Source organism: Homarus americanus, unplaced genomic scaffold (genome assembly GCF_018991925.1).
Source record: "Homarus americanus isolate GMGI-L3 unplaced genomic scaffold, GMGI_Hamer_2.0 scaffold51476, whole genome shotgun sequence".
NCBI lineage: Eukaryota > Metazoa > Arthropoda > Malacostraca > Decapoda > Nephropidae > Homarus > Homarus americanus.
Window position 1 is genome coordinate 3410957 of NW_024736148.1, and position 120455 is coordinate 3531411.

At 38.7% G+C, this 120455-nt stretch overlaps 4 protein-coding genes across 5 annotated transcripts in view; 1 reads left to right on the forward strand and 3 right to left on the reverse strand.

Moving 5' to 3' along the window:
- Positions 1-1372: 1372 nt before the first annotated feature.
- On the reverse strand, positions 1373-31484 carry LOC121872055 (DNA excision repair protein ERCC-1-like). The gene is made up of 6 exons (XM_042374727.1): positions 31435-31484; positions 25996-26138; positions 24157-24299; positions 23336-23530; positions 2103-2288; positions 1373-1682 (listed from the first exon to the last, which is right to left on the reverse strand). The coding sequence occupies exons 2-6, from the start codon at positions 26126-26128 to the stop codon at positions 1398-1400; spliced, it is 942 nt and encodes a 313-aa protein (XP_042230661.1). The 5' UTR covers positions 26129-26138; positions 31435-31484; the 3' UTR covers positions 1373-1397.
- A 1142-nt stretch (positions 31485-32626) lies between these two features.
- On the forward strand, positions 32627-54008 carry LOC121872054 (39S ribosomal protein L3, mitochondrial-like). Of its 2 annotated transcripts, none has more exons than XM_042374724.1 (7): positions 32627-32812; positions 35603-35696; positions 38573-38779; positions 44435-44560; positions 46921-47081; positions 49196-49385; positions 53664-54008. In XM_042374724.1, exons 1-7 carry the CDS (start codon positions 32721-32723, stop codon positions 53901-53903), a joined length of 1110 nt encoding a protein of 369 aa, XP_042230658.1. In that variant the 5' UTR covers positions 32627-32720; the 3' UTR covers positions 53904-54008. The 2 variants fall into 2 exon arrangements, with proteins under 2 accessions (XP_042230658.1, XP_042230659.1); XM_042374725.1 differs by lacking the exon at positions 32627-32812 and adding an exon at positions 33318-33388.
- A 1298-nt stretch (positions 54009-55306) lies between these two features.
- Positions 55307-99251, reverse strand: LOC121872056 (aspartate aminotransferase, mitochondrial-like). The gene is made up of 10 exons (XM_042374728.1): positions 98971-99251; positions 79183-79339; positions 67817-67945; positions 67263-67346; positions 66569-66706; positions 65955-66098; positions 61305-61416; positions 59820-59976; positions 56557-56716; positions 55307-56339 (listed from the first exon to the last, which is right to left on the reverse strand). The coding sequence occupies exons 1-10, from the start codon at positions 99048-99050 to the stop codon at positions 56217-56219; spliced, it is 1284 nt and encodes a 427-aa protein (XP_042230662.1). The 5' UTR covers positions 99051-99251; the 3' UTR covers positions 55307-56216.
- A 17647-nt stretch (positions 99252-116898) lies between these two features.
- LOC121872057 (tRNA selenocysteine 1-associated protein 1-like) overlaps positions 116899-120455 on the reverse strand; it is a 43857-nt gene continuing 40300 nt past the window's right edge. The window contains exon 7 of the mRNA XM_042374729.1: positions 116899-118548. Within this exon, the coding sequence (XP_042230663.1) occupies positions 118424-118548 (125 nt within the window). The 3' untranslated portion in view covers positions 116899-118423. The remainder of the gene's footprint in view (positions 118549-120455) is intronic.

Genomic DNA, 120455 nt, shown 5'->3' on the forward strand with positions numbered 1-120455 from the left:
TTTTTTACAGGGATCAGCCCACCCGGGCATAGGTCACTGACCCACATTGGGGACTAAGGGGATAAAATGTAATAATAATAATAAAAATATTAATAATTCATAGGTCCAGGTCGTGTTTCTCACTTTTGATCTTTTTTCATTCTTGTACTGTACAGTATTTCTTTATTTTTATTATTATTATTTTATTATTAAAGTATTATTGTTATTATTATTATTATTAATTTTATTATTATTATTATTATTTAATTATTATTATTAATACAGTGGGGTATGCTATAACGAATCTAATTGGTTCTAGAACCTTGTTCGTTATAGCATTAGTTCGTTATTGGATTAATCCGTTCCAGGCCCCCAAATACAACCACTTAACACTGAAAAATATAATATTAAATTGTAAAAATTGTAAAAAAGTGCATAAATATGCATCTAAACCCTTGAAATAAAGAATATCATTAATACTTGTAATACAGAAACAATAAATTAGTAAAAAAAAAAAAAAAAAAAAATTTATAATGTTCGTTGTAGGAGTTTCGTTCGTTATAGCATTCTCAATTTTATAGGTAAAACCGTTCGTTATAGGAATATTAGTAGTGGGATCCGTTCGTTATAGCATACCCCACTGTATTGTTATCATTATTATTTTATTTGTGTATTTTTTATTATAAATTTTATTTACTATGAATAATCATTATTGTTGTTGTTATTATTATTATTATTATTATTATTATTATTATCACATTTTCGCCCCCCCCCCCAGGCCCCGATGTGGGTCAGTGACCTGTGCCCGGGTGGGCTAATTCCTGCAAGAAAAACATAAATAAAAAATTGCCCCAGACACAATATTTGAGATGCATAATCAAAATAGAAGTCACTCGATTTCCTCACCGTGCTAAGATGTATAAATACCAAAAGTAAAATCGTGGCACATAATATTTCAGCTATTACAACACAAATTAGCGGAGCCTTCCCTGCGCATATTTACAGCTGATTCGCCAGGCGAGAAGATGATGGTAGCAATGCGTGTGATGGATGGTGCGTTAGGGGGTTTTGAGAATTGCAATTAAATGCCAGGTAGCAACATGTCCTCCTAATATTACATATTTAAGAAATTATTAGATGTTTTAATTGCCTGTATGTTGGCCTGGCGAGTTAATGCTAGGCATTAACATACCTAGGTATAGAGCTAGAAGTCGCATTCTGGATTGAACAAAAAGAAAAGTTAACAGTATGCTTGCAAAATAATATTCGTTATATTTTTGGTAGAAGAAAGTAGAAAAAAATTAAAGAATGAAGAAGTGCCTACATTACTCCTGGTTCTGGCCACCCTGTGCCTTGGTCCACAAAGAACTTAGAGAAAAAAAAGACAACAACCTCAAGTAAACACTCCAGGTCATTTATTAACTATTCTTTTCTACAGAGGACTCAGGTACTTGTGATGCTACTTTGTCTGAGGAACTACTTGCTGGCTGCCGGTCTGGCTTCTTTTTCTGGTACTGAGGCTTTTTAAAGTTTTGGTGTAAGACCTTGTGAAGCCGAGTAGCCTTCTGAGGTCCAAATCCAGGACACATTGACAACTCCTCTTCAGTTGCTTCTATGATCTTCTCTAATGAGCCAAATGTTGACAACAGGGTCATGGCATCTGTGCGATTAATGGACCTCACAGATGTGAGAGCATCAACAAGCTGAAATAATTCAATGGTAAGAAACTTAGTGAATACAAATCTGTAGTTTATAACTAACAACTCCCAATTAAACTCTAGCGTGACCAAAAAAATTTATATGGTTACCAAAAATATCTGAAGAAAAAGATACAACGCAGCTGTTCTGTACCAGAAGGTCACAACTAGCCCCATGCATGGGAGGGGATGATGTTAATAAGGCAGTAAGAGTATTAAAAGGAAAATTAACCAGGCATTAAAAAAAACATTTCTTAAAACAAAATTTAAACCTTGTTTTTCAAAAAGGCATAAATGACTCAAAATTCTTAAACAATAATCAGCAATAATACATGAATATTACTCCCACTTAAAACACCCACAAGCATGTCACTAACTATAAGACTGCACTGTTCATTGTCATACATGAACAGTCTGCTGGCTTACCATAGAATAAGGATTAGCATCCTGCTTTTCCATTATAAGGTCAGGTGGCTTGTGCTCAAACATCTTATACACTTCTATGATTCGTCCCGCCTCTTCCTGGTCCCATGCCAAAATTAGGGTCATGTCAGCCATCAGACAGATCTTTGTTAGCTGTTTCAGCTCATGATGTGGATCCTTCACGTCAACCTAATATTGTATATAATATATATATAATTCAAGACCCATACATTTATGCTGAAAAAGCTTCAAGAATGTAAAGGAAACAAGGGCAGTACATAATTGTACAAGACATTCCTCATATCCTAGGTAATTAACTCATTTTACACAAATCAAAATTACATACCGGGTAGTCTTCCATTTCTAAGGAGCCATAACTTTGTCAGATAAGGCTGGAGTTCACTGATGTTTGAACTCATCATGGGTCCTAGCGAGATGAGTACTTTACATTAAACTAAAATAAAATCCAGTTATGTTTAAATTACTGCAGACAAAATAATTTAACTGATGGATAAATGGAATCCTGAACTGTCACTCACCTCTCCTTTCTGCCAGAGACAAGTAGAAAACATCAGAGGAAAACTTACAAACCTTAAGAAAAATGATTTACATGACCTTCCACACCCTTGTAAACTTTTGATATCCAAGTGAGAATGGCTAGTTAGTCTGGAGTCTTGATGTAGCATAGTGAACATATCAGTTTATGTGAATGATAATACAGTATACAGTATTACCCCGCTTTACGCGGTTTCACTTTCCGCGATTTCTCATTTACGCGGTACCTCGCCAGAACCGGAGTTTCACTTTCCGCAGTGCATCTACTCATATACGCGGGTGAAGTATAAGTTTTTATTGAGCTCATAAAATTCATACAAATTACCCGGCCAGAATATAATTTACATTGCTGGAATTCTTACAATATGATGATCATTTTGAATATAAACATCATGGATTTTGCATTAGACATACATATTTTAGAGCTAATGTAATAATTTGGTTTACACAAAGCAAATATTTTATCGTTTGTGCAAAATATATGAAGTTTAAATTCAAAATATTCCCTGACCTGCAAGGAATCCAGAAATGTCAATTAAATTATCCAAACTTTAGTCCGAGTTATTATTTATTACTAAAAATTTAAATATACTGTTTTCTCCCAAATATTTCTCTGGTAGGGAGGGAGGGACTTACCCACCTAGGGCGGAGGTGGGGTAATTTGATTGACAGATAAGAGTCTTTGAAGAATATTTTTTGTTTATTAACTGAAGATATTTGTTTTAGCTCACAAAATTCATACAAATTACCCGGCCAGAATATAATTTACATTGCTGGAATTCTTACAATATGATGATCATTTTGAATATAAACATCATGGATTTTGCATTAGACATACAAATTTTAGATCTAATGTAATAATTTGGTTTACACAAAGCAAATATTTATCGTTTGTGCAAAATATATGAAGTTTACATTCAAAATATTCCCTGACCTGCAAGGAATCCAGAAATGTCAATTATATTATCCTAACTCTAGTCTGAGGTATTATTTATTACTAAAAATGTAAATATACTGTATATCACGGCCTATAAGACGAAATTTGAACATTAAAAAAATCTGCCCAAAGTTAGGGGGTCGTCTAAACCACCAAGTTTAAAATTCTTACCTCTTAAATATTGTGGTTTAGTGTGTCAAGAGTGGTGATGAAAACATCGTAAGCCACTCACAAGGTCTTACCACTAATTATTTTATACTGAAACTTACGTTTGGCAAGCTGGATTCAAATTAAGATTACCGGTATATTAAAATAATAAAAATGTATTATAAACCTGTCTAACATACCGTAAAAGAGATTTATACCCCTATAATAAACACAGCTATCATCACACACCCCTCCCCACGCCCCCCCCCCCATTTGCCAGTGAGGAGCCGTGGAGGTGGTCAGTAATGCATACCGGTATCGGTATATTTACTCATAATAATATTTATCTCCTATAAATAATTGATTTAAATTTTATTTTTTTCCAAAGAATATTCAGTAAATGAGTGCATTAATTCTTGAAACTATCGACGGTTAATTACAGACGCTCAAGTGACGTCACTAGTGTTTACACTACACCAGCTGGTAATATTTGATGCCATTACTTGAAGTGAATTGGCCTTATTTTAAGTAACTAACTATAAATAAATACAAAAATTAAAAAAAAAGATCAAAACTGAGAAATAATATACTGTATGTATGTTGTGTTGTCAAAGTAAGAGGAACAATTGTGTAAGTACGTAATATTTTTTCACTCAAATCCTAATGAAACACTACTGGAGAACATTCCTTTGTCGCAAAACAGTTTATAAATTAAAGAAAATAATTACAGTGTGTTTAATATATTACAGTATATTATAAATAAATAAATAAAACAAATAATTCGGTAAATCTATTTAAAGTAAATGGAAAATAAGCAAACATGTTATTTACCAAGACCCTTCCGTCTGGCTCAGGGTGAGATGTAGGGGAGATAAAGAAGGCTATTTATAGCCCATCAGAAGTGACCAGTACCCTAATGCACCATAAATAATTCATTGAACATTCATTTTTTGTACATAGTATATTCAGTATATATATATATATATATATATATATATATATATATATATATATATATATATATATATATATATATATATATATATATATATATATATATATATATATATATATATATATATATATATATATATATATATATTTGTGTAATAAATGTATGTAGTAAGTACATACTGGTAACCTTTTTCACTCAAATCCTAATGAAACACCACAATTAGAATACGGTGGTTGCTGTTGAATCACATGTTGTATAAATAGTCACACCACCGAGACGAGGGAACACTCCCAACACGCTTCAGTGACGTCACTAGTGTTTACACTACACCAGCGGGTATAATTTGATGACATTACTTGAAGTGAATTGGCCTTATTTTAAAAAATCAAGGATGGTTGGTAAAGGACTACTGAGTCAGTGGGTAAGTGTCACATTTGGGGTACTGGTCTTATACAGCAAATAGAGCTCAAAAGCTACTTTTTAAATGGAAATTTGGGGGGGGCGTCTTATGCACCCCGCCGCCTTATAGGCCGTGATATTGGTACTGTTTTCTCCCAAACATTTCTCTGGTAGGGAGGGAAGGTGGAGGGGAGGGTTGGGACCGACTGACCCAGCTGGCATGGTGTGGAGGGGGGGGAGGCAAGGTGGGGTATTTTGACTGACAGATAGTGTCGTGAAGAATATTTTTTTTTATTAACTGAAGATATTTGTTTTAGCTCATAAAATTCATACAAATTACTCAGCCAGAATATAATTTACATTGCTGGAATTCTTACTATATGATAATCATTTTGAATATAAACATCATGGATTTTGCATTAGACATACAAATTTTAGATCTAATGTAATAATTTGGTTTACACAAAGCAAATATTTTATCTTTTGTGCAAAATATATGAAGTTTACATTCAAAATATTCCCTGACCTGCAAGGAATCCAGAAATGTCAATTATATTATCCTAACTTTAGTCTGAGGTATTATTTATTACTACTGTATACGTTAAAAATCTAGTGTTTTCACCCAAACATTTCTCAGAGAGGTAGGAGCCAGTGAGCTGGGAAGAGGGGGGGGTGGGCGGGGGGGGGAGTTGAGTCCATTATTTGAATGGACATTAACCTGGCAACTGTATTTCTCTTAAATATTAATTGTGTGTGCATTAGGGGGGCAGGGAAAAAACACTTTTATTTGAGCTGCAGGCTGCACTTTTCAGGCATCGTTTGTATGGCTGTAACAAACACCTGTGCAAAATTTCATGCCATTTCATGCATACTTACCCTGCTGCATCACGAACGACTTTTTGTCAACTTTTAGTGTACAGTATTACCCCGCCTAACGCGGTTTCACTTAACGCGTTTTTTCATATACGCGGTGCCTCGCCAGAGCTGAACTTTCACTTAACACGGATTTTTTCCACATATACGCGGTGAGTGTCCGGCTCGAGACGCTATTTTTAGATTTGCCCCACCAGCCACCCTGCCTGACTGCCTGTTTTAGCTCATAAAATTCATACAAATTACCCGGCCAGAATATAATTTACATTGCTGGAATTCTTATAATTTGGTGATCATTTTGAATATAAACATATATTTTGCATTAGACATACAAATTTTAGATAAAATGTTTTCTCTAAGTAAATATGTTATCTTTTGTGCAAAATATATGACATTTATATTCAAAATATTCCTGGTCTTACAAGGAATCCAGCAATGTCAATTGTATTATCCTAACTTTAGTTTGAGGTATTATTTATTACTAAAAAGTTAAATACAGTATTCTGGTTTTCCCACACATCTCCTTGGGACGGTTGGTGGGGGGTGGGGGGGAGGGAGGGACCGACCGACCATCTGTTACCCTGTGAAGAATATTTTTTTTTTTATTAACTGAAGATATTTGTTTTAGCTCATAAAATTCATACAAATTACCCGGTCAGAATATAATTTACATTGCTGGAATTCTTATAATTTGGTGATCATTTTGAATATAAACATCATATATTTTGCATTAGACATACAAATTTTAGATAAAATGTTTTCTCTGAGTAAATATGTTATCTTTTGTGCAAAATATATGACATTTATATTCAAAATATTCCTGGTCTTACAAGGAATCCAGCAATGTCAATTGTATTATCCTAACTTTAGTTTGAGGTATTATTTATTAAAATTTAGTGGTTTTCCCCCAAAAATTTCTCAGAGAGGGAAGAGCCAGCAGTGTTGTGTGAGAAGAGGGGGAGGGAGTTGAGTCCATTATTTGAATGGACATTAACTTGGCGACTGTATTTCTCTATTTCTCTTAAGTATTAATTGTGTGCATGTACCATCATAAAATTAAGATGTTATTTTTACTACAACATAGTTATGTGTCTTCAAAAAGTGGAGTTTGGGGGTCGGGCTGGTTTTTATTGGAATTAATCCCATATGTTCTGTTGTTCACTTAACGCGGATTTCACTTAACGCGGGACCCTCTGGGTTCTATTGACCGCGTTAAGTGGGGTACAACTGTATACCAAAAATTAGGTGTCATTTAATGTTTTCCAGGATAATGATAAATTTTACATGGGTGACCGATTTAATTCACATGTTATTTTACAGGTACACCGTATAGAAAATCATTACAAGTTCATATTGAAATTCTTTTTTGTGCGGAACCTTGGCATCATTTTCCTAGACAATAATCTTTGCCTAATATATCCATCTCTCGATTCGTATCCCGTCACTTCAGTGCAAGCTTCAGTCATCACTTTTATGCCTCTCTCGACCGCCTGAGTGCTGTTTGGCCACTTGGGCACCACTAATGGTGTCTCAAGAATGTCATTAACCTGTAGATTTGACAGAGAAGCAATGTAAGGAGGCTCAGTCTTGAGTTCATTCCTCCAGTTAATCATGGAATGATAGTTTTTTGCTTGCCACTTTAGTTTCGGAGTCACCACCTTTCTCATGTTGACTACAGGAGGCACATCCTCATTCCCATCTCCATCTTTACCCTCCTCATCAGTATAGTTTAACAAATTCTCGTCAACAGCAGCATCAGAATCTTCCTCCTCCTCTTCAGATCTGCCAGTGCATTCTTCCTTTTGCTGATTCTCCTCTCTAATTTTTCTTATCATTGAGACAGCTTTTTCTCTAACAGTCATGTCCTCATCTGCACACATACCAAGAAGAAGTTGATCTGTGTGGGCGAAGTATGCATTTCTCTGGACAGCCTTCTTCACTATCGTCTCCTCCTCACTATTCAGGTGTTTCATATATAGCAGGGACTGGAATACGTTCCTTGAGCCGTGTGTTACGTAAGGGTGTATCTTGATGTAAAACCACATTGGAGCACTGAACTTTATTATTGTAATGACAATTCTTTTCAACTCATGGCTGGGTCTTGATGTTGCTACATACAGCCTGAGGATTCTACTCCATAAGGTGTTCCACCTTGACACACAGGGAGGACCTGGCTCAATAGCAGCCAAGTCATCTTCAACAACACCTGTGATAACTCCTTTACAAATCCTATACAGGTATTTCTGATCCCAGGACAGATCTTTCTCCACTTCATCATTAAACACAGGGAAACTGACTGGCTGGAAGGCGACAACTGGAAGCTCAGACAAAGACTCCTTGATCTGCTTTCCAATGGGACCACGCCAATGCTCAGGACCACTTGGTTTACCATCATAGTGATAAAAAACTGCGCGGAAAGGCAGCTCATTTCCGTGAAGCTGACATATGAAATAATGGAGCGGGTGACCAAGTAACATTTCAAGATGATGAATGACTCCATTTTCTGATCCTACATTTACATTGGTTCCATCACAACCAACACACACAATGGGCTGCTGGGTTAGATTTTTCTCCACCAGAAACTCGTGAATAGTTTTGGCAATCTGCTTTCCGTGTCCAGTCTTGGGAGTCACATGTGTGAGATATTCATTGCCAGGCTCAACCATGATGACATAATGATCTTTCACCATCATCCTCGAACTCCATTTCTCGGTCTTCTCATTCTTTATCATCACACGAGTGGCGGTCTTCTTACCATCAAAATAGAGTGACGTCAAATTATCTAAACTAGCCATCTCAATTTCTTGCCTCTTAAATCAGTATTTTTGTCTCGCATCCCGCAGCTTATGTGGTCCAATAACCTGACTCTTGTCATCCTTTGTGATAATGCCATAGTCAGTTAAGGTGGCAGTAGCAATGGCAGCTCCAGCATAATCACTAATCAAGTATCGGTCACAAGCGGCAGCCAGTGTAGGGAGTCTTGTCCGGTTCTGTGAACTGGTGTCTGTCAGAGCCCTTGGATCAGGGACAAAATCAGCATCAATATTGACAAGAGGAATATCTCTTGAATCATCTGAATTATCCTCAACATAAGGAATATCTCCAGCTACCAGATATCTATGTTTTTGCTCAAGCTGTCTCCTAACTCTGTCCGCATCATGCTTCTCTCTTGCCGTCACTCTGTCCCACATCTTCGTCACTTTCATGTCAACCCCTGCAATCTTCATCTTCCTATCACCTCGCTGGTCAAGGAGAAACTGCACCTCACGTGGTGATCCTGCGGTGTGAACTGCTTAACGGTAACTATTTGAATAATTTCAAGTGCGCCAACTTACCCAGGTCTCCCCTACATTACAGTACAGTAACACAACATTGAGAAATGAAATGAGAAAAGGCTGATAATCAATATAGACATAGCACCATACTCATCTGCAACAAGACAACTTAAATGAAATAAGAGATATGAAAAAAAAGTTGATAAACACTGAACAGAACATTGCACCGCCACAGCGGCTGTTTGGCTAGTACTGTAGGTAAATTTAAAAATTTCAGTAGAAAATGCGGCAGACTAAACCTCGACATATCAGCTTCAAATTTGGCATGGAGTCTTAGATATGTATAAGGAACAATGCCTGAAGAGTGCAGCTTTGAGCAAAATTTCACTGCCCCCTAGTGTGCATACCATCATAAAATTAAGATGATATTTTTACGACAACATAGGTATTGTGTCGGAAAAAGTGGAGTTTGGGGGTCGGGCCAGTCTCTATTGGAATTAATCCCATATGTTCTGTTGTTCACTTTATGCGGTTTTTACTTTCCGCGGTACCCAGTGGGTTCAATTGACCGCGTAAATCAGGGTACTACTGTATATTATTTTAAGTACAAAGAACAGCTCCTCTGGGTGACATGACACAGTTCAGCTGCTCAGCCAGCCAGTTGACTCACACCCAAGTTCTTAATTTTCCTTGTTTTATAATTTTATGTTTTCTTTATTTCTAAGCCAGTATTGTAAAGATTTTTTTTCTCAAGCACGGCCAAGTGATAAACATGCTGAGCTAGAGAGTGATGCTGGGCTGGTTGACTCGCACATGACCAAGACCCGAATGTAAGGTCATACGTGTTACGCCATTCCAAGATTGCGTGAACATGTCTCGGAATATTGCGAGTTATGTAAAAGATAATTTTAAAATATTTTACAGTTGAATATTTTACTGTCATTCCAAGTTATATCAAATTATGAGTTACCAGTATATATATTATGTCCCCCAGTCCTACCCGACTAGTAACACCCTCTCAATCATGGGTTGGGAGTTAAGAACTATGATATCTCTCTCTCTCTCTTCTTTCCCTCCCTCTCTCTCTTCTCTCCTATCTTTTCTCTCTCTCTTCTCTCTCCCTTTATTCTCTTCTCTCATTTATTTATTTATTATTTTTTTTTTTTGGGGGGTAGGTAATTTGATTAAAAAGAGGGTATATAGTAGTGGCATTTAATTATCTGTTCCTAAGCACAAAATTAATGAATCGTGTTCCCAAGTAAATTTCATAAGTTCAGTATGCAAGGGAGGCAATAAAACAAGCTGGATGAAGATAAAGACAGGAACAAGATAAATAATAAAGATAACAAATAATGAAATACTGTACATCATTTTGAGTGTTCAAAGTCTTGTGGGAGAGCTGCTGAGGCATTTAAAACACACCATTACACTTACCTGTATAATATCCAGAGGTCCTTCACATTTACATTTTGCAGCTTTTCAAGATATTTATCTGTGTCCTTTTTCTAACAATTTATGATGGTCTCATACATTTTTGTCTCATAAAGGAAAAACATTTGCTTGAATATACAGTACAGTATTGCATAAACCAAGCAATGGTTCACATAGAGGCTGACATTGCCTGTTCATATTTCTAACTCAGCTAAATCAACATAATGTGTCTGTGTCATGAGTGCATACAATATGTATTGACCATTACAGTATTTACCTTAATGTGTATAATACAGTACGTATTACTTGGCCCTCCCAAGTAAAAAATGACAGAGGAAGCACTGATACTGTACCAATGTATGGTACTATACCATTGCTACTGAGGCTTGTGTAACATATATGAAAAACAAAATACTGGAGCTTTTCTCCCATCTTTGAGAGCATCTATCGCACTGACCACGGTCGTACATGTTAGTTAACGTAAAATGAGACGGTTCATATTATGCTCAATAGCCCATAAAACATGTAGCTGTAACTTCTTTATCGAGTCCCCCAGTTGAGACGTCCATTTTCTAACCACTTCAACATGCCTGAGTCTTCCGTTTTCTCTCGTGTACCTCAGAGAGACTGCTATTTCTTAATATCTCATATCGTGTTCAGATATTTTAAATTGAGAGAGATCACACATGTTTTACATTAAGTTAGATATGTCTACTTGCAAATAAAACATTCAAGATCCCTGGTGAGTGATGTTGAAAGCTTCAACTGTATTTACTTTTAGTAGAATTGATAAATGAGTTCAGTGTAGAGTTTGCCAGCCAAAGGACAAATCCCTGACCTCGTTCTTAGGGACGCCCTGAGTTCCAAATTGCTACTGAAGTTAGATCATTTTGATTCCCAATCATCAGAGAATCTGAAGTTTGTATTGAAATTGTTGTCAGTTTTGTATTTTAGAAAGTAATTAATATCCTGAAAGAATATGTCAGTCTTCTTATCTCCAGGATCTAACGGCAAACTCTCAGTAGGCCCTTGTCTATATTTTGATGAAGTCATAAGAAAGACATTATCAGCTTGTGAGTTTGATGTCCATTTCACTATTGCCTGGCAAGCTCGACCTCTGATTAGATTGTAACAACAGACGTAAGAAATGATCTAACCCATGACCCTGATTTTCATAGCCAAATGTACAGCAACTGATTTAAATGAAGTGAATGTCAATGCAAGAATTGCCAGTTCGGCATGCCTGAAGTTGCCAATTACCTGGTATATAACTGCGTGTGCTAGATAAAGGGTCACTTTTTTGACGCTCCCTCATCTTATCTCAGATATGTAACGAGTGCCTCATGCCCGCCATATTAAGTGAATTTAACTCAGTTGAACTTTGTTAAATATCAGTGTTCATGTTTTAACATAATGAAATTCTCATCTGCCGAGAAAGAATTAACGTAACTTAAACATCGTCTATGTCGGTGCCATACGTCTTCCTTGCCAGACGTATTTGATTATTTTTAAATGCGTTTAGACTTTTTTGATACTCCCTCATCATATCTCAGGCACACTGTGTTGCAGCCGAATACAAGCAGCTACCGGCCTACCAGCGAGATGTCCAAAGCAGGATGTTTCTAATTCAGAGAGATTAAATTCAGAGAGAGTGACATGGGCGGATGAGCTTCACTAGTCCAGCGCCAGAGTCCAACAGACACTAAGAGAACGCTTCACTTGTTTGTTGTGGAAAACACCAGCGATGTGAACCTGGTGTACTAATCTCGATGACATGTGCAAAGTAGTGTTGTACATGAATGAGGATAATTAGCAGAAATATAATTGTCCCAGTTGAGTATGGAAACCATAAATATTGTTATTACCAGTACAGTAGGGTCGGGATATATCGCGACTTTTTATAACGATATTTCTATATCGCGACTACCAAAATTATTGACATTTTCCAATACAATGGTCCCTCGGTTAACGAGCACAATTCATTCCAGAAGGTTGCTCGTTACCCGAAACCATTGTTTCAATGGGTTTTTGGGTAATTGGTTCCAGCTCACCGAAAATTGCCTAAAGTCAACAAAAAAGGTAGTAAAGTACACTTACTTTGAGGTGTGTATGTAGAAGGCTCCTGGATGATGATGCTGATATGAATTTGAAGTGGGAGGTGGAGGAGGAGAAGGGTGAAGAGAAGGCATTGGGGGTGGAAGAGAAGTCACCCCATGGCACCATTTCACCCATAAAATTTTAGTTCTCTTGGTGTAATACAAGATTATTTTCTTTAAATCAACACTGCTCTGCATTATATATTGTCAATATGTAAACTAAACCTCAGAATGACCAATAATTTGACTGGAAACAGAAAAAAAGCGTTTATGTTGAAGAGAGTCTGAATCTAGATGTTACCTCCACTGAAAAGACACAGAAACTGATGCCTGTATGGTGTGTTGACAGGCTGTTTGGCGCACTAAAAACTAGTTTCCCTGTACGTACTTAAATTATGTTAAATAATTGTTAAAATGACTAAAAATTTTAATATAAGACTTAAAATTATTGAATAGTACAAACTTCTTGGTATTTACTAAAATAGTAAGGAATTTAAGCCCTAGAGCCGATTACTGTATTGGCGGACTAATATGACAGCTAGTGTGCAAGCGAAAACATGTTGAGGGGAGCTCGTAAGGAATTCGTTAATCGAGGGATTGCTCGTTAACCGAAGGTAAGAATCTTATGGAAGGTAATTCGTTAACCGAAATCTCGTTAACCGAGGCGCTCGTTAACCGAGGGATCACTGTACAGTACATGGTGATAAATTTATTTATTTCGCAAGAGAAATCGGGCAGGAAATATTTAAAATGTACCGCCATGGCAAACAAATGCGTTATTTGCTCACCAAAGGCGCCACCGTGACTGCTCACCCACGCTCGCCCGCTCAGTCTTTCTGAGTGAGTGATGAGTAACAGCCGACTCTGCTGCAGATTTTTTACTTCTAAGGTGAGTGTATATGGGTTGCTAGTGACATGTGAAGTGAAGAAAATGGAAAGCTTATTGGAAAACATTTAATACTGTAACTAATATTTTTGGTGTTCGTTTATGTAGGTGTGGGATTGTCAAGTGAGGGTGGCAGTGTAGCGTCTGCTGCAGAGTCTGGTGTTCCCGGGATGGTGCATCAGCTGCCGAGTTTGGTGTTCCTCGATATTAAAACAGCCTGTTGTTCCTTAGTCTAGTGTTCATTGGTGATTTAGTTAGTCAGAAAATAAACTTGTTAAGTCAAGTTTAGTCACCTTCCATAAGAATCTTCAATTCGGTTAACAAACAAAAATTCGGTAAACGAAATTCTTACAAAAACATGTCAACATGTTTTGGCTTGCTCACCAGCTGGAATATTAGTCCGCCAATACAGTAATCGGTTCTAGGGCTAATATTCGTTTCCATTGGAGTAAATATCAAGAAGGTTGTGTTATTCAATATTTTTCCAAGTTTTATATTAAAATTAGTAGTCGTTTTAGCACTTACTTAACATAATTGCAGTACAGGGAACTAGTTTTTGGTGCACCCATCAGCCACTTCACTCACCCACCAAGGCATCAGTTTGTGTCTCTGTTCAGTGAAGGAAACATCTTGCTTGTCGGTCTCTTGAACACAGTGTATTTTTACGTTTTTACAGTACAATTATTGGTCAATCTGAAATTTATTTAACATATTGACAATATATAGTGCAGTGCAGTGTTGATCTAAAGAAAATAATCTTGAATTACACCTAGTGAACTTAAAATTTTATTGGTGAAATGACGGCATCAAGCATGGGGTGATTTCTCTTCCATCCCCACTTCCTTCTCTCCTCCCTTCTCCTCCACCTCCACTTCTAATTCCCATCATCATCAACCAGGAGCCTTCTACATACACACCTCAAAGTAAGTGTACTTTACTGCATTTTTTTTTTACTTTGTATGTATTTTTTGGTGAGCTGGAACCAATTACCGAATACTATCCCATTGAAACAATGGATTCGGTTAACAAAATTTTTGGTTAACGAACGAACGTCTGGAACGAATTGTGGTCGTTAACCGAGGGACCACTGTACAGTAAAGCCTCCGATAACAACGGTACGACCAACAACTTTTCATATTTAAAACCCTCGTTAATTTAGGACCCAATTCAATTTACGTCCTTATTTCATTCGTATTTACGACCAAAATATAATAAAAATATAATAAAATTACATTTTCATATAAATAATAACTAAATCCCGATAAGTATTAAAAAAAAAATTACTGTAAAAACAAATGAAGAGCGCCTTGCGCAAAGAAGCTGCCTGGCTAATGACTGATAAACAACAGTTGGAGCTTGGCGGGCCTTTTGTTTTCACGCATCTGGAACAGGAACAGGAGAAAACTTTCTCATGTTTCTTACAGCATTTTTGCATCCCTATTCAACATGAGCAAGAGAGCAAGTGATGGTAGTGTTGATTCAAAAGCTAATAGAAAGTGTATAAGCTTAGCTTAGAAACTAGATGTATTAAAAGGATTTGAAAAAGGTGAGAGGTCTGTGGATATTATATGGAGCAAGCAATGAACATATTTTCTGAAGTGGACCCATTAACAGAATAAAGCATTAAAATTTAAATAAATGCAAATGACCTCTACATAAAGATGTATAATGAGAAAAGAAAGCAGTTGTGCAAGGTTCTTTCGACACCTTTATCATTCGAAGGCCTAAGCCATCAACTTCAGCTACACCATCAAATTCAGCATCATAAGCAGCTTCAACAACTTCAGGTTCAGTAACAGTTTCAGCAACAGCTTTATGGAAAGCTACAGCTTCAGCCAGAGTTGAACCTGATGACTTCATCATCAGAGTAAAAACTCGCACAAAATTCATTGGCTGTCTTTATGTTTTAGACTTTACCAACATTGGTGAGTAGAATTTTTGTTTTACATTCGTAAATATTATTTAAAACATATATGCACAATAAATAAGTGTTGCTTTCATATTCTTATTGGTTAGCTACTTCTAGTGTTCCATTTATTAACATTAAATAACATTACTTAAAACATACTCTGTACATACAGGTATTCATTTTTTTTTAAATTAAGTTCACTACAACTACAACCAGGGTCTTATTTTCTTCAGTTTCTTATGTAGAACCATCAACACTCATGAAAACAATGCCGTCTTGTCTCCTCTTGTGTGTTTTAATATTCTATGTATTATTAAAGAATTGCATTGTTCATTTCACTTATATAAACATTAATTTAATGAAATACATATTCAGTAATAAACAATAATAAATCTTTTGTACATATTCTTAAGATAAATGACTGTGTCCTTGAGTGCGCAGGTACTGTATACAGTACATTGGCGTTCCACTAACAGTCTCACTTTTTCTTTAATACACCCCCCTGTATCAGTGGTTACTTCTACTGTACATTAAATAGCATTAGTTAAAACAAACATATTTTTTACATAAATTTTACTGCAACAACAACCATGCTCTTATTTTCTTCAGTTTCAGGTGGATAACTGACATTATGGGTGTAAACACTGACAACAATGCCGTTTCTTATCCTCTTGTGTGTTTTAATATTCTACGTATTATTAATGAATTGTATTGTTCATTTCACATATATAAAGATTAATTAAATCAAATACATATTCGGTAATAAACGATAATGAATCTTTTGTACATACAGTGGGGTATGCTATAACGAATCTAATTGGTTCTAGAACCTTGTTCGTTATAGCATTCGTTCGTTATAGGATTAATCCGTTCCAGGCCACCAAATACAACCACTTAACACTGAAAAATATAATATAAAATTGTAAAAATTGTACAAAAGTGCATAAATATGCATCTAAACCCCTGAAATAACCAATATCATTAATACTTGTAATAAAAAAACAATAAATTGGTAAAAAAAAAAAAAAAAAAAATTTTTTTAAATAATGTTCGTTGTAGGAGTTTCGTTCGTTATAGCATTCTCAATTTTATAGGTAAAACCGTTCGTTATAGGAATATTCGTAGTAGGATCCGTTCGTTATAGCATACCCCACTGTATTCTTATAAAGATAAATGGCGCGGTATCCTTAAATGCGCAAGTACGATATATGTTGGCGTTCCCAATCCACCTCTTTTTTTTTCTTTGCCATTAGCTACTACTATTGTTCCATTTATTAACATTAAATAATGTTACTTAAAACATGTATACCGTATATCTCGGCCTACAAGGCGACGGGGTGTATAAGACGGCCCCCAAAATTTCCATTTAAAAAGTAGCTTTTGAGCCCTATTCGCTGTATAAGACCGGTAACCCAAATGTGACACTTACCATTGGGAGCTTACTGACCCAGTAGTCCTTTACCAACCATCCCATTGACCAGTGCTGTTTACACATCCTTGGTTTTTTAAAATAAAGCCAATTCACTTCAAGTAATGGCATCAAACGTTACCGGTTGATGTAGTGTAAACACTAGTGACTCACTTAAAAGTTTGTTATTTAACTTGAACTAATGTCGGTGTCGAATACAATTGTTTCATTTACTTAAAATGGATTTACCGATTTATTTGTTTATTTATATCATACTGTAATATATTAAACACACTGGAAGTATTTTCTTTAATTTATAAGCTTGCTTCAGCGAGCTACAGTATTCTAATTCAATAGTGTTTCATTAGGATTTGAGTGAAAAAGATTACTGTACATACTTACTACATACATTTATTACACAAATATATATATATATATATATATTTGTGTAATAAATGTATGTAGTAAGTATGTACAGTAATCTTTTTCACTCTATATATATATATATATATATATATATATATATATATATATATATATATATATATTCACAATATTTTATAATTGCAGTCATGTACTGAATATTCTATGTAAAAAATATAAATTTTAAATGAATTATTTCTACTGTGGTCGACTTCCAACACAAAGACGGGCTATAAATAGCCGTCTTATCTCCCCTCTGTTCTGAGAGAGAAGGTCTTGGTAAATAACTTTTGTTTGTTTATTTTCATTGTTTGTCAAATTTATCATGTTGTATCAAAGTAATATTACTAAAAGTTTTAGGCAGCTACCAAACAGGGAGATTCTACTGCCTGGGAAGATATTGGAAGCATAATGTACAGTATTGTCTAATGGTAGACCCTACTTCCATATGGCATCACGAAAATTGTGACCAAGTCTTAGGTTGCTGATTTATCTTACTGCCTCATTTACACACAATTAATGAGTTTCAATTGTTTCTCTTCCTTTGACAACACAACATACATACAATATAATGTTTCACCTTTGATCTTTTTTCCATTTATTTATGGTTGGTTATTTAAAATAATGCCAATTCACTTCAAGTATTGGCATCAAATTTTACCGGCTGGTGTACACTAGTGACTCACTTAAGCGTCAGTTATTTAACTGAACCATCGAGCAAACATCACTAGATTATATTGTATTAAAACACACTGCAAGTATTTTCTTTAATTTATATACTTGTTTCGCGAAAAAGGGAGGCTACCATTATACCTGGTAGGTGAAGTTGACCAGACATTTATGATCATTAAGGACCAAACTCCGAATCCATGACGTGACTTCTGTTAATCATTCTCATCCTAAATTTACCACTGTCGGTAGTTTCAAGAATTAACGCAGTCATTTACTGAATATTCTTTGTAAAAAAATTAATTTTAAATTAATTATTTATAGGAGATAAGTATTATGATCAGTAAATATACAGATATGCATTACTGACCACCTCCGAACACAAGGACGGCTAAAAATAGCCACAGGCGGTCACTGTCAAGGTCGCTTTCCCTTTCTCGTCACTGGCAAATGGGGGGGGGGGGTGATGATAGCAGCTGTGTTTATTACCGGGGTATATTGTTGTTTTACGGTATGTTAGACTGGTTTATAATACATTTTTATTATTTTAATATACCGGTAATCTTCATTTTAATCCAGCTTCCCAAATGTAAGTTTCAGTATAAAATAATTAGTGGTAGGACCTTGTGAGTGGTTTACCATGTTTCCATCACCACTCTTGACACGCTAAACCGCAAAATTTAAGAGGTAAGAATTTTATCTCTGGTGCTTAAGACGACCCCCTAACTTTGGGCTGATTTTTTTTTTGTTCAAATTCCGTCTTGTAGGCAGAAATCTCAGTCGATCACCCTCACTTTACGCGGTCCCACATTCCGCGTTTCCACGTTTACGCGGTACCCTGCCAAAACCCGGGATGCTCACATTCCGCGGTGCGTGTACCCCTTTACACGGAGAGTGTCCGGCTCGACGCTATTTTTAGATTCGCCCCTCCCGCCTGCTCCCGCCTCCACCTGGGCAAGCCGCGTGGTAAGGTTGCGCAGTGCATGTCTCTGTTGCGTTATCAGTGACGTCATATGACGTATCGGACTGTGAGTGGCCATGCATCCCTACCTCCCTCCGCTGCTAGCTGTAATTGGTTTAAAGTAATATGACGTGTCCACCCGGGGTAGGGAGGGAGGGAGGAAAGACGACGCTTGACCTAGCCGCGGCAGTTTCATCCCTCCAGGCCACACCGTGTAATCGTACATCCATTGTTCTGTAAAATGGCTTCTGCCGGACCACCGCCCCCAGAGAGAAACCTTTCCTTACCTGGACCCAGCCGCCCTAAGCCAAAGAAGACACGACGTTCCTCTAGCTACGAGGTGAAGTACAAGATCATCCAAGAGATGGAGAAAGGAACAAGACAGGTTGATTTGGCACGCCAGCATGGTGTGAACGAATCTACGATTCGAACAATAAAGAAGGATGCAGCCAAGATAAAGGAGCACATGAACATCACAAAGTCTACAGGTACTTCTATGATCAAGTATTTCCACAACCAGGTGCTTCTCAAGACAGAAAAATTACTTGTGAGCTACTTGGTGCATCAGGCGCGACGGAACATGGCGGTGGACACGCACTCTGTTAAGGAGTACGCACGTTAACTGTATGCTGCAGTGTCACAAAAGATGGGAATTACAGAGCCCAAACCCTTAATGCTTCCTCTGGGTGGTTACAGAGGTTTAAGAAGAGGAACAAGATCACCAATATCAACATTGGTGGTGAAGAAGCTAGTGCTGACCGTGTTGCAGCTCGGGAATTTCCTCCATTTTTACGTGAGATTATGGAGGAAGGACAGTACACCGACGACCAGGTGTTTAACATGGACGAATCTGGTCTTTTTTGGAAAAAGCTACCTTCCAAGACCTTCGTTGTGAAGAATGCCAGCAAGTGTCGGGGCCGGAAGTTGCAGAAGGAGCGCATCACCATCCTGTTTACCACCAATGCCTCCGGTACCTGTAACCTCAAGTTATCGGTGATCCACACAGCACGCAAGCCGCACGCCTACAAGAGCATGGACATGACCAAGCTAAATGTCCACTAGCTGACCGCACGTAAGGAGTGGATGTTCTCTACACTGTCCCTCTCCTGGTTTGATGACTGTTTCGTTCCCGATGTAAAGAAATTCTGTGAGCAACAGAATGTGCCATTCAAGATTTTGTTGCTGCTGGACAACGCACCAGGACACTCGCCCCTACTGTTAGATCGTCACCCCAACGTAAAAGTGGTCTTCCTTCCTCCCAACACTACGTCTATATTACAGCCCATGGACCAAGAGTTAATCTGTAGTGTAAAAGCTGCATTCTCTACTAAAAAATTCAAGCTCCTGAACGACTACACCAACACCAGGGAAGAGTTGCGTAACCTGAGTGACACCACCACCGATGCAAGAGCGAAGACGACGAGGATCAACAGTTGGCAGAGCAACAAGTGCTTTTAAAACAATTCTGGAGAATATTCAACATCAAGAAAGCTGTGGACGTCTTGGTGGAGGCATGGTATCAGCTGTCTGTAGCAACTGTTCGTCACGCATGGAGACATGTGTTGCATGGCATTCCGGCCGTTAGGCAGAGTCAATCTGTGACTGGTGAGGTTCAGACTGTTGCAGTAGCAGTGGACCTTGCCAGAGAAGCTGCGCAGAGTGTTACAGCTGCAGGCTTCTCCGAGACCACCAACGACGACATCCTGGAGGTGATAAGGGATCCTGATGTGACTACCGACGAGATGGTAGATGATGATGACGTCAGTGAAGAGGCAGGTGGTGCGTCATCCCAAGAAGAACACCGCTTATCCCATAGTAATGTTAGGGGTGCCATCGAGTGTATCGAGAAAGTCAAGCTCCTCCTTTCCGACGACCCTGACGCAAACAGGTATGAAATCTTCACTACCCAGCTGTTGCAGACTATGGAGCCCTACTTCAAGGTTTATCACGACAACATAAACACCAGCCGTCAGCAAAGCATAACAGAGTTCTTCGCCCGCAACCCACCACAGCCAGCCCAAGCCAGTGATAGTGACAGAGGTAGAGACAGTGAAGATGACTTTGAGGGATTTGTCAGGGAGGCCCTGACAAGTGTGGATGACAGTGATGGTGACTCACCTGAGGGCCAGTAGCCTGCCTTCTGCCTCGGAACCAGCCTCCATTCCCGTACGCCGACCCATCTCTTCTACTAACGTAAGTGTTAACCCCAACCTTTATTTTCCTAACCTAACCTTTATTTTTCCTAACCTAACCTCTTCTATATTAATTGTGTGTGCATACCATCATAAAGTTAAGATAATATTTTTACTACAACATAGTTGTGTGTCGTCAAAAAGTGGAGTTTGGGGGTCGGCCCGGTCTCTATTTCAATTAATCCCATATGTTATATTGTTCACTTTACGCGTTTCTCACTTTCCGCGGTACCCTGTGGGTTGAATTAACCGCGTAAAGTGAGGGTTGACTGTATTCATTTTTTTACATTAATTTCATTACACCTACAACCAGGGTCTTATTTTCTTAATTTTTTCATGTAGAACTATTGTCCCGGCTGTAAACACAAACGAAAACAATGGCATCCCATCTCCTCTTGTGTGACCATAGTATTATTCATTTATATTGTATAAGATGCTTTCAGAAACATTATTTAAAGAATATAGTTTGCAATTTTCATTAATTGTGTTGTTTTGGGGGGAAAAGGGTAAAAAGCCACACAAAAGATATGAAAAGGTCACACTTGGGAACACATCTCATTATTATTGCTTTATTTTAATGGTAATTAATGATTCGCGATAAGACTATTCACCTTACACCACAATATTGGAGGACACATTAACATGGTTATTCGAGGCTTTACTGTGTCGCGATTTAGTATATAGCAAACATCGTTGGACCTTATCTCACGATATATCCCAACCTAACTGTATTAGAGTTCGTTTTATGCGTTGTGAGTAAACCATCAATGTGTAATCCCAACTGAGATCTGGTATATGTTCCATGTTGTTCATTCATAAATAACATAATGTTATAATTAATGTATTAATATCTGTGCTATTAACAAGCGAATAAAATGACCATCTTTATTGTCAAAGAAATAATATAATACCCTTAAGTAGGTATAAAATGTTGAATGTTAATTAAGATGTATTTTGTTACTTATAAAGTAAGACCTAGTGGTCCAATTTTGTCTGAGTGTTACAGTAATCAGTGATTGAACTTATTTTTGTTGTTGTGGATAAAGGTTCAAATTGTCATACCATTCACATTTGATCTAAATAAATATAGATTTAGTCTACAGTATTGTGAGTATCACCGCTCCTTCCCTTCTAACAATTGCTTCTCAGAAAATAAACACTGTAACCCACGTGCCTAAAAGCTCGTTTATTACACTACCTAACACTTTTAATGACACCAGTAATATTCTAATAAATGCCTGGGTGGTGGCAGTCTACTGTGTAAGTATAATAATTATACTAATAGGTGGTCTTAAAGAATGATATGGTTTTCCCAGGTTAATCCATTGAATAGAATATAACTAAGCACTGTCAAATACTGAAAGAAGTAAGAGGAAAATATGAGAAACAAATAATGACATTGAAAGAAATATATATAAATATAGAAAAGAAAGGTAAAGAATATTAAAATACCTAACTAAATAAAAACATTGAAGAAATACTTTGAATATAACTTAGAAAAGAATTAGCAAGTGAAACAGAAAATAAAAGATAATACAACTAAGAAAATTAAAGATTATATAAGGCATAGAAATAACTTGGAAACATAACCAAAGAAATTACAGAAAGATATGAAGTATAAACTAACAGAAAAGAGAAACAGAAAACAATAAAATTTTAAAGAAAAAAACTCTCCTCTTACACATATTTGTATTCTACCCCTTACACTATTTTTGTTTAATGGTATATTTGGGGATGGGGGTAGGGGTGTAGTATATATTTTTGAGCTGCATGAATCTAACCCCTATTTTCCATAAGAAGATATTTGCTTGTTTACAATTTACATAATTTTAAGAAACTGAACCTCAAAGATTTATGAGGGAGCATTGTATTAAGAGTCATCTTACAGTGTACTTTACACTACAAAGGAGTTGGCAAGTAGCATATCTAAGAAAAATACCATTACTGTACTGTAATAGTCAATAGAAGAAAGAGGAAACATTTCATAATGCTTCCTTAGGCTGAACACCAAACTGTTCCACCAAGCTGTTCATATGAATCACACACTTCAACATCTCTTTATACACAAGCAAAAGCATTATTTATATACTAATACCCTTAAGCATCTTCTCTTTACTTACAAGCACAAGCAGAACACGCAGCTCGTACTGGTAGCCGAGTTGCTTGAGTCGGTCGTGAATGTAGTTTGGGTTGAGGTTGTGGTAACGAAGACTCAAAAACATAGCACAGGTGGTACTCCCCATTACATAGTCTGGCACTATCTCCCCATACTCCCATGGGACATTTCGAATTGATTTTAGTATGGGGTTGCCTCTCTGCAATGTAAAGTCAGAAAATCAATGTATCTATTTATCTATCCTCTGCTCACACTTCTGTATTGGGTGAATCAGAGAAAACAGAAATTTCAAGAAAGGGAGAAATATGTTTTTTATTCAAAATTTTTACGTATACATTAGTGTACCGGTATTCATAAGCCAGGAATAAACATACACTTAATAACACTGCCAGTGCTTGAGAAAACTGTAATGAAATAAATTAGTGAAAAGGGTAATCATATTGGTACAATTATAAAAAACTGCACTATTTTAACATACTGTATTTTCATTATTATTCAAGAAAAAAAAATGGTAACAAACTTTTCATGACTTCGGGGTTTCATTCATAAACTACAGCATGGAAAAAATATTTGTTCATAACTTGGAATTTTCATAAACCAAAGCTCTGTAAATCGAGAACTATCTACAATACTATCCCATTTAATGGATAAGTTTAAAAGTTTAAATGAAATACTTATACTGCTAAGTGTAGTGTGTGTACAGTATATCACAGTACATGTATTACTTTCCTCAGTTTTAAGATTAAGGTTGTTCTTACTAAAGGAAAATAATATATGAACTACAATATTGTACAAGAGTAAGAGAAGCATCTTTATTTCACTTACTTGCCTTGAGCTAACAATGACACAGTTATTAGAGGAAGGTTTTGCACCTGTCCCTAGAGACTTGGGAGCATTTCCTCCTGGGACTTTCACTCCTTCAGGTGGTTCCTCATAGAATTCAGAGTTCTTCAGGCTGCTGAATGCCTCTGTTGGGATCAAGGACATTTTATTTGCATGGATTTGGGAAATTTTGTATACAGTACTAGAGATCAGATTCAAAAGATAATTATGTTCTTTATTATCATGCTACAGTAAACCCTCGAAGATTCAGAACCGGTAAGTCCAGATTTCAGAAGATTTGGACAAAAAATTTGGGGTTCTGGGCTAAGAAGCCTCCCTAAAAAGCATTCCCTAAACAGGATGAAGGTAGTTTTAGGCTTAAAGTTGTTAGCTTATAAAATGTCACAGACTAAAATTAGCAGAATATAACTTGCATTGCTGGAATCCTTGCAAGACAGCGAATAATTTGAATAAAGACATCATATATTTTTCATAAGAGATAAACATTTAAGTCCATTAGTGTAGTACATTTTTGTATCAATTACTAAAAAATTTATGTCTAGTGCAAACTATAGCATATTTATGTTAAAATTAATCACCATCTTACAAGAATTCCAGCAATGTAAGTTATAATCTCCCCAATTCAGTGACATTTTATAAGCGAAAAACTTAAACTACCTCTATATGACTGATAAATAAATCCGGGTCTGTATAACTAACCCCAATAGTACTGTACTGTATTATTTTTTTTTATTACTGTACAGTATTTATCGTTCTTATACATTTTGTACATTCACCGGAAGATTCGGAATATCGGCTTTTCCGGACAGGTGGTCCCCCCTTTTTGTCCGGATCTTCGAGGGTTCACTGTACTTAGTTTGAATTAATATATATCAGGGTCTCTGTGTGCACATCACTGATTTTACCAGTTGTAAATCTTGCAGCCCCTCAATTATTGCACTACCCTGCATTGCAAGTTACCTTCCACACAATATAGTCCAATTCCATTGTAATTTTACATACATTATATTTCTTACATTAGTATAGAGGTGAATACACAGCATTCTTTCACTCTTAGTTTACACTACCCTCCTTCCAGCCTCTGACATATAACAGTCAATTTATGGTTATTTTCAATGCTTGCATGGATTAGCCATGATTACCGAATGGCAGTGCAACAGGTGAAAACACTATGTACTGCCATACCTCTCTCTGTAACTGGCAATCCAGAATTTATCGAAACTCCTTTCAACACCGTAAGCCTCAATGATGTGAATGACTAGAAGTGAGCTTTGTCAACACTCAGTTTCTAAGATTAAATTCTTTAGTCCTGAAAGGAAATTAATGAATCAATATCACTTGATTGCCTTAGAATGTTTAAAGTACTGCATGTGGCAGAGGTCCTGAAAATTATCCTAACATGATATCACCCCAACCCCCTTGAATTCAATAGTCTGGTATTCAAATAACTCTTAGAATCTTCTGGGGGACAATTTTCAGGTGTTTTGAGAGTTTTGTATTTTGTCAATTTTCGAAGTTTGTGCTGGAGGCAGTTCATGGGAGATGTGCAGAGGGTGTACAGTATTGGGTTACTTTTGGGAGTTTGGTAGAGGGCCATTTTTGGGAGTTCCTATGGACTCTTGGTAGTTGCATGAGAGATATCATTCGTTTGCAGTGGATAATTTCCAAGGGAGATGCCGATATTTATCCTCACCCCTTCCTCCTAGATTACTCCAGTCTCTTGACATTTCTCAGGTTCTTCACTACAGTATAGTCAATCAAAAGCTGAAGTAGGTAAAAATATACGATTAAATACTGAAAACTCCACTTGTAATCACTCACTGGAAAAAGATGATTTAGCTTCAAGTTGTTCTTGTCTTTTCATGACATCGGTGTATCTAGATTTAATTTTGTTTGCTGTAGAATCTGAACTTAAATGTTCCTGTAGCTCAGGTCCTTCCTCAGTTGCAGACATGGCTATTAACCTGTTGGAAATAATAATAATAATGATGATTGTAATAATATTAATAGTACTGAATTGGGGCCGCATACTCAAAAACATTTACAGACTATATCTCTTTGTTTACCCCGTAACTGGACTTACAGTCTCCGATCGGTATACAGTACTCGAAACAAATATTTGGCAGCGGACTCTGTAAGTGAACCTGTAATCTAGCCCATAACTTACAGGACCTCCTTAGGTGCTCTAACACGCTCAACCCAGATATAGCAGTTGCTATTTCCAAATTGCATAAGAAAAATTAATAACATATGTTTTAATAATGGTTGTTAGACTTGTTTTATAAAAAGAATAATGAAGAAAATGTTTTGTACATCAACATACTAAAATACGATATTACAGTTTGTCTTTTTTGTTCATTTTTTGCTATAAGAAGAGGCTTGAGTGTCTCTATTTCTTGCGGAATGGAAGAGAAGCATCTTTTGTCTTCTTACAACTTTTCAAGTAATTTGTACCAAAATAAAATTTTATTGTCCACATGGTACAAATTTTTTTTATGACTGAGTAAACTTGCAGATAGACCTTATTAATGTGGTATACCGGTAGCTGTAAATATCCTTCAGTAATGAAAGCCAATTATGAAGTCAGGTGAACATTTTTGCCTAGACTCCGCCATTGCTAGAACCAAGTTATAACAAGTTATTCTGCCAAGTACCTAATAAGTACCCATGACTCAGAGTAAAATAAGACCTAACCCAATCTAAGTTCATCAAATCTAATAAAAAAGGTGGGTAAAAATTAAGTGGTAAAGCATTTTATTTTCTTAAAAAAAGAATTATGTTCATATTTTTTTTTATCCAATACATTCAGTAATAATTTTTTTTGGCAGCAAAATTAGTGAAATGTATCTTATCCTAACCTTACCTAATCTTATTTTACCTTATCTAACCTAGCCTAATGTTACCCTACCTAACCTAAGAAAGCTGCAACACACATGACAAACAATTAGGTTTTCTAGAAAATTTTTAATTTCTCTTTTAAAAAATACATTTGCAGAGATAGCAAATATTTTATAATAATTTCTCCAACATATCTATAAATCTGTTGATGATATATAAATGTAACTTAGGATGCCACTATTATGCATTTTAAGCTTAGGTTAGGTTAGGTAAGGCATGTTCAGGTACGGTAGGTTAGGTTAGGTAAGGTAAGGTTAGGTTGCCTGGCTTATATGGATGTAGTTTGCGAATTTAGGGATAAAGACAACGAGACCCTTCAATTGTTCAAAGCCCACGGCATTGTTCCTTTAAATAGAGACTGTCCACACTGCGGGAATCCCTGTGCTTTCAGACCGGAAACAAATTTTTTTATCACTTCCTCAACACTTGACGTTTCTCGCCATCACAATAAATCACCCAGCCGCCCAGGCTGCATAAACGCCAATGCCACCATATCAATTCACGTACAGATTATGTCTCAAATTTCACCATATCATAATAAGTTCTTTCTGAGTAAGAAGTTAGGTTAGGTTAGGTTGCTTAGGTCTGCTTTTCATACCAACAAATGTTAAGTTTCGTTAATTTTAGAAAGATCCATTTTTTAACACATTTGCACGAACTACAACAGTGTCCACTATAAAAAACAGTGAAAATCCTGCGTTTATATATTCGTTTTCGCTCAATTTCACCCGCGGGTTAATCCTGAAAAATTACCGGTTAGGTTAGATTTTCTATGCATTATTTAAGCATTTTCGACTTTCACCATGGATTCAATATATATATATATATATATATATATATATATATATATATATATATATATATATATATATATATATATATATATATATATATATATATATATATATATATATATATATATATATATATATATATATATATATATATATATATATATATATATATATATATATATATATATATATATATATATATATATATATATATAAATCAAGTAAATCACTGTAGGTGCGCGTGATCTAGGTATATGCTGATAACCACAAGGAAAGAAGAAAACACGAAGTTCCCAAGCGCTTTCATGTAATTCACACCTTCAGGGGTGAGTACAGACTAGAGAGAGAAATACAAACCAAGGTGTATATATACAGAGGAGGGTGAGACCAGGTCCACAATGGTCAGGTATTAGGTAATGACCCTACTAATCTGACCTGACCACCAACCGTTGTGTGCTATTTATATATATATATATATATATATATATATATATATATATATATATATATATATATATATATATATATATATATATATATATATATATATATATATATATATATATATATATTGTAGTAAAAATAACATCTTAATTTTATGATGGTATGCACACACAATTAATATATAAGAGAAATATCAATAATATTAGGTTTTTCAACACCTACGTTAGTAGAAGAGATGGCTGGGCATACAGGGATTGGGGGTTGGTTCCGAGGCAGAGGGCAGATTACTGGCCCTCACCTGTATCTCTATCCACTACAGAGGATAGCAGGGCCTCCTCGTCAAACCCCTCGAAGTCCATATCCTCACTATCACTGACTTGGGTTGGTTGTGGTGGATGGCGGGTGAAGAACTCGGTGATGTTTTGTTGGCGGCTAGCATTGATGTGGTCATGATACAGCTGAACATAGGGCTCCAGGGATTGCAACAGAAGGTTATTAGACACTTCGAAGCGATGACTGCCTGTGTCTTTGGCAAGGAGGAACTTCAATTTCTCAGCTACCTCGATGATTTCCTTCACATCAGGATGTGTTAGTTTCTGCTCATGTTGTTCTGTAACACCTCACTGACATCATCATCTTCCAACATCTCGTCCGCAGACACCTCAGGTTGCCTGATTACCTCCAGGATGTCCTACATGGTGGTCTCGGAGAAACCTGCAGCTCTAACACTTTGTGCAACCTCTCTTGCAATCTCCAATGCCACAGCAACAGACTGAGCCTCGCCAGCCACCGCTTGCCTCTGCCTCCCACCTGGGATACCCTCCAACACATGACGCCACGCGTGCCGAATCGTTGCCATAGATAGCTGCCCCCATGCCTCCACCAAGAAATCAACAGCCTTCTTCACGTTAAACAGCTTCCAGAACTGCTTGACCCACACTTCATGGTCCGCCAAATCTTGTTCGTGTTCCTCGTCCTTCGCTCTCGCTATCGGTGCCACCCTCTAGGTTCTGCAGTTCATCCTTGGTGTTGGTGAAGTCGTTCGGGAACCGAAACTGTTTGGCGGTGAAAGCAGTCTTCAGGATGCAAACCAACTCCTGATCCATGGGCTGGATTAACGACGTAGTGTTAGCGGGAAGGAAAACCACTTTTACGTTGGGGTGACGATCCAGCAAAAGGGGCGAGTGTCCTGGTGCGTTGTCGAGGAGCAACAAATGTTGAATGGCACATTATTTTCCACGCAGAATTTCTTTATATCAGGAACGAGACAGTTATCAAAACGGGAGAGGGACAGACCAGAGAACATCCACACCTTCCCTGAGGTTAGCCAGTGGACATTTAACTTGCTCATGTCCATATTCTTGGAGGCATGCGGCTTGCGGGCTTTGTGGATCACAGACAACTTCAGCTTAGCAGTGCCGGAGGCATTGTAGGTGAACAGTACGGTGATGCGCTCCTGCATTTTGCGCCCCCGACACTTGCTCGCAGACTTGACTATGAAGGTCTTGGATGGCAATTTCTTCCAGTACAACCCTGATTCATCCATATTGAACACTTGGTCGTCGGTGTACTGTCCTTCCTCCATAATTTTCCGTAAAAATGGGGGAAAATTCATGGCGGCAGCCCAGTCGGCACTTGCTCCTTCTCCGACTATCTCAATATTCGTGATCTTGTTGCGTCGTTTAAAACCTTGCAGCCACCCAGCAGAAACACTGAAGGGCTTGGGCTCTGCAACTCCTATTTTTCTTGCCACTGCTGGGCAGAGTTCTCGGGCGTGTAGTCCGGCACTGCCCGAGTGTCGACCGCCATGTTCCTTCTTGATTGACGAATAATGTAGCTTACCAAACAACTCTCGGTCTTCAGCAGCACCTTATTGTGGCAATATTTCACCAGCGAGGCACCTATAGACTTGGTAAAGTTCATGTGTTCATTGATTTTGCCGGCATCCTTCTTGATCGTGCGGATCGTCGATTCATTCACTCCATATTGTCTGTCCAGATCCACCTGCCTCGTGCCTTTTTCTAACTCCTGAATGATCTTGTATTTAACCTCATAGCTTAAGGCGCGTTGCACCTTCTTGGGCTTGGGGCGCCTTGGGCCAGGTAGTTCAGGGTTTCTCAGGGGTGGTGGGGGTCCAGCGGAAGCCATTGTGTAGAAAGAAAAAACAAAACCGGTTCTTGGGCACGAGTGAGTATACACGGGGACAGTGAGACTGGCGCAGCCAAGGTCAAGAGCTCTGGTGGCAGGGCGAGCAAGGTTAAATAGACCAATCACAGTGTGCGGCGGAGGGGGTGCGTGGGGGATGCGTGGGTGGTAAGGATACGTGGCAATAAACTTAAAATAATCGGAGGAGCACAAACGACAACCAACCTCCACCACAGTCATTGTGAAACTGGTCAATGAAATTAAATTATAATCGTACCCAGGCTGCTTCCTTTAAAAAAATCAAATGTGAGTGGTCGAAAAAAATTTGCATGATGATATCGATACCTCATTGGTCACAACTGGATGATGTCAGCCAACAATGCTCATGCGTGATACGCCGATAACATCACCTCAGAGACGAAGGCTGAAAACTACTTAAAATAAGCCAAATTCAATTGTGTCGCTATTTTCCCTTTCCGCCTGGTATATATGGGGGTTCAAAATGCCCAAAATAGCGGGATCTAAATGTTTCAATAGATTATAAATTTCGGGGGCGCTATGTCCGAAAGTCAAATAATTAAAAAAAAAATTACTTAAAATCATAATAGAAAGTTGTCGTTTCTTTTAATATACTTAAAACCATCAAAACAATAAGTACAGCAAAAATAAAGAAAAGAAAATAAATGGTAAATTTGCATTGTCACACCATTCTCTGTTAGAAAGTCAAAAATATATTTTTCTAGTGTATTTGTGAGTGTTTAGACCGAATATGACCTTCATTTCTGGTGGAAATTAGCCGGGTTTTTTTTTTCAATTTTTTTTCGTTGGACATTTTCCAAAAAAAATTATGGCAAAATACACCAAAAAAACACTAGAAAAACAAAAACCTAACCTAACCTAACCTAACCTAACCTAACCTAACCTAACCTAACCTAACCTAACTGACTCTCACCATATGATGGAATCACCTATTTCTTACCTTATTGGCCTGGTTCTTGTTCGTCGTTGGATTCTGAGATTCTTACACAACGCCACATATGTTGGTCTTCGCGATATTTACATTGTCTTGCTCTTAGTACACTTTACTGAGGTTGGAAGAACACCATGCGATCGAAAAAATTTTATAGTTTCTTCATTTTTTCCCAAAAGCTCGCAATCAGCTCCATATAATTTAAATGACACCCATCGCAGACTTCCATGGTCGGAACTGAACTTGAATTTCGAAATATGAGACCCAAAATAAAACTCGAATTTGATTGGGCCAAATATACAGTGAATTAAACCCAAAATCATTTTAATTGGTTGTAAAAACAAAAACGCTTTTGATTGGCCGCAGTGTTGGAGGTGAGACAGGCGATAATGGAGCAAGATTAATGGAAGAAAATAGAGAAAATTTTGTATATGCTATCTCCGTTCTTATACATTTCCGCCGGTAATATAATAGAACAAAATTATCTTATAATTAGACGTCTTATTCGAATATGATAATAGATTAGTGGTAGGAATGAACGGTGTGTAAATGCATTAATACCAAAAAAATTCTGGTGGTAGCCAATATCTACACCTTTACCAGCAATGTTGTGTGAACTACTATAAAAATACCCGAGGTTGTTAGATCTATTACCAACCTTTAAGGTGGATGGGTTTCTCTCAACTAAACTACAGCTTGGTGAACCTGGCAGTGATAGTGTAGTGTGGATAGCTCAGCAGATATACTAATTCACAAGCTGGTGTACGAATAATTTCTACCTAGCTATGCACTTGACCTGACAGTAGACACACTCAAACAAATATTTCCTTGGTATTTCCTTAATCTTTCCTACTTGTTTGTGTACACTCTTGAACAGCGAAATTATATTAAAGTTACAAAAGACATCTTGGTTTGTAGATATTCAATCATTCATAAATATTATTGAATCCATTGTCATATCACCAAACAAGGAACGCAATATATACTTTTCAATAGGCAAAAAATGATGAATTACAAACAGGCAATAATGAGTTTGTTAATGACCGTCTGTGGAAATATTGAACTTCGATTAGGTTTATAACTATAAAAATATAATGATAAGCTATAAATATAAAGTTAAAACGGGGATTTTTATATTTTCCAAACTTCGAAAATACCCTTTGAACATCATTAAAGCAGTAATATATAAGCGGTAGTAAAGGTAGAGTTTAGTAATTGGTTGACTCAGCTGGTCGGCACCTGGGTCGTCTGCCAGGACACACAACTGAAGGATTTAACTCTTATTTAAATTAGTTATGGCGGTGTTATACAGACTGAAGAGTGCTATACATGGTAGACACATGACAAGTTTAACTGTTTTGTGTCAGAAGTTACCTGTTCCAATACAGTGAGTTACAGTCTTAATGGTTTATCTGGATATGCTGGATAATTCTTTGACCTCTTGTGATGCTCAACTACAATGCCAACTTTAGGAAATTTCTTCATAAAAGCTAAATGGATAATTCTTGACAACCGTAGTGCGCCATTAGGTAAATTTATAAATTGGGGTCTGACTAATTACCCAAATGTACCCAAATGAAGTCAAATAATGGTCCTACATGAATAAATCGGACTGCCAATCACTTCTCGACTAGTATTTGGTGTCACAAAGTAAAAAAAAAAATGGAAAACTTAATTTAATCTGACTTAATAGATCACGTGCATCATATAACATTGATTATAGTCTTACCTCCTTTCCTACTACGGATATACTGTAACTATTTATACGTCTGATAGGCAGCTCCAACGAGTTCCCAACATCATCCATATATGTTTCTAATCAAGCAGTTATCTTCATTTTTATTTTAATAGAAACCAAACTACACTAACCTAACCTAATTTATCTATCATTTCTATGTGTAAGAGAAATGCAGTACAACAGGTTAGGCCACCTGACCCGGCAGGACACTTCCAGCTCGCTCGGGTGAGGAAACCAGTCTATCTTTGGGCAGTGTGAAACTATGGGCAAGTTTCTTTACGCCATTTACCTCTGTCTACCCAGCAACAATTGGGGACCTGGATGTTAATCGATTTGTGGATCGTGTTCCGGGGTAATGGTTAGCCAGCGGTCCGACTAATTACCCAAATGTACCCAAACGTACCCAAATGTAGCTGCAATGAAGTCAAATAATGGTCCTACATGAATAAATCGGACTGCTAATCACTTCTTGACTAGTATTTGGTGTCACAAAGTCACAAAAAATTGGAAAACTTACTTTAATCTGAGTTAATAGATCGCGTGCATGTACCGAGGGAGCGAGGAATTACCCAAATGTACCCAAATGTAGTCGCAAAGAAGTCAAATGATGGTCCTACAAGCGTAAATCGGGCTAGGAATCACTTCTCGATTATTATTTGGTGTCAGTCACAAAAAATTGGTAAACTTAATTTAATCTGAGTTGTGTTAGGTTAGGTTAGGTACATGCACGCGATCTATTAACTCAGATTAAATTAAGTTTACCAATTTTTTGTGACTTCGTGACACCAAATACCAGTCGAGAAGTGATTGGCAGTCCGATTTATTCATGTAGGACCATTATTTGACTTCATTGCGGCTACACTTGGGTAATTAGTCGGACCCGTTGGCCAGTGCTGTTGGCGAGTTTTCTTGACACTGGGTCATGCAACTCGTTAACTTAGAGTGTGGTTGTTGCGTTGGCGACAGCTTCTACACATTAAACAAATTCACGTGTAAGTGGCCCTAGGGCCAGCCATCCTCGACTTCAAGGGGCATCCATTATTTACACTGCTATAGAGAGCTTGCCAATGAAGAAACCCACTAGGAGGAGTTTCCTTGAACCTCACGCACTGAGAATGATTTCAATAAGAAAAAAATGGCAGACACAGGGAACTTGTCGGCATCACCTATAGACATAAATAATTATAATAAAAAAAGTTACATAACATAAATCAGATCCCTCATTCACTTTTAATCTTTTTCCTCAAGGTAAGAAAGCTTTTATCTTCTGTTGGGAAATTTCCTCAAGTAGGTGCTAAGGGCACTCCATGGTCATCAAGTATGACTAATACTGTAAAAGCTGTTTTACCCCATTAAAATAATAAAAAGTGCATGAAGAACATGTTTTACATAATACCACTTTTACAATTTTTTCATCTTAAATCTACAAAGTTCTTGAAATTTTTCCATAAAATGAACTTTTGTAATGCAAAAACATTTTCCCATTGAAACCCATTATGTATATATTAGAGGAAAAAATTCAACCAAAAGATAGTGTACAGTACCGGTAATAAAACAGTTATATGTATTACAGTAGAAGTTTTGTGGCATTTCTGGACAACAGATAGAAAAGGCAATCTTTCTAATACTGTACAATAGGGTCGGGATATATCGCGAGATAGAGTCCAACAATGTTCGCTATAGTTGTATACTAAATCGCGATATATAATTTCATGTAATCAATGGGGAAAATAGGGTTAGGTTCTGGAGGCCAAAAAAAGTGACTAAACTTGACTTAACGAGTTAATTTTCTTACTAACTAAAGCACCAATAAACACTAGACTCGGGAACAACAGGCTGTTTCATTATCAATATCAAGGAACACCAGACTCGGCAGCTGACGCACCATCCTGGGAACACCAGACTCGGCAGCTGACGCACCATCCTGGGAACACCAGACTCGGCAGCAGATGCCACACTGCCACCCTCACTTGACAATCCCACACCTACATAAATGAACACCAAAAATATTGGTTACAGTATTAAATGTTTTCCATTAAGCTTTCCATTATCTTCACTTCACTTTTCACGTCACTAGCCACCCATTTACGCTCACCTTAGAAGTCGTAATCTGCAGCAGAGTCGGCTGCTTTCTCGTCACTCACTCAGAAAGACTGAGCGGGCGAGCGTGAATGCGTGAGTGAGCAACCACGGTGGCGCCTCTGGTGAGCAAATAATGCACATGTTTGCCATGGCGGTACATTTGAAATATTTCCTTCGCGAAATAAAAAAAATTATAGCTGTATACAGGAAAATTTTGATAATTTTGGTAGCCACGATATAAAAAAATCGTTACATAAAGTCACGATATATCCCGACCCTACTATACTGTAGTATGATTTTACCCTGTATTTTTATTTTTGTGGCAAGTATGGTTATTGTAATCCATTTTTCCCCCAGACCTTTAGCATTTGCAACACAGATACGAAACATGTCACGAGTGAAGCGTAGACACAGTCAGCCACCATTCTGGCTGCCCAAAACCACAAGAACTGTAAGTTAACTAAGATCTTATTAATCTCCTTTAACCTATTTCTTGTCACATGGCCAAGCTAACTTGCATATACGGCATATAAGTATTTAAACATTCTAACATTACGTCAACACTGGTGACCCCAGTGTCCATCCATTGCATTTCCATTACATAAATATTTCTCCACACCTTAAATCAGGTGTAGGCAAAATACATCCTGTATACGTATTGTGTCCTGAACAGGAGTGGAGTTGGGCAACAAGACCTGGCTCCAGCTCGACACACTTAGTATGATCGCCATGACCTGACAGAAGCCATAGCTTAGGGTTGTATGGGAGAGTGCAATTCAGATTAACAGGTCACACTTAATTTAATCTTTTTTTCTGAGATAACCCTTAGTGAAGAATCAATATTTACCTAGTAAGTCATGGCAAATAGATGGCTGATCCTTTTGCTGAAATGACCTGTTTTACTCCACCTTACTGGTTATTTTAATTAGAACATAATTCTCTTCTATGCTTCTCAATGAACAAGACATTACAGTATACAGTACTGTACTACAATATAGTACTGTACAGTATATTCATTTTCCAATCTTGTGTATTTCATGTGTGCCAGTTTGCTAATTTCATGCAGTACAGTATTTATATTACCCACAACCGTTGCATGATTATTTGGCAATACATGTATCAAAGAAGAGGAAAGTGGACAGTGAATACAGAATATTAAAAAAAAAAAAGAAACTGGGAGTGCTCAGAAATTATAACGTGTTGCCATTTTGAGAGTACAGTAAACATGCAGGGAAATAAAGGTTTCAGATGAAGAAAAATAAAGGCTGATGTGATTGTCATTCATATAAAGGAAGAGTATTTTCACAAAACAATATGCATCCCAGGATGATATCACAAGAGTGAGGTACGTACCTGCATCCAAATTTATGAAGAACTGCAATCCGTTCTCTGAAGGAGTGTATTATGGAATGTACAGTATTGTTGACTTTCTTTAATTTCTGTTCAGACAAGAAGAAACAGTTTGAGAAAATGTATTTGTCAAGGTTATCTATCGAGATGTGTCGAGGATATTGCAGAGAACCCGTTTCTGCAGTTTAGAAATAGTGGAAGTAATTTTGAATACTGTACGTATATTACACTGGCGCCCTGTGAGAGTTGTGATGTCAAAGACATTTTTATTTAAAGTACTGTACCACAAAATCTTGAGCTCACAGAAAAACTGGCATCTCTGCAGTTATGATAGATATGATAACTGGAGAAGATTTAATGGAGGCAGTAAATAACTGCATCATAAAATTATGAGTGGAAAAAATGGTGAGTGTGACCACCTATGGAAGTCCAAATCTGATGGGTGAAAATGTTGGGTTGCTGAAAAGAATTAAAGGACCAAGTTAGAGAATCAAATTATGAATAAAATTTTGGGGGCGCCTGTGGTAGAGCGGTACCGCTCTTGCCTCGCAAGCGAGATGTCACGGGTTCGATTCCCGGGCCAGTGGAAAGTTGTTTGTACACACTTCCTAGCCTCCCTTGGTCCGTGTTCACCTAGCAGTAAAGTAGGTACCTGTTGTAAATCGAAAAGTTGCGAATTCGTATTCAGGGAAAGTTGTTGGAGCTTCCAATAAGTTACTGACAAAAACCTATGACTCTTCAGGCTTCTACGCCCTTGACAAAAAAAAAAACTATGACCCTTCAGGCTTCTATGCCCTTAACTCATGAGACAAAGTCAAGCATGAACTTAGCATGCTTCCCAGATGGGAGCTGTAAGCGTGTCTGCACTTCACCTTGCATAGGATGTAGGGGGGGTGCCCAATTAAAAAAAAAAAAAGTAGAATTTTGTTTTCCCACACAGCCTCATCCACCTAGAGGTCATCTGAAAGAATGCTCTAAATCTAAGCAGTGTTTTGAACATGGTTGCAAAAATTATCAACTGCATTTTGATCAAGACGATTAAGCCATAGGCCGTTTGTAACACTGCTTGAGGAATATGAATCTCAACACCTGGATGTTCTATATCACACTACTGTAAGATGACTTAGTTTGAGAAAGGTCCTGAAAACGAATGTGGAAATTGAGAGGAGAGATTGGTTTGTTTTTAGGCATGAAATAAAAACATTCCAATTTCTCACAGCTGAATAATGTAAATTGACTCTTGGATTTTGCATTTGCTGTTGATATCATGAGCAAACTGAATTAAAAGCAGAGTGTCCTTTGTATGTGAGTTATATTACAGTATCAAGGCATTCATGAAAAATATAATTATCTCGTCAGGTGGGAAACAAGCAGTTAGTCCACTTTGCAGCAAATTACTCTTAAATGTTTAAAAATAATCAAACTTGATAACTTACAGCTCACATTCAACACACCATGACTGGGCTTCAGCTTTGGGGATGAAATCATCTTACTTTTGATGTTGCCAGTAAATATCAGATACCTGGTATTGATTAAAGCTACTTGTTATATAATCATTGTATGTCAAGTTTTCCTAAATACTGTACATTAATTTAATATTTAAGAAAATTAGGTTTAAATGTTGTAAAACAAGGACTTTAATATTTATAGAAAAATTAGGGACTCCAAGAGCTTTGAAGTGGTGACTCTGGCCCTCAAGACTTAACATATAAGGGTATACACAGTGAGAATGCATCTCATAATGTGTTATATATTTTAAGTCGTAAGCAATAAGATTTCTGTGAGTTTTATTACAAATACAGTACATTCCTTTAAGGACAAGTCAGCCTAGTTTATGTTTTTTTATTTATCGAAAGCTAATTTGTGAACTCTGTATTTATATATTTATTTATGTCATGCATGAGTTAGTTGACAAATTTTGAATGAACTTAAATTCGTTTACTCGTGTCAGTAAATGATTAAACTGTTATTTACTAGATGTACCCTGAAGAATTGACTCCTGAGAATGAGTCCTATGTGAGTGAGGTCATCGCTGATCAATATTCCTCACCACTAAAGTCAGACCCTTGGGAAAGAGGTGCTTGGCACGAAAAATCAATAAGATGTGGAGTTATTGCACGAAAGATTGGCATCTATCCAATGTGGACCAAAAATGGGACGAGGCTATTGACAACATTGTTACAAGTAAGCTCATTTATAAAGTTTTGTAGTGGTAGTTTATAACTCAACACCAGTTAAAAATGACTAGTAGGTTTGGCTAAAAGAACCCCAAAACTAAAGCCACCAGGGTTAACTAAATGACTGATTTACTCCACCACACCAACCATAATTCCAAAGTTGTCCAGTGGTGATACCCATTCCTGAACATGTAAGGCAGTGGGGGTGGTGTGTATACACTGTACCATACAGTGTATTCTTTAATTATAGACGTACTGTACTATCATGCACAAAAGTCGTGTCCACTACCCAGCCAGTGAGGTTTCGAATAGCCTTGAGTCTGAAGTTTCGAAACAGCTGGGCGAAATGCTATGGTCAGCCAACAGATGTCGCCCACTGTAGTGTGTGTGTGTGGGGGGGATAGAGGAGGTGGGGGCTGGATGAGAGGCAGGTTTATTTATTTATACCACCATAATTTCAAGCTGCCTTTTAACTACATTTTGTCTTACAGTTGTTTCTTTATGGTTACGAATTCATGGAACAGGTGCAGTGTCCTGGGTGCTTATTGCAGCTCAGGTCACGATGATACTTTAAATAATGGAATATATTAAGGATAAAAGTGAAATATGGAAGGATCAGGGTGAAGGGCCTTGGTCAGCTAGTTTTACTCAGCGACCACGTCACAATTTTGTTGTTATTCCGACAAAGAGATTATGGTAATATTTATTTATATTCCACCCATCCTTTGCTTAATAAATATTTGTGATAATATGCAATATTATATAATTATATACTTATGTTAAAAAGAGTGGAGTGAAAAAGTTATCAGTATTGTAAAATAGTATTCAGGCTTAATCTAGTTCCAATTCTTCCAAGTTCCAGTGTTTAAACACCCCACCACAATATGCAAGCTTCATATATTTTGGAGTGTACTCAGTTACCGTTAATATTGTGTGCTGAACATCATGAGCATTTCAATGATGGTAGCAATTGTAACTATATAATTATATTGTGTTACAAGACAACATATTCCACGACGTGTCATACAGATCATTGAATACCACACGACACATAATTTGTGGCTATTAAGTTACTTTGTTATGAATTTTCATGCGATATAGCTTAAGACATCATTAAGGACATGGATTTAAGATAACACTCTAGGTGAGTTAATATATATTAATTGTATTTACAAACAATACTAAAATCCTAACAATACACCAATACACACATCTTAGTATTTGGTCCAGCCATCCAGGACTTCATCAAGGCGATTAGGGATGGAGTCGACCAGCTTCAGGCACACCCTTGGTCGTCGACATATACTCTCCCACACGTCGTAAGCTTTGGCCTCTATTGCTGCACAGGTTCGCTGCTCTCCAATATCCGAATCACGTTTCATCATGGCCCAAATATGTTCAATCGGATTAACATCACATCCTAGTGTTGGCCAGTCGATGACCTCAATTTCAGGGTGATCCTGGAGGTAGTCCTTCACTATGTTGCTGGTATGAATGGGACTGTTGTCATGAACCAGCCTGATAGTGTGGGGGGCTCAAACTGCCATAGCCCGGACTATAGGAATTAGCACTTGCTCCAGGATGTCTACATACTGCTCACCAGTGAAAAGGCCATTGATCTTGACCAGTTCACCTGGCCCATGTGCCCACATCCACCCCCAGAATGACACTGACACCATACCACTCACTGCGCAATGTTGAATGTGTTTCTCTGGGAGGCCGCCAGCACTGCCTTGCTTCGGCTCCCACTGACCTGAACACCGTTTCATCGGTAAATATAATGGTTCTCCAGTATTCTTCTCTATGTGGAAGATGCTCCAATGCAAAGCCGAGTCGACACTCTTTGTGAGTAGGTGTTAGCCACCCTTTGTGAGCTGGAATATGGCAGTCGATCCCGGCTTCATGAAATCGGCGTCTCGTCGTCATGTGATGGCAGTTGAGGCCCAGATTTCTTGTATGCTCCACTGATGTTCACATTGGATATGCCGTTGCAGCTGCCACGATCATGGCGTCCATCCTTGTCGACGTTACTCGTGGCCTCCCGCTTCGAGGTTTCGTCTCCACTGAGCCCTCTTCCTCCCACCGGCGGATCCACCTCCTAATCGTCTTGGTGCTCCTCCCCACTTCGAGAGCAATGTTCGGCACAGTTGCCCCGGCTCTCCACATCCCGATGATTTGGCCTCGCTCAGCAATCACTGCCGACGAATTTGCTCGTCCTGCAGGCATATCTGAAATGGCAGAGTAATATTATGTTGTGGTAACTGATGCAGGCTTTTATATACTAGAGTAAATTAATGGTATTAGTAACACCTAGGTTAAGTATTATTACTCTGACATAACGTTTTGGTAAATCTTTTTGGATCAACTGCCCAAGAAACCCTTCCTATTTCATGTATTCATAGTGAACTGCAAGTGGATCCTCCCCCCCCCCCTCCCCCAAACCTCCTCCACCACCACCCCTGCGACTGTAGAGTGAACATTCGCCGATAATCATCATCATCATCAAGATTTAGTTTAACCAGACCACTGACACCCATTTGAGTCTCTCCTAGGGCTGGCCAGAGGGATTAGTTAACATATATTTGTGTTTCTATAATTTAGTGTTATATTGTTTGGAGGAGATTACAGTATTTCAAAAAGGTCAAAACTGAACTTAGGGAAAATTTTGGGGTCTCTGCTAAAATATCTTACATTGTAGGGTTAGTGAAGCACATTGTTCGATACCGATTATAAATAGGGCATTCAATGAGAATATGTTGGACTGTTATTTGTGTTCGGCAGTTGGAGCATATAGGTGGGGCTCCATTAGGGGAAGACATGAGTTGGCCATGCGTCAATCGCGTATGCCCAATTCTTAGACGATTCAGAATAGTTTCGTGATGTCGAGAGGATTGTTTTGATGGTGACCAAGGATAAACTGATGATTTGATCATTTTTAGCTTATGACTTGTTGGTTCATTTTCCCAGGACTTTTGCCAATCGTCAAATATTAATTGTTTATAGGTAGTTAGCCTCGCCGATAATCAAAATATATGGTTTTCCACTGCTTTACATATTTCTTTGACAATTTTCAGCTATGACATACTTATCTCCTATAAATAATTCATTTAAAATTTATTTTTTTACAAAGAATATTCACTGGTTCTGGAATGTATCTAAACTTACGCCAGTGATGGTCAAGTCTGGTCTTAAATAAGTTCATACTCGGTGCTATCACAACACTACCAGTAACTCTAAATACAAGGGGGAGGAGCCATGTCGTCGGTTCTGTGAGTGTTCATTACAGTTGTCCAATTCGTCCCCATCGGTAAAATAGGGGGAAGGGGGTTGGGGAATGCAGGGGAAGGTAATGTGATGGGATGGAATGTTCGATTGACGTTAGTCTTGGGGGAGGGATGAAGGGAGGAGGTGGGGGAGGGAGGAGGGGGGATGGTGGAGGGGGAGTGTGTTTAGGTGTGGTAACCCACGATGCTCAAATTATGAGGTTTAATAGTAGGGTGGGTAGAGGCAGGGGGGGAGGCTAGGCGCGGAGTTGAAACTCGTGAACGTATGATGTTGTTTAATATAAGTCATGGAACATTACAGTATCTTCAAACGGGTTTTCACGCTATTAATAGGCCTTATGTAATCCACCAATAAGGATTACAACAGCACACAGTATGGCTGCAATTGGTAAGAAAAATAAAATATAACATGGCAAAATTTTTGCCCTGCGTAATTTTTACAACCCACCTCACGCCTAAAGTAAACCGAATAATGCTTATGTGTATAGAAGATTTTCAACTCAATATCACATATTCTTTCACCTCTACAAATATCTGCTGTCACTCATGGGACACCCTGCAATAGTATAAGGACGACATGGGCTATGCTGACAAATTAATGTGACTTACCTGTTGGTGACGACGATGGTAGGAATGAGACCTCGGCATGTTTCAGTGTACGATATCACCTCCTTCCCCTGGTGTGGGTGGCGCCAACCTTGGTAACAACTTGTGTATTCTCCATTACTACCATTACTGGTAGTCACGGAGAATTAATTACTGGTGTGCCCATCAGTCTCACCGTCGTAGCCATGAACGGCAGAGATATGGTCATTGTAGTGCTTTTATTTACCCGTTACACATGTCTCGCCATGCTTAATAATATTATATACAGTCAACCCTCACTTTACGCGGTCCCACATTCCGCGTTTCCACGTTAACGCGGTGCCCTGCCAGAACCCAGGATGCTCACATTCCGCGGTGGGTGTACCCCTTTACACGGTGAAGTATAATTTTTTTATTTAGCTCATAAAATTCATACAAATTATCCGGCCAGAATATAATTTACATTGCTGGAATTCTTACAATTTGATGATCATTTTGAATATAAACATCATAGATTTTGCATTAGACATACAAATTTTAGATATAATGTTTACTCTTGAGTAAATATGTTATCTTTTGTGCAAAATATATGATATTTATATTCAAAATATTCCTGGTCTTACAAGGAATCCAGCAATGTCAATTATATTATCCTAACTTTAGTCTGATTTATTATTTATTACTAAAAAGGTAAACAGTCTGGTATTCCCACACATTTATCTAGTAGGGACGTTGGTGGGGGGTGGGAGGGAGGGACCGGCGACCGACCATCTGTTACCGTGTGAAGAATATTTTTTTTTTATTAACTGAAGATTTTTATTTTAGCTCATAAAATTCATACAAATTACCCGGCCAGAATATAATTTACATTTCTGGAATTCTTACAATTTGATGATCATTTTGAATATAAACATCATATATTTTGCATAAGACATAAAATTTTTAGATATAATGTTTAGTCTGAGTAAATATCTTATCTTTTGTGAAAAATATATGACATTTATATTCAAAATATTCCTGGTCTTACAAGGAATCCAGCAATGTCAATTATATTATCCTAACTTTAGTTTGAGGTATTATTTATTACTATACCTGGTTTTCCCCCCAAAATTTCTCAAGAGGGAAGAGCCAGCGAGTGTAGTGTGAGAAGAGGGGGAGGGAGTTGAGTCCATTATTTGAATGGACATTAGCTTGGCGACTGTATTTCTGTTATTCACTTTACGCGTTTCTCACTTTCCGTGGTACCCTGTGGGTTACATTAACCGCGTAAAGTGAGGGTTGACTGTATCTTCATGACATTCTTATTGTTATCAGTGTTTGTGGAATTCACAATGTTATGCTCCACCTACACACAGCCTGTTACTTGACTAACCCCACACACGCACACACAATACAGTGGGCGACATCTGTTGGCCGACCAAAGCATTTCCCCCAGCTGTTTCGAAACTTCAGACTCAAGGCTATTCGAAACCTCACTGGCTGGGTAGTGGACACGACTTTTGTGCACGATAGTACAACGTACAGTACTGTATATAATAAATTAATTTTAATGTTTTTAAAGCAACATAATGCAGTGATAAGCATTCCACATTCCCAAAACAACCCAGCTAAACTGACTAGGTGTGGCCTTTCTTGTTCAGAAACACTGTCATGCTATAAGTCCAGGGAAATACCTGCCAGGAAATTAAAATTTAATTGAATTTTATAAATTTTGGGCAAACCCTTTCCATGTCACACTGTTTACCAATGTAAATAATCCATTCCACATTAATGGCAGGTCATATCTCTTCCAGGTAACAGACAACCATGTGATTAAATACATACCACCAGAAGACTTAATGGAGACTGAGAAGAAAGCCAACAGACTTAGACCAACTGCTGCATTAATTGTTGGGGCTGATGCAGCAGATCCCAGGATGGTAAAATACCACAATATTTTCTTGTGTTCTTCCAATACAGTAAAAGTTGTACAGTATAATTATCTCTACTGCACAGCTGAATGACTTGTGTGTCACAGCATTGGATAATGTTAGCAAAATTACTGCTTTCTATAACTACTACAGGTTGTACCTCTCTAGTCCGGCAACCTCGGGACCTGACCGGTGCCGGACCATGGAAATTCACCCTTTTCCTGGATAGATAGTGACTTGTGCTTAAGCCTGGAAGCACTAGCACCACTTTCTATGCATCATGGTCTCTTTGACGACATATTGAAGGGTTAAATGTCGTATAGTAGCTTCTCAAATTTCGCGAGTTTTTAATTCTTAACGTATTTTATTGGAACACAAAAAAATAAATAAATAAATTTTGACGGCGGAAACTTGAATTTCGACGGGTTTGAACGGCCCGCCAACGTGCAGAAGACGTGCATAATCGTGTAAACAGCGTCATTTCTCTTATGTACAAAAGATTCATTATTGTTTACTACTGAATGTCTTTTTTATTGAATTAATGTTTATGTGTGCAAAATGAGCAATACAATTCATTAATAATACGTAGAATATTAAAACACACGAGGAAATGACACAGCATTGTATTCGTTGATTACAAAACCAGTGACTGACTGGTTCTACATATAAAACTGAAGAAAATAAGACCTTGGTTGTAGCTGTAGTAAAATTAATATGGTTGTTTTAAGTAATGTTATTTAATGTTAATAAATGGAACAATAGAAGTAGCTAACGATAATGGTAAAGAAAAAGAGAGATCGCATATGTAAGTGCGCATGCGCACACGTGAAAACATATCATCATTACTTTACATAAGAATATGAAAGCAACACTTATTTACTGTTCATATATATTTTAATTAATGTTTCTGAATTTGTTTTTATTGAATTAATGTACGTGTGTGCAAAATTAACAATACAATTTATTAATAATACGTGGAATATTAGAGGAGACGAGACGGCTGCCGGCATTGTTTATGTTAAAGCTTACGAAACCAGTGACTGATTGGTTCTACATATAAAACTGAAGAAAATAAGACCCTGAGTTTAGCTGTAGTAAAATTAATGTAAAAAAATGAATATGGTTGTTTGAAGTACCTGTAATGTTATTTAATGTTAATAAATGGAACAATATAAGTAGCTAACCATTAATGGTAAAAAAAAGTGAGACTGCTCGTATGTAAGTGCGCACATGTGAAAATATATCGTCATTACTCTACATAAGAATATGAAAGCAACACTTATTTACTGCTCATATATATTGAAGGGTTAAATGTTGTACTCTGTATAGACAAGCAGAGAGAGAGAGAGAGAGCAGCCGAACTGCCGGATGTAAACAAACCTTAATTTCCCGCGGCTTTTTTTTTTTTAAGGGGATTAGCCCACCCGGGCATAGGTCACTGACCCACATTGGGGCCTGAGGGGCAAAAATTTAATACTCCTGTAATAATAATTCAGATAAAAAAAAAAAAAAAAAAAGCTGCCTATCTACCTATTGGACAAACTAAAATCGTTCCGGTCCACGGGAGTTTCCAGACCACAGAATGCCGGACTAGAGAGGTACAACCTGTATTGTGCAATGTTGTTTCTAGAAATCATTGAAACATGTGTTTACCTTATTTTCTTATGGGTCATTAAGGATATTACAAAGTTCATGTGCCATCATGTCCACTTGTTAGTGTCACTACAATAAAATTCAGTAAGGACTTTGCATGTGTAAATTTAACCATTTTGTTAGAACATAATTTTTTAAGCTGCAGTTGTGTAATTATGGGTGATAGATTGCAGGAAATAGCTTCTCTAGGTGTGTGGTAAAAAAGCTAATGGCTGCTACTAGTGGAAGGACAACCCCTTCAGCTGTCTTAATGGTTAAACTCATGGAAAATCCTGTGTCCTTTTTTTCCCCCCATCTTGACTTACCTATCACTTCACAAACTTTAGTGTAATGAGGAGTTGAAAATCAGACAGTTTGTCTCAGTCATCATTGTGCATTGTGATCATGTTTTGTACTTTTTCAGTTAATAGATTTTTTCCCATTTGGTAAAGTTTTGTGATAAAATGTATTCTAATTTTTTTTTGTAAAACACCTCACTACATATAAGGGAAACTACATTTCAGCAATAGTACAGTATGGCTATTTGTGTACAGTTTTACTCAGTTAAGCTGCTCCTTTACATAACCTGCCTGGAACTAAAGGAAAATCTGAACTTCACAAAAAAAGCTAGACAGTGGTCAGAATATGTATCTATTAGAGTACTATATATACAGCGACACACTTGTGTCCATTTACTGTACATGTGAATAGTTATTTATATTTAGTCTTAATTTCAGGTCACAAAGGAGTTCTTCAGTTTGTTTTCTGAAACAGGAATTCTTCCTAAAAAGAAACTAAGTAAATTTCTCATCACACCCAATGCAAAGTTAGCTCCAGGCACTCCGCTGTATGCTTCTCATTTCCGACCTGGGAATTATGTTGATGTTGCTGGTGTCACGTAAGTTTGTATTTTTATCAGTATCAATCATACTGTACTACAGCAGTATGCCTGTTATGTGGGCAAGGTTTACATTCATTTAGATGGTTTAATTTGTGATTATGGTCTTTAGGTCCAAACATAAGTACAAGATCTTTAGGTCCAAACATAAGTACAAGATCTTTAGGTCCAAACATAAGTACAAGATCTTTAGGTCCAAACATAAGTACAGGTAGTTCTGCTATAACGCGATAATTGTGTTCTTGTAAAATATCGTGTTATAGAAAATCGCGAAATAGAAATAACAGGGCTTATGGAGAAAATAGGGTTAGGTGCAGATTACTCGAAATCGAAAAAATTTAGTAGTTAGCCTAACACAAAGGATAGCACAGTCTAAATAAATATTACCTTCATATCTAATAATGAAATCATACAGTAAATGTAACACTTTACTTGATGGGGGAGAAGGGTGATTTTGAGGTTGATAAAATCGAGCTTCTCTTCAAGTGTTATATCCTTTCTTTTACGATCATCAACGGGAATTCTATCACCAGAACGCTTCTTGTTGATATTCTTCTTTACTATATTCACAGTTAATACGTACCACAAAATTGGAGAAATAGTAAGCAAAAATCGCATTATAGCAAACAAGCGTTCGCGTTATACAAATATCGTTCCTAATTCATAAATCGCGTTAGAGCAAATTCGCGTTATCAAAACACGCGTTATAGCAGAACTCACTGTACAAGAACGGAACCCATTCGTAATCCAGGGACCCCCTGTACAGGTATTGCCTTTTCCTGGTATTGTTTTTTCATGGTCCATTGCACTCATGTTAGAACTCGCTATAGTTCTCAAAATTCACATATTCACCAAACAGCCGGTCCCAAAGGTGTGTGAACGAGAGAGGTTTAGCTGTGCCAAAACCTCTCTAAGTCAGACAATATGGGACTTGAGGCTTTCCAACTTAAGTGGAATTCCGAATTATGCATAACCTCCTCCCTGGATGCTTTCAACCATCATTTACCTGGAAAGTCCCTTCCAAAAACAAAATTAAAGTTAACAGTACTGTAAACATTTACACTGCACTTACTTTTATTGTAGCAGATGAATCTTGAGGTGGAGGATGATGGGGGGCTGCTTGCACTTCCATTATGTAATTTACACTTATATTAAAGTGTTACTTGTATTTTGTAAGTACTTAAGTATAGCTGATGTCATAAAAAGCACTCCACTAAAGCCCAAACTCCTCACAGATAACATTCATGGAGACCCCAACAAAGATTTTTTCTCATGTCTTCATTTTCTCTTCAGTTGGTAGCTCTGAACACCATTCCTTTTCTCCCAGTAGTTCTGAGTGATTTTCAACAGTACTTGCTTTAGAAACCATAATAATACACTAGGGAAGCATTAAATACCCCCAAAAAAAAACATTGCACAACAGAGCAACAACAAACACTCTGGATTTGACACCTCACCCAACTGCCACCCTACATAACACCCCTAAGCCAGAACTTGTTCGATGTATGGGTGTTTGCAACTTAGAGGGGTCTTAGTTTTATTTCAAAAAGTGGGCAGTTGAAGTGACACATGCAGTATATTAGTTACAACAATTAGTAAGCAAAAAGTTTGTGAGGGTGATACGCTTATCCCTCAAATTGTACATTATTTGTGGTGACAAAAACTGTGCCTGTCCAGCTCCATAGTTGGAAAAGGTGTGTAAGATTAAAAAAATGTTCATATCATTGGATCATACATTACAATTTACAAAATAATATAAAGAAATTAGTAAAATCTAGATAGTACATTATCGGAAGGGCATCACATCATGTACTCTTGTTAACAAATTGTTCAGAGCAGGAAGAATAGTAATCTAATTTACTCTTAGCTGTTTCCCTGGCCAGTAAAGTGTGGAAGGTCTTGCACAAATGTGGATGATTTGTTATGACTTTGAAATGCAAGATTTTTTTTTTCTTTTATTTTAGAACCATATAGTTTGGAGCAAAGTGATTTTGTTTTAAGTGATATACTGTATTGAGTCAGATGAAGGTTATCAGTTTAACTACAGTACAAGGCTTTGGATATGTATAGAGTTCTATTGACACATTAGCTATACAGTACTCTGATTTTGACAGGATTGACCGAGGATTCCAGGGTGTAATGAAGAGATGGGGTTTCAAAGGAATGCCAGCCTCACATGGAGTAACTAAGAGTCACCGGCGAGGAGGAACTATTGGTAGTGGTGGTGAGAAGGCTCGAGTGCTGCCTGGCCAGAAAATGCCCGGGCACATGGGCAGAGAAAGAAGAATACTCAAAGGCCTTAAGGTAAAGCAGACTTACTGTATTGTTGAATTTAGTGATATCCCTGTTTGCCAGAACAATGGGTACAGAGCTCTTCCAGGAAAGAGATTTCTGGGGAACGAGAGGACTCTTTCAAACACGGAAAAATCCCACATCACCGGAAATTTTCCAAACACTGGGGAAAGTTTCCTTGAGTCTAAACTATGCATCTTGCACAGACACCTGTAGCCCACATCCCCAGAATGTGTCTGGCGAAAGTTTTCCCGAGAGTCTAAATTAAGCATCTCATCTCTAAACTACACATATCATGGGCAAACACTCTTCCATTGCATTTAGACCACAGGCTCGAGTGAAAATATTTACAGCTAGCGAAAAAAGTATATAAACTTTTATTTGCAGCATCTGTTCTAATTGTTTTGGGGTTGAACATACCATAATGATCCTGAATACATTCTCTACAAGAGGTTTCAAATAAAAAATCCTTAACAAAATATTTTGACACTGTATAATGATAGACTAGATTCTTTTATGAAAAAACGTAAAAACTGTTGATACGAGATTCTGTAAAAGTATTTTAAATAAGTTAGAAACTATTTTTTTTTATAATCTTGAATAGTTTATCTAAAAGTTTGGTTAAATAAATAATTAAAAAAACTAAAAATCTGTATATGAGCGTGCGAGGTACCACGTGAATGAAGCTTTGTCACACTGAAGACTGGAATTTTCCACTTGCACAAAGCTGTATTAATTTATAAAAACACCACTGTTGGTGGGGTGGAGAATTAGTGGGTCTCATGTTACTGACCTGACCTTATGCAATGTCAGGTGGAGGGATTGGTGGTCTCATATTACTGACCTGATGCAATGTCAGGTCACCCATTGTTTGGGTGGGGACAAGTGGGTCTCATGACCTGAAGATGTCTCAACAATACCTTAGCTTTCGTCTTTGAGACACGAGGCTGCTAGCAAATATATTTGCAGTGAGCAAAAAGAGTATAAACTTTTATTCACAACATCTGCTCTGATTGTGTTAGAGAAATGAATTTGGGCATATAAGGAGATACATTCCTAATGACAATATTTTTTACCTATTTTATATGAAGGGTATTGTACAGGTATTAATAAACACATTATTACAGTAATGTATCTTTACTAATTAATAAGAACATAAGAGTAGAGGAAACTGACGGGTCTATTGGCCCATACTAGGCAGTCCCGTTTACACCCATCCCCTACTGTTCATATACAGTATTTGTCCAACTTATATTTGAAGCTACCCCGGGTGTTCTGTAACTTGTTCCACTCATCTATTTCCAAACCAGTGTTTACCCATCTCATGCCTAAATCTAAATTTGTCTAATTTAAAACTATTGTTACGAGTTCGCTCCTGGTTGAATAATTTACATACCTTTGTGAAACCCTGGCTTCCATTTATGCACCTTGATCATATTGCCCCTCACTCTACATCTCTCAAGGGAGTGCAAATTCAGATGCTATAATCTATGTCTGTACTCAAGGTTCCTAATGCCCAGGATTAGTCTCGTCATCCTCCTCTGAATGCTTTCTAGAGATTCAATATCCATTCTGTAGTATGGTGACCAAAACTGAACTGCATAATCCAATGAATAACAAATAAACAATGTATTGTACATTATTGTATCATGAATAACAGTCATAGTCAAAGGAGTGAGAGAGGCAGCGAGGGGGGGAGGACAGGCAACCCTTGGGGGAAAAACTGCCTGCACCTATACCCTAGCAAAAAAGTGGATGAACTTTTATTCATATTCAGAGCATGTTCTAATTGTGTTGAGAGATGAATTTGATACTATAATGACCCTAAATAAATTCTCAACAAGACTTTTCCAATAAAATATCATTAAAGAAAATATTTCAACACTATAATGATGGGACTCAATTCTTTTATATTAAGAAACGTTGATACTGGAGTCATTAAAATCAGTTTTTAAGTTGGAAATACCATTTTTTTTACCCAAATAATCTTGAATAGTTTATCCAAAACCTTGGTAAAATAAATATATTTTAAATAACAAAAAATCTTTGATACGGGTGTGTGCTGTGAATGAAGTTGTGTCACAGAGTAGACAGTGGAATTTTCCACTCTGTATTTATTTACGCAGACACCACTGTACACATACAATATATTTTTAATACTGTAAGCAAAATAATGTATACTACAGTAGAACGTCTATTTAAGATTATTGATTTAAAGCGACACCCACAATTAAGGATAATGTTTTAATTTAAAGTGAATCTTTCCTATTTTGCTCGAGTCAATCTGGCGCATCATATTTAAAATTTTGCGCCTAATGTTTCTCTGGGCACGCTACACTGTCCTAAGGGCAAAGCTGTACTGTACATGTACTAAATGATTATTAAAATTTTTGTCTAGTGCAAACCATACCATGTATATATATTCAAATTAATCACTATCTTATAAGAATTCCAGCAATGTAAATTATATTCTCCCCGGTCACTTCTGTGACGTTTTATAAGCAAAAAACATAAATTCAAGCTAAAGGACATAAATAAACAAATAAATACTTCACTAGACCTTCGATGCCAACTGTCAAACATGTCACTGTCACACACACACACACACCCCCAATCTTCCCTGCCAGTGTTTGGTGTTTTAGGCTTAAAGTTTTTATCTTATACAGGTTGACAACCCTTTATCCGAAAAACTCTGGAAACCGAAAGTTTTTTTTTTTTTTAATAAACAGGGATTAGCCCACCCGGGCATAGATCACTGACCCACATTGGGGCCTGGTGGGCGAAAATGTAATGGTAATAATAATTATAATATTAATAATAATAATAATAATTATTCATAGTAAATAAGATTTTTAATTAAAATATTGTACACCAAAATAAAATAATAATGACAACAACAATAATAAAATATAAAAATAAAATTAATAATAATAATAATAATATTGTAATATAATAATAAAGAAATACAAGAATGAAAAAAAGATCGAAAGTGAGAAACACGACCTAGATCTATGAATTATTATTATTATTATTATTATATTCTCCCCCCCCCCCAGGCCCCGATGTGGGTCAGTGATCTATGCCCGGGTGGGGTTAAAAAAAAAAATCTGAAAACCAAAAAATTCCGAAATCCGAAATGCCTCTGGCCCCAAGGATTTCGGATAAGGGATTGTCAACTGTATAATGTCACCCCCCACCCGTGTTTGGTGTTTTAGGTTTAACGTTTTTATCTTATACAATGTCACAGACTAAAGTTAATATATAACTTGTATTGCTGACATCCTTGCAAGACAGCGGATAATTTGAATATAAACGTCATATATTTTGCACAAAAGATAAAAAATTTGCTCTTTGTATGTCTCATGCAAGCTATAGCATGTTTATATTCAAATTAATCACTATCTCATGAGAATTCCAGCAATGTTGATTATATTCTCCCATGTCCGTTGAGTGACATTTTATAAGAAAAAAAACTTAAAAGTCACTCTTAAGGACAGATACATAAATAAGTACTAGACCTTGGCATCAACTGTCAAACATATCACCTCACCTCCCTCCTTCCCCCTACATCTTACCAGACAGTAAACAGACGGGAAATATGACTGCGAACAACTTCATATTTTTCCCGCCTCTGCTAATGGTCGTGTAATATTTCAATGTGATTCTGATCTTTAAAAGTTTTGTTTTTACGTAATGTAGTAATACTGATATGTAATTTGTTTTAGTATGCCTTATTGTGGGTAAAAATAAGTATATATTAAATGCATCCTCCGAAAGCGTGAATTTGCTATCAGAGTTTAACAGTTACCGTAATTCATGTGTAATACTTCTGATAAACTTCCTACGTGTTTATGTTTGAAATAATGAATGTATGTATCTTTATATAATTTAGCTGAATATCTTTCTCGTCAGGAACAGTCATTCCAACGATTATAAATAAAACTCATTTAGGAATACACTGTACATCATTACTTGGACAAAAATTGGACGGATTGCAACAGCCAATCAGCTGTAACTCTTGAGGAGGGGGTGGGGCATCTATTCTCAGCTGAGAAAAAACTCGCTATACACCACAGTATTATACTATACTCACCAATAGATGCTGTTGTCTTGATCCTAGAGTAGGCAGACACTGTCCACTCAGCTGAATGTAATATAAAACTGTAATCACGTCTTAACACTTGCTATTGGGGATTAGTGGGTCATGTTACTGACCTGACCTGACCTGATGTAGTGTCATGTCACCCATTGTAATTAAACTTTTCTCTCATTTGTGGTGTGCTTTTACAGGTATGGCGCATCAACACACACTACAATGTTCTGTGGGTTAGTGGTCCTGCCATCCCAGGGTCAACTGGTTCTTATGTGTACATTTACGACTCTTTTCTTCCTACTCGGAAATACACTGCAGAAAACCATCCTCCATTTCCAACATTATTTCAGGATGAACAAGAAATCGACGAGGAATTGTATGATCCAGATTTACATGTATTTTCTGAACCAGCAATTTCATTTGCTGACGAAAAATAAATTCCTTGATATTCATCATGACAAAAGGGAATATTAGGTGTGCTTACTATATTTGTATTGCATGACATTTTATTTGAAAAAAATAAATAAAAAGATGTATATAAATGTGTTATTTACTTCATAATTTCAGATACCCTATACATTGAATTGATTTAATAACCAGCAAAGGAAGATGCACCCTATGAGTAGCAACATATTTTTTTCCTCAAAATTTTAAGGCTAGTACAGTGACCCCTCATTTAACGAACTCAATCCGTTCCAGAAGGTCTTTCGTTAACCGAAACCATTGTTTCAATGAGTTTTTGGGTAATTGGTTCCAGCTCACCGAAAATTTCCTAAATTCAACAAAAATGGTAGAAAAGTTCACTTACTTTGAGGTGTATATGTAGAAGGCTCCTGGATGATGATGATGGTATTTAGAATGGGGGTGGAGGAGAAGGAAGAAGAGAAGGCATTGGGGTGGAAGAGAAGTCACCCCATGGCGCCATTTCACCCATAAAATTTTAGCTCTCTTGGTGTAATTCAAGATTATTTTCTTTAAATCAACACTGCACTGCATTATATATTGTCAATATGTAAAATATATTTCAAAATGACCAATAATTTGCTTGGAAACACAGAAAAAAGCATTTAGTTGAAGAGTCTCAAGCAAGATGTTACCTCCAGTGAAAACAGAGAGAGACTAACGCCTGTTTGCTGTGTTAAGAGGCTGGATGCCGTGCATTAAACTAGTCACTTTACCTTCAATTATGTTCAATAATTGTTAAAATGACTAAAAAATTGAATATTAAACTTTTAAAATTATTGAATAGTATAAACTTCTTGATATTTACTAAAATAGTAAGGAATTTAAGCCCTAGAACCGATTAATGTATTGGCGGACTGATACTTAAGCTGGTTGCCCGGTCAGTGCAAGCGAAAACATGTTGAGGTCGGTTCGTAAGAAATTCGTTGACCGAATTTTTGTTCGTTAACCGAATTGAAGATCCTTATGGAAAGCAGTTCGTTAACCGAGGCGTTCGTTAAACGAGGGGTCACTGTATTGTTTGTGGGAAAACTGTGTCCAGGACAAGCTCCGCTTCAAGTGAAAGTGCAGGGATATTCACATGTGGAATTATTGTCAGTGTTAATGAGTGAAGCATCCAAGTTCAGATTGTTGTGGAATGATTGTGTGAATTATGGCATAGTATTTGTCTTGGAGTGAAATTCAAGATGTGATGTGTTGACCTAAAAAGTAATGGGAGTACTGTATTGCATTTTGGACATGTTGAAATTAATTTAAAATGTCTTAATACTGTATGCAAGATTGCCACACTGCACAATCATTTTAACACCTTGATGGAGAATTATTTGTCACCATCACTAATGGAACAGAACACGTTAAGGGTAAATGACAAGGTTTCTTTAAGTGGGACTTTATTATGTACTTTTAATTACAGGGAGTATCTTCTGTAATTAAAGAATTACATCTGATATATACAGAAATAAATATACTGAATTCAATGTTAAATTCATTCTATTTTGGAATAAATTAAAAAATTTCACATTAGGTCCCATATGTGTGACTGTAGGGTTGATTGCTATTAGGTTGTACTAGAGTACAGTATATCAACAACTATATACAAGTTCAAAAACAATATTCTAGGTTACATTTTTCTGATCCAAAATGATTCTATTTAGCTCGCCTATACAGTATTTCATACAAATACATTATATTAGTTTTTTGCTAGGTGTGTGCATATATAAACCAGTGGTGTCATTATGCTTAACATGTTTGTGATTTTAAAAAATACTCTTGTTGAGTTCTCAATACAATTCCTGGGTTGACTTAAAAAAAAATTCTAGTAACAGCATTAACAAAAAACATCCACATAACAGGAACTTCATGCTCATCTTTTTCCATAAGCAAAATCTCAAGAATTCAATCAAGTTCATGAAGCTGTTTATTGACATTCAACGGTATAATATCATAGTTATAATTAGGAAGTGTAGAGGCTGTGAAAAATTATCAAACAAGCATGTGCAACAGTAACCAAGAGGAGTGAAGGAGGCAAAGACTGGTCTTTTATGAACTGGGACAAGACTCCATTGTAACAGATTTTATGGAACATTGGGCAAACATTACTTCTCATTGACCAATGATAATGCAATTGTTAACTACCATTTAGTGATCCTGCTTCTTATTAATATGGCTGTAATCTGCCATGTATTTTTACTGCCATTTTGCAAATACTGAAGAAACTCATTCTGTAGTAAATGTCTTAATTTTTCTCTTTATAATACTCTAAAACAAGTGAACTTAGAACTAGCACATTACTTGGTCACTTGGTGCATTGCATGAGCAAGATATTCCACATTACTGGAAGCAATACCTGCAACAGATATGCGGCCATCTTTGGTCAAATACACAGAGAACTCCTTCGTCAGCTTCGCAACCTGTAAAAGTAACAAATATTAATGCAAGGAAGTTGGATCAGGCAAGATAGTTTATATACACTGATTAAAGTAAGACAATATTTATGATGGAATTATTTTAACATGCAATTTACACTAATTTGAGGGGGTTTTTTTAAGTACAGTAGCAGCAAATATTCCTATTAATAAAAAAAAATTCAAATGATACAAAAAAAAAAAAACATTTGCATGTAATTACCTGATCAGGTGTCATTCCAGTAAAACAAAACATGCCAATCTGTTCTGTGATGTGAGTCCAGTCTCTCACTGAGCCCTCTTTGGCAAGATTTGACCTCAGTTTACTACGCATTGAGATGATGCGATCAGCCATGCCTTTAACATCCTCCAACCACAGTGCACTGAGAAAATTTTTTTTATTTAATATATGTGCAGGTAGTCCCTATTTAATGAACTTAATGTTTCTGAAAATGGGTTCATAAACTAGGACAATAAATCCCATTAAAAATACAATACTGTACAATTAATTGGTCCCCAAACACAAGACAACCATTTTTTAAGATAAAAACAAATAAATACAGTTATCAAAACACATATGAATAGATTGATATTATAAATATAATAATATGGTATATGAATAAAAGAATAAAATAATTAAGAATTAATGAAATAAGCACATTACCTTTCGTCCAATGGATGACTAGTATATCGGAACTACTTTATCTTTTACCACAGTTGTGATATTGGAATGGTTAACTCCCAAATACTGGCCAACTTCAGCTTAGCTTTCCACCTTTTTGACACTTAAGTATATCCACTAAGAGACGAACTTTTTTGTGCCCTCTTTTTCACCATGGTCAATGGTAATTGCTTTACATTTATCACCGACTGTTAATGGTTAATAAGTGAAAAATCTTCCAAATGAATGATCCATGCAGAATATGTCCACTCGGTAAACTTTTTCTCACATTCAGGTGACCTGATTCCTGCGTTTGATGGCAGTTTGTTTAAAAAATTGTGTTTAAATGAGTGGAACAAACATTTAAAAGACTGAAACCTGGTCATAAAGTATAATGTGAGTGGATTCCCTGAGAAGCTTAAGCAAATCAATGAAGGTAGGCAGGTAGTCTTTGCTTACCTCAATGAGAAGCAACATTGCCTTGCTCACTCCACTTTAGGGCACTTGGAAGTCCTATACTATTAAACAGCATGCCTGGATAATTCGCGCATTTTTATTTCGTAGTCACCTATTATTCGCGGATGACACCCTGGATATACCCAAGAAAGTTTGTGGGTAGTTTTAAAATTTCCGGCGTTTTCGCAGCGGGTATGGGGAGCCTGTGAGTTCTGTGGCATCCCACAAGGTGTATCTCTTGTCCTGGGAGGCTGGTCCTTGCGTGCCCCCACTCCCTCCGCCTCAGTTCAGGATAAACACTTATCTGTCTCGCGCGTGTGCTACTTTGCTCTCGTAACAACTGTTCCTTGTGCTTGTGACGGCTCCCAAACACCCTCAACTACCTTCATCCAGCTGCGGGAAGGCACCCAAACAAGTGAAGAGAGAAAAGGTCATGACCCTCGTGGAAAAGATACAACTGCTGGACAAACTTGGGAGTGGCCAAAGCTTTGCCGCGTGTGGCCAGGAGTATGGCATTAACGAATCCACTGTCCGTTACATTAAGAAGAAAGAGAAGGAAATACTACAGGGCATTTCAACAGTGACAGTGCAGAAAGGTAAGATTTGGCTGGGAGTGAATACATACACTGGTTGATTACGAGTTGTTGATAAGTTTTATAATGGTTGGAACTGGGCTGTTCTTATAGCGTGTTTGTGTGTACACACCCGCACACATATACAACACAGGTAAAAGAAATAATTGTCCTAAGGGCAAACACAGAGGGAATAAACATTTCTTTGAACACAAGCAAAAATGTACCCCCTTCCCCTGGTCAGCAAACGCTATTCACTGCCATTTTGAAACCCTAACCCCCGCAAATTTGAAGTGCATGCTGTACTGTAATTCCCAGTTCTTAATGTAAAATCGAGTTGGTGATAAGGACATTCAGCAATTAAACTTATTAAATTTTTTCCTGACAGCAACAGGGGACACTGTGCCATCAGACAATCATAGTTAACCGATACAAGCATGGAAAATGGCCATAAAATTGTGTTGATGTGGTCATTCTGTAAAGCAAGGTTTTAACGTGAATGAAACAGGATTTCTGGAAACATATTCCTGAGCAAATCAACTTTTCAACTGAGGAAAACTCAACACCAGGTTTTAAGGCAGCAAAGGATCATCTAACATTGCTTCTTAGAGCTAATGCTGCATTAAATAAAGTAAAAATAGTGGCTGTGTATAACTCAGACACACCATGAACACTCAGGGCATTCTATAGAACATTTACCTGCATTTACCTGTCATACAGCACGCTAACAAGAATTCCTAGATTTACTGGAGCTATTTTCTCTGAACAGCTCACTCTATCCCATTCCTGCCTGGAAGGATTACTGTGCCAAGAAAAACCTTGATGTCATCCTCAGTGACAGTGTGATAACATTAAAGTTGTATTCCTCCCCCAATATAACTTCACTCCTACAACCCATGAACCAACCAAGGAGACTTGCAACCTTTAAGGCTTATTACATCAATCTTCAAATCAGTGAGAGAATTCTGGCACATTTTATATCCTTAAATGTATCATTATTGGTCAGTCATGGGCTGAGATAACCCAGGAGTGTATGAATGGTGTATGGGGGAAGTTATGATCAGGATGTGTTGACCTGAAAGCATTTTAAAACTTGACTCAAAAACTTCAGATGACTGGAGGTGGATTAAAAATTTTCCAGGACGATGACCGTAAAAGGTACTGGAATTACAAAGTGATGAGGGAAAACGAGGAGATTCTGAAGTGCTACGAGTAACTACATCGAGAAGAAAAAGAGGCGTGCAACAATCATTGGCTTTTTTTTGTACACAGAAATGGGAGAATCCGCAAACCAATCAAGAGAATGTTCAATTGGCTGAAGAGGTCAGCATTAATGCCGAGACAGAGGAAAAGGGTCTACACACTTCCTCCTCCTGACTTAATCTCCTCGAGCAACCTTCATTCATAAGCATTAAATTATTTGTTTAACCTTAATTTTTCACCTCTTTATCAGGTGGAAAAAATTTCCCAAGATCCTAATAACCCTCTTTTACATTTTATGGGACAATGCATTCCTTTAGTGTTTGATTTGTTCAAAGTCACACTTTTCAGGAATACATACATGATAATAAGTGGGGACTCCCTGAATACATCCTCATCTCAAGACCGGTTCAATTGTACAACTAAATATTTCTTGCATACAAATATTACTTAACATCTTGAAATCTACTGCTACCAACAAACAAATACTGCAAGTTCTTTTAATAAGCATAAATACAACATTTCCCTTTTGATTATTTTATAATGTATCAAATAAGGTATGAAATAATATAAACAAGGAACAGTGTTTAAACTTACTGTAAATCGGGATTATTAAGAATAGTTGCCACAATGCGAGACCCATGGAGTGGAGGGTTGGAGTACAGAGGCCGGATCAAAATCTTCACCTGAGACAAGACACGAGCTGCCTCATCCTTGTCATTGCAGATAATTGTGAAAGCACCAGCTCTCTCACCTATGAAATAAAAGGTTACATATATTGAAACGACTTATTTCGAGGGATCTAAGTTCAACTGTGAAGAACAAACTAATGCAGTCACAAACATCTTTTATTCGTTAACTTCCACTGATAAGGAAATGAACAGTGGAAATATATCAGGCTAGAAAAAGAAACAATGATGTTCATAATTGCACTGGGGTCTTTTAATCATTGACAGGTGACTGCATTTTATATAAAATTACTGCATGCTAATTCATACACAAAAAAAATAATGATTTACAGTAACTCGTACAATGAGTCACACCACTAAAAATGAAGACAGCCAGCAGAATTTTTCAATATAAAACCAATGACTTTAAAGCCAATGCCCGCTTCCTTACTAAATTCAAGACATTTCCACAGTAATACAATAAGTGCAACTAAGACAGTGTCCGCTTTGAATTTCAATTCAGTGACTTTCTATGCTCAAGGTGGCTTAACATTAATTAGCTTTATAGCTTCATATAGAGAAAATGTGGTAAAAAATTTTCATGCATAATGTTTCTAAAACATTTGATGAACCAAGAAAGTAAAACTCACTGATGTATACTTTCAAAATTCTTATTAGCTTTGATAACCACTATTGCTTTCAACCATTCTGTTCGTGTGAAAAGAAAGATGTATGCAACTGGCATAAGAAGTAAGATGTATGGCAGTAAAACACGGAAGGTTAAAGAGGATGACATACTCAGGCTTGAATCGGTTGAAATGACAATGGTGATGTAGATATGTGATATTACACTGAAAGACATAACTATGTGCACATCTAAGAGGTCAGTTGGGTATTAAGAGTACTGCACTGTATTCGTGTCATTTTGAGTAGAAGTACGTTGAGATGGTTTGGGCATGTGGAGAGAGTAGAGACTAATTGGGTCAAGAGTTTACAGTACAGTATATGTGAAAGAGAATCTAGTTAGGGGTAGGCCAAGAATAACATGGGGAGAGGGGTTACAAAATGATATAAACAATAAAATCCTGTTAATAGTGGCTGCAATAAACCATGGAGAGCTGCCAGCAGGTATTAACAGCTAACTTACACAAGTGTGAAAAAGGGCCATAAAAAGCTGCTGATGATGACAAAGTTCTATGTCAGTATCAACACAGCTTGAGTAATTCTTGGATACTGTATTCAGCAATTTAAGTGCTGTAAAATGTAAGTCCATATACACAAACATATCTTTGGGCACTATCGAGAACAGAACTAGTGCACTTATACACCTGTACAGTGCATATTAAAAAAATAAATAAAATGGATCATATTTAGAATGGCTAAACAGAGAAATCACTCCAGGTCAAGTACTTACCATACAACCCCATGTTCTTCGAGAAGGACTGAGAGAGGCAGATTTTATGCCCATCTGCCAAGAATTTCCGGACAGCATATGCATCCTTGGCTACATCACCAGAAGCAAAACCCTGTAACATTTATTACTTAGTAATTTTTAAAAGACTAAAAGTTTCAGTTTCTTTTCCACAATGTTTATATGATAAAATAATATATAGAAAATATATATTATGTGAACATCTATGAGGCCCTTAAAACAGCACCATGAAAGAAGAGCCACATGTAGAGGAAACTCCTAACAACATTGCCCATGATGTTTTGTGTACAGTGTTTTATTACGATGGAGAAAAGTTTCTGGGTGCATAATCTCACTCCCAGTACAGCATGCCCTTCAAATTCGCAGGGGTTAGATTCTCAAAATGGCTACGAATCGTCAAATCTGCAAATAACATTTGCTTACCAGAGTGGGGGTACATTTTTACTTGTGCACAAAGAAATGTATTTTCCCTTAGGACAATTATTTCTTATACCTGTATTGTATAACACACACACAAAACACATACAAATAAATAATAATGGGAAAATCCTCTCACAAATAGTAATCAGAAACAAATGTAGTACAGTACTGTATTTTAAAAATGTCGAGTCTACTCCGTGCTTTATTAATAACAAAGCACGGAGTGGAGTTGAGGGTAGACTCAACATTTTAAATATATGTTGGGCTCAGAAACTGAAAAGCAACCATACTGTGTTGTGGTTGTTTGGAAAATAACCAGAAGTGAGATATTGCTATAGGTTAGGTTAGTTTGGATTGGGTAAGTTGGGTTAGTTCGGACTGGGTTAGGTCAGGTTAGTTTGGATTGGTTTAGGTTAGGTTAGAGTAAATTCCAAATGCAAAATTTAGCTGTCTGGTTATTTTGAAAACAACCACAACGCGTTGTGGTCGCTTTTCGGTTTCTGGGCCCAACATATACTTTTGTTTCTGATTATTTGTGAGAGGATTTTCCCAATATTATTTATTTGTACGTGTTTTCTGTATATGTATGTGTCTGTCAACACACACACATATACAATACAGTACAGTCGGCCCTTCACATACGCGGGTTTAGCATACACAGATTCGCAAATATGCGGGTTGCCCCGCCGGAGGAATATTCTGTACATTGAAGTACATTCAAATCGCATGCACACACACACACACACACACACACACACACACACACACACACACACACACACGTCAGTCAGTCTCGCTGTAACCACGCTTGTGTTGACATCAGCATTGTAGGTCGACCCTGATTTTTTTACCAAAAAATCATTAATATATGATATTCCTTGTTTATAGGTCGACCCAAGTTTTTGAGGGTACTGGAACAACAAAACCTTCAGTAAAAACACTCTACGTCCTATAACCTGAGGCTCGCCGTGCCTGAAACACAGAGTGCCGAAGGCAAATTGTTTACCATCTATTATTGACACTTTACACCGAAACGCGGGTAGTTTCAACAAAAATATTGTATATTTCCATTCAAGTATTTATTCAAGTCAATTAGGAGGGAATATTATTGTAATACAATAGTTTTTTCACTGAAAACCAGTACTATACACTAATGTACAACAATTTTTATCTCTTGAGCAAAATATATGACGTTTATATTCAAATTATTGGCTGTCTTGCAAGGATTCCAGCAATGCAAATTATAATCTCCTAACTTTAGTCTGAGATTATTATATAAAATAAACACCTTAAAGAATAAAGTTATCACCAATCTTTTGTCTGGGAACACAAGGAGGGAGGTAGCCAGCGAGCATGGGGGGGAACGGGGGGTGGAGGTGAGGTGACAGAGTGTGGTGTTTTTTATTTATTTGAGATAAGATGTGACAGTTGGCGCTGAAGGCCTACTGTTTATTTATCATTACTTAAGAGTGACTAAGCTCTTCCCATAATTTGCCACCCAAACGACCTGGGTGAATATAACTTACATTGCTGGGATTCTTGTAAGATAGTGATTTATTTGAATACCTGTATAAACAATCTATATTTGCAATAGACATAACAATTTAAGTACCGTAATCATTTAGTACATGTACAGTACAGGTTTGTTCCACGGTAAAATCTTTTGAAGAACGAAAGAAATCGAAAGTCATTGCTTTTGTTATGATTTTATCCCACTTTCCACTGTAATACGTACGTCATTTCAGCAAAAATATTACATTCCATATTTATTTCTGAGAATATATTCATTCAGTCACAGTTAAGGTAAAATATACTTGTGATGTAATATTTTAATGAAAATACGGTATTGTAGTTTTCTTTTGTTTCAAATTTAATTAACAAAGATTGATGTTTCAAATGTAATGAAAAAAAATTTATGTACAGTATCTATAAATAAACTTTAAAAAATGAATACTTTGTTTTACATCGTCCTGTGCATACCATACCATGCATTTGGCCACTTTGGGCTTGCTATCATGACGCAAGAGATCTGCCCTGGCAACTGTACCGACACTCACAGCTGGTGGTGCGTTGGTGCGTCGTTTCCATTGTTTACTGGTAGTTACCGGAAAATATTTTTCAACCTAACGAAACTATTACCCGTTTAGAGGTCGACCCCCAATTTTTTGCCAAATAATTTGGTCTTAAAAACTCGAACTACACACAGGTATATACGGTAAATAAGGACATGGGGGGCCAGGGGTTTTTTAGGGGGGAGGGGGGCAGCAAAAGTACACAGATTTTTAACATTCACGGGTATCTCTGTTACCTAACCCCCGCGTATGTTAAGGGCCGACTGTACAGAAAAAGGAAATTACGGTCTAGAACAAATATCTCCCTGTCCCAGCAACAAAAACGCCGGCAACTTTAAAACTATCCGCAGACATTCTTGGGTACAACAAGGGTGTCATCCGCGAATAATAGAGGACCACGAAATAAAATTCTGCGAATTATCCAGGCATACTTTATTTTCACTTCAGTATTTTCATTCCTGTACTTTTCACTCCCTGAAATAATTAATGTAAAATAGATTATACATATACAGGTTGTACCTCTCTAGTCCGGCAACCTCGGGACCTGACCGGTGCCGGACCATGGAAATTCACCGTTTTCCTGGATAGATAGTGACTTGTGCTTACGTTTGGAAGCACTAGCACCACTTTCTCTGCTTCATGGTCTCTTTGAAGACATATTGAAGGGTTAAATGTCATACAGTAGCTTTTCAAATTTCGCGAGTTTTTAATTCAACGTTTTTTATTGGAACACACACAAAAAACAAAACAATTAAAAATCTTGACGGCGGAAACTCGAATTTCGACGGGTTTCAACAGCTCACCAATGTTCAGACGTGCACAATCATGCAAACAGCGTCATTTCTCTTATGTACAAAGGATTCATTATTGTTTATTACTGAATGTCTTTTTGATTGAATTAATGTTTATGTGTGCAAAATGAGCAATACAATTCATTAATAATACGTAGAATATTAAAACACACGAGGAGACAAGATGGCTTTGTTTTTGTTGTTTACAAAATCAGTGACTGACTGGTTCTACATATAAAACTGAAGAAAATAAGACCTTGGTTGTAGCTGTAGTAAAATTATTATGGTTGGTGTAAGTAATGTTATTTAATGTTAATAAATGAAACAATAGAAGTAGCTAACGATAATGGTAAAGAAAAAAGTGAGATCGCGTATGTAAGTGCACACATGTGAAAACATATCGTCATTTCTCTACATAAGAATATGAAAGCAACACTTATTTACCGTTCATATATATTTTAATTATGTTTCCGATTTTTTTTATTGAATTAACGTTTGTGTGTGCAAAATGAACAATACAATTCATTAATACTACGTGGAATATTAAAACACACGAGGAGACGAGACATGAATCAATTGAACATGTGATGTCAAACGTGAACGGGAAACCTTGCATAACCCCGCGCCACGCTTAAAACGTTGAGGATGGAATCCTGTTATAGCCAACATTCGTATGCAAAATTTCGCATTTTACAAACAGCGTTCCCCTATTCATCAATCGCGTTGCAACCAATTCGCACTGACAAAACACCCGTTGTAACAGAAATGACTAACTGGTATGAGGGTTGTGACACCATTCAAGACAGTGGCCAGCATTCAGCTTGCTGGATCTCGTGTTCAGCTTGCTGGATCTCGCAAAATTCATGATATTTTATGCCAAATATAAGACTTGGTTACATGAGGCAGTGCTCGCAAAATTAAAAATCGTGAAATATGAGATCTTACTGTATATTAAATCACTAAAATTTAATCGTTGTTATTCAAACTTGCATGTCTAAATGTTTTCCCTTTTCTTCACAAATCATAGGTTTAAAAGATTTGTTTTAATTAAAAGCAAAATCTGTTATGCTTGATCATTGCCATTGATAAAAGAACTGAAAACACTGCAGAGTAATATTATATTAGTTTTGGACTCTGGTAGTCTTCTGTCATAAAGTACTGTATGTGGTTATATCACCCCCAAACTCAACTTGAAAAAATCCTTCCTCAGAAGATACTGAATACAGGTAAAAGTTCTGCTACAGCTTTTGGGAAGTCTCACTATCCTACAGTTAACTTATGGGATACAGTACTTGTCTACATTTTGTCAAGAAGTTTCTACAAAAATGAATAATAACTATAATCCTAACCTGGTAAGCCATGTCAAAGAATGGTAGAAGTTTCCTGTCCTTTATGACTTTGCTCATCTCATCCCACTGTTCTTGTTTGGGATCAACACCAGTTGGGTTATGAGCACAGGCATGAAGCATGATCAAGCCACCTTCAGGGATTTTCTGCAAATCAAACACACTGTATTAAACATCAATAGTTTACGCAATTTTGTTTTCTTCTCACAACCTAACATTGACCCTAAATCAATTGAGCCCTGGTCCTAATAGTATTCAAACTAACCATTATAACTAGGGCCCATTATAACTAGTCAGCCCACACTTCAATTCCAACTAAATGAAATGGAACTGTTGTCAGAAGAGGCATAAGAAACTAAAATTAATTAATATATCCTCAATTCACACTCACAGAAAACTTGCACAGAACTTAAATACTTCAAAACTAATTATACCCACGAACAACATTCTCCATAAAACTAATCTCCATCCATTCTTACATCTAGTCACTTACATATACAATTCATCTTTACTGTGCACTATCAACAATCATCTTGTGGATGACAAAATTATATACAGTATTTTTTTTTTATTTCAACCAATCAATTTTGATAAAAATACAGGTTAGATTTACCAACCGAAATATCTTCCAAAGCGCCAGAAAAGTTGAAGCCACAGGTCTTGGGGTCATAATACCGGTACTGTTGGACGTCCATGTTAACATGTTTGAAGATGGGTACATGATTACCCCAGGTTGGTGCCGGCAGCCACACAGTCTATAAAATCACATACAGTACTTGTACTATTACTGTAATATATTTGTTAAATCTATTTCCAGTAATTGTATACAGTATTAAGAAAATTAATGTGATTATTACATTAATATACAGTTGTTTATTTACCTTTACAGTAATATGTGTTAACAAATACTTACAGATTTTTTAATGTCACAACTGAAGTTATGCATAACAAACCATGTCATTAGTGCATACTGTACTTTTAAAGATACTGCACTTTAGTTTTACTTGATTAGACATGAGGCGTCTAGCGTAGGAGGGACGAACTCGCCAGTCCACCAAAAATCCGTTTTCTATGGTTTCGGAATTTTCCAGGTTTATATCTTTCCAACTGTGATGTCAGGAAGTGGCGAGTTCATCTCTACTCCCGGTTGTTTTTGTATGGCGCTGTGATTTTACAATTCTAAAACTCTGACGTGCGTTAACTCAAAACTATGATTTGGCGAGTTCATCATTCCTACGCTAGACGCCTCATATAACAACCTGATTAATGTATGACAGTTCCTTAACAGATAGTTTTACAGGATGATTTTACCTTTGGGCCAGGGAAAAACTTAGACAGAAAAGTGGAACCAATTCGCAGTGCACCAGTACCAGAAATTCCCTGAACAGTCACATTCTGTGAAAATAAGACAGCCATGAAAACATCATCATTAGGATCAAAACTACTAAATTAGAAGCTCTAGGTTAGAACAGGGTCCCCACTTACCATTGTTTCATTATTACATTACAAATGAATTAGAAAAAGTGTATGTTTAGCACCGCTGTGTTTTGTTATAGTGTCATTGTTCATTATCTACTACTGCATAACTACATGTTGTAAAGCCTCATAGTTACAGGTTAAGGCAAAATTTATCCTTCAGTTTTCTTAATCTTAGCTATGGAGAAGCTTGACTTTCCAATTCTTGCATACAGAACTATCAAAAAGGTTTAACTACAGGTATACGTATAAACAAAAAATTGCATAATGAAAAAAGCAGCTTTCTTAGATACATATAACATTTCCTTGTTAACCTGTACAGTATACAGTACAGTATATTAAAATAACTAATTTACCAATTGTTGCCAGTGATTCTCAACACTACTCACCAGTCCGTCAGCCAGGGCTGAGTTGTCATCACCAATAGCAAGGCCTATAGACTTTTTGCAGAATTCTGCATTACCAGAGATAGGCAAATATTCCTTGTCCAACTTCTGGCTAATAAGTAGCTCTTCAGCCTGAAATAAAAATTCTTGTAGTCATCACTTCAGCCTTCAGGAAAATTAAAACATTACATAATCTTTGTACATAAACAAAAGTAAAAGACTACTGTCTTAACGATTCCTGAAAATTGAGTAACTATCTTTCATCTACTTCCCTTTGTTCTGGTTACACTACTACCTGCATTTAGTTATACAGTACAGGTATGGGACCACTTATCTGTCATCCTGGTATCTAGAACTCTCCAAAAAATGGTTATGTTCTGGAATGAATTACAGGTGTATTAAAATGAGCAAGTAATTCCTGGATTGAGCGGAGAAATTTCCAACCACTCCCCACCTGTGATATACAGTACATATTATGGATATTTTTCAATTTGTAATTTGGGAAGATAAATGTAATTTTCTTCCTTTTTTAATCAGTTACATGTGCACACAATACTACATGCAGAAAGTAAAGAAAAAAATAAGATATAATTATGATAACATTTTAAGTATCTACTAGTTTCGGCTGTGAAGCCGTGTGCTAGCATGTGGAGGTCAGGGGGTCCATGGCACAGAGCACTGTTGCTAGGGCTGCAGGCCAGGCAACATCCTCAGGTGGGTGGGTTGGTTGCTAAGGTTAGTGTCCCATAGACTGTGATGCAGTGTGTACACTGAGTTTTACCATTTTGTTCTTTTTATTCTTTAATTTTTGCCATTTATATGTTTTTGTTATTGCAGTTTACATGCCAATAATTTTAAGTTTTAATGTTAGTGTACATTTAAAACTACTTTCAGGGTGAATCTAGTGATCTGAACAGAAGATCAGGGCCGGATTAAACTTAATAGGAGCCTGAGGCACAGATCAACTTGGGGCCCCTACCCTCAAGGTTATACAGTTGTACCCCACTTAACGCGGTCAATTGAACCCAGAGGGTCCCGCGTTAAGTGAATAACAGAACATATGGGATTAATTCCAATAGAACCCAGCCCGACCCCCAAACTCCACTTTTTGACGACAAATACAGTCTCTGGCGGAAGGTTAAGGCACAAATTGGGCTGTGACTTTACTTTTAGCACAAATCGTTTTACCCTCAAGATAGGGATAAATTTTGATCAGAAATATTTAGTCACAATTCTAGCGGCATCTGGAACCCTTAGGCGACAGCTGTCACATATCGGCAACCGCTCAGTCTTTGTTTAAGTTGCGTGGGTGGAGGTTATTGTACCCATGTGAGCGCCACGTGTCGTGATTTTACGCCTGAGTTACAGTGCTTTATCGTGTGATTTCTGGGTCTTTAAGATGTCCAGGAGAGTTACTAAGCGTGAGGATATTGCACAGGTGATTGGTTTATACAAGGCTAATCATAAAGTTACTGAAATAGTTGAATTAACCGGTGTGTGCCGCCGGTCAGTGTACCGATTCATCTCGGAGTTTGAGGCAAACAACCAGGAAGAGTTGCCTACCCCTAAACCCAAGTCTGGGCGACCACGGCTTACGTCTCCTAGAACCAGGAAGGTGATTGCTAGGCAAGTTAATGCTAATCCTAAGCTCACGGCCCGGGAATTAAAGCAAGCTAACCCCGGACTCCTTGGTCACGTCTCCTTAAGGTCGGTGCAGCAGCTTCTTCATGACGATCTCGGTTATCGCGCCTACCGCCCACGCCGTAAGCCCCTGCTGACTGCTGCCCAGAAGAAGAAGAGGATCACTTTTGCAAAGAAGTACAGTGTTTGGTCCCTTCAGGATTGGAGGAACGTCCTTTGGAGTGATGAAGCCACGTTTACAGTGAGTGGTTGTGGTCACGATAGGGTGTACCGCCGGCCAGACTCTGACCCGCTCGACCCCAGGTACACCGTCAAGACGGTCAAGCATCCTGATTCAGTGATGGTATGGGGTTGTTTCACTTATTATGGTGTTGGTGAGTTGGTTGTGCTTGAAAAAAACATTAAAGTTAACCAGGGTGTGTACCTCGAGCTTCTCTGTGACGTTCTGCCTGACTCGTTTGAGAAAACACGCGCCGTCGTGTTCATGCAGGACGGTGCTCCCTGCCACACAGCCAAGTCGGTTACTCAGTGGTTGGAGGATTGCCAGGTTTCATATTTTAAGGACTGGCCTGGCAGTTCCCCCGACATCAACCCTATTGAGAACCTTTGGGGGCTCATGAAACGTCGCCTACGTGACCTCGACACCTCGTCCGTCCCCAAGCTCACCACAGCAATTAAGCAACTGTGGGCCAATTTCACCCCACAGCACCTGCAAAACCTTGCAGACAGTGTTCCACAACGACTGAAAGAGGTGCTGAAGAGGAAGGGAAACACAACAAAATACTAAGAGGGGCGGGTGAGTGTTATTTTCATTTTTTTATTGCCTAACCATGATTTTTTTTATTTTTTCCCCATGGTGTGCCTTAACCTTCCGCGTAGACTGTAACTATGTTGTAGTAAAAATTCTATCTTAACTTTATGGTGGCATGAAAAACAAGTAATATAAAAGAGGTTAGGTTAGGAAAGATAAAGGTTAACATAGGAAAAATAAAGAATAGGTTAAAAACGAAAATTTTTGAGGAACACTCACGGTAGTAGAAGAGATGGGTCGGCATACGGGGATGGAGGCTGGTTCCGAGGCAGAGGGCAGATTACTGCCCCTCAGGTGAATCACCATTACTAGGTGAATCACCATTACTAGGTGAATCAATATCACTGTCACTTACAGTTGTTATGGCTTCCCTGACAAATCCCTCAAAATCAACTTCACTATCACTATCACTGGCTTGGGCTGGCTGTGGTGGGTTGCGGGCGAAGAACTCGGTTATGCTTTGCTGACGGCTGGCTTTGATGTTGTCATGATACACCGTGATGTACGGCTCCATAGCCTGCACCAGTCGGGTATGGAAGACGTCATGGCGTTCATCGTCAGTGTCGCGGGAAACGATGGACTTAATTTTTTCTGTTAACTCTATGACACACTTAATATCACTATGACTTAAACTAGGTTCTTCGGAGAATGACGCACCTTCTTCCTCCTCTTCACTGGCGGGTTCTTCTTCCAACATCTCGTCGGCAGTCACTTCAGGATCTCTGATCACCTCCATGATGTCTTCGTTGGTGGTCTCGGAGAAGCCTTCAGCTGTAATACTGAGCGCAGCTTCTCTGGCAAGGTCCACTGCTACTGCAACAGTCTGAACCTGACCAGTCACAGGTTCACTCCTCCTCTCACCTGGTATGCCATGCAACACATGTCTCCATGCGTGACGAATCGTAGCAATAGACAGCAGATTCCATGCCTCCACCAAGAAGTCTACAGCTTGTTTGACGTTAAACTTCTTCCAAAATTGTTTGACGAGAAGTTCTTGAGTCGCCGCCTCTTGTTCCTTGTCCTCGTCGCTTTTACTCTCGCTGTCGGTGTCACCCAGCTTACGCAACTCATCCTTGGTGTTGGTAGAGTCGTTCAGGAGCTTGAATTTCTTTGCCGAGTATGCAGCTTTAACATTGCAGATTAACTCCTGGTCCATGGGCTGGATTAATGACGTAGTGTTGGGAGGATGGAAGACCACTTTTACGTTGGGGTGACGATCCATAAGTAGGGGCGAGTGTCCAGGTGCGTTGTCAAGGAGCAACAAAATATTGAAAGGAACATTCTGTTGCTCGCAGAATTTCTGCACGTCAGGAACAAAACAGTTGTCAAACCAGAAGAGGGACAGAGAAGAGGACATCCACGCCTTACATGCGGTTAGCCAGTGGACATTAAGCTTGTTCATGTCCATATTCTTGTAGGCGTGCGGCTTGCGGGCTTTGTGAATCACCGATAACTTTGGTTTACAGGTACCGGAGGCATTGGTGGTAAACAGGACGGTGATGCGTTCCTTCTGCATCTTCCGGCCCCTTACCTTGCTCGCAGACTGGACAACGAAGGTCTTGGAAGGTAACTTTTTCCAGAAAAGACCAGATTCGTCCATGTTAAACACCTGGTCGTCACTGTACTGTCCTTCCTCCATAATCTCACGTAAAAACGGAGGAAAATCTCTAGCCGCCGCACGGTCAGCACTCGCTTCCTCACCAACAATGCTGATGTTGGTGACCTTGTTCCTCCTCTTAAACCTATGCAGCCAACCATGGGAAGCATTGAAGGGTTTGGGCTCTGCAATTCCCAGTTTACGTGTCACTGCTGCGTATAGCTCACGTGCGTACTCCTGCACTGAGCGCGTGTCCACCGCCATGTTGCGTCGCGCCTGACGCACCAAATAACTCACCAGCAAAGTTTCCACTTTTGCCAGCACCCTGTTCTGGCAATACCTGATAGATGAAGCACCTGCAGACTTTGTGATCTTCATGTGCTCCTTTATCTTGGCTGCATCCTTCTTTATTGTACGAATCGTAGATTCGTTGACGCCATGCTGGCGCGCGAGATCAACTTGGCGTCTTCCTTTCTCCAAATCTTGAACAATTTGGTACTTCAGCTCGTAGCTTAATGAACGTCGTGTCTTCTTTGGTTTAGTGCCGCTGGGTCCAGGTAAGGAAAGGTTTCTCTCTGGGGGTGGTGGTCCGGCGGAAGCCATTTTACGGAACAATGGATGCGCGTTAACCCGGCGTGGCCTTGAGGGATGAAACTGCCGCGGCTAGGTCAAGCGTCGTCTCTCCTCCCTCCCTCCCTCCCCGGGGTAGTCACGTCATAATACTTTAAGCCAATTACAGCTAGCAGCAGAGGGGGGTAGGGCTGCATGGCCAATCACAGTCCGAGACGTCATATGACGTCAGTGATAACGCAACAAAGACACACACTGCGCAACCTTACCGCGCCGCTTACCCAAGCGGAGGGAGGAGGAGGGAGAGGCAGGCAGGCAGGAGGGCGGGTGGGTGGCGCGTGGCGCGTGGTCAAAATCTAAAAATAGCATCCGAGCCGGACACTCACCGCGTAGCTGTGGAAAAACCCGCGTTAAGTGAAAGTTCAGCTTTGGCAAGGCACCGCGTATATGATAAAACGCGTTAAGTGAAAGCGCGTTAAGCGGGGTAAAACTGCATGTATGTATGTATATATATATATATATATATATATATATATATATATATATATATATATATATATATATATATATATATATATATATATATATATATATATATATATATATATATATATATATATATATATAAATAAATAAATAAATAAATAAATAAATAAATAAATAAATAAATAAATAAATAAATAAATAAATAAATAAATAAATAAATAAATAAATAAATAAATAAAATAAATAAATAAATAAAATAAATAAATAAATAAATAAATAAATAAATAAATAAATAAATAAATAAATAAAATAAATAAATAAATAAATAAATAAATAAATAAATAAATAAATAAATAAATAAATAAATAAATAAATATATATATATATATATATATATATATATATATATATATATATATATATATATATATATATATATATATATATATATATATATATATATATATATATATATATATATATATATATATATATATATATATATATATATATATATATATATATATATACAGTATATAGCAAAAACAAAATATACCAAAATTTATCAATGATTTCATCATTATTAAGATTCTGCAAAATAACACATTCAATGTTCATAAGAGACAGAAAATTGAGACGTTGCTAGGACATCATTGAACGAAGTTCATGTTTTATATGCTTCAACTTCGAGAATGTTTGGATTTGGGGCCCCTTAGAGTCAGGGGGCCTGAGGCCAGTGCCTCAAGTGCCTTATGGTTAATCCGGCACTGCAGAGGATTCACAGCCAGTTACAGAGGATTTACTATACATGTTAAGCCTGGTGCTCCAAATTCCAGAAAATCCCTATCTGGCAACCCCCAGGCCCCAAGCATGCCAAGTAAATGATCCCATACTAATATATAGAGTACAGTGATCCCTCGGTTAACGAAATTTTGGTTAACGAATTACCTTCCATAAGATTCTTCACTTCGGTTAACGAAAAAATTTTGGTTAACAAATTCCTTACAAATTTTTCCCAACATGTTTTCGCTAGCTTTTGCCTGCTCACCAGCTGTAGTATTAGTCCGCCAATACAGTAATCGGTTTTAGGGCTTAAATTCATTACCATTTGAGTAAATATCAAGAAGGTTGTACTATTCAATAATTTTCCAAGTCTTATATTAAAGTTTTTAGTCATTTTAACAATTATTTAACATCACTCAAGTACAAGGAACTAGTTTTAGTGAGCCAAACAGCCACTTGACTCGCCCAAAATGGCGTCAGTGTGTGTCACTGCTCAGTGGAGGAAGCTTCTTGCTTGAGACTCTCTCGAGTCTAAACTCTTTTTACATTTCAGAGTACAGTTTTACCCCGCCTAACGCGGTTTCACTTAACGCGTTTTCGCATATACGCGGTGCCTTGCCAAAGCTGAACTTTCACTTAACGCGGATTTTTTCCACATATACGCGGTGAGTGTCCGAGACGCTATTTTTAGATTTGCCCCACCGCCACCCTGCCTGACTGCCTGTTTTAGCTCATAAAATTCATACAAATTACCAGGCCAGAATATAATTTACATTGCTGGAATTCTTATAATTTGGTGATCATTTTGAATATAAACATCATATATTTTGCTTTAAACTTACAATTTTTAGATAAAAATTTTTCTCTAGGTAACTATGGTATCTTTTGTGCAAAATATATGACATTTATATTCAAAATATTCCTGGTCTTACAAGGAATCCAGCAATGTCAATTATATTATCCTAACTTTAGTTTGAGGTATTATTTATTAAAATTTAGTGGTTATCCCACACATCTCCTTGGGACGGTTGGTGGGGGGTGGGGGGGAGGGAGGGACCAACCGACCATCTGTTACCCTGTGAAGAATTATTATTTTTTTTTATTAACTGAAGATATTTGTTTTAGCTCATAAAATTCATACAAATTACCCGGTCAGAATATAATTTACATTGCTGGAATTCTTATAATTTGGTGATCATTTTGAATATAAACATCATAGATTTTGCTTTAAACTTACAATTTTTAGATAAAAATTTTTCTCTAGGTAACTATGGTATCTTTTGTGCAAAATATATGACATTTATATTCAAAATATTCCTGGTCTTACAAGGAATCCAGCAATGTCAATTATATTATCCTAACTTTAATCTGAGGTATTATTTAATACTAAATGTTAAAAACCCTGGAAGGGAGGATTGGTGGGGGGTGGGGGGGAGGGTTGGGACTGACCGCGCGGTTGGAAGAGGGGGGGAGGCAAGGTGGGGTACTTTGATTGACAGATAGTGTCGTGAAGATTATTTTTTTTTTATTAACTGAAGATATTTGTTTTAGCTCATAAAATTCATACAAATTACCCGGTCAGAATATAATTTACATTGCTGGAATTCTTATAATTTGGTGATCATTTTGAATATAAACATCATATATTTTGCTTTAAACTTACAATTTTTAGATAAAAATTTTTCTCTAGGTAACTATGTTATCTTTTGTGCAAAATATATGACATTTATATTCAAAATATTCCTGGTCTTACAAGGAATCCAGCAATGTCAATTATATTTTCCTAACTTTAGTTTGAGGTTATCCCACACATCTCCTTGGGACGGTTGGTGGGGGGTGGGGGGGGGAGGGAGGGACCGACCGACCATCTGTTAGCCGGCTGTGTAGTGTGAGAGGGGGAGGGAGTTGAGTCCATTATTTGAATGGACATTAACTTGGCGACTGTATTTCTCTATTTCTCTTAAGTATTAATTGTGTGCATGTACCATCATAAAATTAAGATGTTATTTTTACTACAACATAGGTATGTGCCTTCAAAAAGTGGAGTTTGGGGGTCGGGCCGGTTTCTATTGGAATTAATCCCATATGTTCTGTTGTTCACTTAACGCGGGACCCTCTGGGTTCAATTGACCGCGTTAAGTGGGGTACAACTGTACAATTATTGGTCATTCTGAAGTTTATTTTACATATTGACAATATGTAATGCAGTGCAGTGTTGATTTAAAGAAAATAATCTTGAATTACACCAAGTGAACTAAAATTTTATGGGTGAAATGGCAGCATGGGGTGACTTCTCTTCCATCCCAATGCCTTCTCTTCTCCCTTCTCCTCCACCCCCATTCTAATTCCCATCATCATCAACCAGGAGCCTTCTGCATGCACACCTCAAAGTAAGTGTACTTTACTGCATTTACATTTAGTTTGCATGTAATTTTCGGTGAGCTGGAATCAATTACCCAAAATCCCATTGAAACAATGGTTTCGGTTAATGAAATTTTCGGTCGAACGACCTTCTGGAACGAATTGTGCTCGTTAACCGAGGGACCACTGTACCGTAATTTTGAATAGCCTAAAGAAACTCGGTTTATGCGTTTTTAATTACAGTCGACCCTCGTTAATTCGGACGCCTTTAATCCGGATTTCGGATAAATCGGATGAAATCTGAACTGTCCATATCAAATTTCTGGTTCTGGGATTGTCCCAGTTGCAATTGGGGTTGCAATTTCAAATTCTGTGTCACTACTAAGATATAACAGGCTCTGGTGCACTCTAAGATTAAGAGAAAACGGACGACTCAGGAGTCCTGAAGTGAGAGAAAACGGACTCCTATGACGGGGCACTCAAATAAAGAGACATGGCTACATGTTTTGTGGACTAGCCACTGTACAGTACAGTGACCCCTCGTTTAACGAACGCCTCGGTTAACGAAATTTCGGTTAACGAACTGCCTTCCATAAGGATCTTCAATTCGGTTAACGAACAAAAATTCGGTTAACGAATTTCTTACGAACCGACCTCAACATGTTTTCGCTTGCACTGACCGGGCAACCAACTTTAGTATCAGTCCGCCAATACATTAATCGGTTCTAGGGCTTAAATTCCTTACTATTTTAGTAAATATCAAGAAGTTTATACTATTCAATAATTTTAAAAGTTTAATATTCAATTTTTTAATCATTTTAACAATTATTGAACATAATTGAAGGTAAAGTGACTAGTTTAATGCGCGGCATCCAGCCTCTTAACACAGCAAACAGGCATTAGTCTCTCTCTGTTTTCACTGGAGGTAACATCTTACTTGAGTCTCTCTTCAACTAAATGCTTTTTTTCTGTGTTTCCAAGCAAATTATTGGTCATTTTGAAATATATTTTACATATTGACAATATATAATGCAGTGCAGTGTTGATTTAAAGAAAATAATCTTGAATTACACCAAGAGAGCTACAATTTTATGGGTGAAATGGCGCCATGGGGTGACTTCTCTTCCACCCCAATGCCTTCTCTTCTTCCTTCTCCTCCACCCCCATTCTAAATCCCATCATCATCATCATCATCATCATCCAGGAGCCTTCTACATACACACCTAAAAGTAAGTGAACTTTTCTACCATTTTTGTTGAATTTAGGAAATTTTCGGTGAGCTGGAACCAATTACCCAAAAACCCATTGAAACAATGGTTTCGGTTAATGAACTTTTCGGTTAACAAACGACCTTCTGGAACGGATTGAGTTCATTAACCGAGGGGTCACTGTATCCTTTTCATCACTTTGTAATAAACCTCGTTATGCCTATGTGTTTCTGATAATTATCATAACATTATATATTTATATAATTAGCGGTTGTACAAACACAAGGCCTCACACATGCCATTCAGACTGACAGACTTGACAAGTTTTACCAACCATAAAGACAGTTGAAGCTTTAAACATCACTCACAATGGATCTTGAATATTCCAACTGTAATCAGACATACCTAAGTTGCCTCAACAATTGCAACCCCAGTTGCAATATCAAATTCTGTGTCACTACTAAGATATAACAGGCTCTGGTGCACTCTAAGATTAAGAGAAAACGGACGACTCAGGAGTGCTGAAGTGAGAGAAAACGGACTCTTATGACGGGGCACTCAAATAAACATACACATAGCTGTATAATGCAATATTAACCCCTAAATCAGTTAATTCGGACAATCGGCTAAAACGGACACCCTTCCCCCCCCTATTAGTCCGTTTTAACGAGGGTCGACTGTATTTCTTTTTAATTATGCATACATATTTATACTGGGGATAGCTCTATCAGATATACCTAAGTGATCTCCCTAGTGGTCTGCTAAGGGCATTCCCCATTGGTCCAGTGTTAATACAATGAAACTGGAGTTCCTGGAGAAAAAACAAACAATCATGTTTAATAAGGATGTCACTGGTCATGCTGGTTCGCACCCTTCTCACATCCAACCCCAAACACCGTAGGTAGAGACAAGCACACCACCACTGTACAACTGACACAACTAAGCTTTGCCCCATTTGGTGTCCTTGGTACCCACCATAACTTGCAAAAATTTAATCGGTGCTGGTTACAAGATGAGGCCTACTATCACACAGACAAATCTACAATTTCTTTTTCAATTACAGAATATTTGAACCAAAAAGTCTTTTCACATAAAACAATAAAGAGAAAAAATTGGCGAGTTCACTGATGTGATGATGCATCTACTACAGATATACAGTAAAGTGATAATTCAAAATAACCACAAAAAAGGATGAAGCTAAATCAACGAGTCACTCCTTGCTCTTTCGTTCTTTTATCTGATTCCATATCTTATTATTCTTGTTAAGATGAGCTCTGCATTCAGCATCACAGCAACCCCTCTCCAGCTTCAGTGTACATAGTGACCAGTATCAAAAGCGGTTAATCTCTCCTTTCATTTACTGTTATTCATTCATTCTACTGTAGCACAATGGTTCATGGCATTTACCTTCCACAATAAATCTGAAGATTTTCTCTCCATTTATCCTCACCAATCCATGCATTCCAGTAATCCTCTTCAATTCATTTTTCTTTAAGCCAAGTTTTCTTGTTCATCGCTACATCTTTTGCCACATGACCTTTTATGCAGTTTTCTTTACCTCATACTATCCCACTTGTAATATGTAGTGCTATCTGGGATTAAACATTACTGGAATATAAATATACATGTATACGTATATAATAAACTTGTTAATAAAAGAGCAAGGAATCAATCAGGGAGACTCATATATGGGTCGTGCAGCCATGACTGGCATTTTCCTATTTATTGCACAAAAAAGTAAAAATAATAAATAAAATGAATAAATTTTAACATAGTATACTAAAGACAATATTTAGGACACCCTGATACCAGCTGTCCCTTGCCTTATAAGCACCACCCACTCCAACTGTTATTAGGGATCACACACAATGCAATAAGCCAAGTTTATACTGAAAGAGCAACTGTGACTGACCTTTCTAACAGAGGGTAGTACAAAAGGCTTGCCATTATCGTCACGGTAAGCACCTACACCCAGGTTCATCTTCTTGGGGTTTGTGTCCCGTTTAAAGGCTTCTGTCACACCAAGGATTGCATCTGGTGGCCCCATCTCCACCCCAGTCCACCAGGAACTATATATACCAAGGGAAAATTAATACTATATGAAGTACAGCTTCATGTGATGGTATGTTCAGTATCATCTGTATGTATTCTTAATGAGCTAGTCTAAAGGTATACATTGGGGTATGCTATAACGAATCTAATTGGTTCTAGAACCTTGTTCGTTATAGGATTAATCCATTCCAGGCCCCCAAATACAACCACTTAACACTGAAAAATATAATATAAAATTGTAAAAATTTAAAAAAAGTGCATAAATATGCATCTAAACCCCTGAAATAAAGAATATCATTAATACTTGTAATAAAAAAAACAATAAATTAGACAAAAAAAAAAAAAAAAAAATTTTTGTAAATAATGTTCGTTGTAGGAGTTTTGTTCGTTATAGCATTCTCAATTTTATAGGTAAAACCGTTCGTTATAGGAATATTCGTAGTAGGATCCGTTCGTTATAGCATACCCCACTGTATATGATTCATGACACACAGGATCATTCTCAAAAGCATAATGATCTCTTCATTGAGGTTAAGATGCAATTATTATATTAGTAAGAAGATTAACATAGCCAAGAGTGGTAGGGAAGCTTTGGATACAACTTGTATTCTGTGCAGGGCCACCCCTGCCCACAATAAATTCATCAGTTTCGATATAATTAGGAAACTGTCCTCTATTATCAGATTAGATCAGATCACATGAAAGCATACCGTAAGTATTACCAGTCCTATCAAAATATTTTGTTACAAAAAAAAGGTAATGAAAACCACAATAACCATGGGTTAAGGTCCACATAGGACTCTGCTAGTCAACTATTGAATGTGGCAGAGTCTTTGTAGAAAAAGTCACCTTGGTGAACAAAGTGAATTTGATATTAATGCCAATACAATATTCAGGTCATGTATAGATTCCAAGTTATTCAGTCACACTTAACCTGAGTTGAGGGATCAATGAAATTATTTAAACCTTTTCAATATGAGAGCATTTTCATTTTCCTACCAGATTTGGTTCATTCTCCTACCACGTCATAATATTACTGGCAAGAAAGTCCCAGGCCGTATCTGTGAAATAGCCAATTATGAAAATACAGCCTTGACAAGATCTGGATACTTAAGTAATTAAATGCACAAGCACAGAATACAAGTGAAAGAGGAGAAACAATGACTCCCACACTTCATCAATTCAACAGAGTTTATCCATTATTGTTTTTATATCAGAGATGGTACAATAGAAGATACTATTGTACTTTTCAAAATTCAATTAGTGAGGTTTGATTATGTAGCTGGACATAGTTGCAAGACAATAGCTGCCAACATTTGGTCTAACTGTTCATATCAAGGCACCTGTGGCAAACAAAAACCTTCAACATGAAATATTAATAAATTAGATGATGATACCATTTGTGGATCAAAAGGGTCCCAGCCTACTTACTGTACTGTAAACATTAGAATGTGGTCAATCAAGAGTAAGCCTTCATCCTAATGGTTAGGTCAGGTTGGAGCCAAACAGGACTGGGGCTCACTCAAGCCAATCATCAATGAAAGAGATACTGTACTGTAATAGCTTTTAGCTCATATAAGATTAAAAACTTACAATATAAGACTTCAATTAAATACAAAAAATTGCTAGTAACATTGTTATTAAGTGATGTATTGTGAATAAAGCCTTAAGCTTTGAAACACCAACAAACAAGTAGTACCACATTCCCCAGTTCAATTCAACAATTAAGGCAGTTAATGTGAGTTGAACATTAAAGCTCCAGCACCAAGGCTGCCAGTGCCCTGACCAAAACACTGTTCAGTAAAAATCAGTGATCAATTTGTCTAATTTAAAACCATTGTTACGAGTTAGTTCCTTGTTGGATAGTTTGAGTCCAATGTCTATAAACCCTACAATTAAATTATTTATCATTCAACCTTCATGATAAATTTTGAGCTGTTATTCCCAGCTATGCTGTAGCCTCATCTTTACTCACCATTCTTATTAATTCCAACATTTAGTATATGGTTCTGTACAATTCATTTAAACATGAGTGTTGAATGATTCTGCACCCAACAGTTGCACCATGCAGTCACCCTTCTCCAGTTCCTACAAATGTCATTATCATCACATTTAACTGGTGTACCTTCACTAAATAAAGCCTTAAAATCTTCTCTTGTCAAAGATAAATGTAGCACATTTACACAATGAGCGGTAACTTCACAAGCAGTAACAGAACAGCTGGACTGTGTGAAGGCCTACATCTGGTATGGAAGGTGGCAGCAGCAGTACAGTCTCACAAACTTATACACACCACATCTCTCTGGAGCGTAATTTTTGTAAAACCTCTTTTCAGGCCCTACGTTGAAAAGGGAACAATTTAAAAAAAGTCAATATTTCATGGCCTAAGCAAAAAAATATACAGTATCCAACATACAGTACAGTAGTATGAAAAGAGATAATCCACAGAGGTTCTTGGCACAAAAGACTGGATTAAAAGAAACCACAACTTATTAACTGACAAAGTGGACAAGTGTTTATCAATAGAAGCAGCCAAAAAGTTCCCCACTTCTATATAGTCCATGGGGCCATAACTCTGCACAACAATGACAAAATGCTAATTACCTCACCTATCCGAGAACTTGTGTGTTATATCTACACAGCAAGTATAGTTAAAACTCACTACTGTACTTAAATTGTCCTGTTCATTAAGTCTAATGTACATGTACACAAATGCGCAGATGTCCAACCAGTCTTTTCATTCTTAACTATACATTATGTCTATAACGTCAAACCAATTACAATACTTGTACAGTATTACCCCGCTTTACGCGGTTTCACTTTCCGCGATTTCTCATTTACGCGGTGCCTCGCCAGAACCGAACTTTCACTTTCCGCGGTGCATCTACTCATATACGCGGAAAGCGGCACAGGCAGGATGCGCACAAGGTCGCCCAGTCATCAAAACATTACCGAGTTCTTCACCCGCCACCCACCACAGCCGGCCTAAGTCAGTGATAGTGAGGATATGGACTTATATGTGGTGGATAGTGATACAATTGATACAAGTGATACAGGTGAGGGCCAATAATCTGCCCTCTGCCTCAGAACCAACCCCCCATCCCTGTGTGCCCAGCCATCTTTTCTACTAATGTAAGTGTTAAAAAAACTAATATTATTGAGATTTCTCCTAATTATTAATTGTGTGTGCATACCATCATAAAGTTAAGATAATATTTTTACTACAACATAGTTGTGTGTCGTCAAAAAGTGGAGTTTGGGGTCAGGCCAGTCTCTATTGGAATTAATCCCATATGTTCTGTTGTTCACTTTACGCGGTTTTCACTTTACGCGGTTTTCACTTTACGCGGTTTTCACTTTACGCTGTATCCTGTGGGTTCAATTGACCGCGTAAATCGGGGTACTACTGTACTGTATTTTTGTAGTTGCTGTATATAAAAAGACTATCTTAAAGTTTAGTGTTGTGTCTTATCACTTACGCACAATTTCCACCAAGCTAAAGAATAGCCACTTCCTGGTCACCAAATTATAAGTACAGTACACTATTACATTTGTGGCCCTCAGCACCCCTGCTCAGGGAAGAACTCCAGAACCCCTTCTCCCATCTTTTATTACAGTGTATTCCTTTTATGCCTCCTATGTTAAACTAAATAAAGCAGCTCCTTGTCCTCTCTACAGTTTCCTCCATGGAGTAGTGAAGACAACAAAGATTTCCATCTTATTTAAAAGCTTCACAAGCACTCACTTGGCTCTTTTAGCAGTCTCCTGCATCCACCCATTCTTCCACTTTCAAGAATTCTTATAAAATCTCACATCAAATGTTTAAGATTTTCTTCTTTGGGGTTTGACACACACTGCTGTGGGGAGATGGATGGCAGTACATGCATTGGTGACTAATTCTACTGTATTGATACAGTATTGTATATAAAATCTAGGTACTGTAGTCAATGAAGACAGCATGTTCTCAGGTGATTATTTTTTAAGGGAAGGCAACCTTCTGAAGGATAGTGCTGGATTCATATGGAGACAGGTAAACCAAATGGATACAGGTTGAGTAATTAGAGCCTTGTTGTATAAGGTTAGCACAATAACAGAACAAGCCAATACAGCAGTACAAGGTTGAAGGCACAAAAGTGAGTGAGTGAGTGAGTGAGTGAGTGAGTGAGTGAGTGAGTGTGTGTGTGTGTGTGTGTGTGTGTGTGTGTGTGTGTGTGTGTGTGTGTGTGTGTGTGTGTGTGTGTGTGAGTGAGTGGTGAGTGAGTGGAGGAGTGAGTGAGTGAGTGTGTGTGTGTGTGTGTGTGTGTGTGTGTGTGTGTGTGTGTGTTATTCTAGCCTTAATGCATTTAAGGCAGAGAAAGGCTTAAAAGAGGCAAAGAAATGAAGCTAAGAAATCTCATGAAGCAGCCATTTTCAATTTTAAGTAGTTAAAATATGATAAAATAATGTTGAGCAACATTAGATTACAATGATACAGCACTGATGTACTGTAAGGGAAAATAACATAAGGATTAAAAAAGATAAAGGAAAGTCGAAACAAATTCAAATCAAGTAAAGCAAGGGCAAAGCATAAGGCAAAGGCACAGTTCAAATTGTAAGGTGTAGTAAAGCAAGAAATAAGGCAAAAAGGAAACTTGGTTCAGTACAGTAATGTTAAAGCAGTTTGGTCATATGAGTTCCATTCCAGTTAGTTTTAATCCTAATGGTGATGTTTGGGCATATTACAGCTGAATATCAAATAAAGCTAAAGAAATGAAACCTGCAAAATTAATTGTGAATCAGGAAAACACAACATATGAAAAATGAAGTCGGGAATGTTTACAAAGGAAGTACATAAATTTAGGGACCTCTTACAAATTATAAAAAAAATTGGCTGCATGATTTATCTAAAGGCATACCTCAATTTACAAAAGGATTGTGTTCTTGAAAAAACATTTGTATGTCAGAATTGTTTAAAGTGCATGCAATTTTTCTACTGACTTCCATTACATAATTGGAGATACTGTACTGTACAGTACATCCCAATGGAAAAAAAGGAAGCCCCAAAACTCAAGATATTTCTAAGTACAAATTTAATGGGAAACAAGAATTAAATTACTGTATACAGGTTGACAATCCCTTATACGAAATCCTTGGGGCCAGAGGCATTTCGGATTTCAGAATTTTTTGGTTTTCAGAATTTTTTTTTTTTTTTTTTTTTTAAGCCTACCCGGGCACACGTCACTGACCCACATTGAGGCCTGGGTGACGAAAATATAATAAAAATTATAATAATAATAACAATTCATAGGTCTAGGTCGTGTTTCTCACTTTCGATCTTTTTTTTCATTCTTGTATTTCTTTATTATTATTATTATTATTATTCTATTATTACAGTATTAATGTTATTATTAATTTTATTATTATATTTTATTATTATTACAGTTAACCCTCACTTTACGCGGTCCCACATTCCGCGTTTCCACGTTTACGCGGTGCCCTGCCGGAACCCAGGATGCTCACATTCCGCGGTGCGTGTACCCCTTTACGCGGAGAGCGGCTGGCGAGCCGCGCCATTTTTGGATCCAAACCTCCCGCCATCCGCCATGTTGTGTAAGCGGCGCGAACATGGTGCGCACAAGGTCGCCCAGTCATCAAAACATTACCAGTTCTTCACCCGCCACCCACCACAGCCGGCCCAAGTCAGTGATAGTGATAATTATGGTGAGGATATGGACTTATATGGACTTTGGGGAGTTTGACAAAGAGGCCCTGCAAGCCTCTGTGGTGGATAGTGATACAATTGATACAAGTGACACAGGTGAGGGCCAATAATCTGCCCTCTGCCTCGGAACCAACCGCCCATCCCCGTGTGCCCAGCCATTTTTTCTACTAATGTAAGTGTTAAAAAACCTAATATTATTGATATTTCTCTTAATTATTAATTGTGTGTGCATACCATCATAAAGTTAAGATAATATTTTTACTACAACATAGTTGTGTGTCGTCAAAAAGTGGAGTTTGGGGATCGGCCCGGACTCCATTTCAATTAATCCCATATGTTATGTTATTCACTTTAAGCGGGACCCTCCTGGTTACATTAACCGCGTAAAGTGAGGGTTAACTGTATTGTTATTATTTTATTTTGGTGTCTTTTTATTAAAAATTTTATTTACTATGAATAATTATTATTATTATTACATTTTCGCCCCCGGGCCCTGATGTGGGTCAGTAATCTGTGCCCGGGTGGGCTAATCCATCTTTAAAAAAAAAGTTTTGCCCACAAAATTTTTTTTTCTCGGTTTTGAGAGCTTTTCGGTTTTTGGAATTTCGGATAAAGGGTTGTAAACCTGTACACGAATAATAATATGGGCACATTAGTTTACTTACTGAAAATTAAAAGGAAGTATTACAAATATTGTGCTGTATACTACAAGTAAACCACCGATTTTCCGGCACCCTTGGTTCCCAAGCCTTGCAGGATTATCCGTTTTGCGGACCAACTGAGGTCAGGTAATAATAATTCAACAGTACACCTCTGACCCACTAATTATACACCTCCCGTGTCTCTAAAGCACCATGGACTGCTGGAAACTTAAATTAAACAAATATGAAATGTAAATTAAACGTGAAAAAGCCATAATTTTGAACACCATTACTGTACACACTTCGTACTCAAATGTACCTCACTAAAGGACTACAACTTTTATCTCTTGTGCAAACTATGTGATGTTTATACTCAAATTACAGTAAATCACTATCTTAGAAGGATTCCAGCAATGCAAGTTATATTCTGCTAAGTTTAGTCTGTGATATTTTATAAGATAAAAACTATAAGCCTAAAACTACATTCACTCAGGATGGGAGGGAGGGAGGGAAGTTAAGTGCTCTCGTAATTTTGTCCGGACTAAAGGAGGTGCCGGACCACCATTTCCTGGAAAATTGGTGGTGTACCTGTATGTGGTTTATCCTCAAAATTATTTCAGTACAGTTGTACCCCACTTAACGCGGTCAATAGAACCCAGAGGGTCCCGTGTTAAGTGAAATCCGCGTTAAGTGAACAACAGAACATATGGGATTAATTCCAATAGAAACCGGCCCGACCCCCAAACTCCACTTTTTGAAGGCACATACCTATGTTGTAGTAAAAATAACATCTTAATTTTATGATGGTACATGCACACAATTAATACTTAAGAGAAATAGAGAAATACAGTCGCCAAGTTAATGTCCATTCAAATAATGGACTCAACTCCCTCCCCCCTCTCACACTACACTGCCGGCTCTTCCCTCTCTGAGAAATTTTTGGGGGAAAACCACTAAATTTTAATAAATAATACCTCAAACTAAAGTTAGGATAATATAATTGACATTGCTGGATTCCTTGTAAGACCAGGAATATTTTGAATATAAATGTCATATATTTTGCACAAAAGATAACATAGTTACTCTGAGAAAAATTTTTATCTAAAATTTGTATGTCTAATGCAAAATATATGATGTTTATATTCAAAATGATCACCAAATTATAAGAATTCCAGCAATGTAAATTATATTCTGACCGGGTAATTTGTATGAATTTTATGAGCTAAAACAAATATCTTCAGTTAATAAAAAAAATAATAATCTTCACGACACTATCTGTCAATCAAAGTACCCCACCTTGCCTCCCCCCCTCTTCCAACCGCGCGGTCAGTCCCAACCCTCCCCCCCACCCCCCACCAATCCTCCCTTCAAGAGTTTTTAACATTTAGTATTAAATAATACCTCAGATTAAAGTTAGGATAATATAATTGACATTGCTGGATTCCTTGTAAGACCAGGAATATTTTGAATATAAATGTCATATATTTTGCACAAAAGATAACATAGTTACTCTGAGAAAATTTTTTATCTAAAATTTGTATGTCTAATGCAAAATATATGATGTTTATATTCAAAATGATCATCAAATTATAAGAATTCCAGCAATGTAAATTATATTCAGACCGGGTAATTTGTATGAATTTTATGATCTAAAACAAATATCTTCAGTTAAAAAAAATAAAAAATATTCTTCACTGGGTAACAGATGGTCGGTCGGTCGGTCCCTCCCCCCCACCCCCCACCAACCGTCCCAAGGAGATGTGTGGGAAAACCAGAATACTTAACTTTTTTGTAATAAATAATACCTCAAACTAAAGTTAGGATAATATAATTGACATTGCTGGATTCCTTGTAAGACCAGGAATATTTTGAATATAAATGTCATATATTTTGCACAAAAGATAACATAGTTACTCTGAGAAAAATTTTTATCTAAAATTTGTATGTCTAATGCAAAATATATGATGTTTATATTCAAAATGATCACCAAATTATAAGAATTCCAGCAATGTAAATTATATTCTGACCGGGTAATTTGTATGAATTTTATGAGCTAAAACAGGCAGTCAGGCAGGGTGGCGGGTGGGGCAAATCTAAAAATAGCGTCTCGAGCCGGACACTCACCGCGTATATGTGGAAAAAATCCGTGTTAAGTGAAAGTTCAGCTCTGGCGAGGCACCGCGTATATGATAAAACGCGTTAAGTGAAACCGCGTTAGGCGGGGTAATACTGTATATAAGCACAGTTGTTATGTAAATATTATTATACCAATAGCTGTGGTACACAGTGCAAGGCTTAACCAATTTTTTTTTCATTCACACATTAGCTTAAGTTCCTGTACATATGTTAGAAGTGTCCATACCATTTGCTTTTACTGGATATTATTTTTTATATGGGTTGAGCTGAATATTCAATGCTACAGTACACATATTTTGTCCTCTGACATCAGATAACATTCCGGGAGAACATAAATATTAATACACCCACAGCCAAGATCCATGGGTCAGCATCTAGTTAGTAATTCCTGTACCAGTGCAGGTATCCCTCGTTTAACGAATGGGTTAGGTTCCTGGAAAACTATTCTTTAAGTGAAAATTTGTATCTCGAATAACAGAATAGATGGGAAAATTAAGGTTCGGTTCCCATCAAAATGAAAACCTCAATATGATATCCCAAAAACATGAATCAGTCCATGAACAACCTCTAAAAGACTACCTAACTACAGTACTGAAATGAAAAATAGTTCCCACCTACTGTAATTTTCTACTTAACACAAATAAAATACTATCTACATGAAAATATGCAGCTAAAACCATTAAGGAAATGCTAAATGAAAGATTAACACAACCGCCATTTGCATAAAACGCAGCTGCGTGACCTCAAAGCTCACCACAAAAACTCAGCCCAGTTGAGACACCGTCTCCACTTCCCCTCTCAACGTGCTCTCACACACAAAGGAATGTCTATTCCCCTAATGCTTTTGACATTATGATAGTTAGTGTTTCTTTTACCTTTTTTGCATAGATATATAAATATAAATGTGAAGGATTGCGTGTGTGTGCATGTAACCGAGTAAAAAGAGGAAGAAAGTTAAATTTACCTACCCGCACAAAGAAATATTTATTCCCTTAATTTTTTTTTTACCTTATGATAATTATTTTATTCTTTTTGCACATGTCGTATATATGATTGTGTGCATGAACTGAGTAAAAAATAACATGGAGTTAAGTTTATCTACCAGAAATTATGAGCTGAATTGTAACCACAAGTGATCGCGGGCACCTTCGTGCCCAGTGAAAGTTTGAACGCTCGTGCTTGGCTAGCGTACAGCGAATGAGGGTGACCCCAAGTCCGTAGACTTGCATGGTTAAGTAGGGTGCACCATGTCCATAGACTTGCATCGTTTTCCATCGTAAATAAAATGGTTAATTAATGCCTTCCTAAAGAAACCATCGACATGGGACCAGGTTTGTTCCAATCTACGAATTTTTTGTGATTTTTTCCAAGTTTGATGAAAAACGATTGTGCCAAGCTGGACCCACCCACCCACCCACCCACCCACCTCCAATCCCACCCACCCACCCACCCACCCACCCACCCACCCACCCCACCCACCCCACCCACCCCACTCCACTCCACCCCACCCACCCACCCCACCCCACCCACCCCACCCACCCACCCACCCCACCCACTCCCCACCCCACCCACTCCACCCCACTCCACCCACCCCACCCACCCACCCCACCCACCCACCCACCCACCCACCCACCCACCCACCCACCCAACCCAACCAACCATCCAACCAATCCATCCAACCCAACCATCCATCCAACCAACCAACCAACCCAACCCAACCAACCAACCCACCCAACCAACCCAACCCAACCAACCCAACCAACCCAACCCAACCAACCCAACCAACCAACCCAACCCGTCCACCCCAACCAACCACCCACCCACCCAACCAACCCAACCACCCACCACCCACCCACCCACCCACCCACCCACCCACCCACCCACCCACCCACCCACCCACACACACACACACACACACACACACACACACACACACACACACACACACACACACACACACACACCTAGTCCTATAGTATATTAGATAATGCAGCTTACAGCTCGACCTGGTAGCAAGAGGGCTAGGGGGGTTATGACTCCAGTGAGGAGTCTACAGTAACTTGGCAACAAATGCCACTGACAATGTCAAGTGTAACACTCAAATAAGCACACCACCACCCTCGGGTCACCATAAGGGGTGGGGAATGGCTGAACAAAATATCATGTACATAGGCTGGGGGGAGATGTGAGACGGAGGAGGGGGGGTAATGATCATTGAGCGAGTAGACGTCTCTCCCCAAAGGCACACGATACCCAAATTCACATAAGCGAGGAAGCTTTTGTAAAATGAAGAATAGGTGTTAACTTGGGAAATTCGTTTCAGCGAATTTTTGTATCTTGAACGTTCATTAAGCAAAGGATACTTGCAGTGTGACCAAGGTTCCATTTTTTTTTTACAACACAGTATAGAATAAAAAAAATTATTTGCACCAACATAAGAGCAATGTGTGTATGTGTACCACCACCAGAAAAAAAAATTATACAGTCAGCAACTGATTAGCAATTCCTTTAATTTTGCAATTCACAACTGCAAATTTTCATAAATTGATCCTTTATAAATTGTGGGATGCATGTAATCTTTTTACTGTATACCCTATATTACATTACTGTACCAGTACTATACACCAATTGTACTCAATCATTTCAGCAAATTCTAATACGTACAGTACTGGACTGTATGTTGTGCCAGAGGTTGAACCTCTTTTAATTATACTTACCAAAGTACTGTACAGTATAGTATATTATGTTGTGAATTTTTGCTTAAATAACCACAATATACTGTCAGCATTAAAGGTAGGTGCTTACTGAAGTTTTCGGGTATAGTACAGTCGACCAACGATGCACTGACCCCACCCTGGGTCTTGTACTCGCAATTTTACCTGGCAATACTTGGTAAAGTAAGGCTGTATGTAATGGTGATTGGGATTAGTGTATCTATTTTCAGCTGTATCACTGTCAGGATAAATATTAAACAAACCAAAGGTAGTATTTTTATAATAATAAACTACTGTATTCATCATTATCTTACATCATGAGAAGTTCCCAATTGTTTGTATATTCCCTTAAATAATGAAGAAAATTTTATGTGAGAATCTTGTGGCAGCTGTGGTTGTAGTTGAGTTACCAATTGATTAATAAAATTTTCTTCATTATTTAAGCAAATACGTATAAGAAAATTTGGAAACTTCTCATGAGCTAAAACAATGATAAAAAGTTTATTATTATAAAAATACCACCTTTGCTTTGTTTAATGTTTATTCTGAAAGTGATGCAGCCAAAAATAGACCCACCAATCACAATCACCATTACATAAATCCTTACTTTACCAAGTATTGCCAGGTAAAATTGTGCGTACAAGACCCAGGGTGGGGTCAGTGCATCATTGGTTGACTGTACACTCGGTAAAAAAAAAAAAGTTCTTTACAATTCTTGTGCGAAACAAAATGACACCACGAAAGAAGGTTTTTGATAAAGGTCCATGAGGCATACCCCACATTGGTAGCCTTGCATGTGGATTGTTCAGTTCAAAATTCCTCGGAGCCCTCATTAAAGATACTTTTTTACCGAGTGTATATAATGTACTTTATGCAAATCACTTCCTGGAACAGACAACCCTTCCAAGGGAATATATGTGTGACCATTCTCACAAAGACATCTAACTCCATTAATTAAACAAACCTATGAAACTTTATCAACCAACAATAGTACTTCTGTACAAACTCACAAAACAAAGACAAATCAAATTAAGACATTCAAATACCCTTACATACCAAAAATTAATCTACATGTATAAAGGTTATGTGTAAAATAGTAAGGTAACAAATTAAGCATGGTTGGATTTGGTACAATATTAAAGACAGTTATAGGACACCACTAATATAATTAGGTCTTGTAAATAATTAAATAAGCAGTTATTTCCTATTAAGCTAGACAAAAGGCTCAAAAAAAAATTATTTCACATCTGCCTTTGCAAAATTATATTTTTCATATGCATTTACCTTTTATCCCTAAACAAACTTTGATTTGATGACTTTTTGCCAGCCCCGTGAACAACGAACCACTTGGAACTACCGAACAATCAGTTAAGAAAGGGCACACTATTAGAGTAAAGATCACATTATGTTGTGTTTGCTCTATAAACATTTAACAATACAGTGACCCCTCGTTTAACGAACACCTCGGTTAACGTAATTTCGATTAACGAACTGCCTTCCATAAGGATCTTCAATTCGGTTAACGAAAAAAAATTCGGTTAACGAAGTTCTTACGAACCGACCTCAACATGTTTTCGCTTGCACTGACCGGGCAACCAGCTTTAGTATCAGTCCGCCAATACATTAATCGGTTCTAGGGCTTAAATTCCTTACTATTTTAGTAAATATCAAGAAGTTTATACTATTCAATAATTTTAAAAGTTTAATATTAAATTTTGTAGTCATTTTAACAATTATTGAACATAATTGAAGGTAAAGTGACTAGTTTAATGTGCAGCATGCAGCCTCTTAACACAGCAAACAGGAGTTAGTCTCTCTGTTTTCACTGGAGGTAACATCTTGCTTGAGACTCTCTTCAACTAAACGCTTTTTTTCTGTGTTTCCAAGCAAATTATTGGTCATTTTAAAATATATTTTACATATTGACAATATATAATGCAGTGCAGTGTTGATTTAAAAAAAATAATCTTGAATTACACCAAGAGAGCTAAAATTTTATGGGTGAAATGGTGCCATGGGGTGACTTCTCTTCCACCCCAATGCCTTCTCTTCTCCTTCCTCCTCCACCCCCATTCTAAATCCCATCATCATCATCATCATCATCATCATCCAGGAGCCTTCTACATACTCACCTCAAAGTAAGTGAACTTTTCTACCATTTTTGTTGAATTTAGGAAATTTTCGGTGAGCTGGAACCAATTACCCAAAAACCCATTGAAACAATGGTTTCGGTTAACGAACGACCTTCTGGAACGGATTGAGTTCGTTAACGGAGGGGTTACTGTACACTAACAATTCCTACAGGAAATTTAAAAAATAAAATAAATAAATAAAAATACCAACCTGCTGCTGGTTTCTATTTCCGATAAGTCACAGAGTAAATACTGGAACTGTATACAGTATACTAACTATTATCACCTCCATTACATTCAAAGACAGTTACAGATCCACACAAACAATTAATGCACTAAATACCATTACAGTACTGTACTCAATACAGTGGCTAGGTTATAAATCAAACTTGATCTTGTTAGGTTTCACTTATATTACATCTCCAGTACTGAACTGCAGTACAGTACTGTATACCCGGTAAGCAATTTCAATCTTTATCAACTTCAATGTGATTAACATTAGGTGAACCTACATACAGTACAGTACTGCATTTTAATTCTTAACAAAAAAATTACTTTAAGAATAAAAAACACCTCAATACAGTACAAGATATGTCTTAAAGATACTTTGCAGGAACACCTGTACAGGGGTAGCCTCTGCCAAAGAACTATAAATTAACTTAAGAGAACAGTACAGTACCAGTTACCTCTACTGTATCAGTGAAGTACAGCACATCCCAATTCACCCCTGAAGTACTGTCCAGTATGGTACAGTATTATTTAGCAAAAACAGGTAAAAATGACTAAATCCATTCACATATAGGAACTTCCTTACTTGTTCCTTGCAGGTGATACTTTAAGGTACACTGGACCAAGGATAAAATACTAATAAGGATAGTTCACCAAGCACTTGTTTTACCCACAATGCACAACTTGGTGACGTCGCTGTTGTAAACACGCATCATCTGGTGACCTCTGTGTGTGCCCGCGTCTGCTCCAGGAGCCAGTCTTTCAACAATTATGGTTATTTGTGCAATATATGGGTGCACCAGCAAAGCTCAGATCCCAAGCAGAAAGTACATCAAGTATTACAGATCACCCAGAGAAAAGAAAACTTGTTATAAGTGGATAAATGCCTGCAAGTGTTCTGATAAAATAAACACATTAAGCTAGCCAAGAACTTGTTTAAAGAGAGTTCATATTTCTTTTTATCTCCTTAATTCTGGAATTTTTGTCAATATCCAGGTATCTACAAGAAGGCGAGACATTCGTCTTGCTATATGTGGCCAAAAAAAATTCTGAACATATTTTATAATCTTGAAAAAATTTAAGTTATGTACATCCACACGTGGGTTTCAGGTGTCATCACCGGGCTTGTTTCAAGATGTGAGGGAAGATTTCTGATAGTTTCTTAATTCTGCAATGTCACTCAATATCAGGTCATCCAGAAGACCGTGAGACATTTTTCTTTCCACGTCTGACAAAAGAAAACAACAATCTTGCCCAAAATAAAAGAAAACCCAGTTAAATCACTTAATTCACCAGTGATGGTTGTGATGCTTAACGCCTAGATGCCCTCGAGAAACTTGCTCTATTTTCTTAAGTACAGGTACCTATACAATACCCAGTTGTCCAGAGTACCCTCAGACATTCACCTTCACCTTGTCATGTTTGGCATAAGGAAAAATTTTGCACTGTTAATAAGCTCAAAAATTGAGCTGCTTCGTCCATGTCATCAGCGAAATGCCCGGCACCCCCCGGGTGTTTCCTTAATTTTTTTTCTTTTTTTTTTTTGCTATATTACTAATTTTTTGGAGGACTATGAGAACATAAAGCATTCATTTCCTTATAATTGGCCACAGAAAAGCCTTAACCTTGCAAGTATTCTAAAAAAAAAAAAAAAAAAAATCAAAAAGGCAAGGCCATAGTCCTTGGGCACCTTCTGGTCACCAGGGATAGTGTGAGATCATTGAATGGGGTGGAGGTAGAGTTTATGATGTTACAGCAGTGTGTTCTTACTGTTTTTAGTCCTTGCACTGGAGTACCTTGAGCTGTCAATGATGGGGAGCTGATGAAAACAAAAATTTTTATTCATCATTTCACAAAGTTTTTATTTATCATTTCACCACTTATCAGCTTACTATCTGTTTGGGCAGTTGGTCTGTTCAGTGTAAGTAAACGAGGAAACCGGAGTGACCAGAGGAAACCTGTGATGTTTGGTAGATGACACTGGATAACACCCTTTATCATGTGTGTCCGGGCTCAGCAAAACTCAAACCTTTGACAAGATGGTGAGAAATAAGCATGTTACTGCTATACCACCACTACCCCTGTTAATGGAGATCAACAAGGACACACTGCTGCCATCCAAGTATTTTCTTTTGTTCCTAGCTGGCAGTGCCTATAGATATAGTACAGTACAATATTGGGAATACAGTACGTACTTCCAGTCTGTGATAGCAGGGACTCTTCATGATACTATACCTGTACGTATACCGCACACTTCCATCTTGGATCAAAATCAATCTTAAAGAAAGATCAGTGGTGTAATATGAATTACCATTAACCCTTAAATGATGGAAGCTTTTTACGTTGAGTACAGTATTTGCTTTGATGGGGAAAACAAGGGTTTTAAAAAATGGAGGAAAAAAACATTAATTTTCTTATAAAAATTACAAGCTTTGCTCACTGAATACAGTGGTGTAATCACATTTCCTGTACACCAAACAAGAGGTCTTAACAATGGGAGGGAAGATATTGTTGTGCAGGCTAATTAATCATTTAGCCTTGGAACAGTTTTTAATATTGATTGCAGCTACCTAGCTCACAGGCTGTGTGGCCATGATATTGCAATCTCCCAATTAGCAACCTTCACAGAGATACCATCTTCCAACTACACAATTCAAATTACAGAGCTTGTGCATGTGCACGTGTATTACATGACATCACCTGTGCTGATAGGCTGAATAAGAAGTAAACAATGTACAGTACAGTATATTCCCACAAAATTGTACCCCCTTTAAGTGAAATATACGTCAAAATAACTCAAAACCACAAATCTCTGGTGGAAATGCTAAAGAATAGATTATTCTTCCTACGAGTGTTCTCTTTTTCTATCTCCCTATATAGTATAAGAATCAATATAGAATTCCGTGCATGTCAATCAAGCAATCAGAGTGCCGTCACCATATCTGAGGGTTGGCAAACACAGTCCTCTAGTCTAAATGTTCTCAGGTTGTTTTTACCAAATCTCTAAGCCTAAGGATTTGTATCTCTCTAGGGACCCCATATTTAATCTCATTCATCCATCCCAGTCTTTGCCTTCCCCCTGGCCATCCTACCCTCAACTTTACCCATTAATATTTCTGTTATTATCCCCTCATCCCTAATTGTGTGACCAAAAGTATGCATGACAACTATAGAATATTAGTCACAGAGCCACTTTCTCCCCAAACCACTAATTTGGAGGTGTGGTTTCCCAGATTACTCCTGTACTACTTTATACATATGTTTTGGCAATAGTGGAGCAGACGGCTAACACTTGAAGGAGTTGTTCGATTACGTTCATTTTTTCCACACATGTTCTTTGGATGATAACCATAAAAACGATATGACAAGTATTTATATTAATTATAAGTATTTTTTTTTTTTTAGCTTTTCTCAGTGATCATAAATCACCTGTAGTGATCAGGGTATGAAGGATAAGGAAAATTACGGGGTAAAACACAGTGTAAAATTGATCATATGACACTAAATTGATGTCTGTGCTTTGTACGTGAAGAAATTAATTATTTACTGGGTAAAGGTGTAGATAACAGCTACCACCGGAAGTTGTTTGTTGATTTTCTTCATTTTTGCTCTACTAATTGTTTTGATGATTTTAAGTGTATTAAAAGAAACGACAACTTTCTATTATGATTTTTTTTTATATGACATAAAAACATAAGAAAATAAGGAGTCTGCAACAGGCCGGTTGGCCTGTGCATGGCAGCTCCTGTCGAGAGTTACTACCACTCTCTATCATCCATGAGTCTATCTAGCCTCCTTTAAAAACTTTTCAACATTCCAGCACTTACTACAAAGTTGCTAAGCTTGTTCCACTCGTCCACCACCCTATTTGAGAACCAGTTCCTTCCTATCTCCCTCCTAAACCTAAACTTATCCAACTTAAAGCCGTTGCTACGAGTCCTATCCTGCTCGGATATTATAAGAACTTTATCTATATCACCTTTATTGATTACTTTCACCCACTTATATACTTCTATCATATCTCCCCACACTCTTCGTCTTTCTAGGGCATGCAAGTTTAGTTTCTTTAACCTAACCTTGATATGGAAGTTTTCTAAGTCCCGGAATCATTTTCGTCATTCTTCGCTGCACCGACTCCAGTGAATTGATATCCATTCTATAATAAGGGCACCAAAACTGAACCGCATAATCGAGGTGCGGCCTGACTAGCGCAAGATATAGTTGCAATAAGACCTGTGCACTCTTATTACTTACTGTACACTTCTAGATATAAAACCTAATGCTCTATCCCACTTCATAATTCTCCTCCCGATGCCAATTTTTTTTCCTCGCTGAATCCCTCTTCAAGAGACGTATCCTATAAATGATGGTGAACGCTTCCACGAATTCCTCCTCCGCCATTGCTGATGTATATCAACCTCAATATTAATCTAAGTTGTTCAACACATAGATTAACACGATAATGCATAGAACCAAATAGAACCTGACCTAACATACCCAACCTATAGGTATGTTAGGTCAAGTTTTATTAGGTTCTATGCATTGTCGTTTCCATTTTTATGCTTAATATCATATTAGTGTGTAGAGAAAATTTCAACCAATTCGGACAATTCCTTCTGATGGTAGCCGTTATCTACACCCTTACCATTTACTGTAACACTCCTCTGAAAAATCTACTGTTACCGGTGCGTGTTGCCGTCTGTCTGTTTGTTTACAACCGACACGCTCAGATTCAGATTTGCCCCCGAGGGGGCTAGTTTATTGGGCACCCCCTTACATCCTGTGCAAGGTGAAGCGCAGAAGTGTTTACAGCGCCCAACAGGGAAGTATGAAAAGTTCATACTTGCCTTTATGACTCGTACATTAAGGGCGTAAAAGCCTGAAGGGTCATAGGTTCTGTCAAGTTACATAAAGTGAGAGAATGATGAGTGTGTGGGGGGAAAGTTCCCGGTACATTTTATCTGTTTATGGCAAAGAGTGGCAGGTCCCTAATAATGTCAAATGCCAGGCCTGTGACTAGGAGGAGGGATATCTGGTCTGGGAGGGAAGAGGTGTTGGTAACGGCTGGGGACCTATAGGAGGAGGTCATAGGGTAAGTGAGGATGTAGTGAGAGAGGGTGTGAGAGTCGGGTTGGCCCGACACTCCCAGTCTAATTGTATTTTTACGTCCACAATAATTTTAAATTACACCATGACGCTTCAACAAATTTGTTTTCATTGGTACCAGATATCAAAATATGTACTTTCTGTTTAATATGGCAGGGGTCCGCAGTGCAGCTGGGAAGTTAGGTAAGGTTAGGTAGATTTCTTTGGTTGGTTAGGTCAGGTTCTGTACCCAAGTGGCTAGTAAGCTGGGAAGTGGAAAGTGGAGAAAATTATAAAAGAAAGGGTAATTATTGACGACAACACCACCGCTGATTTTTCATAGAAAACAAATTTAAAAACACAGCAATTTCACGGTGTTTTATAGTACAGTAGACACTGCCATAGTTATGGCAAATGTGTTAAAAAAAACAAAATTTTAAAAGTTCAACTTAACCTAACCTAAATTAACAAAACCACAAACAAATATTATCATATCAGAACTCACTGATGAAAATATAACAATATAAACGTAAAAACAATTAACGCAATGGCAGTGTATTCGTCAATATTAGCCAAAAATTTAACATCTGAGGAAAAATTAATGAAATCAAACAACTTCTGGTGCTAGCCGTCTGCTCCAACTTTACCAATGCTTTTATTGGTCATGACTATTATCCACTACATGTATTACCCAAAAAATTAATCTGGTCTTGTCCAGTAACCAAAAAATTTTACCTGACTACACATTGCACTTATCCTGCCGCAGTACACCTCTGCTTCTCTCTACACCTGTACAGGTACAATCTGGCCAGAGTTTAACAAATATTAAAGTTATCTTGTGTAACTTATATTTTATATAATTGTGACCTTCCCTGTCCTTCAAACGTCATATTAAATCGATGTTTACACCAGCCGGCTGAGTAAACCACCAGAGATTATTTAACAGTATAAAGTCATCGTTGTAATAACTCCTACAGAGAGAAGCTCACAATACCCTAATGAGATTTTTACCTGGCTCTTGACGACACATTTTGAATGGAGGACTGGTTGTGCCTCAGCAGACCAAGAACTCTGGACCCTCTCACAGCCATGTTGGACCTGGCACTGGTGTAGCTGGCAGTGTTGGCAGTGGCAACTCAGCTGGCAGGTCTGTGGCAGGTGGATGCAGGGATCGGTACCTATTCAACGCTGTTCTATTTTCGTCTTTTTAAGAAGCAGAAAATCTTATTGTCGTGGCTTTATATGTTTCCTTTCTTGTTTATTCTTGGTGAGTAGATGGATGTTCTTTACCCTGTTCCTAATGTTAACACACATAAATGTACATGATCTGTCACCATTAAAGATGCCACACACCGCTATATGTCTATATTTTATTTATTTATCTTATCTGAAGATATAAACACTAGGGCCAATATTCATTTTTTCAATTACTATTTACACAGGGAGAAATTTAGTAATGAAGGATACCTTGATGGTGGTGTACATGATCAATACTGTACACGTGATCATCGACGGTAAGTGATGACGCAAGAGTTATCCTGAACTCTCATTGGCTGCTCGCTGATGCAGTTTATTGCTGCAATTGCACTCTATAGTGAATACGATACCGCAATGCAGTAACTTTCAGGCTTTGAGAAGTGTACCAGTATGGCTAAGAATACACGACATTCATTTATTCTAAAATAAATTGTTACTAAAATAGTAAATGAAATGACTACAACCCTTCCTCAGTCAAGGGCCGCATTACGATTGAGGTATTTTTCTGCGGGCCAACCATCAAGATTTATCTCCTACCTAACCCAAAAGTAATATTAATATTGTATTAGAACGGACAGTGAAACAGTTTATCGTCACGTCAGGGGCAGATCGAGGAATATCAAAGGGGGAAGGGGCAAGAAGTTGTGGGCGAGGGAACATGACGAGCACAACGAGCCTGTGGGGTTGTGGGGTTATGAGATATTGGTTCACACTCAGGATGGGATGGAGAAAGGAAACTCACAATGTGCTCTCTGTATACATGTTGTATTGGATGTACAATGCAGCTTGGTGCTGGGAAGTGGCAGCGTGGTTACAAGCGTGATGTAGAGAGAGATGGTTGGTGAGGATGCTCAGAGGAAGACACATTACAGAGGGGAGCAAACACCCAAGCCACTTGACCTCATCATAACAAACGAGGAGGGTATGGTGGCCAAACTGGAACACCTTGCCCCAGTCGGCACCAGTCACCATACAGTGTTGTCATTCAGATTTAACTGTTACCTAGTTCAAGATAAGGCCAGGCCAAGGTGCAAATATTACAAGGGAAATTACAATGGGATGAGGAAAGAGATGAGGGGTATCAACTGGCCTGACTTATTAAGGTACAAGAACGCAGACACTACGCTGAATATCATAACTAGTAAAATGACCCATTTGATCGATAAATATATACCCAAGACCAAACCCAGTGCTTCTAAGAATACGAGGGGATCACTACACATGAACCATGCGGCGGTCGACAAAATTAAGAAGAAAACCCAGAAATTCAAGACGTGGGTTGGGCTCAAACGATGAGCAAGACAGGAGGATGTATGCAAGAGCCAGAAACCAAGCAAACATAGAGTGTAGGAGGGCTGAAAAGGAGTTCCAGAGGCTGGTTGCACGCGAGGTCAAGTCAAACCCAAAGGCGTTTTACCGCTATGCAAAGTCGAAATTGAAAACGCGAGTAGGAGTATCAGACCTGAGGCTGGTGGATGGTAGTTACGCAGATTCTGACCAGGATAAAGCTGAGGCATTGAACAGCTTCTTTTCCTCAGTGTTCACAAGAGAGGATGCAACTAACCTTCCTGCGTTTGAGGACAGACGGTTCGACACAGCAGTGACCCACATTGTGTTCACAGAAGAGGGTATTAGAAATAAACTGTCCAGGTTAAAGGTCCATAAGAGTCCCGGACCTGACATGGTGCATCCTAGAGTGCTAAGAGAGCTGTGCAACGAGCTTGCAGAGCCCCTGAAGATCCTGTTTTGTAAATGCCTGGATGAACAAATGGTCCCCAGTGAATGGAACGTGGCTTATGTGAGTCCTATCTTCAAGAAGGGCGATAGTCACTCCACGAACAACTATAGACCGGTGAGCCTGACCAGCATAATATGTAAAGTATTTGAGAGTATTATCAGAGATGCCGCGATGGAACATCTACTATGAAACAACCTTGTAAAAGATTGCCAACACGGTTTTATGCCTGGGCGCTCTTGCTTAACACAATTGCTCAAGGTATTGAATATTTGGACCCATATTCTGGAACGGGGTGGTAATATCGACAATATTTACCTAGATTTTGCCAAAGCTTTCGACAGTGTACCCCACGAAAGGCTGAAAATCAAAATGGAAGGGTACGGAATTCGGGGAAATGTCCTAGCGTGGATAGAAGACTTTCTACATGACCGCAAGCAGTGTGTGGTGATTAATGGCACGAAATCGTCATCTGTACCTGTAACAAGTAGGGTACCACAGGGCAGTGTATTGGGCCCGCTGTTGTTTGTTTGTTTCATAAATGACATGCCTGACGTTGTACACTCCTCCATACAAATGTTTGCCGATGATGGCAAGTTATTTCGGGAAATTAAGAACCAAGCGGACTGTGAAGAGCTGCAGAAGGACCTCTGTGGGCTCCAGGAATGGTCGAAGGAATGGCTGCTGAGATTCAATGTCACGAAGTGTAAGAGGATGCACCTGGGGCGTACCAACGGTAAGGAGGCGTATCATATGTCCCAACGGGATGAAGAAAATGCACTAGTTGAGACTGTGTGTGAGAAGGACCTAGGTGTGTATGTTGACAATGAGCTGAAGTTCTCGGGCCATTGTGAGAAGAAGGTAAATCAGGCAAATAAATTATTGGGTCTTATAAGAAGGTCGTTCAGATATCTAGACGGTCCATCCCTCGTGACGATCTTCAGGAGTGAAGTGCTTCCCCATCTGGAGTACTGTCACCCCATCTGGTCCCCGAGATATGCTAGGGACTGTCAGTTGGTTGAAAATGTTCAAAGGAGGGCCACCAGACTGGTGCCTGCACTTCGGCACCTCAGCTACCCTGAGAGATTGGAGCGCCTGAACTTGCCTAGCTTATACTACAGACGGGCAAGGGGGACCTATTTGAGGTGTATAAGCATCTCAGGGGCACTACTCAGTTGAGTGTCCTTACTTGGAGCTGGCGGACGCTCGCCCCACAAGGGGTCACAGCTCAAGATTGAAGAAGCCGCAAGTCCAGAAAACCGTGAGGGCAAACTTTTTCGGCGTGAGGGTTGTAAACTCTTGGAACAATCTACCAGAGAGTGTTGTGACGGCACCGAGTGTGAGCTCTTTCAAGAGAAGACTTGACCAACACTGGAGCGGGTTCAGGTACATTCAGGAGCCGGTGCATGCCCAGTATTTGCCAACTGTGCATGACAGAGACGTGACCGATCGCCCGGGCGGCTAGCGAGCCGATCTTTTGGTGAAGAATATAAATGAAAAAGAGACGTGACCGATCGCCCAAGCGGCTAACAAGCCGATCAGTGGCTACGAGGATAAAAGTAAAAAGTAAGTAAAAAAGCTTGTGGGTCGCCATGCTCGCCAGTGGGAGCGAGGACCGCCAGGCAGGCGGAGGAGGAGGAGGTGTTGCTGGCTGGTTGGTGTAGGTAGAAAAGAGAGCTGGTTGGTGAGGATGCTCAGAGGAGGACAGCTTGTGGGTCGCGATGCTCGCCGGCGGGAGCGAGGGCCGCCAGGCAGCGGCGGAGGAGGAGGTGTAGCTTGCTGCGGCTGTAGCTAGAAGAAGAGACAGGTCACCACGGGGTCAGGTCTTTTATAGCGGAGGTAGGCGTGGGTACATAGTTGACCTCCGCTCCGTGGGTGGCGCTGGTTGACCTAGACCACGAGGCATACACTGGGGAATTCGCGGGGTCGGCTACTCAGCGACAAACAGCGTTTGTAGGGGAGAAATCCACTACAATACTCCCTCCTTCCCTCCAGGCGGTGTAGGAGACTTGTTGTCTGCAGGGGTGCATGGCACATGTGAGGCAGAACGGGCGGTGCATGCCAAATGTGAGCCATAACGGCGATGGCGTGGATGAGCCGGCCGCTAGAGGAAACAACTGTCTAGATACACAATATCTGTTGGAGTAGAGAGGGAGAAAAAGGGTGTATGGAGGCGATGAATGTTGTGCTTCCCTCACGGCAGGTACAGAGTCGTCAGATGCGCCTGCTGGGGTGTGTGTGGGCCTGGGTCAGGAGCAGGGGCTGCGTCAGCAGAAGCGGATGAGGCTCGTGACAGCAGCTGGGTCCACGACAGCAGCAGGGTGCAGGACAGTAGCAGGGAGGTACCTGAGGGAGAAAAGAGGGGTGTGTGGGTCCGCACTCAGGCGCATGGGCCGCGTCAGGAGCAGGGGCTGCATCAGGAGGAGCGGCAGGGGGTACTGCTGGGCCGGGGACGGCGTCTGAGGCAGGACGGGTGTGCTGGGGTCGGTAGGACGTGGTGCTTGGGGCAGGAAGAGGAGCTGGTGTCTGCTTAGAGAAGCAGTGCTGCCCTAGGGTGTCTAACCTACGGTGTAGAGACAGTAGTTGTAGAGCCGATGAGAGCTGCCTCTGCGTGGGTAAGCCAGTCTTCCATGTTGCTTGAAGACTGGGAGAGTGATCAGTTTCTCCTCCATCCTGTGTGAGTGCGAATCTCCGGGGGTCACCATTGGTAGGGGTATGAGATATTAGTTCACATTCAGGGTGGGATGGAGAAAGGAAACTCACAATGTGCTCACTGTATACATATTGTATTGGATGTACAATGCAGCTTGTTGCTGGGTAGGTAGCATGGTAATAAGCGTTGAGTAGAGAGAGCTGGGTGGTGAGGGTGCCCAGAGTGAGGGCACGCGGCTTGAGGGACGCCAAGGTCGCTGGCGGGAGCGGCAGCCGCACGGCTGGCGCTGAGAAGGAGGTGTTGCCTGCTGGTGGCACTGAGTAGAAAGAGGCTGGTCACAGCGGTGTCAGGCCTTATAAGGCGGGAGTAGGTGTGGGTAGATAGTTGACCCCCGCTCCGTGGGCGGCGCTGGAGGCGTAGGCTGGGGAATTCGAGAAGGTTCGGTGCTTGTAGGGGAGGAATCCACTGCAATACTCCCCTTCCCCTCCGGGCGCGGTGGGAGGCTGGAGGTTGGCAGAGTTGCGTGCCACATGTGAGGCAGAACGGGCGGTGCATGCCACATGTGAGACATAACGGCGAGGGCGTGGATGAGCCGGCCGCTAGGAGGGGGGCAACTCTGTCAAGATACACGAGATCTGTGGGAGAAAAGAGAGGGAAGGAGGGTTGTGGAGGCAATGAATGTTGTGCTTCCCTCGCAACAGGTACAGAGTCCTCAGAAGCGCCTGCTAGGGTGTGTGGGCCTGGGTCAGGAGCAGGGGCTGCGTCAGCAGGAAAAGGGTCCATGACAGCAGCAGGGTGCATGACAGCAGCAGGGTCCACGACAGCAGCAGGGTGCAGGACAGTAGCAGGGGGTACCTGAGGGAGATAAGAGGGGTGTGTGGGTCCGCGTGAGGAGGAGGGTCGCGTCAGGAGGAGCGGCAGGGGGTACTGCTGGGCCGGGGGAGGCGTCTGAAGCAGGACGGGTGTGTTCGGGTCGGTAGGACGTGGTGCTTGGGGCAGGAAGAGGAGCGGCTGTCTGCTTAGAGTAGCAGAGCTGCTCTAGGGTGTCTAACCTGCTGTGTAGAGACAGTAGTTGTAGAGCCGATGAGAGCTGCCTCTTCGTGGGTAAGCCAGTCTTCCATGTTGCTTGAAGACTTGGAGAGTGATCAGTTTCTCCTTCAACCTGTGTGAGTGGTCACTCCGGGGTCACCATTTGTAGGGTTATGAGATGTTGGTTCACACTCAGGATGGGATGGAGAAAGGAAACTCACAATGTGCTCACTGTAAACATATTGTATTGGATGTACAATGCAGCTTGTTGCTGGGTAGGTAGCATGGTAATAAGCGTTGAGTAGAGAGAGCTGGGTGGTGAGGGTTCCCAGAGTGAGGGCACGCGGCTTGAGGGATGCCAAGGTCGCTGGCGGGAGTGGCAGCCGCATGGCTGGCGCGGAGGAGGAGGTGTTGCTTGCTGGTGGCACTGGGTAGAAAAGGGGCTGGTCACAGCGGTGTCAGGCCTTATAAGGCGGGGGTAGGCGTGGGTAGATAGTTGACCCCCTCTCCGCTGCGCTGGAGGCGTAGGCTGGGGAATTTGAGAAGGTTTGGTGCTTGTTGGGGAGAAATCCACTACAAGTCCAAGCGTGGTGTAGGAGAGAGCTGGTTAGTGAGGGTGCTCAGAGGAGAACATGCAGCTTGTAGGGCAGCATAGTCGCCGGTGGGAGCGAGGGCCACCAGGCAGGAGCGGAGGAGGAGGAGGTGTTGCTTGCTGGTGGCTGTAGGTAGAAAGAGACAGGTGACGGCCACGTGAGGACTTATATAACGGGGGTAGGTGTGGCTTGATGGTTAACCTCCGCTTTGTTCGGCGCCGCTGGTTACCGACCTTGACCACGAGGCGTCTGGGGAATTCACGAGGGTTGGCTGGTCAGCGACACGGCGGTTTTTAGGGGAGGAATCCACTACAGGGTTTCGTGATGTAGTCTCACACTCAGGATGGGTTAGAGAAAGGAAACTCACAATGCGTTTTCTGTACTGTATATAAATATATTGAATGTACAGTGCAGTTTGGTGCTGGGAAATTTCTGCATGGTTAATAGCTCGCTGAGAGGAGGTGTTGGATGAGGAGCTCGTTGAGAGGTTTTGCTGATTCAGGAAAGTGGAGTAGAATTTTTTTTTTTTTACGGGAATTAGCCCACCCGGGCACAGGTCAAATGACCCACAACGGAGCCTGGGGGGCGAAAAAAAAGAATGGAAGGAAATTGTAAATATAGAAAAAAAGGTTATACCGTGTTAATCTACACCACGGAGATGCCGGAAAACCAGCTTTTTGAAGTGAGACAGATTGTAAGAGCATGGAAACACAGAAGAAGGCAGAGCATTCCACAGTTTGGCTGTGTGTGGAAAGAAGGAGGTACTATAACGGATTATTCTCGTGTGACTGACATCCACATAGAAACAGTGGGCACCGTGGGCAAGACGTGTGTTACGAACCCACGGCCTTGCCGGCGGTACACAGGATGCCAAATCCACCGAACATTGCCCGTTAAAGTACCTGTAAAAGAGAGAGAGTGAAGCAACATTGCGGCGAAGAGAAAGGGAAGAGAGATTGTCGACTAAAGGAGGAGAGGTAATAAGACGAAATGCCTTTGATTCCACCCTATCTAATAGTTGGACAGAAGAAGAGCCACCCCAGATATGAGAGCAGAACTCCATGTTAGGACGAATGAATCCCTTATATACTTGGAGCAACTGCTCAGGAGCGAAGTAGCTGCAGCATCTATACAGCATTCCCAACTTTCGGGAGGCAGCTTTAGTTATACTAAGGAAGTGTGATTTCCAGGACATATTGGAGGAAATGGTGAGGCCTAACATATTTATTTCAGAATTTGGGAGGATGATAGCGTCCTAAAATGTAATTGGTGGGAGATCGTCTAATTTACAAAGTGTAATTGGTAAATATTGAGTTTTATTACTATTGAACTTAACCAAGTTTGTACCTCCCCATTCAGAGATGCTGCACAGATCCGCATTGATAGAAGTAATGATATCAGTTCTAGAGACAGATCTAGTTGAGAGTTAGGAGGAAGGGGAAAATGTGAGGAAGAGTGAAGAGTAGAATCATCAGCGTAAGAATGGATAGAATTAGTTGTAGTGTGAAGTTGTAGGATTTCGTGGTATAATGTTGTCTAGCACTCAGGATGGATGGAAACTCTAAGGTGATTTTCTTGTATAATATAAGTTATATGATAGACAGTCTGGTGCTGGAGGTGCCGTGTGGTGAGGAGCTGCTCAGTAGAGACGTTCGGTGAGTAGCGTGTTGAAGGAGGTAGATGTGCAGGAGCTTCGTTAGAGAAGATGTTGCCTGTTGCTGGCCTCCTGGTTGAATGAAAGCTGGACAGCGTGGAGCTTGCTGGAGGAGGTGTTGCGTGTTCAGGAAGATGGGCCAGAATGAGAGCTGGTTGGTGAGGAAGCTCAGAGAAGGACAGCTGGTGGGTCGCCATGCTCGCTGGCGGGAGTGAGGACCGCCAGGCAGGCAGAGGAGAGGCGAGGGCCGCCAGGCAGCGGCGGAGGAGGAGGTGTTGCGTGTTGTAGAAGTGAGGCCAGAATGAATCTCAATGGAGAGACAGAGCTTATATACCCAGCAGCCGTGAGTCATCTATGAGTCATGTTGGGAAAACCCGAGAAAGTCGCCGGTCTTTGGTTCCGTTGCTAAGATACTGCGGCGCATCTGGTGACGCCGCTCGTTTGGTTGCTAGGGAAGGCGGTAGCAGCTGGTGGCTGTGGCTACGCAGTTGTAGGCAGTTGTAGGGGAGACATCCACTACAATACTCCCCTTTCCCTCCAGGCGGTGTAGGAGACTTGTTGTCTGTAGAGTTGCTTAGCACATGTGAGGCAGACCGGGCGGTGCATGCCTCATGTGAGACAACGGCGATGGCGTGAATGAGCCGATCGCTGAAATACAACTGTCTAGATACACACTATCTGTGGGAGAAGGGAGAAAAAGGGTGTGTGGAGGCGATGAATGTTGTGCTTCCCTCATGACAGGTACAGGGTAGTCAGATGCGCCTGCTGGGGTGTGTGGGCCTGGGTCAGGAGCAGGGGCTGCATCAGCAGAAGCGGATTAGGGCTCGTGACAGCAGCTGGGTCCACGACAGCAGCAGGGTGCAGGACATTAGCAGGGAGTACCTGAGGGAGAAAAGAGGGTGTGTGGAGGCGATGAATGTTGTGCTTCCCTCACGGACAGGTACAGGGTCGTCAGATGCGCCTGCTGGGGTGTGTGTGGGCCTGGGTCAGGAGCAGGGGCTGCGTCAGCAGAAGCGGATTAGGGCTCGTGACAGCAGCTGGGTCCACGACAGCAGCAGGGTGCAGGACATTAGCAGGGAGTACCTGAGGGAGAAAAGAGGGGTGTGTGTGTGGGTCCGCACTCAGCAACAGAGGCCGCGTCAGGGGCGGCAGGGGTTACTGCTGGAGTAACAGAGCTGCTTCTGTGTCGATAAGCCATTCTTCTATGCTGCTTGAAGACCGGGAGCGTGATCAGTGTCTCCTCCATCCTGTGTGAGTGCTAATCTCCGGGAGTCACCATTTGTAGGATTTCGTGGTATAATGTTGTCTAGCACTCAGGATGGATGGAAACTCTAAGGTGGTTTTCTTGCATAATATAAGTTATATGATAGACAGTCTGGTGCTGGAGGTGCCGTGTGGTGAGGAGCTGCTCAGTAGAGACGTTCGGTGAGTAGCGTGTTGAAGGAGGTAGATGTGCAGGAGCTTCGTGAGAGAAGATGTTGCCTGTTGCTGGCCTCCTGGTTGAATGAAAGCTGGACAGCGTGGAGCTTGCTGGAGGAGGTGTTGCGTGTTCAGGAAGATGGGCCAGAATGAGAGCTGGTTGGTGAGGAAGCTCAGAGAAGGACAGCTGGTGGGTCGCCATGCTCGCTGGCGGGAGCGAGGACCGTCAGGCAGGCGGAGGAGAGGCGAGGGCCGCCAGGCAGCGGCGGAGGAGGAGGTGTTACGTGTTGTAGAAGTGAGGCCAGAATGAATCTCAATGGAGAGACAGAGCTTATATACCCAGCAGCCGTGAGTCATCTATGAGTCATGTTGGGAAAACCCGAGAAAGTCGCCTGTCTTTGGTTCCGTTGCTAAGATACTGCGGCGCATCTGGTGACGCCGCTCGTTTGGTTGCTAGGGAAGGCGGTAGCAGCTGGTGGCTGTGGCTACGCAGTTGTAGGCAGTTGTAGTGGAGACGTCCACTACAAAGTAAATCATTGATAAAAAGAAGGAAGAGAGTTGATGAAAGAACAGGACCCTGTGGGACACCACTACTGGTAGAGAAAGAGTGAGAAATTGATCCCTCGACAACAACTGCCATGGATCGGTTCTCAAGAAAGCTAGAGATGAGAAAACAAAGTGGGGGAGAGAAACCAAAAGAGGGAAGTTTAGATAGCAAAGGCTTGTGACATACCCTGTCAAATGCTTTGGAGTTGTTGAGAGCCACGACAAAAGTTTCCGCATAATCCCTAAGAGAGGATGACCAAAGATGAGTGCAATAGGAGAGCAGATCACCAGTAGACCTCGCCTGGCGAAAGCCACACTGGTGATCCGACAAAAGAGAAAGGCGTTCAAGGTGACGGAGAAAATGGGAGTTCAAGATAGTTTCGAAAATCTTAGAGAGGGATGAAGGTAGGGCAATGGGGCGATAGTTAGAGGAATTAGAATGGTCACCCTTCTTCGGGATGGGCTAAACCAAGGCATGCTTCCAAGAAGAAGGAAAAGTTTGGGTTTTGAGGCAAACGCGAAAGAGGCGAGCAAGCACAGGGGCCAGAGCTTCAGCACACTCCCTCAGAACACGAGGGGGTATTCCGTCCTGTCCATGCGCCTTACTCACATCCAACCTGGATAACACACCGGCAACCCTGCGAGTGGAGATTATAGGAAAGTGCATAGGTTCAGTTGGAGGTGCAGGGGTAGGAGAGATAGAGCGGGAATCGTCTAAGGTGGAATTAGAGGAGAATAAGGTGCCAAAGAGGTTGGCTTTGTCAGGGGGAGAGTTGGCTATAGAGTTATTGGGACGGAAGAGGGGAGGAAAAGAAGGCGTGCAGAAGTTGTTACAGATGTTTTTAGTTAAGGACCAGAAGGATTTACTAGAGGAAGAATTAGTCAGGACAGCAGTCTTTCTTTTAATAAAATTCCGCTTGGCCCTACGAAGAATAGCCTTACAACGATTCCTGGAAGTAATGAAAGAGGTGTGGGTAATAGGAGAAGGAGATAGTTTCATATCTCGATATGCCCTATCTCTCACCCTGCAAGCAAGAGAGCAGGAGCGATCAAACCATGATTGTAATGTGAAAGTTTTGGTAGAAGATGGGATACATGCACTCATACCGCCCCGTATAACCCCAGCAATGCTGTCAGCACTTACCGAGGCATCCCGAGTGGAAAAGCAACATTCATCCCAAGGAAAGTCGGTGAAGAATTCTCGCAAGGATTGCCAGCTTGCCCTCAGATAGTGCCATAGTTGACGTTTAGAGGGGGGTGGGGGAGGTGGTCGTGCCCAGTTTGATTTAATAGAAATAAGGTTGTGATCAGAAGACCCTAAGGGGGCAAAAATTGAGTATGAATAGTGTGAGGAGTTAGAGGTAAAACAAAGATCAAGAATGTTAGCAAGTTGATCGTGTCGATCAGGAACGCGTGTAGGGTGTTTGATTATTTGTTCCAAATCATTAAGTCAGGAAAAAGAGAGTGCCTCAGCTCCACCTGGGTCATCCCTTGCAGAGCCAAGCCACTCTCTGTGATGTACATTGAAATCCCCTAGGTAGAGGATCTCGGTGTTGGGGTGTGTGGATAGCAACGACTCATGGCAAGAAGCGAGATAGTCAAAGAGTTCGAAATAGTTGGCAGAGTTGGGAGAACAGTATAGGAAACAAAGAAAAATAGTCACAGTAGGTAGAGATATTTTGAGCCAGATGACATCATAAAGGGGAGATTCAAGATCAATGAGTCGGGCTATAGGTGTACGTGTGTTGCAGTAGGCGCATACACCTCCCTTAGAACGGAAGTAGGTGTAAAGGTTGTAGTTAGAGACTTGAAAAGTTTTGGGTGAAGCTGCTTTGGTCAGTCGAAGTTCGGAGAGTAGTAAGAGGTCAGGGGAAGAGGTTGATAGATGGTGCTCCACAGAAGAAAAATTGGATCTCAGTCCGCGAATGTTGGAAAAATGAAGTGTGAAAAAAGCCGATCCTCCAGCAACCGCGGTGGCGTCAGTTGAGGCCCCAGTATCTTGATGATGATCAGGTCGGCCCTGGGGTCCACAACCTTCCCGACCAGTGGGACCCATCCGAGAAGGCCCCGCTTCAGTATTAATATCAACTGACATAGGAGAATAAAATAGAATGAATAAAACAGATCAAGAATGAGTACGGTTTTATTTGTGGTGTTGTCAATAGTAAGAGACAATTGAGACCCTGCAATTGTGTGTAAATGAGGCAGAAAGATAGATCAGCAACCTGAGACTTGGTCACAATTTTCGTGATGCCATATAGCCGCAGAGTCTACCATTAAACAACACATTATGCTGTGGGGTACGGGTTATTTGGTTCACACTCAGGATGGGATGGAGAAATAAAACTCACAGTGTGCTCTCTGTATACATGTTGTATTGGGTGTACAATGGAGCTTGGTGGCTGGTGCTGGGAGGAGGCAGCGTGGTTACAAGCGTTGAGTAGAGAGCTGGTTGGTGAGGGTGCTCAGAGGAGGACCAACTTGTGGGTCGACATGCTCGCCGGTGGGAGCGAGGGCCGCCAGGCAGGAGGAGGAGGTGTTGCTTGCTGGTTGGTGTAGGTGGAAAAGAGAGGTAGGTCACCACGAGGTCAGGTCTTATATAGCGGAGGTAGGCGTGGCTTAATAGTTGACCTCCGTCATGTAAGGAGGCGCTGGTTGACCTAGACCACGAGGCATACACTGGGGAATTCGCTTGGTCGGCTACTCAGCGACAAACAGCGTTTGTAGGGAAGGAATCCACTACAATGCTTCCAATATCTTCCCAGGCGGTAGTACCTCCCTGATTGGTAGCTGCCTACTACTTACTACCTGGTACTTACGGGCCGCACAAAGACATGGTTTAGGCCGAATGTGGCCCATGGGCCACGGATTGCCCATGCCCGCAGTAAACTAACAGTGATCCTTCACAACTATAGATTATCAGCAGACTCGGCTTCCATCCACACAAAGGGTGCACCCAATGACTGTGATGATTGATAACTGCCTACTTGTTGGGAATTTTAACACTTGGCGATGTAAGGAAATACTTCCCTGCTAGCTAATATTTTTTCTTGTTTAAATGCTTCCCAATGTCATTTACATAACATCTTTGCATTTGGACTATACAGTAGTATCCTGAAGCTTGACTTTATTCATTATTTTCTAAAAGGTTCGAACATAATGATGTGTATTGTGTGCTACAGATAAGAATCCATATTGCAGAACTTTAAAATAATTAGGCTAACAATATCCTCCTTTTAACAACAGGTTTAATGTTGAGGAAATTGACTTCATCCAAAATGTTATAAATTAATGTACCGGTAACTATCTAAATTATTTATTTTATTCTCCTATATTTCGTTATCTTTTTCACTTTATCTAATAACTGATCGTGATAAACTCCGTACTGTAGTGGGAATATCTGATAACAGGCATGGAGAGCCTATCTTAAATTTCCTGAGCCTCTGACATAACTTACAAAACATGTGGAGAATCACACTGGATATAATCTCAGTACAGCACCATATACAATTCTACCAGACAATACTCCTTTTCATAAACACCAACAGTTGAAATTATGAAGTGGACATATTTCCACCTACTCAAATTTAATCTCTCACTTGAATATCTGAACATCTATTAAAAGTATGGTTCTTTTATAACTTAATACCAAGTTTCCACCACTCATATGGGCCCATTGTCTTTACAGCTTCATGGATCTTATCATCATATCCACACAGGCACCACTAACATCAAACTAAAAGAAGGTCATTGCACACCATGTCAAGAGATGGGTTAAGTTGACACATAACCGAGTTCTTGAGGCTCAGGAGTGTCTGTGGTAAATGATATGATGACAAGAGATAAAACACTGAAAAGAACAATGAATGAAAATGGAAATATCACTGTAAAGTCACCTTTATACACAAATTGATTCAAGAAAAATTGGTTAATGTAGGTCTCATCAGCCTTAGGGCTAGGTTTAATTATTGCTTGGCACTTCTGATTGAATGCAATGATAAAAAAAAAATTATTTCTTGGCAAACTAAACTAAGGTAACCAACTTGGTTCTTTGGTTATGGTCAGATGATGCTTGTTTGAGATTATAAAGGTTAGAAGGTGTGGAGACATGATTTGTATATAGCATTGAGTTAAATACAGCAGAATTCCTTACTTGCTACTGACAAAGAAAAGATACCAGTGTAGTCCTTGCTCAGTGGCATAATTTGTAAACTTAACCCCTTCATTATGGGGATGCCATTTTTAATATCTTATTTGGCTAACATCAGACTACAGGTATTTTATTCAGCTCAGAAGGGACCCCATACACAACGGGTTAATAAGGGGTATATATTAATTAAATCTCTGTGCAAGGAGTTTTTGATGAATAGATTTTATTAAGTAGTAATTCCATGTCAGCTTGATTATGCAGAGTGATTCAAAAGCATGCAAACATCATATCTTAAACATAGGTTTCATTGAACATTTCTTCACACTAACTCATCAAATTTTAGCAAATTCATTTCTGATTGTAGAGACAATCAAGAGAATGTAATTTGAAACTAATGTGCTAAAATTGATTTGTCATTGTTAAGAAACATTTACAAACCCTATGTTCAAGAATTGATGTATGTAAGCTTGTGTGAAGCTCACAGTTTGAGTACCATATTAACTACAATAAAAATTAAAAGTAAATATTCCAATGATTTTTTAATCGCTACAGTTTACATAGGAAATATGGTACATACAGTATTAAGCATTAAGTACAGTATTAAGCAATTAACTTCACATTGTTTTTTTTGTTTCACATGGTCTTACCTTTTCTTTTGTACACGGCCTGAAGTCACTTATACAGAAGTGTTCAGCATGGTTGCCACACAAACCAGGAGCGTGCCAAGCATGACCCATGCACAAATCACATGAATCTTACCGCAACAAGCTCAGTGAGGAGTAGTGTTACTGCATACGCTAGTGTATAAGAAGTATCATAATTTTAGAAGGAAGTATTTAGAAAAAAATATTTTGGTGAATATATAGTACAGTACACACAGTACTGTACTTTAATATCTATTTTTATTATAATGGAAACAAACACCAATGAAGGAGAGAAGAAATAATATTCCTGTGAATACCAGTAGAGTATATATGGTCCAGTAATTACTGTACTGTACCAGTAAATATTCACACTTATCATTATACTGTACATCAAAACATCAATGCTCCACATAAGAATGCTTAATGGACTGGCAGTGCAAGGTACAGTGGGAGATTAACTTTGCTTACATTGGCTAACGTTCACAGGACAATTGTTATTACAGCAATTGGTGAGTATTTAGAGGAAATATTAATAATTAATACTGTATACAGTAGTACTGTACTTCAACTATCCTTAAATTGCTAAGGTCCTCATATTATGAAATGCTGTAAACTGTAGATATTGTATTGTATCATAAATGCATGTTTTTGTTTCCCACTCCTGTTTAAGCAACCTGTGGGAAGATATTCAGCTGTAAAATATTGCTTGCTGATACTTCTTCCTCACTAATACAGTAAATACATATTATGATTTTTGTTAGGAATGTGCTGATAAACATGAATTTCTTAGTAAATACAACTGTATATGGCTTGTGATAGGTACTACTGTATTTAGAGTACTGCTACAGTACCTGTACTTTCTTTTAAAGGCTCAGCTTTTTCCTGACAGCATGACCAGGGCAACCTTCAGTATATGGGCTCAAACAGTCAACCAACCTTCACAGTTCTTGTACTGTACCTTCAGTGCATAAGATGCAAGGTGATTTTGGGTGGCATTTTTTAGGAAAAAATACATTCTATACACCAGTAAATATGTAATTTAGATGTGCAATGGATGTGTTAAGGCATTTTGAAAGCTGAAACAAGCAATGGCTTGACTTTTAACATTATTTCTGACGTTTTCATTTTTTAAACTTCCCAAAAAATTCTTTAAGAACATATTTAAAGTACAGTAAAATCATCATCGTTTAACATGGTTTCTAATGTCTTCATATTTTTGGCTAGATTTTATTTAATAAAAAAAAGTAAATCTTGCCATTAACATCATCTTTTGGATTTTCATTTTTTCCCCACTCAAAATTATAACCCCAACTCTTAGCATTAGGCTTATGGTAATTTTGGCTTCACTATTAGATGTGTTTTCCAGGAACAGAACCTCATGAATAATAAGGTCCACAAAAGATTTGTAGAATAAAACCAAATAACTGACCACCTGTTTTATACACATTTCTGCTACCACTGCCACCTCTACCATCTTCTTTCATTAGCAAGATTTCACCACCACCACTGCTGCCTCCAACACATTCTTTCTCAAGCGTGACACTACCACCACTACCTCCAGCTCCTCTCCACACTGCATGGCCTTTCCCAGGTTGTTCAATCAAATCCTCAAACTTCTGATTCCAACATGAACATTATCATCATACAAAGTTCCTCATCATCATCATAAGATTATTAACAAAGTAAAGATCATTATAAAATTGCTAAATGTAATGTTACTTTGCATTTATATTAATTAATTGGATGACTGAGGGAGGTTATCTTATGAGCCTGGTACCTAACCCCCTATTTCACATACTGTACTGATAAGCTCTCTGTATTTTTTTTACAGTTTATTTTTGAATATTTTTAAGACAATCACAGTGTAAATTGAGGGATGACTGTATGCATCATCTTAATTACAAACAGTAGTAGGTAGATAGGCAGCTACCAAACAGGGAGGTACTACCGCCTGGGAAGATATTGGAAGCATAATGTATTGTCTAATGGTCCAGACGTGCCGAGCCATTTTTTTCTCACGCGGTCCATTCTTCACCATACGCGGGAAGCGGCGCAGTGAGGGGTGCGCATTAGGTCGCTCTTACGTTATCGCTGACGTCATATGACGTAACGGACTGTGATTGGGCCACGCATCCTTACCACCCATGCAAGCTGTGATTGGTCTAATGTAACATGACGTGCCCTGCCATCAGAAGTCGCTGACCTAGCCGGGCCAGTCTCATTGTTCTCAGTCCGTGTATACAGTTCTCTCTTGTGCCCGCTATTCCCCTCACAATGGCTTCCGCTGGACCCCCACCACCCCAGAAAAACCTTGAATTACCTGGACCAAGCCATGGTTATGTGAAGGAAATCATCGAGTTGGGGGAGAAAATTAAGCTCATCCTTGACAAAGACCCAGTCAAGCATCGGTATGAAGTGTCTAATAACCATCTGTCGAAAGTTATGGAGCCGTATGTCCAGATCTATCACGACAACATCAATGCTAGTCGTCAACGTAGTATTAAGGACTTCTTCGCCCGCAACCCACCACAACCACAGCCAGCCCAAGTCAGTGATAGTGATAGTGAGGATATGGACTTTGAGGGGTTTGTCAGGGAGGCCCTGCAAACCTCTGCGAGTAGTGAAAGTGATTCACTGGAGGGCAACTAATCTGCCCTCTGCCTCGGAACCAGCCGCCATCCACGTGTGCCGACCCATCTCTTCTACTAATGTAAGTGTTAAACACCTTTAGATTTGTTGTTTTTTATTTAGATATTATGTGTGTAGCAATATCATCATAAAATTATGATGTTATTTTTACAAGGTACGTATTGTGTCGGAAAAAGTGGAGTTTGGGAGTCGGCCCAGTCTCTATTTCAATTAATCCCATATGTTCTGTTATTTCGTTTACGCATTTCTCGTTTTACGCGGACCTCCATGGGTTCAATTGACCGCGTAAATGTAGACTATACTGTTTTTATTTTTTTTATTTTACTTATCTGAATTATTATTATTATTATAATTATTATTATTATTATAATTATTATTATTATTATTACATTTTCGCCCCCCCCCCGAGGCCCCGATGTGGGTCAGTGACCTGTGCCCGGGTGGGCTAATCCCTGTTAAAAAAAGAAAAAAAAAAGTTCCAAAAACTTTCAATACACAATAAGAAATTTAATCCTTTGTTGTCTTGTTTCAGAGAGTGGGGATACAGTGTTATGTCCATGTGATTCAGGTTAAGAATTCAATCTTTAAGATGTATAAGTACACAACTATAGGTTCTCTCCAACTTTATTATATCAAGTCTTATTAAATGGTCTCTTCCTCATTTCAATTGTAACTAAGTGCTAAAAGTAAAGAATTTACTACCCAACAAAATCATTAATAAAAATACTGTATTTACATTCATTCTGAAAATAACTAAAATGTGTATAAAAATCATGGGACTAGAACAAAATATTACAGTATACAAAAATTAAATTTTGACCTGTTGTACAAATTCTGAACTACTGTACTAGGAAGATGAACAATATCTATCTTTGTAAATCAATAACATGTGAGACATGAAGCTAAATTCATGAGTCTGGCTCACTGTTACCCTGAAATATTTGTACATCTTTTTACTATAGTTTTACTGATGAAACATCCTCAGATATCAGAAATAATTACCAAACATAAACTAAGTGGATTATGGTATTAAACTAAAATTAATAATATTAATAATAATAATGAAAACAATATTGAGATCAGCCATAAAAATAAGGAACATATGACAAGACAGTATTCATATTAATGTACTGTACTGTATAAACACTCACCTAAGTTATACACACACCTACCTATACAAACCAACATTAATATACCTTCAAACTAACCTCCTGTACGAAACAATAATAAATTTAACAAGTAATAAATCTATCTTATATAGATCATCTTGGTGGTTTATGGGGATGGCGGTACTGTTGATGTGTGATGCTGGATTGTGTGAAGCAATGGGAATAACCGGATGCACTGGAGAGGACGAGGGCTCGCATGAATGAAAAGATCTCAATAAAACATACAATTTCTTTTTTTTTATGGGAATACAGTCTATAATGAACAAATAAGATAAATTTATTTATTCTCTTATATAATATTGTGAATAAAAACACTTAAGTCCTAAGATGAAAAGATATGACCCGATTCCACATACCAATTAGTTTAAAGGGAGTTTTTGCAGCTCAATTACGTAGCCAACAAAGTGACTGATGTATCCTGTGTTACATGTTAAAAAGAAGATACACCTAACATATCCTGTACACCATATCTTTTACATGCTCCCGGGGCCACTAGCCAGGCTTCGTCAGATTATTTATACAGTGTAGAAATAATTCTTACCAAGATCCTTAAAGACAATATTAAATGTGTGAGAAATGGAGAGCACATTTCTCCATCATAATTACCCTAGAGGGAAAATAAATAAAGTCAAAGTTTCAGTATGATATTTACTGGCAATATACATCCCTTAAAAATTTAGAAAGAGCATGACAGTTTTAATATCATGTATCTTTTATAAGCATAATGAGCACAAAAACTGCCCACATAATTGACTTATGAACTTAACTTCATCCATCTTTAGTTTTCAGCAATTGTCACAATTTATAGTGGTTGCTAACTGGTGAGTGAGTAGCACTCCCAGAGGCAACTTCTAAGAATTGTGATGCTTACTAAGGACACCAAAGAGGATGGAGCTTAGTCAGTAAGTCAACTAAGTCAAATGTTTAATAGAAATTCACAAAAATAGAAGTACTGTGTTATGTTTTTCATTCATCTTCCTTGACCTGATCCCAGAAGCTCCATCGGGACTTTTCTATTGCCTGCCAAAGTTCTTCACTCCTATCGATGTATTCCTTGTTGGTCTTGTTTACGTCGATGGGATTGTTCCACTCTGTAAATATATATATATATATATATATATATATATATATATATATATATATATATATATATATATATATATATATATATATATATATATATATATATATATATATATATATATATATATATATATATACACACACACACACACACCTGTACTGTATCAGTCTCTCCTCGACTTACGACACATTCGACTTACGACAACCCGGACATACGACGGCCCTGTCTCCTCCTCTGCTTCATTCATTTGAACACTATATTATTGAATGTGACACTGTCAAAGACTTCAGGCCACCTGACTTATTGTATCTTGAACTATGTAATTACTACATTGAATCAGGGGTGCTTGAGGACATTCTTGCTGTTTATCCCAAATTTGAGAGCCCACACTGATTAGTCTTCAATTAGAATATGACTCCAATGTATGTGAACCACTGACCCATATATACTGCTAATGAATATGATGTATTTCCTTCTTTGTGTACGAACCTCTGTCCTGCATGGCAGTGAACAGTGGCATTACCCACATGAATCTGACCTATATACAGTATAGTGTCAATGAATATGCTGCATCTCTTTGTGTACGAACCTCTGTCCTGCATGGCAGTGAACAGTGACATTACCCACATGAATCTGACCTCTATACATATATAGCTGTTAATGAATATGATGTATTTCTTTGTGTATGAACCTCTGTCCTGCGTGGCAGCGAGAAGTGATACCACCCTCAGTGTCAAGACTTGACTGAATTACTCAGAATAGGCAAACTGTACTACAAGCTTTGCCAATAAATTTGTTAAACTAAAAACTTAAATGTAGTCGCCATGCTTAATTAAAAAATTATTGAGGCCCCGTGTGCATTCAGCTGACTACATTAAAGGTAAGTGCACAGTAACACTTTATTCATTTTTCATTATTGATTACTTTTACTGTACGTACTGTATTCCATTTTAGAATTTCTATGTATTATTTTCCCCTTTTCGACTAACGATCTGGTCGTCGGGACGGAACCCTGTTGTAAGTCGAGGAGAGACTGTATATACAGTATATACATTCAGTAATATCTCCGTTAGCCAGAGCCCCTCTTAACCGGAACTCTCCGATAGCCGGAATTTAAATTTTCTTGGAAAATTGTTCCCAAAGCCGGCTTTGGGAAAAATTTTCCGAGCAGCACATTTTCTGGAAAATTCCAAGAAAATTCTCCCAGTTAACGGAAAATTCAGGAAAATTTTGGGGATGGAAGTTTTTTTCCAGGTTGGACAGATGAAAATCAGACACATTTTCCGGAAATTCTGAGAAAAATTTTCCGGTACCCAGAAAATTCCAGGGATGGAGTATGTGTTTCCCGGCTCGAGAGGTGATGTAATGCGCAAATTCTGGAACATCTGAAAAAAAATTTCCGTTACCCGGAAAATTCCGGGGATGAGGGATTTTTTCCGGCTTTGAGAGTCATCTGGCTACCAGGAAATCTCTCATTCCCAGAAGTGCTCTGCACCAATTGTTCCGGCTAACGGAGATATAACTTTGTGTATGTATGTATATATATATATATATATATATATATATATATATATATATATATATATATATATATATATATATATATATATATATAGATGAGATATATATATATATATATATATATATATATATATATATACCATAATAACATATATATAACTGTATATATATATATATATATATATATATATATATATATATATATATATATATATATATATATTGAAAATCACCGCGGAGAAAATGGAAACGGTACCTTGGCTTTTAGATGTTTATTCAAGACATCTTCAGAGGCCTCTGAAGATGTCTTGAATAAAGACGAAAGCTAAGGTGCTCCGTTGTTTCCATTTTCCCGTGTGATTTTATCAAGATTTATCTTATCCACGTTTTCAT

Bases quoted from the DNA above. Each gene is read 5' to 3' on its own strand.
- LOC121872054 (XM_042374724.1), top strand. From the start codon at position 32,721: ATGGCGGTGTTATACAGACTGAAGAGTGCTATACATGGTAGACACATG. The intron at 38,780-44,434 runs GTAAGCTCATTT...TATCTCTTCCAG, and splicing joins TATTGACAACATTGTTACAA to GTAACAGACAACCATGTGAT. The intron at 44,561-46,920 runs GTAAAATACCAC...TCTTAATTTCAG, and splicing joins ATGCAGCAGATCCCAGGATG to GTCACAAAGGAGTTCTTCAG.
- LOC121872056 (XM_042374728.1), bottom strand. From the start codon at position 99,050: ATGGCTGTGAGAGGGTCCAGAGTTCTTGGTCTGCTGAGGCACAACCAG. The intron at 79,340-98,970 runs GTAAAAATCTCA...TGGTATATATAG, and splicing joins AATGTGTCGTCAAGAGCCAG to TTCCTGGTGGACTGGGGTGG. The intron at 56,340-56,556 runs GTAATTACATGC...TTACTTTTACAG, and splicing joins CTGGAATGACACCTGATCAG to GTTGCGAAGCTGACGAAGGA.
- LOC121872055 (XM_042374727.1), bottom strand. From the start codon at position 26,128: ATGTCTGCAACTGAGGAAGGACCTGAGCTACAGGAACATTTAAGTTCA. The intron at 24,300-25,995 runs GTGAGTGATTAC...TGATCCCAACAG, and splicing joins AGCTAAATCATCTTTTTCCA to AGGCATTCAGCAGCCTGAAG. The intron at 23,531-24,156 runs GTAAGTGAAATA...TTTACATTGCAG, and splicing joins TCATTGTTAGCTCAAGGCAA to AGAGGCAACCCCATACTAAA.